The sequence below is a fragment of the Salmo salar genome, chromosome ssa19, assembly GCF_905237065.1.
Source record: "Salmo salar chromosome ssa19, Ssal_v3.1, whole genome shotgun sequence".
NCBI classification, from domain to species: Eukaryota; Metazoa; Chordata; class Actinopteri; order Salmoniformes; family Salmonidae; genus Salmo; species Salmo salar.
In genome coordinates, this window is record NC_059460.1 from 1,544,050 (window position 1) to 1,688,228 (window position 144,179).

A 144,179-nucleotide genomic window follows, 5' to 3' on the forward strand; every position below is an offset into this window, starting at 1 on the left:
CCGGCATGCTGCCATTCCTGAGCAAGCTCTGTACTGGTGGTGCCCCGATCCCGCAGCTGAATCAACTTTAGGAGACGGTCCTGGTGCTTGCTGGACTTTCTTGGGCGCCCTGAAGCCTTCTTCACAACAATTGAACCGCTCTCCTTGAAGTTCTTGATGATCTGATAAATGGTTGATTTAGGAGCAATATCCTTGCCTGTGAAGCCCTTTTTGTGCAAAGCAATGATGACGGCACACGTTTCCTTGCAGGTAGCCATGGTTGACAGAGGAAGAACAATGATTCCAAGCACCACCCTCCTTTTGAAGCTTCCAGTCTGTTATTCGAACTCAATCAGCATGACAGAGTGATCTCCAGCCTTGTCCTCGTCAACACTCCCTCTTGTGTTAACGAGAGAATCACTGACATGATGTCGGCTGGTCCTTTTGTGGCAGGGCTGAAATGCAGTGGAAATGTTTTTGGGGGATTCAGTTAATTTGCATGGCAAAGAGGGACTTTGCAATTAATTGCAATTCATCTGATCACTCTTCATAACATTCTGGAGTATATGCAAATTGCCATCATGCAAACTGAGGCAGCACACTGTGAAAATTAATATTTGTGTCATTCTCAAAACTTTTGGCCACGACTGTACAGAGAAAAGAGTCGGCCTGTGAATTGAACCCCGTGGCACCCCCATAGAGACTGCCAGAGATCCGGACAACAGGCCCTCCGATTTCACACACTGAACTCTATCAGAAGTAGTTGGTGAACCAGGCGAGGAAGTAATTTGAGAAAACAAGGCTATTGAGTCTGCTGTTAAGAATGCGGTGATTGACAGAGTCGAAAGCCTTGGCCATGTCGATGAATACGGCTGCACAGTGCTGTCTTTTATCGATGGCGGTTATGATATCGTATAGGACCATGAGCGTGGCTGAGGTGCACCCATGACCAGCTCGGGAACCAGATTGCATAGCGGAGAAGGTACGGTGGGATTCAAAATGGTCGATGATCTGTTTGTTAACTTGAATTTCGAAGATTTCAGGAAGGCAGGGCAGGATGGATATATGTCTATAACAGTTTGGGTTTAGAGTGTCTCCCCCTTTGAAGAGGGGGATGACCGCGGAAGCTTTCCAGTCTTTGGGGATCTCAGACGACACGAAAGAGGTTGAACAGGCTAGTAAATAAGGGTTGCATCAGTTTCGGCAGATAATTTCAGAAAGAGAGGGTCCAGATAGTCTAGCCCAGCTGATTTTTAGGGATCCAGATTTTGCAGCTTTTTCAGAACATCAGCTGTCTGGATTTGGGTGAAGGAGAAGCGGGGGGGAGGGGCTTGGGCAAGTTGCTGCAGGGGGTACAGAGCTGTTGGCCTGGGTAGGGCTAGCCAGGTGGAAAGCATGGCCAGCCGTAGAAAAATGCTTATTGAAATTAGCGATTATCGTAGATTTATCGGTGGTGACAGTGTTTCCTATCCTCAGTGCAGTGGGCAGCTGGGAGGACTTTGGACTTTACAGTGTCCCAAAACGTTTTGGAATTAGTGCTACAGGATGAAAATTTCTTAGCCTTAGCTTTCCTAACTGACTGTGTATATTGGTTCCTGACTTCCCTGAAAAGTTGCATATCGCGGGGGCTATTCGATGCTAATACAGAACACCACAGGATGTTTTTGTGCTGGTCACGGGCAGTCAAGTCTGGGGTGAACCAAGGGCTATATCTGTTCTTAGTTCTACATTTTTTGAATGGGGCATGCTTTTTTAAAATGGTGAGGAAAGCACTTTTAAATAGCATCCAGGCATCCTCTACTGACGGGATGAGGTCAATATCCTTCCAGGATACACTGGCCAGGTCGATTAGAAAGGCCTGCTCGCTGAAGTGTTTTAGGGAGCGTTGGACAGTGATAAGGGGTGGTCGTTTGACCCTGGACCCATTACGGACGCAGGCAATGAGGCAGTGATATTCAGTATAGGTCACTTAACAGTACGAATTCTGAAGATAGATGGGGGGCAATCAATTCACATATGGTGTCCAGGGCACAGCTGGGGGCCGAGGGTGGTCTATAGCAAGCGGCAACAGTGAGAGACTTGTTTCTGTAAAGGTGGATTTTTAAAAGTAGAAGCTTGAATTGTTTTGGCACAGACCTGGATAGTATGACAGAACTCTGCAGGCTATCTCTGCAGTAGATTGCAACTCCGCCCCCTTTAGCAGTTCTACCTTGTCGGAAAATGTTGGAGTTGGGGATGGAAATACATCAGCAGAGGAGGAATAGGATAAGGGTACGGCTAAAGGCTATAAGAACTGGTTGTCTAATGCGTTCAAAACAGAGAGTTAAAGGAGCAGATTTCTGGTTGCGGAAGAATAGATTCAATGCATAATCAATTTATAACTTTTTTGACATGCGTTTTTCTGGATTTTTTTGTTGTTATTCTGTCTCTCACTGTTCAAATAAACCTATCATTAAAATGATACACTGATCATTTCTTTGTCAGTGGGCAAACGTACAAAATCAGCAGGGGATCAAATACTTTTTTCCCTCACTGTAATGTCACTTTTATAATGTTTACATATCTTGCATTACTCATCTCATATGTATATACTGTATTCTATACTATCTATTGCATCTTAGCCTATGCGCTCTGACATTGCTCATTCGTATATTTATATTTTCATATTTCATTGCTTTGTGTGGAATTGTTAGTTATTACTTGTTAGATATTGCTACACTGTCGGAACTAGAAGCACAAGCATTTCGCTACACTCGCAACTCGCAATAACATCTGCTAACCATGTGTATGTGACCAATAAAATTTGATTTGATTATCAGGGAACCGGGCCCTAGTCTACTGTACTTCCGGATAATAACTGTTCTCGGTGTGATAAATTACTTGTTGTCCATGTGTTTCCTGCCTGTCCCAGCCACCTTGTTGGAGTGGGGGCGTCATGCCTGCTACATCCTGCTGACGGGGCCCGAGGGGGAGGGGACCGAGGGAACGGTGGTCCTCAGCAAGCGCAAGCTGAAACAAGACGTCCCCGACAGCCGGGTCCTCCACATTTGCTCCATGAGCAGCAAAGACACTAACGAGGACATCAAAGAGGCCTTCCAGAGACTGCGCTTCAGCGACAGGCCGTTGTTACCATGACAACATTACTGCTGATGTATCTAAACTGTGTACGTTATTACAATAGCTTTGACAACCGTTAGTTCTGACGGTTACTTTACTGCTGACAACTAAGCCTTCCTCGGCTGACCATGTATTCAGACTGTCATCATGACAATCAGATTACAAACGGCTCTTCTCCTATAGAGAAAAGATCACATTTTGTCTACATTTCTCGTCTCCTTAACTAAGCACTTTTGAGCATCGCTGCGAAGCTCAGTTTTCTGAGCGCACAAATGGACAAGTCTCTTGGTAGAGGCAGACTTAGCTTTGGGTCTATGCAACTAATAACTGCAATACTCACAAGACTGCCAGGGCATACCAACCAGGCAATATGTTATTATGAGTTAGCTTAATGCATTTATGCACAACTAGTTTTAAGAAACCTTTGGTCTTGCAGCTTGAGGCTATGTAAAGATGGTAAAGAGTGTTGATGATATGCCACAAAAAGAGGCACTAATAGCCCCAAAGAGCTGGAGAACACTGGTTATTGGTAGTATTTTAAGGGTCCTGCTTTCATATAAAATGACAAGTCATAGCCTTATATTTTAGCCAGAGGTACTGTGCTAGATGACAATCCAGAGGAAACTAGTAGCAAGTGCTGTACTATTTCAAGTTGCTGTAAATGAAGGTCTATTAAATGTATATTGATAGAACTGTAGGCCCTGTATGAGAGACTCAAGCCTTGAAAGTTGAACGTCTCTGGTGATCTGTTTGGCGTTGTCTGTTGACGTTCAAATCAGGCAAACGTTGATGAGGAGAGATGTAGAAAACTTTAAAAGATACTCATGGGGTTCATAATAAAATAAATAATGCTCTGTTGAAATTTTTTTTGGATCGTGTATGGGAAGTTTTTTTTTATTGTTTGCCTTACGTTAATATATTGAACATGTAGAACAGGATTCCTTTTGAGCTAGTTTTTCTTCTCATTTGACTATCTACATTATGATTTCTTTTTAATTGTTGGAATTTCAAATATAATACATTGAATTAGAAAAATACTTGTCTTTCATAAATGAAGCTATGTTATGGTGGCAAGGTTTACCAGTTTGAAAATAGGCTAAATATGATTAGTAACTACACAATGATAATGTTTAGGTCTAAAATGCATATTAAAGGGACATACAGGTATGTTACAGTAAACCCACTTACCTACATGGGTTGATGAGGGTTCGGTCACGTCTCACTAGGGTCAGCGTTATTACTTAATCTCTATACCTATCAATGTATAGGGAGCATCTCAATTGCAACTCCTCGCGTCCATCCTCCTTGCCTCCTCAAAACCCATTGGAGGACAAGGTCAGAGGGGAGAGACCTGGCTCCCAACTGCCCATATTAAATGGAGTTTTACACAGAATCCTGTATTGTTTTTCATTCCGGGTTCCCTTGTAAAAGAGACCTCCCACTTGGCACAGATCTCAATTAACTTAATTGAAATGATGTGGAAACAATGTTGATTCAACCAGTGTGTGCCCAGTGGGCTTGGTTTCAATTGGAATCTCCACCATGTCTAAATAAAGGTTAATGCAGTTCAACGTTATGTGACATAGCAGACTCGTCTAGAATAGGGAAAGTGCAATGTGTGAAGAGGTAGACTATTGTGCAGTGACACGGGTCTCTGAGTTTGTTTGGGTTCATTTGGAGATTATCTTTAGCCTATAAGTGTACTGTGTAGGGAAGTTGAGGAACGCTCAACTCTGCTCTCTTATACAACTTGTAAAAATGTCATTTCTGAAAACGCTTACCTGTGCCAATATATTTTTAAAGATGAAATTGAATCTGGTCAGCCTGTCAGGAATGAAGCTCAACCACTGTAATTCTAAATGTTGTCTGTTTTAACAATGAAACTCTATTTGGCTCTTTGGTGTCACACGCACTTATTTCAGTTGCATTATGCCTGAAGAACTGCCAGTTTACAAACCTAACCTTTAGAGTACAACAATAGATTTAGTGGTAGGACACTTTTACCCACGGCCTGTCCAAACAGAGATAATTTAAGCCCACGCCTCCAACAAGCCACACCTCCAGATCCTCTGATCTTGAGATAAGTCGTGATCTTGACATAATGAGGGAATTCTTATGTCCTCAATTAATTTCTGTATTCCTGAGCTATATGTAGGTAATAATTTTACAAACTGACAGAGCGATAAAAACAACTCAGACAGACAATAGAGCGTCTATACAAAGGCTATGTCTGTCCATCTATTCTATACTATAGAAAAATATAAACACAACATGCAACAATTTCAAAGATTTTACTCTGTTACAGTTCATACAAGGAAATCAGCCAATAGGCCCACACACTTGGTAGCCAGGTCCAACCAATCAGAATGTGTTTTTCCCCACAAAAGGGCTTTATTACAGACAGAAATAGCTCATGAAACATAGGACCAACACTTGTTGCATTTATATTTTTGTTCAGTGTACACCACATGTTTATATGAACATGTTAGGTGGTAGCATACTAAGTATTTTTTTACGTGTAGGTCGATTTCTTTTTTTATGTGTAAATTAGCTAGCATGTTCTCCAGCTGCATTGGCTGTTGGCTAGGTATGACAAACAATTTTAAAAATGTGTTTCCATGGAGAGTGACATAACGTCTGATAACCCTCTTGCTATGTCATAAATTGGGTTATAATTTTGGAATATTTTGAAACGGATGGCGATAGATTTGATTTATTGAATGACTAGGCTACTTGGCTAGTACCTGACTATGGTAACCAAGTCACATGACCCATCATGTAAATAAGAAAGTGATTGTAGATAAGAATGTATATTTCACCAGCCACGTAGGCAGGTGGTCAATTTACAGGGCTCTACAGGGCGAGCATTACATTCGCATTTGCAAATAAAAGTAGAGTTAAAAAGTAAAGTATCAGCACATGTGCGAGTTTTTATTTATAGCAGAAATACTTTTTCAAATTATTTCTGCCATTTTGTTTCATGTCTGCTAATCGCAGAAAGAAATACAAATCATTTTTTTCCTTTTATTTTACAGTGACTTGCAAAAGTATTCATCCCCCTTGGCGTTTTTCCTATTTTGTTGCATTACAGCCTGTAATTTAAATAGATTTTTATTTGGATTTCATGTAATGGACATACACAAAATAGTCAATTGGTTTAGTGAAATGAAGAAAAAAAAACTTTTTTCAAAAAACTATAAAAAATAATAAACGGAAAAGTGGTGTGTATTCACCCCCTTTGCTATGAAGCCCCTAAATAAGATCTGGTGCAACCAATTGCCTTCAGAAGTCACATAATTAGTTAAATAAAGTCCACCTGTGTGCAATCTAATTGTCACATGACCTCAGTATATATATATATATATACCTGTTCTGAAAGGCCCCAGAGTCTGCAACACCACTAAGCAAGGGGCACCACCAAGCAAGCGACTCCATGAAGACCAAGGAGCACTCCATACAGATCAGGGACAAAGTTGTGAAGTACAGATCAGGTTTGGGTTATAAAAAAATATCAGAAACTTTGTACATCCCACAGAGCACCATTAAATCCATTATTAAAAAATGGAAAGAATATGGCACCACAACAAACCTGCCAAGAGAGGGCCGTCTACCAAAGCTCACGGACCAGGCAAGGAGGGCATTAATTAGAGAGGCAACAAAGAGACCAAAAATAACCCTAAAGGAGCTGCAAAGCTCTACAGCGGAGATTGGGGTATCTGTCCGTAGGACCACATTAAGTCGTACACTCCACAGAGCTGGGCTTTACGGAAGAGTGGCCAGAAAAAAGCCATTGCTTAAAGAAAAAAATAAGCAAACGAGTTTGGTGTTTTTAAAAGGCATGTGGGGGACTCCCCAAAAATATGGAAGAAGGTGCTCTGGTCAGATGAGACTAAAATGTAGCTTTTTTGCCATCAAGGAAAACGCTCTGTCTGGCACAAACCTCTCATCACCCTGAGAACACCATCCCCACAGTGAAGCATGGTGGTGGCAGCATCATGCTGTGGGGATGTTTTTCATCGGCAGGGACTGGGAAACTGGTCAGAATTGAAGGAATGATGGGCCGCGCTAAATACAGGGATATTCTTGAGGGAAACCTGTTTCAGTCTTCCAGGGATTTGAGACTGGGACGGGGGTTCACCTTCCAGCAGGACAATGACCCTAAGCATACTGCTAAAGCAACAATCAAGTGGTTTAAGGGGAAACATTTAAATGTCTTTCAATGGCCTAATCAAAGCCCAGAACTCAATCCTATTGAGAATCTGTGGTATGACTTAAAGATTGCTGTACATCAGCGGAACCAATCCAACTTGAAGGAGCTGGAGCAGTTTTTCCTTGAACAATGGGCAAAAAGCCCAGTGGCAATATGTGCCAAGCTTATAGAGACATACCCCAAGAGACTTGCAGCTGTAATTGCTGCAAAATGTGGCTCTACAAAGTATTGACTTTGGGGGGGTGAATAGTTATGCATGCTCAATTATTGTCTTATTTCTTGTTTGTTTCACAATAAAAAATATTTAGCATTTTCAAAGTGGTAGGCGTGTTGTGTAAATCAAATGATACAAATCCCCCAAAAATCTATTTTAGGTTGTAAGGCAGCAAAATAGGAAAAAGGAGGGTGAATACTTTCGCAAGCCACTGTACCTCTAGAATGAAGCATCTGTATGCAGTGGTGGAAATAGAATTGGAAGGAGTGAAATAACCCCCCCAAAAAATGTTTGAACGACCTGACAAATGGAAAATGCAACGGGACAGAATTCTGGAGACCACAGGTAAAGTGAATACGTTTTGAGAGGGATAGTAGTATACAGTGCATTCCGAAAGTATTCAGACCCCTGACTTTATCCACATTTTGTTACGTCACAGCCTTATTCGAAAATTGATCAAATATTTTTCCCCCTCAATTTATACATAATAACTGAAAACGACAAAGCAAAAACAGGTTTTTAGAAATGTTAGCAAATTTACCAAAAACAAAAAACTGATATCACATTTACATAAGTATTGAGACCCTTTACTCAGTACTTCGTTGAAGCACCTTTGGCAGCGATTACAGCCTCGAGTCTTAGGTATGACGCTACAAGCTTGGCACACCTGCATTTGGGGAGTTTCTCCCATTCTTCTCTGTAGATCCTCTCAGGCTCTTGTCAAGTTGGATGGGGAGTGTCGCTGTACAGCTATTTTCAAGTCTCTCCAACGATGTTCGATCGGGTTCAAGTCCGGGCTGTGGCTGGGCCACTCAAGGACATTCAGAGGCTTGTCCCGAAGCCACTCCTGTGTTGTCTTGGCTGTGTGCTTAGGGTAGTTGTCCTGTTGGAAGGTGAATCTTCGTCCCAGTCTGAAGTCCTGAGCGCTCTGGAGCAGGTTTCAACAAGGATCTCTCTGTACATTGCTCCGTTCATCTTTCCCTTGATCTTGACTAGTCTCCCAGTCCCTGCCGCTGAAGAAAATCCTGGTAGCATGATGCCGCCAACACCATGCTTCACCGTAGGGATGGTGCAAGGTTTCCTCCAGACGTGACACTTGGCATTTTGGGCCAAAGAGTTCAATCTTGGTTTCATCAGACCAAAGAATCTTGTTTCTCATGGTCTGAGAGTCCTTTGGGTGCTTTTGGCAAACTCCAAGCGGGCTGTCATGTGCCTTTTACTGAGGAGTGGCTTTTGTCTGGCCACTCTACCATAAAGGCCTGATTGTTGGAGTGCTGCAGAGATGGTTGTCCTTCTGGAAACTTCTCCCATCTCCACAGAGGAACTCTGGAGCTCTGTCAGAGTGACCATCGGGTTCTCTGTCACTTCCCTGACTAGGGCCCTTGTGGAAAATTGCAAGATTACGTTATAATGCTTGTATTGTATTATAATGGTTGTAATATTCGACAGAATAGAGTATTCTGTTAACTATTGTGTGTGTTCTACTGAGGATGGGCCTCTATGAGATAGCACTGACAGAGGAGATTTACGATGTCTTTGGGTAATAAAGCCTAAAGAGCATTCCAGATAACATGAGCTAATGGTTCTGTTCTATACCGTACCAGGGAGAGACGGTTCCAGTTTAGAGTAGGAGGACCAGACACTGGTCTATACAATGAAAACTGTTGACACAGCAGTTGCTGTCTGCTATGTTTTATAGATATCTTTCATACAAAACTTATCCTTGTGACCCATTCTATGTATCTGTGGTTCGTCATGTACGTTGAGAGGGGTGTATCTTGGCTATAAAAGATCTTTGTACTTTTGTGTAGACACTTTGCAATGGTTCATTAGAGATAGCGCATCATTGAAAGTCAAGGGCTTTTGTAAACTCTTATTATCAAAGATGTAGTTTAAGTATAACTTTGACTGGTGTGTGAAGTTTATAACTCTCCTCATTTGGTAATGCAGAAATTAGCCACCACACCCTTCTCCCCCGATTGCTCAGTTTGGCCGGGCGGCCAGCTCTAGGGAGAGTCTTGATGGTTCCAAACTTCTTCCATTTAAGAATGATGGAAGCCACTGTGTTCTTGGGGACACATGATGCACCTGAGCTCAATTTCGAGTCTCATAGCAAACTGTCTTAATACATATGTAAATAAGGTATTTCTGTTTAAAAATGTATACATTTGCAAAAATGTCTTAACCTGTTTTTGCTTTGTCATTATGGGGTATTGTGTGGAGATTGATTTAACGATGTGGTAAAAGTCAAGGGATCTGAATACTTTCCGAATGCACTGTATATGAAATCTGGATTCAGCATGACAATCTAATAGGGCACGTTCAGTACGGGACTTTACATTGGTGTTTGGCCTATCATTTCAAACATAACCATTGCAGAATTATTTGTAACCAGATTGTAATTTTTTAGAATCATATGACAGAGCCAAGAAAGCAAACTGGGTAGATTTGGCCACAGATCATTTCCCAAAAAATAAAAACCTCACACTTTCGAGACTATCAAAGTCATGGTAATACCGATATTCTAGCAGTTAAAATTACGGTGCCCTAGCAGGCCGCGTTTAATTTATGTCTGTTGCCATTGCATTGTTTGTTTGTAACTTACATGTGCTTCGGTCAAAAAGGCAAAGAGGCAGAGCAGAGAAAGGAGACAGACAGTGAAAGTAAGCACAAGTGTCGGCTGTTTCTTGATCTATACTGAAAAACACCTGTTTTGTTCAATTATGACATTGAAAAAGCAATACATGTTTGATTCTCACTTTTATTTAATTGCATAATAAAGATGTATTCCATTAAAAAAAAATCTTCATAGATTTACACTTTTTCCCTAAGATCTCCATTGTTGTTGCTATATTTATAGATTTATAATTGCCGGCAAAAATCCATGGATGCTAAAGGAGTCGACACTGACCCATGTGACTGGTATAATAGGGTCTACAAATCACTGTGCCACATTTCCTAAAAATCCTGAAGCTAATTGGTTAAGGATTTCTGAAGTATTGATAACACAAATTTACTGTGGGTTGACTGGTTTAGTACAGTATAAGGTCATGTGTCCACTGTTCAACCACACATCGTTCAGCATTCAAAAAGCAAAACCACAGGATATTATGTTACATAATGTGATTTGCGCACATGTACACAACTGATTTTCAAGAATGACATTTTTTTCTTAAAGGGGTCACTGGGTTCAAGACATAATTTAGAGAGGGGCTTGCTTTACACCAAATTTCAACTATTGCTGGTACAATACAGTACGTAAGCATTAGTGGAGAAATATTTGCCGTATTCTCAGCTAAAAATGACTTATTTAGTCAAGCAAATAGACCATGGTGGCCGTACAAAGGCAAACTCTTTAGTCAGCAGAGTTAATATTCAAACATCTGATTTCTCTTAGAGATGATTGACCTAGTTTGACCCATTACGAAATTAGTTATTAGTATTTGACAAACTGTTAGAAATTGTACATAATCCAAATTCAAATCCTGCAAGACAATTGGTCTGTTATAACTACGTCAACAGTTCGCTTTTTTTTTCAGGTACTGTACTATGGTCTGTCAAGTAAATGTTTATTTTACCTGTTTGCCCCCAGGTTCAGAAATGGGAAGACCAGAGGGAGGAGTGGACTTTCCCAGGGAAAATCTGAGAGGCATCTCCAAAGAACTCCTTTTTATGGCAATGTTTGGATGAGTTGTAGAAATCCAGGTTGGTCCTACACTACCTTTTCTCCAAGTACTGCTCCTCTAGAATGTGAGCAGAGTATAACTGAATACCATAGTCATTCCTTAACAAAGAGAATAATTGTATTGTAGATTCTGCATTAAAGTGTCTCGAGCAATATTTATCAAACTGAAGAGTCCCTCTTGTTTTTTTTGTATTGAAGAGAAGTAGTATTAGATGTCTGACATCATGACACCAAGACCAACTCTGTCACTTGGTTTTTCAATTATTTAATTCATTAAAATGTACCTACATGAAATATACACGTATTTTTAACAAGATTAAAAAAATAAAATATTTCAAAACAGAATGTCACATCAAGTAATAGCCATCATCACTCAAAGCATGACTGAGATGCAGTGTGAAGCTTATACCTGTAGACTGACATTTTAAAATCAAATACATAAAACAGCATTTAAAAAAAAATGCAACTCCTCTGTCATATACAGTATAAGGGTATAAAGTAAGAAATAGGCTATATTGTGGCTCAACCGTGGTAACTTGTCCATGCAACAAATACGACTGGGTATAAGAATAAAACGGCAACTGGATTATACTCAAACATTTACTCAAACATTCAAGATAAAACAAGATTTCATCAAATAGCCATCCCTTTTATAGATCACATCTTCCCTATTTGAGGTATGGTTTCAGTGTTTGCATATTAAATATTAAGTTGTTTCTGGTTACATATTCTTAGGTGTTTTTCAACCAAAAGTCAACATGTTGTTCACACAACAATGTATATATTGGTAATATATCTCCAATTAAACTTTTGGTATTACTTATATTTGACAATTTTCGCGAACAAATGTCTCAAAAAATATTTGCACATCAAACAACTTCAATAAAGGTCACTTATTTTTCAAATAAGTTTTTCTAATAACTGTGTGTGTGTGTGTGTGTAATATATATATATATATATATATATATATATATATATATATATATATATACAATACATACATACACACACACACACACACACACTGAACCAATATATTCATTAATCCAAAATATTATATATGAATATATTCAGTGCTGTAAAATGTACATCTAAGAAGCAAGTGCACTGTTTCTGTGTTAAAGGCCCAGTGCAGTCAAAATGTGTTTTCCCGGTGTTTTATATCATATTGTACAACAGTTGATGAAACTAACACTAAGTATGAAAAAATGTGATCCTGATAGGTCCTTCTAATCAGCAGGTTTGCATGGGCGGGATTTTCGGCTTTCCATGGTGATATCACCATGCGGTAAATTGGTTAATAGACCAATAACAAAGAGTTCCAAACCACTCTGCCAATAACAGCCAATAACAGCTAGTTTTCAGTTTCCTCCTCCCTACTCAAACCACTCCCATACAGTCGTAGGAACATTCTTGCTTGAGAAATAGTTATTTGCTAAAAAGCTACTTTTTCCCATTTTAACAGAATTGTATTATAGTAAGGTACTTAATTGTTACCTAGAAATGATTTAAAATTGATATAAAACATCTGCATTGGGCCTTCAGGCAAATGGAGTGGTCTTGCATGGCTCAACTGTATCAGACCTATTGCTTCAATGTGACCAATATTCTGCTTGATTCAACTTTATGGAAAAGACAGTCATATTCTCCACCCTTTGTATTAAAACCCCATCTGCCACAGAATGCACCTAGATAAAACAGACGTGAGAAAATCTTAACAGGTTTACTGCATAGCATTCATATGTGTTGGTGCACTTTGCAGGTGCATTACTACATTTTCATGTGTTATGCCACTAGGCTAGGGGCTATCAAACTTATAGCCCACTAGGCTAGGGGCTATCAAACTTATAGCCCACTAGGCTAGGGGCTATCAAACTTATAGCCCACTAGGCTTTTCATGAACACAACTCATTTATAAATGTAGGATCTAGATCCCATCTACTAATAGTGTACTTGTTGCCACTGAGTTCATATTTGAGTATCTGTGCATCAGGAGAATGCAGCACAACACCACGAGAAGCAGCGACAGATAGGAGTCGTAATAGAACTAGGCACAAAGATGGCCGATATAGCAGCCTTATATAGGTTCACCCTGACACTGTGAAAAGGACAATCAAAACAGGTGCTACTACAAAGGTTCTATACATGTGATGTAGTACTGACGTAGTATTACACAGGTACCGTACTCTTCATCTGATGTAGTACTACACAGGTATTATGTGATGTAGTAATACTACACAGGTACTATTAATCTGATGAAACGTAGGAGTCTAGAGAGAAAGAGTGGCAAGAAAACCAACCCAATCAGAAAATGGAAGGCTGATCCTGTGGCCAGATGGATACAAACAAAATGTGTTCTGTACAAGCTCTGTCCTCTTCTAAAGTAGACCCACCGTACACACAAGGGCTGTCACTAGGCAACACTTCCCTACAGTGTAATTACTGATGGAGGGCAATGGAAATGGTTATTTTCAGCTGGTCAAGGCTTTGTGTTAAAAGTCCCCCGTATGGGATAGTGCAGATTGCCAGTAAACCGTCATCCTTTCATTTCTGTTCCTTCCATTTGACCAGTGGGACTTCATCAACGTCCGTCTGTCCGATCATCTGCCTGTCAGTCCATCTGTCAGTACCTCCTTTTCCCGAGCTTCCCAGTGTCTGTCATGCAGGTTTTAGGCCGAAGCGCTGCAAGATTAGAAACCAAATATGGTTTTGGTTCATTAGTGTCCAAAAAAATGAAGGCTGCTTCGCACACAAAAATAGACAAAACATTAGAAATTCAAATGTTCTGTTTTTTAAAAATGTATTTTTCTCCCTTGTTTTCAGCAGGCAGAGGGGAAATTCACACAAACGTTTGTGTCTTTGATATGTTTAAAAGACACTGAAACATTTGGGTTAATAATAGTGTGGAAATATCAGATCTGAAATAACAATATTGATAATGTAGCTTTTAGTTTCATTTGCTTCTCACTGATTATTGTATTATACCTGGTATTTTTAAATGTATACAGTATATACTGAAAAAGACATTCTGTCTGAATTGCATTGCTTACCTGGATCAGCTGTTTGTTTCTTCTTGTGGTGATGGACTATCTCGTTCTCATTGGTCATCTTCACATCTTGGTCCTCCACATAATTGCTGCAAAACAACACAAGGAGGGGAAAACACACCAGTTTCACTTGAGTCTCTGCATAATCTGGCCAGGTATATGAAAGGCTGGAGCATGGGAGCTGCGGATAACACAAAAACTAAGGACGGACTGACTGACGGCAACAAAGCTTGACGCGAGCAGGTCCAAGTCTTGTGTCTTACAATGAAGTTACAGAAAGGTGGAGAGACAAGAGACATGAGTGACAAGGGACTAGGAGGTCTGTTTGGAACTACTGTCGAAGGACTTGGCATCACAAGCCAAGCTGTGGGTTGGAGGTGGGTTGACTGGGGTGACTTCGGGACATGAACACAACTTTTTATAACATGACTACCACGGGGCTAACAAGGCTAATGAGGGACTCTGTTACTCACTGTTTCAGATCGCGATGTCTGCTACCGCGGGGGCTGGAGTAGAGAGAGCACATCTCCGTTGAACACGAGTCACAAAGAGGTAGACTTCAGTGCCAATTACACACTGTTATAACTGATAGGAACGTCTGTCCTTGAAAATACAGAGTTTCTCCCACTATGGTAGCCACGCTCTCCTGCCATTTGAAAAACTCATATCATGTGAATATGGTAAATGACTTCACATACTCATGTTGACAGCAGCTAGATAGAAGAACCAATAAGCATGTGTGCAAGTTGATGGACAAGCAGCCAAACCTATCCGCACATGCGTGAATTTTGATGGACAGGGAAATAATTTGCTTATTTCAGGCTGCAGCAGCCAATCCCATGCTGGGTTACCTGATGACAGTGTTCCTTTCACGGTGGGCAATGTGGGCCTTGTCGGTGAAGAGGATGGTGTGGTAGGGCACCGCCGGGTCACAGGTGGGCAGGATGCCCCGCGCCGCCTGGCTCACACTGTCCAAGATGCCGTTATACACCAGGAGGTCATCTACTAGCAGCTACACAAGGAAGGCTTACTGTAGTCATTCATTTATTACCCCTTATTTAAGCCCAGAAGGTTTAACAGAGAACAGACTCTTGTTTACAGCAATGTGTATATAGATGTGTATATATAGATATGTGTTGATGTGTGTATAGAGTGCATTTGGAAAATATTCAGACCCCTTGACTTTTTCCACATTTTGTTACGTTACTGCCTTATTCTAAAATGTATTAAATTGTTTTTTTCCCCCCTCATCAATCTACACACAATACCCCATAATGACATAGCAAAACATTATTAATTTTTGGTAAATTACAAAAATTACGAAACTGAAATATCACATTTACATAAGTATTCAGACCCTTTACTAAGTACTTTGTTGAAGCACCTTTGGCATGGATTACAGCCTCGAGTCTTCTTACTACCCTGCATCCCACTGCTGGCTTGCTTCTGAAGCTAAGCAGGGTTGGTCCCTGGATGAGACCAGATGCTGCTGGAAGTGGATATGGAGGGCCAGTAGGAGGCACCTTTTCCTCTGCTCTAAAAAAATATCCAAATGCCCCAGGGCAGTGATTGGGGACATTGCCCTGTGTAGGGTGCTGTCTTTCGGATGGGAAGTTAAATGGGTGTCCTAACTCTCTGTGGTCACTAAAGATCCCATGGAACTTATTGTAAGAGTAGGGGTGTTAACCCTGGTGTCCTGGCTAAATTCCCAATCTGGTAACCTAATCATCCCCAGCTTACAATTGGCTCATTCCTCTCCCCTGTAACTATTCCCCAGGTTGTTGCTGTAAATGAGAATGTGTTCTCAGACAACTTACCTGGTAAAATAAGGGTAAAAAAAATTTGCTTGGTTGGCACACCTGTATTTGGGGAGTTTCTCCCATTCTACTCTGCAGATCCTCTCAAGCTCCGTCAGGTTGGATGAGCGTCACTGCACAGCTATTTTCAGGTCTCTCCATAGATGTTAGATCGGGTTCAAGTCTGGGCTCTGGCTGAGCCACTCAAGGACATGAACCTTCACCCCAGTCAGGTCCTAAACACTCTGGAGCAGGTTTTCATCAAGTATCTCTCTGTACTTTGCGACGTTCATCTTTCCCTCGATCCTGACTAGTCTCCCAGTCCCTGCCGCTGAAAAACATCCCCACAGCATGATGCTGCCACCACCATGCTTCACCGTAGGGATGGTGCCACGTTTCCTCCAGAAGTCACGCTTGGCATTCAGGCCAAAGAGTTCAACGTGGTTTCATCAGACCAGAGAATCTTGTTTCTCATGGTATTAGAGTCTTTAGGTGCCTTTTGGCAAACTCCAAGCGGGCTGTCATGTGCCTTTAGCTGAGGAGTGGCTTCCGTCTGGCCACTCTACCATAAAGGCCTGATTGGTAGAGTACTGCAGAGATGGTTGTCCTTCTGGAAATTTCTCCCATCTCCACAGAGGAACTCTAGAGCTATGTCAGAGTGACTATCGGGTTCTTGGTCACCTCCGTGACCAAGGCCCTTCTCCCCCGATTGCTGAGTTTGGCCGGGCGGCCAGCTCTAGGAAGCGTCTTGGTGGTTCCAAACTTCTTCCATTTAAGAATGATAGAGGCCGCTGTGTAATTGGGGACATTCAATACTGCAGAAATATTTTGGTACCCTTTCCCAGGTCTGTGCCTAGAAACAATCCTGTCTCTGAGCTCTACGGACAATTCCTTCGACCTCCTGGCTTGGTTTTTGCTCTGACATGCACTGTCAACTGCAGGACCTTATATAGACAGGTGTGTGCCTTTCCAAATCATGTCCAATCAATTGAATTTATCACAGGTGGACTCCAATCAAGTTGTAGAAACATCTCAAGGATGATCAATGGAAACAGGATGCATATGAGCTTAATTTCAAGTCTCATAGAAAAGGGTCTGAATATTTGTGTAAATAAGGTATTTCTGTTTTTTATTTTTGATACATTTCTAAAAACCTGTTTTTGCTTTTTCATTATGGGTTGTGTGTGTAGATTGATGAGGACTTAAAAAATACATTTGAAAATAAGGCTGTAACGTAACAAAATGTGGAAAAAGTCAAGGGGTCTGAATACTTTCCGAATGCACTGTAGATATGTATATATGTGTGTATTTAGATATCTATAATGTAATTGTTCTTTATTGATGTTTGACAGGTCTTCATTGTAAATAAGATTTTTTTTCTTAATTTACTTACCTGTGTAAATAAAGGTGAAATAAAACTCTAGGGAAGAATTCCTAATAATAGTACTTTATTAGACCATTATAGTCTGAAATTATTCTTATTCTGCTTTGCTCCCAAGTCCTAAGATCTGGGTCTCTCTGATGAATATGGTCTGTGTTACTGTACTGAGGAGGAGAGAGAAGAGAAGACTGACTTACCCCAAACTCCTTTACCCCCCTCTGTGGTGTCTTGGAGTAGTTCCACAGTTTGATCATGGACACGGTCACTGGCTGGTCAAATATGAGATACACGCGATTCACCAGTCCGGGGAGTACCGGTGCTAGCCACATGTGTATGCCATCATGAGTGTTGTTCACTCCATCTACCAGCTTATCTGGAGTCCTCACATCACCGTTCACACTGTCCAAGACATTCACACTGTCTGGGAACGCAGCGATATCTAGAAGCATTGTTTAAAGAATGGACTCGGCCAAACTGTGTTGACTACTATGTCAGTACTCCTGCCATTTCCATTTCCTCTACTGGAAGCCACCCTTTTACTATTTCAGGGTACATTTATAGTTTGGGAGTTCACCAAACTTGGTCCAGGGAAGGTACATGAGGTTCCCACTATATGAACAAGCTACAAAATTGACTATATCGAAATTCCGTAAAAAAAAAAAAATATGAAAACAAAAACTAGTGTGGTTAAGGTTAGGGTTAGGTTTAAAAACAGATTTTAAGAAGAGAAATTGTAGAACTAGGCGGTGCTTCCGACTTTGCAACTTGGCCAGATATTGACGACCGGTACAGGGAGAGCAGGCTTTCGTTCCAAACTAGCACTAAACACACCTGATTCAACTAATCATCACACCCTTGATTGACTGAATAAGGTGTTTTAATGCTCAGCTAAAACTAAAGCCGGTACACCCTGTGGATTTCTAGGACCAGGGTTTATGACCAGTCTTAGGCCAGACTTGAAGTCTCACGCTAGCTAGCTCAGCAAGTCAGGTCAAGTGAGACTAGTGACCACTGGGTGTAAGTGTAGATTGCAGCAGTGGTGGTTCTCAGTGTGTGTGTATGCGTTTGTGTTGTTAACATTGTAGGTAGGATACTGTTGTCACTGAGGGGTATCTTCTTGTCGTTCTGGTCATAGAACTCCAGGCCGTTCATGCCGACGTAGTAGGGGTCACCCCAGGTGGTCAGCAGCTGCAGCTGGAAGATGACTGGTGGGTCAAGGGTTAAGGAAGAGACGTGGAGCCGTGTACACACTTAGGACTTTTACAGTCATCAAGTAATTTAGTGATCACAGTATCTCAAGCAGGCAAAACTGGTTGTAATGACATTGAATATGTACAGTATGTCTTTTATGAAAGGTAAAATATATACTGTATATTGTCAATTCTATCTACTAAAAGGTGAAATATTTTGTTTGTAAATTTTATGCACTGGTCGCACAATTTCTGTATGTCTATGTAAGGTGACATGTTACGTTAGTAAAGGCAGCGGGCCAAATCTGTGTGATTTCTGAAGACTTTTTTTTATTTGTATAACATTTTCGTTGTTGGACATAAAAGACTACAATCACCAGTAAATCAGCTGAAAGTGATTTTAATTTAGAAAATATTCTAAATTAAAAGTATTCTCACGCATAAATAGAGAGAAATATGTGATCTTAGCCCAATGTAATCAGGGTATGATATTATGTTTTTGTCAAATACTATATCTGTTTAGGCTTCTTGTGTACAAATTATTTATAATTAAGTTCTGGTACCCCGACCATCCACTGAAAAAATCGTCCCATAGCTGAATGTAGTTGGGGACCCCTGCTATAGGCCTTATATTCTGTGGGACTATGTCTTGTGTGCAGCAGGAGGAAGGATACATCCACAAGGCATGATGGGGGCCTCGTAGTCCATGCTGGCTTGCTCCTGTCTTCTGGAGCCAGCCCTGAAAACCATCGAAGACACAAACTTTAAAATGACATCTCATATTGTATTGCATTACAGTAGTAGAGCATTTGAATTATCGTATGAATGATTCATTTGATACATGACTAGGTGTTTGGTACAGTGGGGATAATAGACAGAATGCCATTTTACGAGATGCTAAAACAATTAGCCTGGTCCCAGATCTGTTTGTGCCGTCTTGCCAACTTGTATGGTCATTAGTAAGACATCCCAAACCGATATGGGACCAGACTAGCCTACAAGTAAGTAGTCACTTGAGTGTGTAGGCCGAGTCCTCTGCTCTACTCTTGCTGTTGACCAGGCCAGTGGTGGGGGTCTGGAGAAAGTCAATGAAGAGGATCTCCTGAGCAAAGTCAAAGTGACAGTTCCCTGGTCCCTTCCTGATGAGGAAGCCCTCTGCTGGAGAGATTAGCGTATCATCCAGAGACACATGGATCACCTTCACCTGGAGAACACATGAATAGGGTTAATAAGAAATGGTTATCTTAACAAATGTGTTTTCGTAAGGAATTGGGATTCACCCCTTAACAACAAAAAAATTCTCAGTCAATATTCAAATATCTTTAAGGATCTAAGGCAGAGTGTGAATGTATAGTAATTGCATACATTGTAAATGCACACTTATGGAGCATCGTATATATTTGTACAACTACAATGCACTGCACCTTTAATGACGAGACTCACAAATGCAAAAGCAACCTACAGGGCCCAGATATTTCATTTTGAATGGACACTTCCACCAGGCTACTAAAGCCAGTTCTCCATCCCAGTGACTCTCTCACCCCTCTGTAGGAGTCCTCCGGGGTCTTGTTGTAGTTCCAGATGCGGAGGCCAGCCACCGTCTGGGCCTTGTCAAAGTTCACCGTCAGGGTGTGGTGCTGGCCACAGGAGAATGGAATCAGCCACATGTGCTGGTCCTCAGTGGTGATGTTGTGGCCATCAATGAGTCTGGACAGAGGAGAGAGAGACACCTCACTGGTCATTCAGGAATATGTTGGAAATTAAAACTTACAGTTATGAATATAACTACTGTTCCCTGAAGGACAGAATAAGGTAGAAAAATATTATGGGGAGAGTCAACACCAATCATATTCACCTTAAGAAAACTGAAATCACACCCAACGGGTCAATGGATGCAGAGCCAGCCCTCGGAAACCCCGCCTTCCTTGCTATAATACCGGGGCTTGCATTCATTTCCTCAATTCAGTACCGCTCTTCAGCAAGCCCAAACCCCCTGACGACGCAGGGCCAAAATATTTCAGACCTCGTTCCTTCCTTCAGGGAACAGTAGTTATATTCATAATGTAACAGCAATATTTAGACTTAGGGATGCCACCCGTTTGATAAAATACGGAACGGTTCCGTATTTCACTGAAAGAATAAAACGTTTTGTTTTCGAAATGATAGTTTCCGGATTTGACCATATTAAATGACATAATGTTCATATTGCTGTGTGTTTATTACATTATAATTAAGTCTATGATTTGATATTTGATAGAGCAGTCTGACTGAGCGGTGGTAGCCAGCAACAGGCTCGTAAGCATTAATTCAAACAGTACTTTCCTGCGTTTGCCAGCAGCTCTTAGCAATGCTTGAAGCACAGCGTTGTTTATGACTTCAAGCCTATCAACTCCTGAGATTAGGCTGGCAATACTATAGTGCCTATAAGAACATCCAATAGTCAAAGGTATATGAAATACAAATGGTATAGAGAGAAATAGTCCTATAATTCCTATAATAACTACAACCTAAAACTTCTTAACTGGGAATATTGAAGACTCATGTTAAAAGGAACCACCAGCTTTCATATGTTCTCATGTTCTGAGCAAGGAACTTAAATGTTAGCTTTTTTACATGGCACATATTGCACTTTTACTTTCTTCTCCAACATTGTGTTTTTGCATTATTTAAACCAAATTGAACATGTTTCATTATTTATTTGAGACTAAACAGATTTTATTTATGTATTATATTAAGTTAAAATAAAAGTGTTCATTCAGTATTGTTGTAATTGTCATTATTACAAATATATATATATATATAAAATAATAAAAAATAAAAAAATGAAGAAAAAAAAGAAAAAATGAAAATTTAGAAAAATTGGCCGATTAATCGGTATCTGCTTTTTTGTTGTTGGGGGGGGGGTCCTCCAATAATCGGTATCGGCGTTGAAAAATCATAATCGGTTGAACTCTAGTTCCAAGAACAATATTTACACTACATGGCCAAAAATGAACAGCTTATTTCAAAATCATGAGCATTAATATGGAGTTGGTCCCCCCTTTGCTGCTATGACAGCCTCCACTCTTCTGGGAATGCTTTCCACTTGATGTTGGAACACTGCTGCAGGGACTTGCTTCCATTCAGCCACAAGAGCATTAGTGAGGTTGGGCACTGATGTTTGGCGATTAGGCCTGGCTCGCAGTTGGCGTTCCAATTCATCCCAAAGGTGTTCGATGGGGTTGAGGTCACCTGCAGGCCAGTCAAGTTCTACCACACCGATCTCGACAAACCATTTCTGTATGCACCTCGCTTTGTGCACAGGGGCATTGTCGTGCTGAAAACAGGAAAGGGCTTTCCCCAAACTGTTGGCACAAAGTTGTAAGCACAGAATACAATGTTGTTGATCCATCCTCAGTTTTCTATCACTGCCATTAAACTCTGTAACTGTTTTAAATCGTCATTGGCCTCATGGTGAAATCCCTGAGTGGTTCTGTTCCTCTCCGACAACTGAGTTAGGAAGGGTGCCTGTATCTTTGTAGTGACTGAGTGTATTGATACACCATCCAATAAGAAATGTATAACTTCACCATGCTCAAAGGGATATTCAATGTCCGTTTTTTTTAGGTGCCCTTCTTTGCGAGGCATTGGAAAATCATCCTGGTCTTTGTGTTTTAAATTCATTGACTGAGGGACCTTAGAGATAATTGTATGTGTGGGCTACAGAGATGAGGTAGTCATTCAAAAATTATGTTTAACACTATTGTTGCACACAGAGTGATACAGAGAAAGGAGAGTAGGCGAGGGAGAGAGAGGATCAGGGCAAGCAGAGAGACAGTCAGAACCGTGCACATAGACTATATCTTGGTAATCTAGCAATGCCTCGTAAATTCACCAAATGTCTATATGAAAGTAGGCTACATATTAGGCTATCAATGAGTATGGCTAAGCTATTATTCATAGTGCCAGTGAATTGAAGTTGAACATAGCCAAATGCATCTGTTTAATTAGGCCTATTGTGCAATAAAAAGTTTTGCCTATAGCTTATTTAATGAAACCCTGGCTAGCTGTTGATGTCTTAGGTCAGGGGTCTCCAACCCTGTTCCTGAAGAGCTACCAACCGTCCTGTAGTTTTCTGCTCCAACCCCAGTTGTAACTAACCTGATTCAGCTTATCAACCAGCTTTTGAAACAGATGCGCTAGATTAGCGTTGGAGTTAAAACCTACAGGATGGTAGTTCTCCACGAACAGGGTTGGAGAGCCCTGTCCTTGGCAATAGATCGCAAAGTAGCATCCCCGCTAAACTTTTTGGAAATGGCAAGTTCACTTACTCCCTTTCATCCATAAACACAGTCAAGTGCAAATACAGTTCAGCAGCTCAAATCAGCAGGATGTGGGGCATTGTTATTAGGAAGGACGTCTACCATGGATGGATTGCTAAAATAATGATTATGATCACACTTCATCAATTTAAATATTATGGGGAGACCTATACATTTGTTAGCCAAACACGAGTTATCAGTGTAGCCTATTATCGTCTAGACATGATGTTGAAATAACTTCACACCTACAATAAAAACCTCCAGACTTCCGTCACAAGAGTCAATTCAATAAAAAAAATGTAAATCATTTCAGGGGGCAGTTTAGGAAAACAAATCCTTTGTGAATCATCCTCTGGAATAACAAAACCAACGTCTCTAGTAATACCCGTCTGAATAGGGCTATAACATGTCAAAGAATAGGTTCATCAGCGTAGAGTGCGCCACATCATCCCATGGGATCCGTCAAGGCTGCACACAGCAGAAATATCATTGAAATATTCTAGTTCTTACACATCACCACCTATATTCAAACAAAATAGGCCTTTTTATAGGCAAATGGGCAGCATTATGCTCATGTCAGTCCTCTAGAACGCAAATGTAGTCTTCCTAGTTGGACTGCAACAATGAGATGGTGTGTGTGCATCCTTTTCAGCGTGTTTTGGGAGTCGAGCAAGAGTCGACTCCTAACGACTCCAACCACAGGAGTTGGAGTCAAGCAAGAGTCGACTCAAAATCCCAGGAGTCGACTCCAAAAAGTGGAAATTCCAACCGGATGCTTCAGGTGTATACTTCCGGTGAAACATTTGGCTCCTTGGGTCCAGTGGTGTAAAATACTACTTCAGTAGTATCTGTACTTTACTATTTACATTTTTGACAACTTTTACTTCACTACATTCCTAAAGAAAATGATGTACTTTTTACTCCATACATTTTCCCTGACACCCAAAACTACTCATTACATTTTGAATGCTTAGCAGGACAGGAAAATTGTCTAATTCACACACTTATGAAAAAAACATCCCTGGTCATCCCTACTGCCTCTGATCTGTCGGACTCACTAAACACATGCTTTATTTGCAAATTATGTGTTGGAGCATGCCCCTGGCTATCCATAACTAAAAACAAGAAAATGGTGCCGTCTGGTTTTGATACTTAATAACATCTGGCACAGAATAAGGACTACTGCCAGAAAATAACATTTGTTTTTTGAAGTTGGTCTAAGTGTGACTTCCTAAGAGATTGAGATCCTCTGTCCAACTTTCATTACTCAAACTCTCCTGTTGGATTTATATATAGCTATGCACATGCGCAAAAGGAGTCAAACAAGTTAAATCGACATCCATTGATGGAAAATGATCTGGCGATTTGAAAAACAGCAAATTATCTTTTATCTTGCGACTATGTAAATTCCTTTATTACGTCACGTTAGCTCACAATAATTATTATTTTGATGGAAAACTGAATTTTGCTTCTTCACGTCGCTACAAGTTACGTTGACATCCCTTCATAAATCACTTAATAACGTTATGAAGTATGACATGCACCTTTATTTTCTTAGTCTGCTCATACTGTCTCATGATCCAATTCCTGATTGCTACCCAGTCACCATGGGAAATGTCCAGTCTCTCTCACCCAGCTATCAGAGGGTGGCCGGAGATGGGCCGGGCAGTGTGGGCCATGACACGGCTGTTCAGAATAGCAGGAACGCCAAAGGCAAGAACCTGAAGCACTGCTCGATCATCAACATGAAGCGGAAGAAGGGTTCCAAGAAGGTGCAGCCCAACGGAAACAATGAGAACAATGTGACCCACCTCAACAACAAAAACTTGGATAAGTCTCAGTCCTGCACCAACCTGTCCACCCTCACCCAGGACCAGAGTACTCCAGACCTCACCAAGAGCTCCAAAAACGTCCTCGCCAACTCCAACGTGGCCCCTGACATGCCCAAGAGGGTGATGGTCCAGGCCTCAACTGGTGAACTGCTGCACTGCCTGGGTGAGTACCTGTGTCGGCACTGCTACCGACTCCAGAATCTGTCCCCCAACGACCCAGGGCTGTGGCTGCAGAGCGTAGACCGCTTCCTGCTCAACCACGGCTGGGGGAACCAGAGCATCCTCACCCCAGCCAATGTGGTGTTTGTCTACATGCTGTGCCGCAAGGTGGTCTCCTCCGAGGCAGCCACCGAACACCAGCTGCAGGCCGTGGTGATCACCAGCCTCTACCTGACCTGCTCCTACATGGGAAACGTGGTGATCACCAGCCTCTACCTGACCTGCTCCTACATGGGAAACGTGGTGATCACCAGCCTCTACCTGACCTGCTCCTACATGGGAAACGTGGTGATCACCAGCCTCTACCTGACCTGCTCCTACATGGGAAACGTGGTGATCACCAGCCTCTACCTGACCTGCTCCTACATGGGAAACGTGGTGATCACCAGCCTCTACCTGACCTGCTCCTACATGGGAAACGTGGTGATCACCAGCCTCTACCTGACCTGCTCCTACATGGGAAACGTGGTGATCACCAGCCTCTACCTGACCTGCTCCTACATGGGAAACGTGGTGATCACCAGCCTCTACCTGACCTGCTCCTACATGGGAAACGTGGTGATCACCAGCCTCTACCTGACCTGCTCCTACATGGGAAACGTGGTGATCACCAGCCTCTACCTGACCTGCTCCTACATGGGAAACAAGACCTCCCCACTCAGACCCTTCCTGGTGGAGAGCTCCAGGGACATCTTCTGGGAGAGCTGCCTGTCTATCATCAACCTGATGAGTGGCAACATGCCCCAGATGAGCACGGACCAGCACTATTTCTTCCAGCTGTTTGCCAACCAAAAGAACGAAAGCCAGGAGGAGAGGAGCCGCTTGCTCATCGGTCTGGACCAGTGAGGGGCCTGGGGAGAGGGGAGGGCAGGGGCCTCCTCCAGTCTGGCATTTCAAAATGGAGGTAGGAACTTTAGTTCAGGGACTAGGAAGGGGGAGAAGGGAAGTTTTGATGGGAAATGATGATTGACATATTTTGTGTGTTAAAATGATGGTACATTTGGCTTAGATGAACCCCAAAAGTTAAAATTGAACAAATCAAAACGGACAATGAAAAAAATATATAGAAAGGGAACACAAATCTACAGCTATAATTGAATGTGGAGAAGACTAAGGCTGCAGCCCACCAGCCACACATGACTGTTTCTTTGACTTTCTAAGACGTGCACTGCCTACCATAGGAGGGTGCGTGAGCACCCTTGTGTGACTGGGCTACTGCTCACATCACACTGAGACTGCAGCCTACCAACCTACTATTCTGACAGTCAGATGTGCACTGCCTATCACATTGCATTTGGAAAAGTATTCAGACCCCTTGACTTTATTCACATTTTGTTACGTTACAGCCTTATTCTAAAATGGATTCATTCGTTTTTCCCCCTCCTCAATCTACACACAATAGCCCATAATGACAAAAAACTGTTTTTTAAAATATTTTTGCAAATGTATAAAATAAAGAAAAACGGAAATATCATATTTACATAAGTATTCAGACCCTTTACTCAGTACTTTCTTGAAGCACCTTCGGCAGCAATTACAGCCTCAAATCTTCTTGGGTATGACGCTACAAGCTTGGCACACCTGTATTTGGGGAGTTTCTACCATTCTTCTCTGCAAATCCTCTCAAGCTCTGTCAGATTGGATGGGGAGTGTTGCTGCACAGCTATTTTCAGGTCTCTCCTGAGATGTTCGATTGGGTTCAAGTCGGGGCTTGGGCTGGGCCACTCAAGGACATTCAGAGACTTGTCCCGAAGCCAGTCCTGCGTTGTCTTGGCTGTGTGCTTGGGGTCGTTGTCCTGTTGGAAGGTGAACCATCGCCCCAGTCTGAGGTCCTGAGCAGGTTTTCATCAAGGATCTTCGATCTGTTCATCTTTCCCTCGATCCTGACTAGTCTCCCAGTCCCTGCCGCTGAAAAACATCCCCACAGCATGACGCTGCCATAACCATGCTTCAACGTAGGGATGGTGCCAGGTTTCCTCCAGACATGATGCTTGGCATTCAGGCCAAAGAGTTCAATCTTGGTTTCATCAGACCAGAGAATCTTGCTTCTCATAGTTTGAGAGTCTTTGGGCTGTCATGTGCCTTTTACTGACAAGTGTGTGCCTTTCCAAATCATATCCAATCAATTGAATTTACCACAGGTGGACTCCAATCAAGTCGTAGAAACATCTCAAGGATGATCAATGGAAACAGGATGCACCTGAGCTCAATTTCGAGTCTCATAGCAAAGGGTCTGAATACTTGAAGTTGATGAAGTTGTTGACAAGTTAACTGGATGATGACTTAAAATAAAGGTAACTGCCAAAATAATGGAAATATCAACATGAAGTGTCTTAGTAGGGCGTCGGGCCACCACGAATCAAAACAGCTTCAATGCACCTTGGCATGGTTTCGACAAGTGTCTGGAACTCAATTGTGAACTCTATTTTGGACCCAAGGAAGAGTAACTGCTGCATGTGCAGTAGCTAATGGGGATCCTAATAAACAAAACTATTGGAGCGATGCGACACCATTCTTCCAAGAGAAATTCCATCATTTGGTGTTTTGTTGATGGAAAACGCTGTCTCAGGCGCCGCTCCAGAATCTCCCATAAGTGTTCAATTGGGTTAAGATCTGGTGACTTTCATTCAGTGACCACTCGTGCCCTGTGGACGGGGGCATTGTCATCCTATGGGGCATAGCCATGGTAGCCAAAATAATGGCCGGCCCAGCATTTTTATACATGACCCTAAGCATGATGGGATGTTAATTGCTTAATTAACTCATGAACCACACGTGTGGAAGCACCGGCTTTAAATACACTTTGTATCCCTTATCTACTCAAGTGTTTCCATTATTTCCTCACTTACCTGTACATCCTGTGGTCAGAAGTTATGCAATTAGATCCATCTAGATTGTCAGCAGTGTGAGGTCAGAGACACGTACGCACACACACAGACACACACACACAGTACTGACTTATCGAGGGTGCGTGCGTCCTGGCCGTACTCAGGCAGGTCATTGAGGTCCCGTGGCGAGGCATTCACCATGGTCAGGTCCAGAGGCAGGCTGTCCCCCTCCTTCCCCACCACCTCTAACCCTGTCAGTCCCAGGTAGTGGGAGTCTCCCCACGTCATACTCAACTCTATCCTAAGGCCTGAAGAGGCGGGGGGGAGAAGGAGAGAGAGATCTTAGAGAGTCCGTGTGAAACAAGCTGAGCTAGCGACATTTTACAGAGAGAAAAATACAGTCCTGTGTTTAAAATGAGGAATTAATGAATTGATCATGAATAACACTAACTTAGAAGGGAGTACTCACACTTTCCGTTGTACATTCCTGGGATCTGCTCCAGGGTCTCCTCAGACTGACCATCAGTAGGGTTCAGATGGAGTTTTAACTGAAAAATGGCAGTGAATTGAAACCAGAAATGTTAGTGCTAGGCTGGAACAAAACCTGCACATCTTGTATCAATCCGGCAGGTAGCCTAGTGGTTAGAGTGTTGGACTAGTAACCGAAAGGTTGCAAGATCGAATCCCCGAGCTGAAAAGGTAAAAATCTGTCATTTTACCTCTGAACAAGGCAATTGATCCACTGTTCCTAGGCCGTCATTGAAAATAAGAATTTGTTCTTAACTGACTTGCCTAGTTAAATAAAGGTTCAAACATTTAAAAAATTCCAGGCTTTCCATGTATTCACTGAAGTCCCAGTCAGTCATGTTGTACTCACAGCGAGGTCGTCCTCGGGTCTGAAGCCAGCCTGGGTGAAGGGTCTGTCCTCCCCCTCTCCGTCGGCTGTGCGGGGCCTCTGCAGCTCCTCCTCATACCCCACCAGCTCTTCGAAGCCCTCCGCCTCCCTGCAGAACGTCTCGTCGTAGCGCGACATTGCCTCCAGGATCTCATCATCCGTGGTGAACAAGATGGTGTCCCCGAACTGGTCCAGACCTAAGAGGAGAGGGGTGGAGGTATAATTCAGGATGTTAGAGGCAAACATGTTTTAATGCATGGGCAACAAATGACATTAAACCTACACTGAGCGTATAAAACATAAAGAACACAAGCTCTTTCCATGACATAGACTGACCAGGTGAATCCAGGTGAAAGCTATGATCCCTTATTGATGTCACTTGTTAAATCCACTTTAATCAGTGTAGATGAAGGGGAGGAGACAGGTTAAATAAGGACTTTTAAGCCTTGAGACAATTGAGACATAGATTGTGTGCGTGTGCCATTCAGAGGGTGAATGGGCAAGACAAAAGATTTGAGTGCCTTTGAACGGGCTATGATAGTAGGTTTGTGTCAAGAACTGCAACGCTGATGGGTTTTTCACGCTCATCAGTTTCCCGTGTATATTAAGAATGGTCCCCGACCCAAAGAACATCCAGCCAAATTGACACAACTGTGGGAATCATCGGAGTCAACATGGGCCAGCATCCCTGTAGAACCTTGTAGAGTCCATGCCCCGACGAGTTGAGGCTGTTCTGAGGGCAAAAGCAGGGGGTGTCCAACTCAATATTAGGGAGGTGTTCTTAATCTTTTGAACACTCAGTGTATTTTGTCACCAAACAAATGCTGTAGTTCTACGATCTAATGTAATATAATATCATGAAGCTCCTAAAATAAGGACCTAGTATAGGCCAACTGTGGTAGAACTATAACATGGGATACATGTGGGTGTCTAAGGAGAGAGGCTATCCCTCACTCATGATCCCCCCTACCTCCAGACAGTGTCCCTGACGCCTTGGCGATCTCTCCCCTGAAGATGCACCTCCCATCCAGCAGCATCTCAGCCTCCTTCACCCCCCTGAACGAGTGGATCCTGGACTTGTTGTAGTTCCACACTCTTATCATGGCCACCTGACATGGCCCAGCGAACTCCAGGTAGATCACGTGACTCATCCCCTGGGTGAACGGCGCCAGCCACAGGTGCATGTCGTCCTGCGTGCGGTTGACTCCGTCGATTAGGTTGGCGACCACGCGCGGGTCTTTGCCGTAGGCGGGCAGCACGTTAATATCGGGCGGGTTGGCTTGGATGTGGGCGGGCCGGACGGGCTGACCGCTGGAGCTGAAGACTTCCAGACCGTTGAGGCCCACGTAGTGACGGTCGCCCCATGTGGACAGGATGTTAATGACCAGACGTTGACCATGTGGGAGGACCGGAATCTCAAACTCTGGCTCGGCGGAAAGGTCATCCACCGGGTCATCGCAGAAGCCCCCTTGAGGGGTGGGTGAAGAGAGGTGGGACGAGGAGGGGAAGGGACTGCAGGTGGGGCCTGCTGGGTCGAAGGTGATTGTGGCGATAGTGGCGGCTCTGGAGGAACGCTGGAGGAACTCGTCAAAGATGTCGCCCTCGAAGCCCATGTTGGAGATGCGACCACGCTGGCACTGGTTGAACTTTGTGAGGGAGTCCCAGGACTCCATGAGGTTCTCATCCTGGGCCTGCCGGCTGTGGAGTGTGGCCTGGGGGGTACGATGCTGCCTCTTGTTGCTGCTGTCTGACACTGAACTTGGCTCCTCTGTGGAATCAACACAGTCTCATGTTACCTCAAAGACCATGCAGTGTACCTAATATAAGTGTAGCTAAGCAAGCTTATTTTTTGACCGTTTTATACGTTGTGGCACTCTATATCATTTTGCGAGTAAGAATTCTCCAACTAAAGTTATGGCCCATAATAATCCTAAAATAATTGTACATATTCCAGCTATGAAGAAGATACAATTTTTATGGTAATGATTATGTAATTTTCACGCTGAATAGCCCAACTCCGACAGCTGGTGTGATAATGGTCAAAGAGTCTATGGCCCACTTTCAGCTGACACGTCCACAACAGATATGCTCAGAACCAGCTGGCATGTGCCCTGTGTGTGTGTGTGTGTGTGTGTGTGTGTGTGTGTGTGTGTGTGTGTGTGTGTGTGTGTGTGTGTGTGTGTGTGTGTGTGTGTGTGTTGTGTTTCCAGATAGGGGAAAAACAAGCTATTACTAGAGGGTCTGGGGGGGGAGTATGTCTGTTGTCATGGAGATAAAGAGGGATTATTATAGGATGCAGGCCTAGATTTGTTGTGATGCAGCAATCTGTCTGCTCTATAATCTTATTTAGGAAACAAAATAAGATATGTCTGGTCTGCCGTTGACAAGAACAACAAGATTTCTAAATATCCTCAACATTGTGAAACCAATGGCAGATCCTTGGGGAAAAACATTCTTGAGTTGCAAAATAAAGGCGAGTAGACAAACAGGCTACCACTAGAGATGATTCTGTCTCAAATCACATTAACTTCTCATATCTTGCCTGCACAGCCCAGGATGCAGAGTAGATAAAGGAGCCGCAAAAGTATTGTACAAATGAAATTACTTACACAGGTCCTAGGACCACACGTACACACGTGTAAACACACACACACACACACACACACACACACACACACACACACACACACACACACACACACACACACACACACACACACACACGGTATATTATCCTACCTGTGGTCAGTCCAATGGCTCCATGCTGGTGCTCCTCTGCTGGTTTTCTGCTACTAGTGTTGTTGTTCATGCCTGAGCTCCTACGTCCACCAACAGGCCGGTCCTGGCGCTGCTGGTCACTCAGCTCCTCCAGCAGTTCACCTCCCAGGTCCAGAGAGTCTGCACTCCACTGGCCCTCGTTCACAGTCCTCTCCACCCCCCGACACACCCTCCCCGGGTTACAGCCCAGCTCCGGGAGCACCGAGGTAGAGGTGGATTGGGGGAGGGGAGGTTTGGGCTCCACAGACTGCTGGGGCACTAGCCAGAGGGGTCTCTCCCTTCCGGCCTCGCAGCCCTCAGGGGCACTCCGGGCCAGGGGCTGTAGCCACTGGGGACTCCTGGAGGAAGAAGGCTGGGTGGTGACTGTGGGTTGACCCGACTGCTCCAGCTGCTGTTTCAGAGGGGGGTGGGGGAGGGCCAGGTCCGGAGGGTCCATGTCAAAGGAGTCCCTCTGTAGGGGGGGACAGTTTGTAGATGTGGGGGAGGGGGGATTGTAGATTTTATCCTGCATGTCTATCCTGACCTGGGCTAGCCCCTCAGAGAGTCCGTGGTTGGGGTCTCGATTCTCCCCTCTGCTTTCCACCCACATGCCACTCTCGTCATGGCGCTGTGGGCTGGCACCCCGCAGACTGTGGCCGGACCCCACTGGGCTGGGAGAGAAGGATTCTGGGACTTGGAGTGCCTGGAGGTCGATGCTGGTGCTGTAATCAAAGATCTGGTTGCCACAGCCCTTGTCCAGCTCACCTTCAAACACCAGCGTGCTGTTGAGGTAAAGATTCACATGCCGGGCACCAACGTCCAGGTCCTAAAAAAGAACAGCACAGCTATTTCAGGCTCTAAGCAGGACAATATTTAGGTAATGCATGGATATCGGTAGACTGTATAAGAAAAGCAACATTGAAAACTCCAAGTCAAACACATCTCAATGAAAAATGCAAAGGTGAAAAGGGAAAATGTCAAAGAGCTTGAATATTGATGTGAACATGACATAGATCAACACTGAAACTGATACCATACTGTTAACCAAGGAGCTTCCTAGTTGTGGGCCCCAATATTCTTTCCCACAGGTATGTAGACAGAGTCAATTAAGCTAACCGGGCAGACGTAGTCAACTGTAAAGCTAATTGTAGGTAGCCTCCTTACCCCCACACACACAGACATGGTGGATGGCTAAATGGCTAAGACCAGACTCAAATCTCCTCAATCCCTGCTCATTAAATCAGTGTATCCCCACCCCCTGGATCCCACAGTATCAAACAGCTCCTTACCTCGCATCCTAAAACACACCACTAGCACCTAAAATAGGACTCAAGAACAGAGACACTGTTAATATCAACCCATATCATCCATACTTCCAGACAGACCCCTGGTTGCCTGGGCTTTGTGATTCCCGTCCTTCCCTTTTGTGACAGCAGCAGGGCGAGAGGCGAGAGCAGTAACCTGGGCATCCCGTCACTAATCCTCCAGGTCTAATCTCTTACTGTTCCACATTTGGACTGACTGGTAGCTCACACAAGACACAGCTTGAAGGCTATACCCTCCCTCCCAAAGCCTTCTGCCAATATGGTGGTCACCCTGTAGAATGACAGGGGCTGGCTGAAGCAAGCTGGATTTATCTGCAACTGTTAACAAATGATGGTGTTTATCTTAGTAAACCCTGAATAACCCTGAACTAGGACTGGTGTGATGAACCAATCAGAGGCTGTATATATGTAAGGGCTGAACATACAGTAAGTGCTAACAACTTAATATACTTAAGTACCATTTCTATCAAAATCCATTTGAATCATTACCTAATGCAACCCTTTTTACTATAACTGGCAACCTCTATTGCAAAGGCTCCAGCCAAAAGCAGTACACTACAAAATAAGGAATAGGGTGCCATTTCAGACTCAATCTGCCAGTTTGGCCCTAAAATAGGCTCTTACACTGAGGCTCCTGTTGTAGTTCCAGATCTTGATCAGGGATATCCCAAAGTCCGGAGAGCGCTCTGTGTTCCTGATGATGAAGTAGAGTTGGACCGGAAGATGGAAAGGACAGGTCCACATATGACACTCCTTTGTGGTCTGGTGGTCAAACCAACACACATATAAGCAGTCAGTTTAAGTAAAAAATTTAAATCTGCATTTTTTTATTGGTCATCTACACATATTTAGCAGATGTTATTGCGGGTGAAGCGAAATAGATGAATACATTCACTTACAAAGCCCGTGCAGTCAAAATGTTCCTGTATTTTATATATATTTCCACGGTAAGAGGTTGGACAAATACTGTAATATTGTGAAAATGATGATAATTCCCTTTTAGTGTAAGAGCTGTTTGAAAAGACAGCCTAAAATTTCAGCCTGTTTTGGTGGGATGGAATTTTGGCCTGGCTGATGACATCACCAGGTGGTAAATTAGTTAATAGACCAATAAGAAAGAAAGTTCCAAACCGCTCTGCCAATAACAGCTAGTTTTCAGTTTTTCCCTCCCCACTCAGACCACTCCCAGACAGTCCTAGCAAAATTATTGCTAGAGAAATTGCTCTTGCTAAGAAGCTATTATTGTTCCTTTTTGATCATTTTAATTGAAAACAATCACAGTAAGGTACTTAATTGTTACCCATAAATGATTTTGTATTGAGATAAAAATGGCTGCATTGTGCCTTTAAAATGACCAGAGACCCAATATACTGTAATCTGGTAACACTCAGAGTACCATATTGCTAAAGCGTAATACAGAGTCCAAAGCCACAGAGCCGTGATAGTCCGGCAACCCATTGTGACATAGCTACACGGTTCTGAGACCACCGTCCGCGGGGACGCACAGCCTGACCACGCACCGCCCCCAAATTCCCAACCAACACGACTCTGCAAACGCGTCTTCTATTAATTTTAATGGGTTGAAGGTTGGAGAAATTGCTTGAGCCGCACGGTCAGATATTCTAGAAAAGTGCTGTTGTGTGGAACTCTACACGCTTTGGACTATGATAAGCATTTCATGTGTATTAAGCATATTTACAGTGCTGTGAAAAAGTACTTGCCCCCTGTCGTGTCTTTGGCTATGCCGGATTAAGTGATATGACATGCTAACTTATAAAATGATTTCTCTGTAATTAATATTACCTGATTAAGCTAATCATGTAAATGTAATTAACTAGAAAGTCGGGGCACCACGGAAGAACGTTTATAGAGCCGTTATCTTCCGAATAAACTCTTAAAATACTTTGTAATATTTTACATCGATAGCAGTCAATATTAACCCTTGTTTTATTTTCAGTCTCATAATGAAAGTTGCAAATTCTTGGTTATCTTCACGAACCCTGGCTAACAAGTTGAATCAGCAATACAAAATTGGGTTCAATTATTTATTTACTAAATACCTAACTAATCACACAGAATTACAAATACACAGAATACAATGATGTCATACAGAAAACGTCCCGGTAGACGGAACAGATATGACGGCTGGTTACACAAAGGAAAGGGGGTTGGGCTTGAATGAAAGAGCGGGAAGATTTAGGAACACAGAAACAGCAGCTATGCTATCGTAAATACATTATCTTATGCATTCTAAATTACCGCCCATTTGGAAAAGGAAAATGCAATAAATATTTACTCTGAGCTGCGCTTCGGTAGATTGGTCGTAGATGCTGGCCGGGTTGGCCAACAGATCTCCCTGTTTTCGGAAGAATGTCAATGGTGGTCCATTGGATACGTGGTGGTATCTTCGTCTGGTTGTTAGACTGGATCCGTCGTCCGTCCTTTCCTAACCCACGTTAGCAGCGGCCGCTGCTAACTCAACGGCTAGGAAGTATCACTTCTGTAGTGAATAAGCTCAAAGTTCATACCATTCGCCACCAAAGCTCACGCCGAGGTTGGCTTAGTTCTGTTCTTGACATGTGTGTCCTTCTAACGTAGAGGCTACAGACCTCACGTACTGGAACCAACTGGTTATCTTTTCGTCAAAGGATTATATAGTGGAGAGGGGGAGGGAGGTGTTTCATCGTTTATAACCCCTGTCTCTTCACAGGGTTGGGCCACTGATCGAGCAGGGCACTTTCCTTATGAAAACCCAAATCTCTCATTCGGAAGATAAAATTACATTTCATCTCCTAACAAACATTTTCAATATCAAACATTTCAATTGCATAACAATTCCATGTGACTCTGATAACTAGAGGGTGTATACTTTCTCAGATACAGTTTATGTCGTCCTGTCATCAGTCATAATGTCTCAGATGACAACCGAACTGACATACATACTCATTACGTTCCCAAGCATATTTCCAACTAGTTTTATTTACAAAATATGTGGTACCTTTCCCCATTTGTTTGATGTTCCCAGACTCTCTATATTTAACACAGGCTATTCAAGTCCTTCAGTAGATTCAGAGAGGGGAAGTGGTAAAAGGTATTTATGGGGGGGGGGGGGGTCATAAACCTTACCCACAGGCCAACGTCATGACAGTCCCCCCATGTTGGGTTCAATCTTGCGATTAACCTGCATGTTATAACCCAACATAAAAATGAACGTGGGTTGTCCTAGTTGTGGATCATCGTTGTGGTCCCCATCTGGTGGTCGACCCGGGTAGGGTGTCTGCAAATGAAGAAATCCGCTCCAAGGCTGGGCAGTTGATGTCCAGTTGGTGGTTGCTATTGCAGTCCCCCCTCTGGTGGTCGACCCGGGTAGGGTCTCTGCAAATGAAGAAGTCCTTTCCATGGCTCGGCAGCGGATGTCCAGATTGGGATCGCCGTTCCGGACCCGTCGTCTGGTCGTCCAGACTGGAATATCTGGGCAGTAACTTAGGCAGATGTTAACAACGCACACACACTCATGAAATATATCATTACATTTCCTCCCAAATGAGCGGCGTTGTGGCACTAACTGATGGTTGTATGGGGGAGTTGTTTATGGCTCTATCACTTTCTATGTGCCGAAGAAAATGAAACAAAATGAATGAAAGCATAAACAAAACATATAGTTATGCCACCTTAATCATCTAATTGGACTGTATTCTATCTACGTCCATGGTCTTGGCAAAATGACCCTATCATGGCATTGTCTAATGTCATATCTAGGGCTTTCCTAATTTGCGGGGTGGCGCTTAGGGTACTATCCTAAGTTGACAACTATATGATAAGTCTACAGCTGTAAGGCACTAGTTTTGGGCAGTCTACAGGATGACCTATGGACTTCTGGTTAGAAACTGGTGAGTGCTGTAGAGTCAAAGGCCTAGAAGTAAATGTTCAACTTTACTAAGGCTGGTATTTTGCTTGGACCCTTAACCTGTTGGGGCTAGGGGGCAGTATTTGCACGGCTGGATAAAAAAATGTACCCGATTTAATCTGGTTACTAATCCTACCCAGTAACTAGAATATGCATATACTTATTATATATGGATAGAAAACACCCTAAAGTTTCTAAAACTGTTTGAATGGTGTCTGTGAGTATAACAGAATTCATTTGGCAGGCAAAACCCTGAGACATTTTCTGACAGGAAGTGGATACCTGATGTGTTGTATTACCTTTAAACCTACGCCATTGAAAAACACAGGGGCTGAGGAATATTTTGGCACTTCCTATTGCTTCCACTAGATGTCACCAGCCTTTACAAAGTGTTTTGAGTCTTCTGGAGGGAGATCTGACCGAACAAGAGCCATGGAACGATGATGGCCCATTAGACACCTGGCGCGCGAGTTCATGTTGGGTACCCTCGTTCCAATACGTTATAAAAGAGAATGCATTCGTCCACCTTGAATATTATTCATGTTCTGGTTAAAAAAGGCCCTAATGATTTATGCTATGACATGTTTGAACGAACGTAAATATATTTTTTCCCCTCGTTCATGAAGTGAAGTCCGGCGGGCTTAGATCATGTGCTAACAAGACGGAGATTTTTGGACATAAATGATGAGCTTTTTTGAACAAAACTACATTCGTTATGGACCTGTGATACCTGGAAGTGACATCTGATGAAGAGAATCAAAGGTAATGGATTATTTACATAGTATTTTCGATTTTAGATCTCCCCAACATGACCTCTAGTCTGTATCGCAACGCGTATTTTTCTGGGCGCAGTGCTCAGATTATTGCAAAGTGTGATTTCCCAGTAAGGTTATTTTTAAATCTGGCAAGTTGATTGCGTTCAAGAGATGTAAATCTATAATTCTTTAAATGACAATATAATATTTTACCAATGTTTTCTAATTTTAATTATTTAATTTGTGGTGCTGACTTGACTGCCGGTTATTGGATGGAAACGATTTCCTCAACATCAATGCCATAGTAAAACGCTGTTTTTGGATATAAATATGAACTTGATAGAACTAAAAATGCATGCATTGTCTAACATAATGTCCTAGGAGTGTCATCTGATGGAGATTGTAAAAGGTTAGTGCATCATTTTAGCTGGTTTTATGGTTTTGGTGACCCCGTCTTTGAATTGACAAAACATTACACACAACTCTTGTAAATGTACTGTCCTAACATACTCTAAATTTATGCTTTCGCCGTAAAACCTTTTTGAAATCGTAAAACGTGGTTAGATTAAGGAGATGTTTATCTTTCAAAGGGTGTAAAATAGTTGTATGTTTGAAAAATTTGAATTTTGACATTTATTTGGATTCAAATTTGCCGCTCTTGAAATGCACCTGCTGTTGATGGAGTGCACCACGGGTGGGACGCTTGCGTCCCACCTAGCCCATAGAGGATAAGTGATCCTAGCATAAATCCTAATTGGATGTTCCGTTGTGCATGTGCGTTTATGCTTACACAATCGCGCATGTCAAGGGAAGAAAACCAAGTATCCTGGCAGATTACAACTTGTTCAGAATGAGTCTGACGTAGTCAGGTAATTTTCAGGTCAATGCCTGGAGGTCAGTCAGAATTGGTGTCAAGGGAGTCTGTAGTAGTTTTCTACAAGTCACTGTGTCTTCCACTATTGTAGTGGTAGTAGGTATGAAGTCAATTTCATAGCTATGTTATCCCCGGAGGAGCTAACCTCACGACAGAAGTACTCTAAGTATTAGACCAGTCGTACGTGGTGTGATCATGGTTCATGACTTCTAATAATTTTCTCCTGGACGGAGGGTTCTATTTATTAGTGGCATGTGTTAACCATTGGAAGAGTGCAATGGAGATTCCCTTCCCCGTGTTGCACTCTGAGTGACTCCTATGTCGCTATTATCAATAGCAATTTAACTTGTGAGGTTACTAATCCTCTTACTGAGTGTTGCTGGACTGACTGCGGTATTGGTACTGGTATTCAAGGGGTCCAGTTGTCCTACCGATTTATTCTGAAATATTATCTACCGGAACACATGATTGGAGCATATTACTAGTTGTATTGTAGTTGAACCTACACATGGCAAGGAATGATTATTGTTGCCATTTGTTTTGGAGGTGGACAAGTCCATTGGACTTCCTTTACGACCAGTGTGGTACACCTCAGTACTATCTTAGACGTGTTCTAAGATAATCCCCGTCTAGGGGCCTGTCTGCTCCTCACTGTTCTCATGGGGAGTTTACAACTAGATTTGATTTATGCTCTGGCGGCCTCGTACGGTGTTGTCCGTAGTCTCGACCCCCCCACCGGCCTCGATGAGGCTCATCATGGGTCTGGGCTACTATTCCCCCCTTTGTGTCTCGGGACCCCCCCACCAGCGGGTGGTGTTGGTGTCCGTGGCGCAAACGAAAAGGTCGGACCCTATGTACGAGTTGTCAGTGGCCGCGTTATTATGAGAATGGCTGTAACTTTTCAACCAAATCTCCTGGTGTTTGTGCTTCAACACCCTCAGTGGCTGTTGAGGTCTGTCAGTCACCACCGCGTCCGCGTGTGGCAACCTTTTCAGTACCTGCAAACTGAGACGAGGATATCGGTCTGTGATATCGCAAAGTGTTTCACCAGTGGGAGTCATCGGGTCAGTTGCTGGACTGACGCCATTAGTGTCATTGTAAGGGGTGACAGTCCCCAACAAAGCAGAAGGTGTATCATCGGAAGCAGAGTGTACTCTGCGCATCAGTGTTTTTCTTGCTGAGATGGCCGCAGTGCTTGCGGAAGTGTCCAAAGGGCAAGAGAAGTTCATCTCAACTATCGTATTGCACGACTGCAAGGAGGAGGGAAGTTGCTTATTCACAGAGACAGCTGGCCCGAAATCATGAAAAGAATGGTCAATCAGGTTGGCTGATGGAATGTGTCGAGATATCGTAATATCTCCTTGGATCGGATTCTGCACCAAGAGGTTTCTAAACGTCTTTTCCCAAAGGGGTGCTTTCGACAGATACCCCTCGTGAATGACTGCATTGCAGCTAGCGTTAGGGGAAGACAGTGTGGTCAGTGGAGAAGGCACTGTGGCCTGTGACCATACCTGGTTGGTTTTCCAATCCATCAATGGGAGTAACCGATCCATCAAGTCTGCTCCAAGTAGCAGGGTTACAGTTTCGAGGCTGGTAACATACACAGGGTGAACGAGCGATACGTCCTGGAAGTGTAGTTTCAGCATGACTCAATGTGAGAGGCGAGGTAGTCTGAGTGACCCCTCGAAGTGTAGTGTCGCATCGTTCCACTTTTAACCAAAGCCCTTTTTAGATCATCAAACAATGTTTGAGAGATGAGTGATATTGTCGCACCCGAATCAATTAGCGCATGACAAGCTAAGCAGTCCTCCAGGACTGTTTCCAGGTATGGCCGTTTAGATTCGTGGTTAGTGGACATATTCCCCACAAAGTGGAGTGGTCGTTCGCAACGACGTGATGTGCCATGTCTGTTCAAGATGGAAGCAGATTGACTTTTTCCGATTTTGAGTGAGCTTGGCTTTAACGAAGCGTTTAACCTTTTTCTTCGCAACTTTTGTATCAGAGTCTATAGACAGAGCCCGGGGCTTGTTTCTTGATGGATAGGGTCTTGAATGAGAGCGGGAGAAATTTGAACTTTAACGTCCTTGCTATGGGTGTTAATTCCTGCGGACCTGGTGTCCGGTAATTCCCCGTCTAGTCCTTGTGACTTATCTTTTACCCTTTTCTCAAATTGTTCTCGCTTAAGTTCTTCCCGTAGTGGGACTTCTGGAGAACATTGGTCTACGTTTTGATCGTCCTTCAACCCTTTGTTACCCTTGTGCTCTGACACTTTTTGTGGGTTGGGTGCAGGAACGTAGCGAACGGGTCGATTGTAGCGGTAGTCATGCTGATGGCTACGTACTTTACAGTTATTTTGACCGCGGAGGTTATTGGAATCATGGTTTCGAGGTAGAAACTGTTGTTGTGCGTCATCTCTCGACGCTCCAATACCTGATAATGCACCCTCTAACTGGAGTGAGTGCTCCTGGTTAAACTTCAAAACTGAGTGGTCAGGGCTCTTAGTGTTGTGAACTTTTGATGCCTCAAAAGCTGTGCTTGCAAGCTCTCTGAGTTGTAAGATAGGCAAGCCAACGTGGGCTGCAGGGCCCAAGTAGGTAATGAAGGTGGGATACATGTTCGACAGAAACATTCGTTTGAATGGTAACAGCTCTTCCATTCCTGTTTCCGTGAGTAGGCCAAAGTAAGCTGAACGAAGCCTATGATAGAAAGCTTGTGGGTGTTCGTTCCGAGCTTGTTTGACCGTGTTAGCCAGTGAGTGATCGTGTTTGCGAGTCGCAGAACCACTGAATTCAAAGCTGTGGCAAGTTTAGCGTCGTCATTTAGCACGTGTTGCTGTTGTAGGCGAATGAACCTCGTCACGTGTCTATTCGACATTCGCTTCAACAGGTAAACCCTGTCAGAACCCGTAGCATTCGGGTAGCCACCCAACGCGTCCTCTATGTCAGCTAGGAACGTCTCAGTATCGTTTGGCTGACCTGGAACGGGGTCAAAGGTGGGGAAATTCTTGACGAGTTTGTCAAGGTATTCCGCGCCAAGCGGGCGGAGAGGGTTGGCTTCATCCTGTGGAGAAATTGGGGCCGACAGGCCAAGAGGAGAAGCCAAGCTTTGGCTTTGTTGGCCAAGAGGCTCCATATTACTCAGTGCCGAATGGCCAAGAGGAGAAGACTGAGGGACACATGATGGAGGCAATGTCTGAAACCTATCGTCTTCACTCCTTTGAGTACCGGACTCCGGTTGCTTGGATGGGTAGTCATGCTGTAGAGCGTGACCATTCTGGACTTCCTCTAGATGGTACCTAAAGGTGGTCTTCTGCTGCATTGCAGAGTCCACTTGAGCGCTTAGAGTACCAATTTTGGACACGTGAGCGTCACACCTGCTCCTTTCGGTCTCAAACTTATCTGTCATGGTTTGCAGATAGAGGTCTCGAGTACGGAGCGAGAGATTCAGTGATGAGATTTCCTCTGCTTGCTTAGAAATCAATATTTCCATCCTCATCACCTGAGTTCTCTCATCATTCATTTGGTCAGCGACTTCAATAAGTTCTGCTGATTTGTCATCCAACTTAGTCATTGTGTTCATCAACTGATCGTCTTTGGTCTGCAGAATTTGGAGTAGAACATTGTTACCTTGAGTAACGTTCAACAAAACTGCCTGCATGTTATCGAATTGCGTGCTCCTGTTTGTAGATAACTCAACAGATTTATCTAGTTTGGCGTGGACTACCTCGTATTTAGTTTTGGCTAAATCGAGTTGTTCCTGCAGATGACGATTTTGTTGCAGAGTTTGTGCTCGTTCATCGTCATAAGTATTTGCAATTACTTTTAATTGTTCCGATTTCAAACGCAGTTCCTCGACTAGCAGAATGTTTTCATTTCCTGCTTTTGTCAATAGTTGCTCAGTTCTCTCCACCTGTGCCCTCATGTTAGCCATGTCTTGCACGTGCTTCAGCTGTGCACTGTGGTATTGGACCGATGCCAACCTTTGATGGCAATACATAAGTGCTAAAGTGGAGAGAACAGTCACAAAGCCTGTATTTGATGGTTGATTTTGGAGAGCGTTCGCAATTTCGGCTGTTGTTTTTCTAATGGCATAATTAGGGTTGGTATCACTGCTGAGGTCAGAGATCAATCCTTTTATGGGTGGAGGTTCACTAATTAGCGGAGGAGTGGTGACCACCTCCTTTGGTAGCTTGCACATTATTAGAAAAATTTAGAGGAAAAATGTTCCTATTTTTTTTCAATGTTTGGGTTTGGAATTCATTGGAAGCTGCAAAGACAAGTTTAATCTATTTATAGATGTTGACGAACCATCAGTACTGTACCAGTAATGTGGAAGTTGGACGTGAATGAATTTGCAAAAGCAAATTGAATTAATTAAATCAATGCCAATGATTAATCCTACCTGGGTAGGCTATCTGGGTATTAAACTTGAATTAACCTGAGAGGTTGCTTCATCCAGGTTAATATGGGAAGTTTAAAAGTGTCTCATTTGATTGCAAGAACATTAAGGTATGTTCAACAATTTAACTTATTAAATTGAATGAGATGATAACCCATACAATCTCCATTGATTGGATATCATAAGTGTAAACAGTAGATTAAATGTTGGGAGCACTTCCCACTATGGTACACTTCTTCCTTGGGCAGAAGCCACATGGGATTCCCGCGGGGGCGGGACTTCTGTCAGTACTGGATTACTGAATGGGTTTTGCAAAAACCAAATTTTACTGATTGATCAATTTTAATGATAAATCAAACCTGTATAGGCTATTTGGGATTTAAACTTGAATTAACCTGAGAGGTTTATTCATCTAGGTTAATGTGGAAAAAGATTACAATGACTCATTTAGAAAACTAATCAATTTGGATATTATTTAAACTTGAGAATGTAAATCTGGCAATTTCACTTATTAGTTCAATTGAATAAGACATCGATATCCGTCTGGATATCACGAGTAACGACTTGAGTGTCACCTGACTAATTATTCTGGAAGGAAAGTACTGGTGACTCTTCAAAGGTCCCTGCTGGCACACGCTGAAATCAAACGGAAGTACCCAGGGCAGGACTTTCGTTCCGCAAGTCGGATGACTTACAATGTGGCACAAAACAAAATGGCTGTTTTCCCTTTTTGTTAGCTTAGCATCTCGAGCAAGCTAATGCTACTTTATGCCTGAAAAATGCTCAACATAGGATTCCCTTGGCAAGGGAAAGGTTTTACTTATAACGTATTATGTTCAAACCCTTTTCGGCGATGTTTTAACCGGAACTCGCGGGAAACAACGAACTGCACCGTGGTCTACTCGCATCGAAACGCGAGAGACAGAGAGATACTTATCGCTGGTCAAGCTAATCTCTCCTAAATTTCAATCGGCTGGCTCTTTGTCCTCGCTCGAGAAATTAATGACCTAGCCAACACGCGTCTGAAACGCGAGAGGCAGAAATACTTAGCGTTTGGCCAAACGCGCCATTTCTCAGATAGCTTTATCAGCCATCATACATACATGTATAGTTTATGCTACCCACTGACTACGTCAGAGCACAACACGGAGGCGATTCTCCAGAGCACACACGCACCAATAATTCCAGTCTACAATTCCCATAATGTATATAATCAACTTGGTATATTATGTAATCTGCTTTTCAATTTTATATAGGCTGAATCAAAATGAAAGCTTCATCCTATTTTAGATTCCTCGCACGGGGGCTCCATTATTATCGAAATTACCCAAACGTGCGGCCTAGTTTTAGAGTCCACACAGGGTGCGCCAAAAATGTCTGTTCAGACCCTTTTCGGCGACATTGAACAATGTTAAATTCTTAGGAAGCAGAGTATACTCTGCTAACAAGTGGAGAAGGCACTGTAAAATTGGGTTTAATTATTTATTTACTAAATACCTAACTAATCACACAGAATTACAAATACACAGAATACAATGATGTCATACAGAAAACGTCCTAGTGGACGGAACCTGTATGAAAGCTAGTTACACAAAGGAAAGGGGGTTGGGCTTGAATGAAAGAGCGGGAAGATTTAGGAACACAGAAACAGCAGCTATGCTATCGTAAATACATTATCTTATGCATTCTAAATTACCGCCCATTTGGAAAAGGAAAATGCAATAAATATTTACTCTGAGCTGCGCTTCGGTAGATTGGTCGTAGATGCTGGCCGGGTTGGCCAACAGATCTCCCTGTTTTCGGAAGAATGTCAATGGTGGTCCATTGGATACGTGGTGGTATCTTCGTCTGGTTGTTAGACTGGATCCGTCGTCCGTCCTTACCTAACCCACGTTAGCAGCGGCCGCTGCTAACTCAACGGCTAGGAAGTAGCACTTCTGTAGTGAATAAGCTCAAAGTTCATACCATTCGCCACCAAAGCTCACGCCGAGGTTGGCTTAGTTCTGTTCTTGACATGTGTGTCCTTCTAACGTAGAGGCTGCAGACCTCACGTACTGGAACCAACTGGTTATCTTTTCGTCAAAGGATTATATAGTGGAGAGGGGGAGGGAGGTGTTTCATCGTTTATAACCCCTGTCTCTTCACAGGGTTGGGCCACTGATCGAGCAGGGCACTTTCCTTATGAAAACCCAAATCTCTCATTCGGAAGCTAAAATTACATTTCATCTCCTAACAAACATTTTCAATATCAAACATTTCAATTGCATAACAATTCCATGTGACTCTGATAACTAGAGGGTGTATACTTTCTCAGATACAGTTTATGTCGTCCTGTCGTCCTGTCATCAGTCATAATGTCTCAGATGACAACCGAACTGACATACATACTCATTACGTTCCCAAGCATATTTCCAACTGGTTTTATTAACAAAATATGTGGTACCTTTCCCCATTTGTTTGATGTTCCCAGACTCTATATTTAACACAGGCTATTCAAGTCCTTCAGTAGATTCAGAGAGGGGAAGTGGTAAAAGGTATTTATGTCATAAACTTTACCCACAGGCCAACGTCATGACACCCCTTTCTAATTTTCTCTACTTTTGCATATGTTTGATACTACAGTAAATGTTATCAGATCTTCAACCAAAACCTAATATTAGATAAATGGAACCTGAGTGAACAAATAACACAACAATTACATACTTATTTCAATTATTACATAAACAAAGTTACAGTTGAAGTCGGAAGTTTACATACACTTTAGCCAAATACATTTAAACTCAGTTTTTCACAATTCCTTACATTTAATCCTAGTAAAAATTCCCTGTCTTAGGTCAGTTAGGATCACCACTTTATTTTAACAATGTGAAATGTCAGAATAATAGTAGAGAATGATTTATTTCAGCTTTTATTTCTTTCATCGCATTCCCAGTGGGTCAGAAGTTTACATACACTCAATTAGTATTTGGTAGCATTGCCTTTAAATTGTTTAATTTGGGTCAAACGTTTTGGGTAGCCTTCCACAAGCTTCCCACAATAAGTTGTGTGAACTTTGGCCCATTCCTCCTGACAGAGCTGGTGTAACTGAGTCAGGTTTGTAGGCCTCCTTGCTCGTATACGCTTTTTCAGTTCTGCCCACAAATGTTCTATAGGATTGAGGTCAGGGCTTTGTGATGGCCACTCCAATAGCTTGACTTTGTTGTCCTTAAGCTATTTTGCCACAACTTTGGAAGTATGCTTGGGTTTCATTGTCCATTTGGAAGACCCATTTGCGACCAAGCTTTAACTTCCTGACTGATGTCTTGAGATGTTGCTTCAATATATCCACATAATTTTCCTCCCTCATGATGGCATCTATTTTGTGAAGTGCACCAGATCCTCCTGCAGCAAAGCACCCCCACAACATGATGCTGCCACCCCCGTGCTTCACGGTTGGGATGGTGTTCTTCAGCTTGCAAGCCTCCCCCTTTTTCCTCCAAACATAATGATGGTCATTATGGACAAACAGTTCTATTTTTGTTTCATCAGACCAGAGGACATGTTTCCTCCAGAATCTTCACAAGGTCCTTTTCTGTTGTTTTGGGATTGATTTGCACTTTTCGCACCAAAGTAGGTTCGTTCATCTCTAGGAGACAGAACGCGTCTCCTTCCTGAGCGGTATGACAGCCGCGTGGTCCCATGGTGTTTATACTTGCATACTATTGTTTGTTCAGTTGAACGTGGCATCTTCAGGCGTTTGGAAATTGCTCCCAAGGATGAACCAGACTTGTGGAGGTCTATAATTTTTTTCTGAGGTCTTGGCTATATTTTGATTTTCCCATGAGGTCAAGCAAAGAGGCACTGAGTTTGAAGGTAGGCCTTGACATACATCCACAGGTACACCTCAAATTGACTGAAATGATGTCAATTAGCCTGTCAGAAGCTTCTAAAGCCATGACATAATTTTCAGGAATTTTCCAAGCTGTTTAAAGGCACAGTCAACTTAGTGTATGTAAACTTCTGACCCTCTGGAATTGTGATACAGTGAATTATAAGTTTAATAATCTGTCTGTAAACAATTGATGGAAAAATTACTTGTGTCATGCATAAAGTAGATGTCCTAACCGACTTGCCAAAACTATAGTTTGTTAACAAGAAATTTGTGGAGTGCTTGATAAACAAGTTTTAATGACTCCAACCTAAGTGTATGTTAACTTCTGACTTCAACTGTATGTAACACCCAATGCCCCTGTGTGAAAAAGTAATTGGCCTCTTACACTCAATAACTGGTTGTGCCACGTTCAGCTGCAATGACTCCAACCAAACACTTCCTGTAGTTGTTGATCAGTCTCTCACATCGCTGTGGAGAAATGTTGGCCTACTCTTCCATGCAGAACTTATTTAACTCAGCGACATTTCTGGGATATCAAGCATGAACTGCTCGTTTCAAGTCCTGCCACAACATTTCAATTGGGATTAGGTCTGGACTTTGACTAGGCCATTCCAAATGTCTAATTTGTGTTTTGTTAGCCATTTTCATACAGACTTGATTTTGTGTTTTGGATCATTTTCTTGCTGCATGACCCAGCTGCGCTTCAGCTTCAGCTCATAGATGGATAGCCTGACATTCTCCTGTATAATTCTCTGATACAGAGCAGTATTCATGGTTCCTTCTATTAAGGCAAGTTGTGCAAGCCTGAGGCTGCAAAGCATCCCCAAACCATCACACTAGCACCACCATGCTTGACAATGGGTACAAGGTTCTTACTGTGGAATACATTGTTTGGTTTTCGCCAGGCATAATGGGACCCATGTCACCCAAAAAGATATGCAGTGCATTCGGAAAGTATTCAGACCCCTTGACTTTTTCCACATTTTGTAACGTTGCAGCCTCATTGCAAAATTGATTTTAAAATACACCTACTCATTCAAGGGGTTTTCTTTATTTGTACTATTTTCTACATTGTTGAATAATAGTGAAGACATCAAAACTATGAAATAACACATATGGAGTCATGTAGTAAGATTTTAGATTCTTCAAAGTAGCCACCCTTTGCCTTGACAGTTTTGCACACTCTTGGCATTCTCTCAACCAGCTTCACCTGGAATGCTTTTCCAACAGTTTTGAAGGAGTTCCCACATATGCGGAGCACTTGTTGGCTGCTTTTCCTTCCCTCTGTGGTCCAACTCATCCCAAACCATCTCAATTGGGTTGAGGTTGGGTGATCGTGGAGGCCAGGTCATCTGATGCAGCACTCCATCACTCTCCTTCTTGGTCAAATAGCCCTTACACAGCCTGGAGGTGTGTTTGGTCATTGTCCTGTTGAAAAACAAATGATAGTCCCACTAAGCCCAAACCAGATGGGTTGGCATATCGCTGCAGAATGCTGTGGTAGCCATGCTGGTTAAGTGTGCCTTGAATTCTAAATAAATCACTGACAGTGTCACCAGCAAAGCACCCCAACACCCTCACTCCTCCCCCAACATGCTTCACGGTGGGAACCACAGATGCAGAGATCATCCGTTCAACTCTGCGTCTCACGAAGACACGGCGATTGGAACCAAAAATCTCAAATTTTGCCTCATCAGACCAAAGGACAGATTTCCACCAGTCTAATGTCCATTGCTCGTGTTTCTCATGCAAGTCTCTTCTTATTATTGGTGTCCTTTAGTAGTGGTTTCTTTGCAGCAATTCGACCATGAAGGCCTGATTCATGCAGTCTCCTCTGAACAGTTGATGTTGAGATGTGTCTATTACTTCAACTCTGAAGCATTTATTTGGACTGCAATTTCTGAGGCTGGTAACTCTAATTCATTTATCCTTTGCAGCAGAGGTAACTCTGGGTCTTACTTTCATTGTGGCGGTCCTCATGAGAGCCAGTTTCATCATAGTGCTTAATGGCTTTTGCAACTGCACTTGAAGAAACTTTAAAAGTTCTTGATATTTTCCGGATTGACTGACCTTCATGTCTTAAAGTAATGATGGACTGTTATTTATCTTTGCTAATTTGAGCTGTTCTTGCCATACTATGGACTTGGTCTTTTACCAAATAGGGCTATCTTCTTTATACCACCCCTACCTTGTCACAACACAACGGATTGGCTGAAACGCATTAAGGAAAGAAATTCCACAAATTAACTTTTAACAAGGCACACCTGTTAATTGAAATGCATTCCAGGTGACTACCTCATGAAGCTGGTTGAGAGAATGCCAAGAGTGTGCAAAGCTGTCATCAAGGCAAAGGGTGGCTACTTTGAAAAATCTCAAATTTAAAATAGATTTTGATTTGTTTAACACTTTTTTGGTTACTACATGATTCCATATGTTTTATTTCATAGTTTTGATGTCTTCACTATTATTCTACAATGTAGAAAAAAGAAAAAAAAATTAAGAAACACCCTGGAATGAGTAGGTGTGTCCAAACCTTTGACTGGCACTGTATATCTCATCAATCTACATACAATACCCATTAATGACAAAGCGAAAACAGGTTTTTAGAAATGTTTTCTAATTTGGCCTTACTGAGGAGCTCAGTGACATTCAACGTGGCACTGTCATTGAATGCCACCTTTCCAACAAGTCAGTTTGTCAAACTTCTGAGTTTTGGTTGAAGATCTGATAACATTCAGTATCAAAAATATGCTAAAATAGAGAAAATCAGAAAATGGGCAAATACTTTTTCATGGCACTGTATATCACCTTATGTGCTATGTATAATCCTTTATCATGCACGACATAACATTAACAAGAGGATATCTACTCATAGGAAGTGTCACCACAAATCCCTACAAAATGTATAAATAGTAAATACAATGCACCAAAACCTTTCTAAATAGTTTAATTTGTGTTGTCAGAAAGGCTTGGCGGGAGACTTCCAACTCACCTTAGCTTTCCCGTTGACTAGCACTCTGAGGTTCCCTGGGTAGTCGGTGTTCCGGATGTCCAGGTCGTGAGGCGACACGTACAGCTTCCTGTTCCCTGGGCCGAAGAACTGCATCTCCGTCAGCCCCACCTGGCACCTGTTCCCCCAGTTACTCAGGATCTCCATGGTGACGTACACGGTGGGTGGTGCCTCCACTGAGACCCGCCTCCTCTGGCAACAACAGAACTTCACGAGTCAAGCCAACCATCACTTCATAAAGTACATCATAGAAATAGAACACTATTACATCTCCCTTTGTGTGTGTGTGTTTGGTGTTTTCGTGTGTGTCTCTCGCTCTCTCTCTCTATATTTAACCTTCACTGTCTGTCTCACCTAGTTACTCACCGGTGGTTTGCTATTATCCGTCTTCACTGTCTGAGGGATTTCAAAGTTTGTGCCTGCCTCTAGTTTCTCCAACGCCTTTAGTAGTCTCTGTTGTTGCCTGAAAGAAAACGATTACTCATCAATTCTTTCACCACATCAATAGTCTTTGACCTTGCTCTTGGTGATTATCTATGGAAATGTATGCACGGTCACTGACAGTTATTGAAGACTCCCTACAGCTTTGTTGACTAAACCTGCTTCAAGGTCAGAGAGGTTAGGTTATCACTTACACGTTTCTGATCGTTAGAGAGCCTCGATCGGAGGTATACAATTACTGGTGCTCTGGCGCCGCCCATCCAAGACATTACCACAGGTTTTGTACTGTACATGGTGTTATTATGCCAGCATAGTACACAAGCATGACGGAGTTAGTTATGCCAGTGTCTTTCTAAACTGTCACCAGTCAAGACGATGTCGGGCCACTTCCCGATACGCATACCTAGCATACCTTATAGATGATTTCATTCTCTGTAGTATGCTATTGTGGATACTATTGGAACATAGCCATTCAATGTTTTTTTCCTTTGTGACAGTCAAGGATAGTCAAGAGATTAGTATAGACCCGGATCATGAGATTAGTATAGACCCGGATTTGACACCCCTGGTACAGACTTAGATAGTAACTTAGATTTCTGTCCTTATTCCTCTCTATATGCATAGAGTGTAGTGACAGCAGTATGTAACGTTGCAGTACACTACCTGGGACCCATGAGGGTGACTCTCTGCATGGCTCTGGTCACCCCACTTTCATATTTGTCATCATCGTCGTCACGCAGCGAGCCGTTCATCATCTGGTATCCCATCACCTGTGGATGTACAATGGAGGAGCACAATGGAGTTAGACCTAGAAAGGATAATAGCCTAACTAGATTTAACTAAATGTAGAAAAGATTAGAAAATAAGAGAGACAGGGATAGGCTAGACTGTAAAACATCAATCACTACAGCAGACAGGTCACAAGAAGATAACACAACCCACTAGTTGACCCAGCACAGCACACTCTGGTTGTGCCCATAGAAATATCATTACATTCATTCATTCTATGGTTGTTATCTGTCCTACCGGGGTGCGGCTGAAGGCCCTGGGCTCGTGGCTCTGCAGTGGGCTGTTCTCTCTCTGCAGGGCCTGGAGTACCCTGCACGCCGTCTCCTCCGAGTCGCGCTCCTCTTGGGAGGCCTTCCTTGCTGCAGACAGGGGGCGCTCTACATGATTCCACAGCCCTGAGAGAGCGAGTGGGGGCAGAGAGCGAGAGCGAGAGAGAGAGAGAGAGAGAGAGAGGGGAGGGTAAGAGAGAGAGAGAGAGGGAAAGAAAGAAAGAGAGTCATACTCTTGAAACACAGTTCAGGGACCATTGTACACTTGACTGTTGTTTACTATGCAACAGCTATTTTCTAATAAGGCTTCTTAGGTTTACGAATGACATGAATACAGGGCAGAACATACGTTGAGGATCTCTACCATCCCTGCACTCTTTTGAAGAGGGCCTGTCCAGAGTTTTGCTCTTCACCAGCAGAGGCTTGGTGGGTATGTAGGTCTCCAGGTTGTCTTTCCTCTTGGCCGACAGCGAACGCTCGATCTTATGGCCTGCAACATAATGGAAAAAAGGTAAAGAAAGCTCAAAGAATAGGGACAATCTGAAGCAAATACCAGGCTCAATAAAATCTCTAAAGTGCCGTCCACTACTTGTCTCCTTCCTTTCAACTGCAATGATATAAAAGATCTGGTGGGTAACTCCTCAGTAGGCAGCCACCATATTACTTTCACCTATCCTTTCATTTCAGATCAGCGCAAATGAAGGGGGGGACAAGGAAAGGTAGCCACTATAGTTGATTGTTAAGATGCACCCCTGGCTGAATAACATTACAGGATATACAGGATACAGGATATCCTGTATATCGTAATCCATACAGGATATCGTAATCCATGTTGTTGGAGTACCTTTAGGAGAGGGCCCAAAGTCCAGCACTATAAGGTCTGCAGGGTCGTGAAGGCAGCCTTTGGGCCCAGTGGCTCGCGGATGGTTTGTGTTAGTAGATGTTTTATTGGAGGAGGAAGGAGGCAGACATAACTCTTCCAGGCTCTCCGTGCTCTCCTCCCTCTCAATCTGCTCCTCCACCCACTCCTCGTCTGACTCCTCCCCCGCCGACCCCCGGCTGCCACTGCTCCGCCGCATGCTCCCCTCCAGGCTCTGTCGAAGCACCTGAGTGCCAAAAAACACCAGGGGTATGTTCAATTGAGTTGAAATGGTAATGAAAAGTACATGCATTTCCTCCTCTGTTTCAAAATGTTTTCATCCCGTTTTGTGACCAAATGAACACTACTCAGCTCTCACCCTCACGTCACTGCATTGTATGTAACACTAACCACAAACAAGGTTAACACTGAGCTATAACGCAAGTTGAAGAAACAGGGCAGTTCTACATTTTACGTGCCATGATTTATATCGCTCTGAAGGGGGGTGTCTGCTTGACGTAAAAGGAAATGAAAAATGTTGTAAATTAACACTAAAATCAGCGCACTCCGGATAGAAATCTATGATTTACAGCGACATATAATCTGGTGAAGATGCTGTATTTCTTGCACTTTGGTTGCCCGGATCAGTGTCTTGGACACTATCTTAGGGAGAGAGAAGAGGAAAAAGAGGGAGAGAGAGAAGAGGAGAGAAAAAAACAGCTGATCTCTCACCTTGACCTCGTTAATGTTGAGTAGGACACGTTCGCTTTGATGTTCAGGCTCCGCCTGGCTACCTCCTCGGCCATCAGCCCTGGAGCCAAACGAACGTGACACCTTACAGGATTCTTGCCGGGAGTGGGGACTATGAGGAGAGCGTGGACTCGACCGCTGGAGAGGAATAGGGTGAATACAGAGCAGAGTGAGATACAATCATGCAAACCCAGACTGACAGCTGCATTTGACACATACAGATACTGGCACACACCATTGAAATGTGGCAAAGAACAGCAAACCCCCACGCACGCATGAGCCTGATGGGCATTGTTTTCTTCCTACTTTACCTCCATCTCTATGGTGTCGTAGGGTTCAAAGTCTTATCCGCAAACAGGGTCCTTGTTCTGTTCGAATATTGATCGAGTTCTGCAAAGATGAAAATAGAAAACACAATATTATTCACAACACAAACAGTACATTCTATTCCATTTGTGTGGAAATGTCTATGATCTATGTCTATGATCATTGATTTGTTCACTAGATCTATCCAACCATACATCAGGGTTAGGCTGTGTAAAGACCATTAGAAATAGAATGACTAGATTATATTTCTATTGTGTAGACTAGAATGGCTGTACCTGAACCCATTCTCTCCTCTGCACTTTTCCTGGGGCAGTGCGACTCCTCTTCCTGCTGTTCACCTCCAGATTGTGGATTTCCTCCTCTGCTAGTTGCGAACCCCTTCTGGAGGCATCTGGTGATGAGTCAGAGGCAGAGAGCGCAAAATCACTGCACATAAGCAGTCAAGTCCGCCGTCAAATGAAGAGCAGAGGTTCCATAGCACAGATGGTTCCATAGCGCACAGAGGGGGGAAAATGGGCACCGGTTATAACTGTCACTATCATTTATTCAGCGGCCGAGGGCATAGGATTCATATCATGCTAACTGAGGGCTGAGGTGGTGTTCTGCTGGTAACATGCCACAAGGACGCTACGAAGATTAGTTTAGTCATAAAGTATTTATAAAAAGGGACATAATCTACAATAGCCTAACAAGGATTTAGTATTGTAGCAAAGATGGTTTGTAGTCTATACTCAGTCCTGCATGCTGTGTACCAGCCATGTATGTAGCTCTCAGAGCGGGCGGTGGCGAGGTGATAGACTTTTGGTTGGGTCTCTTGGTCTGCTAGCTAGTGTTAGCATTAGCCCCATTCAGATAGATGGAGAAGCCCTGCTCCAGACAATCTAGCTCAATCTCCTTTGGCTCTTTAGTTTTCAGTCTCTTTAATATCCTATGGGTTGAAGGTCAAAGGGTTATCATCACTAGGAAATAAACACTGGCTGGTTTATGAATCTTTGAAAATTAGATGAAAAAAAAAACACATTTTAAGTCTGTTTTCATGTTTTTTGTATGCATGTGAGAGAGCATAATATTATATATGCAAGCAAGTCAAACGAGCGGAGCTTAATCCCTAGAAACCAAATTGCCCTCATAGTTTGCGTGTCTGTGTCACTCATACATAATTTGTGTCACTCAATATCTCAGCACAAGGACCTAATCAAAGTCTACCTTATCTATAAATGTAAGTATTAGACTACTGACAGTCAGCTACTGTGTCCTCTAAGTGTAACTGGAGCTACCTCTCCTAATAAGTCATTTGCCCTACACTTCACCTGTTTTTGTGCTGAAGGGCGATTAAATATTCATTCAGTGTCTCTTTGGCAGCCGAGCCATGCTTCCCTCCTTGGCACCTCTGGCTCTCCTTCATAGATAGGTAAACAACAACAGGAAGCCGTGTCAAAGAGAAAAGCCACGCGTCAGCCATTTCAGGAACACGCACAGTATCACAATACACTAGGTCATGCTCCAGTGATTCCAATAGCTCTTTACGCTCGTACCCGTATACGGGTCGAAAATGGCAGATTTGGCACTGATAAAACACCTACATTGGAACACAGTGGCTGTACAGTAACATGCTATACATGACATCAGAGCACAGGCTCTGCGCTTCCCAGCGCTGTATGGGTTTTGACTGACAGCAGTTCTGAACTTGAGAACCTTGGGCGACAAGAAGTTGCCCCATCCTTCCCGCTCATTGGGCAACATTTGCAAATTTTTTGTTGTCTGAGTGAGGGAAATGCTGTAAATTAAGAGGAATATGTATTTTGAAAGATGAGACGTTGAGGATTATAATAAATACCGCTTTAATGTCATACAAGCAAGCCAAACACTCATGAGTCCAAATGAGCACTTGACATTTCCATATCATAAAACTCATGTTATATACAGTGTCAACGTTTAAGATCACTATATTTAATGTAATTACAAGATGACATGGTGTCATACCCAGAATGAGCCTGTTTGTCTATTGTGAAGAAAATTCCAAGCAGTCCAAGCACACAGGTTTAACCGGCTACAAAAAGGGGTTACAGAAGCCACCATTTTCCCTAATACTTATTCAAGAAGCCTGAATTGTCAGAGTCTCATGAGGCCTGAACTGTCAGAGGGAACCATAACCTTCTTTAACTTGGTTATGCTCACTGACACGCTGCCACTACAGCCCAAGTCCATGGACCCCATGGTTCCAAGTTGAGGTCGACCGATTAATCGGCATGGCCGAGTTTTCATAACAATCGGTAATCGGCATGTTTGGACGCCGATTATGGCATTGCATTCCATGAGGAAACTGCGTGGCAGGCTGACCACCTGTTACGCGAGTGCAGCAAGGAGCCAAGGTAAGTTGCTAGCTAGCATTAAACTTATCTTATAAAAAACAAATCAGTCTTCACATAATCATTAGTTAACTACACATACTTGATGATACTACTAGGTTAACTAGCTTGTCCTGCGTTGCATATAATCAATGCGGTGCCTGTTAATTTATCGAATCCCAGCCTACTTCTTCAAACGGGTGATGATTTAACAAAGGCGCATTCGCGAAAAAAAGCACAATCGTTGCACGAATGTACTTAACCATAAACATCTTTTGCCTTAAAGTCAATACACAGAAGTATATTTTTTTTGTTAAAAGAAATTCATGTTAGTGGGCAATATTAACTAGGGAAATTGTGTCACTTCTCTTGCGTTTATTGCACGCAGAGTATATGCAACAGTTTGGGCCACCTGGCTTGTTGCGAACTAATTTGCCAGAATTTTACATAACATTGAAGGTTATGCAATGTAACAGGAATATTTAGACTTAGGGATGCCACCCGTTAGATAATACGGAACCGTTCCGTATTTTTCACTGAAAGAATAAATGTTTTGTTGTCGAAATGATAGTTTCTGGATTTGACCATATTAATGACCAAAGGCTCGTATTTCTGTGTGTATTATATTATAATTAAGTCTATGATTTGATATTTGATCTGACTGAGCGGTGGTAGGCAGCAGCAGGCTCGTAAGCATTCATTCAAACTTTACTGCGTTTGCCAGCAGCTCTTAGCAATGCTTAATCACAGAGCTGTTTATGACTTCAAACCTATCAACTCCTGAGATTAGGCTGGCAATACTAAAGTGCCTATTAGAACATCCAAAAGTCAAAAGGTATATGAAATACAAATGGTATAGAGAGAAATAGTAGATGCGCATAATTCCTATAATAACTGCACCCTAATATTTCTTTACTGTGAATATTGAAGAACAGGGAATATTGAACCACCAGCTTTCATATGTTCCCATGTTCTGAGCAAGGAACTTAAACGTTAGCTTTTTTACATGGCACATATTGCACTTTTACTTTCTTCTCTAACACTGTGTTTTTGCATTATTTAAACCAATTTGAGCATGTTTCATTATTTATTTGAGACTAAATAGATTTTATTTATGTATTATATTAAGTTAAACACTTATTTTATTGCTCATTCAGTATTGTTGTGACTGTCATTATTTCAAATATATATATATAAAAATCGTCTGATTAATCAGTATCGGCTTTTTTTGGTCCTCCAATAATCGGTATAGGCGTTGAAAAATCATAATCGTTCGACCTCTATTATGAATGTATCCAGAGTATTTTCAGATTTCGTTATCAACAAATGCAGAAAAAGTACAGTAAATGTAAAATGCACATAAAATCAACAGTGTAATGTTTGGATTGATTCTTGTCAAGTGAACTGTTGGTCAAATAATTTTCCAATAATGTCGAAACTGTTCCCTTTCAATTGCTACCATGGTTATACATATACTTTGTATATTTCTTCTGTAAGAAACATTTACATTTAGCCCTATCCATAAAAGCCAATTCCGACGAGTGTAAAGGGTTAAGAAGTGATACTAGAGTCTTGAATCAAGCTGAATCATTAACCCTGCTTATTTTCATAGACTAGATGGACTACTTCATAGCCTGACACCGCGATTGCATAAAGGAGTTCTGTATCTATAATTCTTAAAAGAATTGTTATGTATTTTGTGAACGTTTATGCTGAGTAATTTAGTAAATTCACAGTGTCCTATACCATGCAATTATCTTGCGTCAAATGGGAGTAAAAACAATCCAAGGCTGAGATGACATGTCAAAATCTTGACAAATAGTGTGGGTTATCGTTATGAAAATCCACAAATTCTTATTTTGATTAAAAGGAAAAGTCCATACAAATTCCTTAATACTCCTTATCATCAGCATGCCATTCAATATGAACAGATAGAATAAACCAATTGAATATAGGGCCTAAGACTCATGCATTACACAACAAATGCTAACATGCAGCAATACCCTTGGCATAGACATAACATTGAAAGACGGAAAGGATGTTCTGGTACTAAATATTGAGTGAACTTTATAGTCTCATTCCACTGAAGTTAAAATGTGATGAGAAAAACAAAAACAGAAAGTGTCAAATGATAACATAACTTCAACAATTTTGAATGGAGTGTTAGCATCAGACATCTTTGAAATTAAGATAATGGATAGGCATACTTGTATGCACCAAACATTGAATCCATAGACTGTTTCTTTTCACAATGTACATCCGTAATCCAATCATCCAATCAATTCGGCAGGGACATATGCGGGATGCTACCCTCCACAGCATGGCCTTTGCTCCAGATCAAAACTCCAAACCTACAACCTAATATTGGCCCAAATTAACTGGAGAGATTACTGCTTCCAAGGTTTTATTTTTCCAAGCTATACGGAGGGTGCTCTAGCAAACAAACAGCAGAGACCTGAGGACACCATCCAACCTGGAACTGAGTGAGTAGTGCTTGGTGTCATGCGATTTTGAAAGCCCAGAAGAAAAAGGAAAATGATTTTTATAAGTACATTACAATTATATGAACTACGGAAAAAAAGAAACGTCCTCTCACTGTCAACTGCGTTTATTTTCAGCAAACTTAACGTGTGTAAATATTTGTGTGAACATAAGATTCAACAACTGAGACATAAACTGAACAAGTTCCACAGACATGTGACAAACAGAAATTGAATAATGTGTCCCTGAACAAAGGGGGGTCCAAAATCAAAACTAACAGTCTGTATCTGGTGTGGCCACCAGCTGCATTAAGTATTGCAGTGCATCTCCTCCTCATGGACTGCAACAGATTTGCCAGTTCTTGCTGTGAGATGTTACCCCACTCTTCCACCAAGGCACCTGCAAGTTCCCAGACATTTCTGGGGGGGAATGGCCCTCACCTTCCGATCCAACATTTCCCAGACGTGCTCAATGGGACTGAGATCCGGGCTCTTCACTGGCCATGGTAGAACACTGGCATTCCTGTCTTGCAGGAAATCACACACAGAACAAGCAGTATGGCTGGTGGCATTGTCATGCTGGAGGGACATGTCAGGATGAGCCTGCAGGAAGGGTACCACATGAGGGAAGAGGATGTCTTCCCTGTAACGCACAGCGTTGAGATTGCCTGCAATGACAACAAGCTCAGTCTGATGATGCTGTGACACACCGCCCCAAACCATGACGGACCCTCCACCTCCAAATTGATCCCGCTCCAGAGTATAGTCCTCAGTGTAACGCTCATTCCTTCGACGATAAACGTGAATCCGACCATCACCCCTGGTGAGACAAAACCGCGACTCGTCAGTGAAGAGCACTTTTTGCCAGTCCTGTCTGGTCCAGCGACGGTGGGTTTGTGCCCATAGGAGACGTTGTTGCTGGTGATGTCTGGTGAGGACCTGCCTTACAACAGGCCTACAAGCCCTCAGTCCAGCCTCTCTCAGCCTATTGAGGACAGTCCGAACACTAACCCTAAGTTTTCATAACTGTGACCTTAATTGCCTACTGTCTGTAAGCTGTTAGTGTCTTAATGACCGTTCCACAGGTGCATGTTCATTAATTGTTTATGGTTCATTGAACAAGCATGGGAAACAGTGTTTAAACCCTTTACAATGAAGATCTGTGAAGTTATTTGGATTTTTACAAATTATCTTTGAAAGACAAGGTCCTGAAAAAGTGACGTTTATTTTACTTTATGGGACTGAATGCTGAGTTAAGGCTGCCAGGCTTGCTTGGACAGACCAGATACAACTTCAATTAGCACTGAGGTGTGAAGTGAGAGGTGTCGAGGCCTTTGGGCCCAACAAGTGGCAGGAGTCTTTGAAGCCCCCTCCAGCTGTTCAAAGACCATCCACTGGCATTTTCTACAAGAAATCTGCCTCCAGAAATAAAAGATTCTCCCAAGTGGGTGTGGCACCTACTCCCGTTGCCTGCTGCACTGCTGCTTGGATTCCACCTGCGATCTGTTCACCATCTGCCCTGGCTTGACCCCCCCGCCCACCCCCCCCCACATCCCCACCTTTCCCGAACTTTCGATCGCCTCCAGCACACACGCACTGTTGGGGCGAGTGACTCTGAACTTACAATGGCTAGCCCCAAGTCGTTATATATTTTTAAAAATGATTGTCCATTTTGCTATTTGCCTCATTACTTAAAAAAAAAATATTTCACCTTTATTTAACCAGGTAGGCCAGTTGAGAACAAGTTCTCATTTACAACTGCGACCTGGCCAAGATAAAGCAAAGCAGTGCGACAAAAACCAACAGCAGAGTTACACATAGACAAACGTACAGTCAATAACATAAAAGAAAGGAAAAATATAAAAATCTATGTGTGTGCAAATGTAGAAGCGTAGGGAGGTAGGCAATAAATAGGCCATAGAGGTGAAAATAATTACAATTTTGCATTAATACTGGAGTGATAGATGTGCAGATGATGATGTGCAAGTAGAGATACTGGGGTGCAAAAGAGCAAGAGGGTAAGTAATAATATGGGGGTGAGGTAGTCGGGTGTGCCATTTACAGATTGGCTGTGTACAGATACAGTGATTGGTAAGCTGCTCTGACAGCTGATGCTTAAAGTTAGAGAGGGAGATATAAGACTCCAGCTTCAGAGATTTTTGCAATTCGTTCCAGTCAATAGCAGCAGAGAACTGGAAGGAAAGGCAGCCAAAGTAAGTGTTGGCTTTGGGGATCACCAGTGCAGTATACCCGATGGAGCGCGTGCTATGGGTGGGTGTTGCTATGGCGACCAGTTGCTGCAGGGGGTGCTGAGATGTTGGCCAGGGTAGGGGTAGCCAGGTGGAAAGCATGGCCAGCCGTGGAAAAATGCTTATTTAAATTATCGATTATAGTAGGTTTATCAGTGGTGACAGTGTTTCCTATCCTCAGCGCAGTGGGCAGCTGGGAGGAGGTGCTCTTATTCTCCATGGACTTTACAGTGTCCCAAAATCTTTTGAATTAGTGCTACAGGAAGCAAATTTCTGTTTGAAATAGCTACCCTTAGCTTTCCTAACTGACTGAGTATATTGCTTCCTGACTTCCCTGAAAAGTTGCATATCGCGGGGGCTATTCGATGCTAATGCAGAATGCCACAGGATTTTTTTGTGCTGGTCAAGGGCAGTCAAGTCTGTGGTGAACCAAGGGCTATATCTGTTCTTAGTTCTACATTTTTTAATGGGGCATGCTTATTTAAGATGGAGAGGAAAGCACTTTTGAAGAGCAACCAGGCATCCTCTACTGACGGGATGAGGTCAAAATCCTTCCAGGAAACCCGGGCCAGGTCGATTAGAAAGGCTTGCTCGTGTTTTAGGGAGCGTTTGACAGTGATGAGGGGTGGTCATTTGACCGCGGACACAGTACGCATGCAGGCAATGAGGCAGTGATTGCTGAGATTCTGGATGAAGACAGCAGAGGTATATTTATCAAATCTATTTATAAAGCCCTTCTTACATCAGCTGATATCTCAAAGTGCTGTACAGAAACCCAGCCTAAAACCCCAAACAGTAAGCAATGCAGGTGTAGAAGCACGGTGGCTAGGAAAAACTCCCTAGAAAGGCCAGAACCTAGGAAGAAACCTAGAGAGGAACCAGGCTATGAGGGGTCCCCAGTCCTCTTCTGGCTGTGCCGGGTGGAGATTATAACAGAACATGGCCAAGATGTTCAAATGTTCATAGATGACCAGCAGGGTCAAATAATAATAATCACAGTGGATGTCGAGGGTGCAACAGGTCAGCACCTCAGGAGTAAATGTCAGTTGGCTTTTCATTTAGAGGGCAGGTTGGTCAGGATGATATGTAAGAGGGTGCCCATGGTTTCGGATTTATAGTTTTACCTGGTAGGTTCCTTGATGATTTGTGTGAGATTGAGGGTATCTAGCTTAGATTGTAGGATGGCCGGGGTGTTAAGCATGTCCCAGTTTAGGTCACCTAACAGTACAAACTCTGAAGATAGATGGGGGGCGATCAATTCACATATGGTGTCCGGGGCACAACTGGGGGCTGAGGGGGGTCTATAACAAGCGGCAATGGTGAGAGACTTGTTTCTGGAAAGGTGCATTTTTAAAAGTAGAAGCTCGAATTGTTTGGGCACAGACTTGGATAGTATGACAGAACTCTGCAGGCTATCTCTGCAGTAGATTGCAACTCCGCCCCCTTTGGCAGTTCTATCTTGGCGGAAAACGTTATAGTTGGGGATGGAAATCTCCTAAGCTAGGATTCAGACACGGCTAGGACATCAGGGTTGGCGGAGTGTGCTAAAGCAGTGAATAAAACAAACTTAGGGAGGAGGCTTCTAATGTTAACATGCATGAAACCAATGCATTTACGGTTACAGAAGTCAACAAATGAGAGCGCCTGGGGAATGGGAGTGATGCTGGGGGCTGCAGAGCCTGGGTTAACCTCTACATCACCAGAGGAACAAAGGAGAAGTAGGATAATAGTACGGCTAAAGGCTAAAAGAACTGGTCATCTAGTGCGTTCAGAACAGAGAGTTAAAGGAGCAGGTTTCTGGGCACGGAAGAATAGATTCAAGGTATAATGTACAGACAAGGGTATGGTAGGATGTGAGTACAGTGGAGGTAAGCCTAGGCATTGAGTGACGATGAGAGGTTTTGTCTCTAGAGTCACCATTTAAGCCAGGTGTGGTCACTGCGTGTGTGGGGGGTGGAACATAAGGGCCAGCTAAGGCATATTGAGCAGGTCTGGAGGCTCTACAGTGAAATAAGACAAAAATGACTAACCAAAGCAGAAATGGACAAGGCATATTGACATTGGGGAGAGGCATGTGTAGCCGAGTGTTCATAGGGTCCAGTGAGTAGCTAGGCGAGCTGGAGGCACGGCGATTCAGACAGCTAGCAGGCCGGGGCTAGTAGCAGGCTAACAGATCGGATGGTTACGTCGGCAGACCAGACGTGATGGCTTGGCGGGGCTTCGTGTCGGCAGCAAAGGGTCCAGGCCAATTGGCAGAAGAGGTATTGAAGCTCACAAACTATCTGATGAATTCTTCGGCTAGCCAGGAGATGGGCCTAGTTCGAGGCTAGCTCCAGGCTAACAGCTAGCTAGCTGTGATGATCCGGAGTAAAGGTTTCGAGCTTGCAGTAGGAACCCGGGGATGTGGTAGAGAATAGCAGTCCGATATGCTCTGGATAGATATTGCGCTGTGCAGGCTTGCAGGAGTTGCCTAGGCTGAGGCTGGCAGTCCGGGTTAACGGTGAAGACTGCTAGCAGTGGCTAACTGACTACGAGCTAGTAGATAGTTAGCTGGCTAGCTTCTGAATGGGGTTCCAGTGCAAAAGTGTAAAAATAGCAGATCCAGGGAGACTCCCGCATGCTTTGTTGACTACGAACTTTCTTTACCCAACCGTGGGACAGACTACAGTGAGGGAAAAAGTATTTGATCCCCTGCTGATTTTGTACGTTTGCCCACTGACAAAGAAATGATCAGTCTATAATTTTAATGGTAGGTTTATTTGAACAGTGAGAGACAGAAAAACAAACAAAGAAATCCAGAAAAAAACGCATGTCAAAAGTGTTATAAATTGATTTGCATTTTAATGAGGGAAATAAGTATTTGACCCCTCTCAATCAGAAAGATTTCTGGCTCCCAGGTGTCTTTTATACAGGTAACGATCTGAGATTAGGAGCACACTCTTAACCTGTTGGGGCTAGGGGGAAGTATTTTCACGGCTGGATAAAAAATGTACCCGATTTAAACTGGTTACTACTCTTTTCCAGAAACGAGAATATGCATATAATTAGTATATTTGGATAGAAAACACTCTAAAGTTTCTAAAACTGTTTGAATGGTGTCTGAGTATAACAGAACTCATATGGCAGGCCAAAACCTGAGAAGATTCCATACAGGAAGTGGCCTGTCTGACAATTTCTGGTCCTTCTGTTGCCTCTCTATCGAAAATACAGTATCTCTGCTGTTACGTGACACTTTCTAAGGCATCCATTGGCTCTCTGAAGGCGCCAGAAAGTGGATTGGGGTGTCTGCTGTCTCTGGGCAAGGTTCAGGAGCTCTGTTAGTGAGTGGTCAGCCTAGTGGCTCAGAGACAGGAGATGCGCGGTCACGAGACTACTCCATTTTTTTCTTCACCTGTTTGAATGAATACAAGGTTGTCCGGTTGGAATATTAGCACTATTTTACGAGGAAAATCTTATAAAAATTGATTTTAAACAGCGTTTGACATGCTTCAAAGTACGGTAAAGGAACATTTCAATTTTTTTTGTCACGAAATGCGCCCGCGCATCACCCTTCGGATAGTGACCTGAACAAAACTGAGGTATTTGGATAATAACTTTGAATTATTTGGAACCAAAACAACATTTGTTGTTGAAGTAGAAGTCCTGGGAGTGCATTCGGACGAAGAACAGCAAAGGTAATCCAATTTTTGTAATAGTAATTCTGAGTATACTGAGCCTCGACGGTGGCGAGTGTCTGAATAGCTAGCCGTGATGGCCGAGCTATGTACTCAGAATATTGCAAAATGTGCTTTTGTCGAAAAGCTATTTTAAAATCTGATACCGCGATTGCATAAAGGAGTTCTGTATCTATAATTCTTAAAATAATCGTTATGTATTTTGTGAACGTTTATGCTGAGTAATTTAGTAAATTCACCGGAAGTTTTTGGTGTGTATGCTAGTTCTGAACATCACATGCTAACGTAAAAAGCTGGTTTTTGATATAAATATGAACTTGATTGAACAAAACATGCATGTATTGTATAACATAATGTCCTAGGAGTGTCATCTGATGAAGATCATCAAAGGTTAGTGCTGCATTTAGGTGTGGTTTTGGTTTTGGTGACATACATGCTTGCTTTGAAAATGGCTGTGTGATTATTTTTGGCAGGGTACTCTCCTGACATAATCTAATGTTTTGCTTTTGCTGTAAAGCCTTTTTGAAATCGAACAACTTGGTTGGATTAACGAGAGTCTTATCTTTCAAATGGTGTAAAATAGTCATATGTTTGAGAAATTGAAGTTATAGCATTTTTGAGGTATTTGTATTTCGCGCCATGCGATTCCACTGGCTGTTGAATAGAGTGGGACGCTGACGTCCCACGTTTCCCATAGAAGTTAAAGGGAGTGCTCCTAATCTCAGCTTGTTACCTGTATAAAAGACACCTGTCCACAGAAGCAATCAATCCGTTTCCAAACTCTCCACCATGGCCAAGACAAAAGAGCTCTCCAAGGATGTCAGGGACAAGATTGTAGACCTACACAAGGCTGGAATGGGCTACAAGACCATCACCAAGCAGCTTGGTGAGAAGGTGACAAGAGTTGGTGCGATTATTCACAAATGGAAGAAACACAAAAGAACTGTCAATCTCCCTCGGCCTGGGGCTCCACGCAAGATATCACCTCGTGGAGTTGCAATGATCATGAGAATGGTGAGGAATCAGCCCAGAACTACACGGGAGGATCTTGTCAATGATCTCAAGGCAGCTGGGACCATAGTCACCAAGAAAACAATTGGTAACACACTACGCCGTGAAGGACTGAAATCCTGCAGCGCCCGCAAGGTCCCCCTGCTCAAGAAAGCACATATACATGCCCGTCTGAAGTTTGCCAATGAACATCTGAATGATTCAGAGGACAACTGGGTGAAAGTGTTGTGGTTAGAGGAGACCAAAATGGAGCTCTTTGGCATCAACTCAAGGAGGAGGAATGCAGCCTATGACCCCAAGAACACCATCCCCACCGTCAAACATGGAGGTGGAAGCATTATGCTTTGGGGGTGTTTTTCTGCTAAGGGGACAGGACAACTTTACCGCATCAAAGGGACGATGGACGGGGCCATGTACCCTCAAATCTTGGGTGAGAACCTCCTTCCCTCAGCCAGGGCATTGTGAATGGGTCGTAGATGGGTATTCCAGTATAACAATGACCCAAAACACACGGCCAAGGCAACAAAGGAGTGGCTCAAGAAGAAGCACATTAAGGTCCTGGAGTGGCCTAGCCAGTCTCCAGACCTTAATCCCATATAAAATCTGTGGAGGGAGCTGAAGGTTCGAGTTGCCAAACGTCAGCCTCGAAACCTTAATGACTTGGAGAAGATCTGCAAAGAGGAGTGGTACAAAATCCCTCCTGAGATGTGTGCAAACCTGGTGGCCAACTACAAGAAACATCTGACCTCTGTGATTGCCAAGAAGGGTTTTGCCACCAAGTACTAAGTCATGTTTTGCAGAGGGGTCAAATACTTATTTTCCTCATTAAAATGCAAATCATTTTATAACATTTTTGACATGCGTTTTTCTGGATTTTTTTGTTTGTTATTCTGTCTCTCACTGTTCAAATAAACCTACTATTAAAATTATAGACTGATCATTTCTTTGTCAGTGGGCAAACGTACAAAATAAGCAGGGGATCAAATACTTTTTCCCCCTCACTGTATGTTTATTTCCAGACTCGGGACTCTAACTTGGTTACACTGACTTTTGGCCTCCCATCCTATTCTAACCACCTCTCGCCGGCTTTGTATTCATGTTAACTGATGAAATTGCTGTACAATATGATCTTGCTGCCATCTAATGCACATTCAGATGTCATACATCAGCTCTGCAGAGCTCTCCCTGTCCTATGTCGTGCCTTGATTGTATTACTATTGACGATATCTGGAAATGTGCATGTACACCCTGGCCCATCTACTGTTGCTAGACCCAATTCTGACTTGTGCTCTGATATCTGCTTCACTGATTTCTGCTCTCGTAAAAGGCTGGGTTTTATGCACGTTAACAATATAAGCTTATTACCTAAAATGGATCAATTGAAAGTGTGGGTTCACAGCTCCAACCCAGATGTGTTGGTCACTACTGAGACGTGGTTAAGGAAGAATGTTTTGAATACTGATGTTAACCTTTCTGGTTATAAACCTTTTTTGGCAAGACAGATCTTCCAAAGGTGGGGGAGTGGCAATCTTTACCAAGGACCACCTTCAGTGCTCGCTTGAATCAACCAAGTCTGTCCCCAAACAATTAGATTTTCTGGTTTTAAGCATTAAACTTTCAAATGGCTCTTTGTTGACTGTTGCTGGGTGCTTATTGTCCTCCATCAGCACCGCCCTGTACCCTACCTGCCCTAAGCTCTCTCCTGGCCCCTTACACTAAGTCTGAATTTGTCCTGCTAGGTGACCTAAACTGGGACACACTTAAACCACCTGACCAAGTCCTAAAGCAATGGGACTCCCTAAATCTTTCTCAGATTATTACCAATCCCACAAGGTGTGAATCCAAACACCCAGAAAAGGCTACTCTCCTCGATGTTATCCTCACAAATAATCCTGATAGGTATCAGTCTGGTGTTTCCTGTAATGACCTTCGTGATCACTGTTTTACAGCCTATGTTTGTAATGGCTGTCCTGATTTGTCATAGATGCTTGCTAAAAAACTTCAACTGGCCTCTGTAAAATGGAATAGAATCAGCTTGATCCCCTCTGTCAAACACGCTTGGACCTTCTTTTTTGACATTTTCAGTGGTATTGTTAACAAACACACCCCCATAAAGAAAATTAGAAACAGGTTCAGCCCCTGGTTCGACCGTGATCTTGCAGAGTTACTTCACCTCAAGAATTGCATTTGGCGAAAGGCTCGGTAGACGCATACTCAGGCTATCCGTAAGGCCAAAGTTAGTTACTTTAAGGAACAGTTCTCTCTCTGTGGGTCTTACCCCAAGAAGTTCTGGAAGACGGTTAAAGACCTGGTGAATAAACCCTCCTCCTCACAGCTGCCCATGTCCCTTAATGTTGATGATGTGGTTGTTACTGACAAGAAGCACATGGCTGAGCACTTTAATCACCACTTCATTAAGTCAGGATTCCTATTTGACTCAGCCATGCCTCCTTGCCCGTCCAACATTTCCTCATCTCCCACCCCTTCTAATGCGACTATCCCAGATGCTTCTCCCTCTTTTTCCCCTGCCCGCTACAAAGTTTCTCCCTGTGGGCAGTCACTGAGTCCGAGGTGCTAAAGGAGATCCTGAAACTTGATTAAAAAACAACATCTGGGTCAGATGTTTTAGACCTTTTCTTTTTTAACGGTGCTGCTCCTCTCATCGCCAAGCCTACCTCCCACCTTTTTAACCTGTCTCTCCTTTCTGGGGAGGTTCCCACTGCTTAACCTTTCTGGCGCAGGCGTTCCGCTAGCGACCCACCTCGACAACATCCGGTGAAATTGCAGAGCGCCAAATTCAAAATACAGAAATAGTCATAATAAACATTCCAAAAAAATACAAGTGTTATACATCGGCTTAAAGATTAATTTCTTGTTAATCCAGCTGCTTTGTCAGATTTCAAAAAGGCTTTACGGCGAAAGCATACCATGCGATTATCTTAGGACAGCGCCCCGCTTACAAAAGCATACAAACATTTTACAACCAAGTAAAAGAATTACAAAAGTCAGAAATAGCGATAAAATTAATCACTTACCTTTGAAGATCTTCATATGGTTGCAGTCACAAGAGTCCCAGCTACACAATAAATGTTCGTTTTGTTCGATAAAGTCCCTCTTTATATCCCAAAAACTGTTTGTTGGCGCGTTGTGTTCAGTAATCCACTGGCTCAAAGGCGGTCAAAACATGCAGACGAATACATCCTAATAGTACCGGTAAAGTTCGTCGAAACATGTCAAACGATGTTTATAATTAATCCTCAGGTTGTCAATTGTCTAAATAATCGATAATATTTCAACCGGACAATAGCGTATTCAATAGAAAGGAAAAACAACAAAGGTCGGGCACGCACACGGTCACTCGCGCAAGCTAGCTCTGCCTTCTTCCCCAGTCCACTGACAAAAAGGTCTCATTCTTCTTCATTTTTCAGAAAACAAGCCTGAAACAATGTCTAAAGACTGTTGACATCTAGTGGAAGCCATAGGAGCTGCAATCTGGGTCCTAACCCATTAGATACTCTATAGGCATTCAATTGAAAATACCCACATCAAAAAAATCCCACTTCCTGGATGGATTTTCCTCAGGTTTTCGCCTGCCATATCAGTTCTGTTATACTCACAGACATTATTTTAACAGTTTTGGAAACGTTAGAATGTTTTCTATCCAAATCTACTGCATTACCTAGCTTCTGGGCCAGAGTAACAGGCAGTTTAATTTGGGCACGCTTCTCATCCAGACGTCAAAATACTGCCCCCAAGCCATAAGAAGTTAAAAGCCAGCCACGGTTCGTCCTTTATTTTAAAGGGGGAGATCAAGCTGATCCTAACTGTTATAGGCCTATTTCTATTTTGCCCTGTTTATCAAAAGTGTTGGAATAACTTGTCAATAATCAACTGACTGGCTTTCTTGATGCCTATAGTATTCGCTCTGGTATGCAATCTGGTTTCCGCTCAGGTTATGGATGTGTCACTGCAACCTTAAAGGTCCTCAATGATGTCACCATTGCCGTTGATTCTAAGCAATGTTGTGCTGCTATTTTTATTGACTTGGCCAAAGCTTTTGATACGGTAGACCATTCCATTCTTGTGGGCCGGCTAAGGAGTACTGGTGTCTTTGAGGGGTCTTTGGCATGGTTTGCTAACTATCTCTCTCAAAGACTGCAGTGTATAAAGTCAGAACATCTGCTGTCTCAGCCACTGCCTGTCACCAAGGGAGTACCCTAAGGCTCGATCCTAGGCCCCACGCTCTTCTCAATTTACATCAACAACATAGCTCAGGCAGTAGGAAGCTCTCTCATTCATTTATATGCAGATGACACAGACTTATACTCAGCTGGCCCCTCCCCGGATTTTGTGTTAAATGCTCTACAACAAAGCTTTCTTAGTGTCCAACAAGCTTTCTCTACCCTTAACCTTGTTCTGAACACCTCCAAAACAAATGTCATGGGGTTTGGTAAGAAGAATGCCCCTCTCCCGACAGGTGTGAGTACTACCTCTGAGGGTTTAGAACTTGAGGTTGTCACCTCATACAAGTATTTGGGAGTATGGCTAGACGGTACACTGTCCTTCTCCCAGCACATATCAAAGCTGCAGGCTAAAGTTAAATCTAGACTTGGTTTCCTCTATCGTAATCGCTCCTCTTTCACCCCAACTGCCAAACTAACCCTGATTCAGATGACCATCCTATCCATGCTAGATTACAGAGACATAATTTATAGATCGGCAGGTAAGGGTGCTCTCGAGCGGCTAGATGTTCTTTATCATTCGGCCATCAGATTTGCCACCAATGCTCCTTATAGGACACATCACTGCACTCTATACTCCTCTGTAAACTGGTCAACTACATATTCCCGGTTGCAAGACCCACTGGTTGATGCTTATTTATAAAACCCTCTTAGGCCTCACTCTACCCTATCTGAGATATCTACTGCAGCCCTCATCCTCCACATACAACACCTGTTCTGCCAGTCACATTCTGTTAAAGGTCCCCAAAGCACACACATCCATGGGTCTCTCGTCTTTCAGTTCGCTGCAGCTCACGACTGGAACAAGCTGCAACAAACACTCAATCTGGACAGTTTTATCTCAATCTCTTCATTCAAAGACTCAATCATGGACACTCTTACTGACTGTTGTGGCTGCTTTAGGTGATGTATTGTTGTCTCTACCTTCTTGCTGTTGTCTGCGCCCAATAATGTTTGTACCATGTTTTGTGCTGCTACCATGTTGTTGTCATGTTGTGTTGCTACCATGCTGTGTTGTCATGTGTTGCTGCCTTGCTATGTTATCGTCTTAGGTCTCTCTTTGTGTAGCGTTGTCTCACTTTTCATTATGTGTGTTTTGTCCAATATTTATATATTTTTTTTAACCCCAGTCCCTTTTGCCAGGCCGTTAATGGAAATAAGAATGTGTTCTTAACTGACTTGCCTAGTTAAATTAAGGTTATATAAATTTTAATAAATGTGGATAAGAGTTACAGACAAGACATTTACAAGACTAAAATGGTTTTATTGATCCTTTTAATAATTGTCAGGATTGTGCATCTCCTTTACAAAACACCCTGGCAGAGATGCAACAGCATCCTCCACTTGAGAGGTGAGGAGTGGGCACATATATCAGGCTTCATGGCAGGAAGACGCAAGGCCATCCCTTTTTGTAGTGGACGTCCATTCACATGACCTCAGCTACTGTGTTATTTGAATGAGAAAGAATATTATTTAGCTTACCTCTTTATCCATTGTATATCTGACACTGGTTTTCACATAGCCCTAATTCCACATGAGAGGATGATGTCATTCCATGATGTTCTTAATCAGCTCTGAAGCAAGAAAAAAAGAAATGGATCGAGATTAACTTTTTTATGAGGACCGTTCGTCTGCAGATGTTGGCGCTGCTGGATGTGAGCGTTGCCGCACCCGGATTGTCTTTTTCCCGCATAAGGAATAACTGCACGCTGCTACTAAAATTCTGGCCCTGGCTACATTCTCCGTCATAGTTACAATATCAGTATTTTACATTTCACATAGCTAAGTTTCAACAATGCACTCCAGACGTTGAAGTTAGCGCAGTCGGTGAATAAATCAGTATAGATATTCAGCTTTATTTCTTCTGGATTTTTAGCAAGTCGGCGCTAGCTAACTGATGTTGCTGGCTGCACGAGAACCACTGGACGCTGTAGCTGTGTGGCTTAACTAGCCAGCTACACTAACGAATGGCTAGGCTTCTCACCATTTTCCATCAACTTGCTGTTTTTAGACAAAAGATACATTTTCGTTTAATGTTTAAAATACTCACAATCCATATCATCTCTGTTCACGGGTATTATACCGCAGTTTATCGATATTCAGATTAAGTCCGAGTCTCATGTGTCTTGTGTGTTGGTAACAGCTGATGCTAGTTACCAGGAGAAACATCCACCAATAGCGAAAGCCCCTCTGTGTTGGACACACCCATGAGGAAGAGCACCATGTTTTGTGTACACTGCCTGTCTAAACAGCCCAGGCCTACCACAGCGGAGAAGTATACTTTGCCTACCCTTACTAACCATAAATTATATTCTGGCCATATCAGAGCTAAAACATTTTTTTTCCATTTCTCAATAAAATGACATTTCTAATTGAAACAGCTAATATTTAGCTTGAAAAGTAAGAACCAGGGCAGGGAGCAGCCTGGGACATAGAGAACAGAAGGTTTGTTAGATTAGATGCCCAGTTGTGTCCAAATGTTCTCAAAAGTCATACTGCAACCCTCAATCAGAGCGGGAAAATGACACCACAAAAACATAATTAAACTCTCCAAATGCATTTTGTGGACGACTGACACAAGTTGAACACCGTTTTATTCATTATAAATCAATGCATTTTATATAAAAAGGGCAAAGGGATCTGAAATGAAACCATTGTAAATGTAAACCTCACAAGAATGGCACCACCTGACCTAGTTACAGACACTCAATGAGCCAATACACCTGGTTAACAATCCACTGTCACCAAAAGGCCTGGGCTATGTCTAACTTCATTCAACAGTTGTGAATGGTTTAGAACCGAGTGCTGCAGACATAAATGCATGAGAGCATTACAAGCATGGCAACTAGGAGGACTATTGTGTTTTGTGCACTTAACACAACGGTCACTAGCAGCCAACACACATTCTTGACATGCTCACAAAACTAGAGTGAATAGCTGTCCAATGGTGTAAGATTGTTGAGAACTTGGTAAGGTAAACGAGACAAAAGCTTTGTGTAACGCCCCAACGTAACAGTCCTGAATGTAGCCCAGGTACAGCCACCTTCTGTTTGCACAAGACCAGGGCCAACCCGTAAAACCTACCTACCCTAGGGTATTCACAGATCTGAAAGAACTAGATGTGATAGCTATAGGCATAAGTCCACAGGCCAAAACCATATCGCTTAGATGCGTCCAATCATTTGGGATCTGTGAACACTAAAAGAGTCAAGGGCTAGGGACCAAAATAGAACCAAGCCCTGGTTGTTAGTTAGAATAAGCTAAGACACTATTGCAGTCTAGAGCACTCAAAGAGCAGAACAGAGCATAAAAGAGTGGGATCGTTTTCGAAGAAATCAACTTGACATTTGAAAGGACTTATTGGTACAGTGCATTCAGAAAGTATTCAGACCTTCACTTATTCCACATTTTTCTACGTTACTGCCTTATTTTAAAATTAATTCAATTGTCCCCCCTCATCAATCTACACACAATACCCCATAATGACAAAGCAAAAACAGACATTTTTGCTAATTTATCAAAATTAAACTTTTGTATAAAATGTACATAAGTATTCAGACCCTCTCCTCAGTACTTTGTTGAAGCACCTTCACTGCAGATCCTCTCAAGCTCTTTCAAGTTGGATGGGGAGTGTTGCCGCACAGCTATTTTCAGGTCTCTCCAGAGATGTTCGATCGGTTTCAAGTCCAGGCTCTGGCTGGGCCACTCAAGGACATTCAGAGCCTTTTCCCAAAGCAACTCCTGCATTGTCGTGGTTGTGTCCTTAGGGTCATTGTCTTGTTAGAAGGTGAACGTTCAACCCAATCTGAGGTTCTGAGCGCTCTGGAGCAGGTTTTCATCAAGGATCCCTCTGTACTTCGCTCTGTTCATATTTCCCTTGATCCTGACTAGTCTCCCAGTCCCTGCCGTTTAAAAACATCCCCACAGCGTGATGCTGCCACCACCATGCTTCAATGTAGGGATGGTGCCAGGTTTCCTCCAGACCTGACTCTTGGCATTCAGAGAATCTTGTTTCTCATGGTCAGAGTCCTTTAAGTACCTTTTGGCAAACTGCAAGCGGGCTGTCATGTGCCTTTTACCCGAGGAGTGGCTTCCGTCTGGCCACTCTACCATAAAGGCCTGATTGGTGGAGTGCTGCAGAGATGGAACAACCTTCCAGAAGGACAACCATCTCCACAGAGGAAGTCTGGAGCTCTGTCAGAGTACCATCGGGTTATTGGTCACTTCCCTGATCAAGGCCCTTCTCCCCTGATTGCTCAGTATGGCCAGGCGGCCAGCTCTAGGAAGAGTCTTGGTGGTTCCAAACTTCTTCCATGTAAGAATGATAGAGGCTACTGTGTTCTTGGGGACCTTCAATGCGGGATAACATTTTTGGTACCCTTCCCCAGATCTGTGCCTTGACACAAACCTGTCTCGGAGCTCTATGGAAAATTCCCTCGACCTCATGGCTTGGTTTTTGCTCTGACATGCACTGTCAACTGTGGGACATTACATAGACAGGTGTGTGCCTTTCCAAATCATGTCCAATCAATTGAATTTATCACAGGTGGACTCCAAGTTGTAGAAACATCTCAAGGATGATCAATGGAAACAGGATGCAGCTGAGCTCAATTTCGAGTCTCATAGCAAAGGGTCTGAATACTTATGTAAATAAGGCATTTGTTTATTTGTAATCAAATTGCTAAAATTCCTACGTTTTTTGATTTGTCATCATGAGGAAAAAAAGGAAGTTAATCCATTTTAGAATAAGGCAAAATGTAACAAAATGTGGAAAAAGTGAAGGGGTCTGAATACTTCCTGAATGCACTGTATATACCCTAAACACTTTTTAATTTAGATAAATAAAATAGAAATTCTAGGAAGTAATTGGTATTGTCACTGGCAAATAAATGTTTACTTTAGGACATTACTCAGTCTTAGGACATTATGCACACTCGAGTACGACCACATCTTTGAACAAATCATGGTTGGCCATCACAACGACAGGCAATAGATAGATAGGTCAAGAATATAACCCTTTAAATAGTCCACATTTCAAAAGGCAACCCAATTCATCCACACTCAAATATTGTTCCAAAATAAATAAATAAAAAATCAAGTTGGTTTCACTGACCCCAACAAGTAAAGCTCAGGCTCTGGTAATAAGATGTTTGCGGACAACTAGATTTCCCTTAATGTAATATGACAATTGAATAGGCCTGCGTCTTTGGGTGAGAGGTCAAATCACCAGTGTTTCCAGGTCAATGTAAGCTGTAAAAATATAAGACTTGGGAAGGGGCATGGCTTTCTGGCACCTGGCTTTTAAAGCAACCTTATATACTGAGCTTTCTTTGAGTTTAGCGAGGGTGGGGAAAGATTAAAATGGACCACATGTCCAAATTACCAAAAACACACATTAAAGAAAAATAAAATAAAACAAATAACTTAAATAGAAGTGCTAAAACAACAGTTATTTGAGCCCTTTCATTAACCAGAAATAAAGCAGGGTGTAAGCGAATCCCAGCCCACCCCAACAGAAAAGGAGAGAGGGGAATAACAGTAATGGTAATACCAATTTGTCATCCAATGATTCACAGATGTACAGTTCACTTGTAGGTCAGACTCCACCCACCCCAACCTCCCTTCCCAGAATTCTATAGTCCTGTAGTCAGTGCCCCCCCCAGGTCTGTGAGCCCCGTCCGCCCTCTGTTTCAAGTCTGTCTGTGCTGGAGGGAGAGCTCTCATCAATCTCAGTGCATCCCCTGTCCTCCTCCTCTGCCCTCTTTAACTGCTCTTCCTTCCTCCTGCGCTCCATCTCCCACTCTACAAAGGTGTCAAAGAGGCTTGGCCAGGCCTCGTCCTCGCTGTAGTTGCTCAGGTCCGGCCCGATGGCCTGCGTGAAGTTGAGGAACATGTTCCAGGTGTCCCGCGAGATGCCCCGCACACCTGACGGGTTCTCGCCCAGGAAGTCCAGCCAGTGCTCGAGGATGGCTGGCGTGTCCTGCGTGAAGACCAGGCGCCACAGCGCGATGGCGATGTCACGCTGCAGCGAGCGCTGGCCTTCCTCAGCGTCCAGGCCAAACTGGAAGGTGAAGCGGTACAGCTCCTTGAAGTTCTCCTCGCCCTGCGCCTCCATCAGCATGAAGGGGAACCGGGAGCAGATGCCCTCGAGACTGTCCGCCTTGATCGCCCTGCATCCGTCTACAAACTCCTTCCTATAGACAGGCGGAGAAAAACAGGACTGCGTTATAGACCATGACACAAGGTTACTATAAACAAAAAAATGAATCATGAAAAAACAATTTAGACAACTTAAATAAAATAATTAACAACAAACTATATTTGACTCCAAAACTAAATCAAATCATCATGAATTGTTTAGTTTTATTATAAACTTGTTGTTTACTTTTATTGTAAACTTTGGCTAAATAAATCTAACAGGGTTTTCAAGAGATTCAACCTACAGAATCGGGCTGGTAAATGCTGCCAGAAGATGGTGTTGTTTCAAATAGGTCTACTTAGTGCGTCACTATCACTAGCTAACAGGGGGGGGAAAATTGCCTAAGTAGCTAACTTGATTCTTCTTACATGTACTACTAAAGTTAAAAAGCATTGGGTTGGTGTAAGCATGGGTGAGAGTTTGCTTCCACCATATGTTTTGCACCAGTCTTGGCGCTATTCCTTTTGAATCCAAGTCACATTGAGATTTACTTTATCATTTCAACCTAACCCATGACCTGACTGATCACCTTTTGTATTACTGCCTTCTCTGTGGTATTTGTATTGATTAAGGATTAAGGATCCCCATTAGCTGACAAGGCAGCAGCTACTCTTCCTGGGGTCCAGCAACATAAAGGCAGTTATATACCCTTAGGCTATACTCTCCTACCACATATCTAGAATACAAAATCCATGTGTACGTGTGTGTCTTATCAGGTATATGTGTGTCTGTCTCTTCACAGTCCTCGCTGTTCCATAAGGAGTATTTTTATCCGTTTTTTATTTTATCCGATTCTATTGCTTGCATCAGTTACCTGATGTGGAATAGAGTTCCATGAAGCCATGGGGTAACATCCCAGAAAACACAACAAAAAACTCTTGACACAAATGGTTCCGAGCCTCCACACATGCTTTCTGTCCAACACTAAAACTGCAACTAAATAATATAAAAACTATATAGAAATATTTTTGCTAAATAAAACTAGCAAATCAGGTCTGAAAACTAACAAACTAAACTTTAATAGAAATACAACTAATATAAAAACACAAAACTTTAATAACCTTGCTGCAACATAATGTCAACCTTTGAATCAGGCAATAAGCCTTAAATAAGCCGTATGGAGAAAAACCTGTCAGTGACAACCTGGGGCAATTTCAAGTCAATAAGCTCAGTTGAGAAACTCTTACCACCAAACTCTGATAAATCATCACCTAGGCCTCAACATAAACAAGTCAGGTAAAGTATGCAAGGAAATAACTGTGCCTTCTTGGTCTCTCAACTCTTTATGATAACGTGTAGCAGGCCCGGACACTTTACAGTACAGGGAGAGAAAGGGCGAGATGCCACCTGAGATTAACTTGACCACATCCTGTCACCCTGCCATATAGTGCTTCTGTCGCTTCAGCACATGACACCCTGGCCAGATATGTCCTCTGATATGCCTTGTTTTTCGATCCCATTTTATACTGCAGACATTAAATCAGACCTGGTGTGAACAGCAAAGCAACAGTAAAACTTTCTACGTTTCTGGCTCTAGGTAGCTCAGATGAGAATTTTTTTTTATATGTAAAATGATAGTAATAGGTCAAATTTTCAGACTAGGTACAACATTATGACAATTGATGAGACAAAATCATCTGAGGAATAGACAATCAGAAAGACACACTGTCCACTCATTACAGAGTGCAGTGTCAGAGCCAGAGCCAGAGACTGATTCTATTTGTTCCCCCTACCTGTCAACTATAAAGTGTGAGCTACAGAGCTGCTGAAACGAGTGGGGGGGGTGGAGTGGGGTGGCCAGCCAGAACAATGTCAATTGAAACACTGCACAGTAAGAGGAAACTAGCCTAAAACAGACAGTGCAGGGTAGCAGTAGACATTTTGAATTTGATCAGAGTTCAAGCATCAGACATTATGAGCTAATATGGTCTCTTTTGGACCAATACTTGACTTGAATCTTCTCAGAACATATTCTCCAAATATCAGGCAACAACACATTGATGTAGCGTTTTCTTTGTCTTATCTCTACCCCTTCCCATTCACAACCCATCTCTAACCTTGTAAACTTGCACATGGTGGCCGCCTGAAACTTCCAAGCGAGGACCAGCACACGGAACTCGGCGGGGTCCACGTACAGGTCATTGCAGAACCTCTCCATGCCCTCCTCCAAGATAGACTCCTCCTGCGGGTCCTTGTAGCAGCAGAAAAGCTCCTCAATGCGCAGCAAGGACGGCCCCTCCCTGTCTGCCACCGAGCGCTCCTCATTCCTCAGGTCCCCCATCATGGCCGATGTGGGGATCACTGTGGTCTCCACGGTAACCTCCAAGGCATTCTTGGTGCCATTGAACATGAGCTCACTGGAGGCCTTGCTGCTCAGGCCACTGGGCTCCTCCTTGTGCCCTCCTCCCCCACTGCCTCCCGTGCCCCCGCATTTCTTGTGGTGGGACTTGGACCCAGGCTCCTTGTCGCCACTCTTGCTGCCAAGCGAGGACGATGGGTTCTTACACTTGGTGACACACTGGCCCATGTCGCTCTCTTTGGTCCTCACGGTCTGTCCTCCCCTCCTTCAGGCCCTGCCTGCCCCACCTAGACACCTCTGCTCTGGCCTGATGAGACGTCTCAACATGCCCTTGGGCCCTGAGACAGAGGAGGAGTCCAACAGTCACACAGAGTCAACAATAACAGTGACAATGAATCACTGGATCAACAAAGCTGTGAGTCACAAAGGGTCAAAAGCCACAACACTGATGTAATAATTACTAGAGAAAAAACCCACTAAATGCTCAAGTTAGAAAAACATATGAAGATCATACAGTAGGCTACATCACCACCAACGAAGAAGGGTGGAGTGCCTGGCAGCTTTTTGAAGCCTGGCCCTGGTACCATAGAAGCTGGTACCATGGAGAGGAGGGGGGGTCCAAATCAAACTGGAGGGCTGTATAAGTACGAAACACTTATAGAGAGGAGCCTTATACAGCATGGGTTATCATAGAAACAGACTAAAATACTTAGAGACAAGATGTTTTTAACCATAGAAACCACAAGATAAAACAATTAGAAGTGGTCCGGCTCATTCATACTACTAGCCTACACAATACCCTACCACAATAGTTGAGAGGTAGAGCAAGAAATGGGTTAGTGCTGATAAATACTTACAGACACTTCCTCAGAATGCATTGACCACTCTAGATGAAGGTGTCATCTTATTCTGCTCCATTGTAGTGACCTTGACATCCGCAATGCTGAATGACACACACCATCTTGTCACCATAAGCATAATGTCATACAGGGGTGTTGTTCTCCCACATGTAGATTCAGTTTGTTTACTTGCTGTGAATTTGTAATTTGAGATCGAGAAAGCAGTCAGTTACTACGTAGCAGGGTATTCCCACAGCAAACTATAGCAACAAATATGACTAAGCTTTCTCCTTTGTGAGAGCTTTTAATTATATACATTTGAAATATTCCGAGACTCATGAGAAATTCATGATAGCTTCCAGCTGTCGCAAGATTCATATGCCACCTAGCAATGTCTCATGATTTGATGATGAAACACTTAGCTACAAGAGAACCGCCCCTGATCACATTTAGCTATTGAAACTATTCCTGAGGAATGGAACTTCCGATCTAGTTCCCCGTGGACATGTACAGGTAAAACACCTCCTGGAAAGCTTGCAGTGCTTTCAATCATGTTCACCCCATTCTATTATGGCAAATGGAGGTTATTGTTTTAGCTAGCTGAATAGGAACACATCTACCATTTCAATACTGAGGGGAATATCTAGTTAACATAACTATTTAGCTAGCAACCCATTTATCAAAATAACACTGCCAGAAAGAATCTAAACTAGCTTGTCTAGCTAACGTTAACTCATCTGAATGCGGCGTCGTCTAGTTGCGTCTTAGTTTGACCAACTAACAACATGCTGACCTAATCAACATGACTGTCTAACAACTTCAGTAGCTAAATTCCCTGACAAAATAAAGCCTCGTTCGTGGCTTGCTATACTTCGCCATCATCATACCCTAACTAGTGGCTGTCTAACTAGCACGTCATCATGTAGCTGGAGCGCTAACTTTACAGATAACGTTAGCTAGCTAGCATGCCATAGATATAAACTTGTTTAGATAGTGAACAACAAACGTACCTTTTAAAGAGAAATGATTGTCTAGAAAATCGCGTACATCACTCCAATAACATTAGCTAGTAAAACAAAACGTCAGCTTGCTAGTTTAGGACACGACACAAATAAACATCCCCACATAGCTAAAAAGCTAGCCAGCTAACGTTAGCTAGTCAGCATCATAAACAAAACCGAGCGTTTCAGTTGACTTTTGCCTGATAAGAACGCACCTGGTTTGCAAATAACCGTCCTAAACGACTGACTTCTACTTTAAATTGACTGCTAAATCAAACAACTCAGATGAACCAGTACGAAAGGCTTACAGTTTCTTTGTGTTTCGCCTTTTTGTGGACATTAAGGGAATTTTCCCTGCATCACTTCCTCCCCGCAGAGCACCCCACCAGCGAGACGTCTAGAAAGCTATGATAACCACTGATCTACATGGATAAGGATGGGCTCCCCTGTTTAGATTTTGTTAAACATTGAAGTGGCTGGCAAAAATTCAAACGAACAGGAATCAACATTGTGTAATATTAGGTGAAATCTTCCTCTTTGGGTTTGAACTCGAAGGGCTTTGAAAAGCTCCCGAGTGGCGCAGCGGTCTCAGACACTACATGTTTGTGATAGAGGCGTCACTACAGACCCTGGTTCGATTCCAGGCTGTATCATAACCGGCCGTGATTGGGAGTCCCATAGGGCGGCGCACAATTGGCCCAGCGTCCTCCGGGTTTGGCCGTCATTGTAAATACGAATGTTTACTTGCCTAGTCAAATACAGGTTAAATAAAAAATGAAATTGTTTCGTAGCGACTTTGCAACACACTGATTGCTGCGAACACTTGAATCAAATTACGTCAGTGTAATCGTCATATCTATGCGACATGTTGCGTAAAAAGCTCACAGCACAGCAGGTAGGTCAAGTCATTCATAATACGACTTTTCTGCAAGTCAGCGTTAGGAATTCATGTTATTGTAATGTTGACATACACCGTTAGATATTCCTGTCCTAGATGTTCCAATTACATTAAAGATAAGCATGTCATCATTAGCCAGGTATATTGGCTTGTCACCCTGCTAGCTCTTTTTTTAAATACATTTTTTTATGTAGAAAAAACAGTACACATACAAGAAGTATACAAATAGATCATGATAATATATGCTAGGGGGTACAACAAATGACATATTATACAAAAACCTTAAAAGAAACACACATATTGATTGTTTTAACAGCTTTCTAAGAAGAATGTTGAATAGTCTGCTCGAATGTACTGCTCGAATTCCTTATAGAAACACGGAAGTGTTTTTTTTATTAGTGAATTTACATTTATGAATATGACATTTTGCCATTAGCACAATTAGATTTATGAGATACATTTTTTTTTAATCCTTATTATGGTTAAGGAAACCGAGCAGCACATTCACCCATAAAAAAGTCACCCTGCTTGCTCACGTTAGCTAATCAAAATTAAATCTACTTATACACTTTTCTGAAAATCAGTTCATTTAATTCTAGTGTACATACGATCAATGTCACCAGGGATGGGCTGTATGTAAGGACTGTACTAAGCTGATAGCTATCTAGTGATTCTAGTCTCTGCTACAATGAAAATAAAAATGTTCCGATGTTATATTGCCACCTAGTGGTTTATTTAAACATGCGCGTACATGTATTATTTTCCCACACTTTCCAGCAGTAAACCAACTTCTGTTTCAGTAATAATTCAAAGCAGTTAACCCACGGCCATATATATATATATATATATATTTTTTCAACTATCCAATTATGTTTGATCACTGGTTATATTTCAAACAGGGTCCCAGTCTGACTCCCTGCATATATTGTTTATATTCCCTGCTTTGTATTGATTTTAGACCAAATGACGTCAGCCACACGTAGTCAGGTCCTGTCACTGTATATGAGGGTATTCCGGATCGCCCGGGGCTGGCAGTCCACACTCCCCCAAGACACTGAGAGCGAGAGACGGTACATTGTCCAGGAGGCCCAGACCCTCTTCAGACAGAACCAACAGGTAAAGATAGTAGGGGTGGGCAATTTACATTATTTGGCTGTTCAAGTGTTTGCATATTTTTTTGTCAAGTACTCGAGTGGAAAAAACTTTTTTTTTTTGTGGAGAACGACCAATAACTGTCCTTCACCATATATCAGGCCGATATAGGCCTTTTCTAGTCCATCCCCTTCTATCGGCTATGCCGATAGTCCCTTTACATAGCAAAACTGCTGCTATACCAGCCACCTCTGGCATAGCAGCACTGCACAATGCTGAGGAATGTCTAACTGGGAAAATCAGCAGTAGTAGTAAGCTTGCTCATTCTCCAACAGGAAGGTGCCCTATTGAGAAATTGATTCATTGAGACAGTGACCAAAATCAAACTCCTGTTGCAAATATTAGTTTAGTTAATTCACTAACAATAAGTCTTGTGTCGACGTGCCCGGACATGCATGCATGCATGCATGCATGCATTAAGCAAGCAAGCTAGCTAACTCAGTCCGATGACTAGCTAAGCAGATAAATGTGACTTGCAGTGGTGGAAAAAGTACCCAATTGTCTTACTTGAGTAAAAGTAAAGATACTTTTATAGAAAATGACTCAAGTAAAAGTCACCCAGTAAAATACTACTTCAGTAAAAGTCTAAAAGTATTTGTTTTTAAATGTACTTGAGTATCAAAAGTAAATGTAATTGCTAAAATATACTTAAGTATCAAAAGTAAAAGTATAAATCATTTCAAATTCCTTATATTAAGCAAACCAGACCGCACGATTTTCTTGTTTTTTAAATTCATGGATAGCCAGGGGCACACTCTGGCACACGTGACAAATAAAGTTTGATTTGCTTCGTTTGTCAATTATGTCTGAGTGTTGAAGATAACAAGTGTAGACTTTAGCGTGAAATACTTACTTACAAGCCCTTAACCAACAGTGCAGTTCAAGAAGATTTAAGAAAATGAACTCAGCAAAAAAAAGAAACGTCCTCTCACTATTAACTGTGTTTATTTTCAGCAAAGTTAACATGTGTAAATATTTGTATGAACATAAGATTCAACAACTGAGACATAAACTGAACAAGTTCCACAGACATTTGACAAACAGAAATTGAATAATGTGTCCCTGAACAAAGAGGGGTCAAAATCAAAAGTAACAGTCAGTATCTGGTGTAGCCACCAGCTGCATTAAGTACTGCAGTGCATCTCCTCCTCATGGACTGCACCAGATTTGCCAGTTCTTGCTGTGAGATGTTACCTCACTCTTCCACCAAGGCACCTGCAAGTTCCCGGACATTTCTGGGGGGGAATGGCCCTAGCCCTCACCTTCCGATCCAAAAGGTCCCAGGCGTGCTCAATGGGATTGAGATCCGGGCTCTTCGCTGTCCATGGCAGAACACTGACATTCCTGTCTTGCAGGAAATCACGCACAGAACGAGCAGTATGGCTGGTGGCATTGTCATGCTGGAGGGTCATGTCAGGATGAGCCTGCAGGAAGGGTACCACATGAGGGAGGAGGATGTCTTCCCTGTAACGCACAGTGTTGAGATTGCCTGCAATGACAACAGGCTCAGTCCGATGATGCTGTGACACACCGCCCCAGACCACTCTCCACCTCCAAATCGATCCCGCTCCAGAGTACAGGCCTCAGTGTAGCGCTCATTCCTTTGACGATAAACGTGAATCCGACCATCACCCCTGGTGAGACAGAACTGCGACTCGTCAGTGAAGAGCACCTTTTGCCAGTCCTGTCTGGGGCAGTGACGGTGGGTTTGTGCCCATAGGCGACGTTGTTGCCTGTGATGTCTGGTGAGGACGTGCCAACAGGCCTACAATACCTCAGTTCAGCCTCTCTCAGCCTATTGCAGACAGTCTGAGCACTGATGGAGGGATTGTGCGTTCCTGGTGTAACTCGGGCAGTTGTTGTTGCCATCCTGTACCTGTCCCGCAGGTGTGATGTTTGGATTTACCGACCCTGTGCAGGTGGTGTTGTTACACGTGGTCTGCCACTGCGAGGACGATTAGCTCTCTGTCCTGTCTCCCTGTAGCACTGTCTTAGTTGTCTCACAGTACGGACATTGCAATTTATTGCCCTGGCCACATCTGCAGTCCTCATACCTCCTTGCAGCATGCCTAAGGCACATTCACACAGATGAGCAGGGACCCTGGGTATCTTTCTTTTGGTGTTTTTCAGAGTCAGTAGAAAGGCCTCTTTAGTGTCCTAAGTTTTCATAACTGTGACCTTAATTGCCTACCGTCTGTAAGCTGTTAGTGTCTTAACGACCGTTCCACAGGTGCATGTTCATTAATTGTTTATGGTTCATTGAACAAGCACGGGGAACAGTGTTTAAACACTTTTCAATGAAGATCTGTGAAGTTATTTGGATTTTTACAAATTCTTTGAAAGACAGGGTCCTGAAAAAGGGCCGTTTCTTTACCAAGTAGACTAAAATAAAAAGGTAATAATAACAATAACAAGGCTATATACAGGGGGCACCGGTACTGAGTCAGTGTGTGGGGGTACAGGTTAGTAGAGGTAATTTGTACATGTATGTGGGGGTGAAGTGACTATGCATAGATAATAAACAGCGAGTAGCAGCAGTGTACAAAAGGAAGGGGGGTGTCAATATAAATTGTCCAGTGGCGATTTTATTAATTGTTCAGCAGTCTTATGGCTTGGGTGTAGAAGCTGTTGAGGAGCCTTTTGGTCCTAGACTTGGAGCTCCGGTACCGTTTGCCGTACGATAGCAGAGAAGACAATCTATAACTTGGGTGACTTCAGTCTCTGACAATTTTATGGGTTTTCCTCTGACACCATAAACTATCAAAATAAAGTCACACACTCCATGTATAAACTCCCAGCAATTGAATGGGTATTTACCACTGTTTCGGAATCACTATGCCTTCCTCAGGGTAATGTCATGAATACTTGAACTAGGTTATGTAGACAAACAGTGCAATTAGTGCAACCAATGACAATAGTGAGGGGTGTGTCATAATGATTAAATTAATTAAAATTAATGAACGATACTGTTAAAAAATAGTATATGGCATATTAAATCTACTACGCTATTGTTACCATATAGAAACATAATGGAATATTGTACATCATATTCGCATCAACATACATTGTTTCATTCAATTTCACATCATTTTGTATTTCATTTCATATTTGTTACATGTAATCTTTTGGCTCAACCTTAATGTATAATGAGCATCATCATACAGGGGGGAACATATTAGGTGTACGCTAATAACCTATCATTTTGAACATGCTCCATTTTCGGCAACGAGCCATCTGACTTACGGTGTAACTTTAGCTATTTACTGGTGTGTTTATCTGACCAGCCGCAATCATATCCGTAAATTGACAGTTGATAGTTGGATTAGATGATTGTCGTAATGGGGAAAGGAAGTGTTTTTAAAATGCCTAAATAAAGGTTGACAATAGGTTTAGATATTCCTGCAATATTCCTGCATGTTTATGGACCAAGAAATATGTAGATCAGCGCGTCCACAGTTTAAAAAAAAAATCACAACAGCTGTGATGGAAACAGGAATTTACGGTACAGTTTTGTAAATGCCGACAGATTATTTGTTCATTTGACATGGATCTTTTTGCGGCGGTAAAATGTGTTATGCAAGAAATGGCAGTGGAAAGGCCACGATGCGCAAATATTGATATATGACTTGGAGTCACGTGATGATATGTTGTGTGGCCCTCCCGCTATGATTCGGGAACCATGCAGTTTATTGGGCTACAGATGAAATAAATGATAAGTATACTGAACAAACATATAAACGCAACATGCAACAATTTCAACGATGAAAACTATTTAAACGATGCAACAATTTCAACGAGTTACAGTTCATATTTGGGAATCAGTCAATTTAAATAAATTCATTAGGCCCTAATCTATGGACTTCACAGAAAGCCTTTTGGGCAGATGGATCATTTCTGGTATCTTTTATTTTAGCTCATGAAACATGGGACCAACACTTTACATGTTGCATTTATATTTTTGTTCAGTATAGTTTATTCTGCCTGTTCTTTGAAATTTTCTAAATGGATAAACAATTCCACATTGAACACTGATGAATTACGGCCATTACATCTGTTTGGTGTGCAGGCATATGCTTAATGATTCTGATGAAAATACACTCTGTTTTTCTCAAACTAATGTTTTTGCATATTTTCAGTGTGGAACCTGTCTATATTTAGAGGGGGATTATAGCCTAGGCTAACCAATTCTAAATGGCTCTAGCAGTTCTCAAAGTAGCTTAAGTGGAAAATATACGGGATGCAATTATTACACAACTGCAGCTCTTTGTTGGAAAACATTTTCCTGTTTCAGTCAACCAGTCTATTTTGAATTTGTGATAAAGCTACTGTCATTTGGCAAGGAATGTAGCTAGTGTATCCCATAAATTATATGTTTTTATAGGCATTTATTTCTGTAGGCCTAAGGGAGCATGTTTGCGCACTCGGCACGCATGGTGTGGAGGGAACGGTCGGAACGCAATTGATTGAAGGAGACACAGAGAGGAAAGGGAATTTAGGGAGAAGAACGGTGTGATGCTTGGCTTGTTTCTTTTTTGTTGTGCCCCGCAAATGCACATGTACAAATTGAACACTGGAGTCGAAGCAAATTAACGTTGTCTTCAAGACAAAATGTAACTTGCCGGTTCGGGTAGCCACAAAGCCCATTCCACCAAATAATTTTACAGTATTTAAAAAAAACAACAAGTGATCTTTGGTTAAAGATCGAGATTTGACGTCCGTTCGAGGACTCTATTATTCATGCCTATCCCTAAAAGATAGACCTAAAGGTTGTCTGGTGTAGCTCAAATTCTTCTTTATCTGTTGTTCTGTGTGTCCCCTTTAGCTGACGGATCATACATCAATAAAGAAGTGCATAGACGAATGTGAGGCAAGGATAGAAATTGGTAAGTGTCAACGACAGCCTGGTTGACATTTTTAATGAATTAATTTACAATGTATCTCGATAATTGACACAATGTTCACACTTAAATGCTTTGGTGTGAGAATGTGACATTTTTCTCCACTCTAATTTGCAGGTCTTCATTACAGGAATCCCTATCCAAGACCTGTAAGTGACAGACATCTAAACCAGAACAAATGTTTCCCTCTCAGGAACTATTGTCATTTCACTATTGTCTAATGTAATGGTTTTATTTTGGTTCTTTAATTGCAGCTCTACCTGCCTATAATGGGACTGGCAACCCAGAAAGGCAGGAAGCTGAAAGCACAGCAGCGCATGAGGAAGCAGGCCAAGCCGGTTTACTTACAGTCACATGACGAAGACAGTTGAGACTAGATTAACTCATGTTGCCAAGGACAGGAAGACCGTCACTGGCTGATCTCAGGAGGAGTTGAGTTCATATGACCACTCAGCTGTAGATGACAAAAGTAATTTATATCCAATGTTCATCACGCACATCAATGTTCATCAAGCACATTTCAATGTGCACTGCAGGATCCAATCCATCATGTCTGTGCAACAGTATACTTTACCAAGTATATTTATGCATGCATTTCCTGACAAAAGCTGTTATGTAAATGTCAGTCTTGTCTGTCCCATAAGATAGTCAGCCAAAAATATGTATGATATTGTTTTGACTGTATTTATTCTTTCAATAAATTGAGTTTTGATAAATGCCACTCCTCTGCATTCATGCTTTCAATAAATAAAAAGTCAGATGAAATCTGTCAGGTAGAAAAATACTCAGATTCCTCAGTACTTTTCCGATACTTTTTAGCCAGTAGTTCTGAAAGTAGCGCTCACGAGACAAAAGTGGTCCCGAAAATGTTGTACTTCACCATCACATCATTGTTCTCTAGCCTCTGTAGCATGCACAAAGAGAATTTGTAGTATTCATGAGCTGTGCACATGCATGGCTTCACCCAACAACCTCGTTGGACAATGCAGTGCCAATCGGACCTTGCGTCCCACTTTAACCTTGCAAGCTCATTGGGCATTATTCCACCTGTAAATCAACATTGTCTGTCATGCTTGGTCCTGGATAATTCCCTTTGTTGTACAGACTGGTACAGTAATCAAGCGATTGTGAAAATGTCATTTTTATACAATGGAAAAGTTATAACCTACTTACTATATGTTTGCATCAAATGACCTATCCTTTAAAGTCATGTAATGATTACAGTGCCTTCAGAAAGTATTCACACCCCTTAACTTTTTCCACATTTTGTTGTGTTACAGCCTGAATTTAAAATGGATTAAATTGAGATGTTGTCACTAAACACAATACCCCAAAATGTCAAATTGGAATGATGTTTTTTGACATTTTTACAAATGAATTAAAAATGAAAAGCTGAAATGCCTTGAGTCTATAAGTATTCAACCCCTTTGTTAATGGCAAGCTTAAATAAGTCAAGCAGTAAACATTTGCTGAACAAGTCAAAAGTTGCATGGACTCACTCTGTATGCAATAATAGTGTTTAACATGATTTTTGAATGACTACCTCATCTCTGTACCCCACACACAATCGTCTGTAAGGTCCCTCAGTCAAGCAGTCAATTTCAAACACCGATTCAACCACAAAGACTAAGGAGGTTTTCCAATGCCTTGCAAACAAGTTGCACCTATTGGTAGATGGGTAAATGTGAATAAAGTCAAGGGGTATGAATACTTTCTGAAGGCACTGTATATACAGGTCTAGTATTTGCCTACATGATGATTGATGATCGCTCCATTCATGAAAATGGATCGCTACTACAGACAGTGAGTCACGTGGCCGTGACTTGCTATATAAAGCAGCCATTCAGTTACTGTTCGATTGGACGTTAGAATTGTCAAAACGAGTGACCTAAGCGGCTTTGAGCGTGATATGATCGTCGGTGCTTGGTATCCAGTATCTCAAAAACGGCCCCCCTTCTGGGCTTTTCGATTTTAAAATAGCTTTTCGGTGAAAGCACATTTTGCAATATTCTGAGTAGATAGCCCGGCCATCACAGGCTAGCTATTTTGACACCCACCCCTCCCCCCCCTCCTCCCTCTCTGCGGATGACTTCGTCAACCATTTTGAAAAGAAGGTTGACGATATCCGATCCTCGTTTGCTAAGTCAAACAACACCGCTGGTCCTGCTCACACTGCCCTACCCTGTGCTTTGACCTCTTTCTCCCCTCTCTCTCCAGATGAAATCTCGCGTCTTGTGACGGCCGGCCGCCCAACAACCTGCCCACTTGACCCTATCCCCTCCTCTCTTCTCCAGACCATTTCCGGAGACCTTCTCCCCTTCCTCACCTCGCTCATCAACTCATCCTTGACCGCTGGCTACGTCCCTTCCGTCTTCAAGAGAGCGAGAGTTGCACCCCTTCTGAAAAAACCTACACTCGATCCCTCCGATGTCAACAACTACAGACCAGTATCCCTTCTTTCTTTTCACTCCAAAACTCTTGAACGTGCCGTCCTTGGCCAGCTCTCCTGCTATCTCTCTCAGAATGACCTTCTTGATCCTAATCAGTCAGGTTTCAAGACTGGGCATTCAACTGAGACTGCTCTTCTCTGTGTCACGGAGGCTCTCCGCACTGCTAAAGCTAACTCTCTCTCCTCTGCTCTCATCCTTCTAGACCTATCTGCTGCCTTTGATACTGTGAACCATCAGATCCTCCTCTCCACCCTCTCCGAGTTGGGCATCTCCGGCGCGGCCCACGCTTGGATTGCGTCCTACCTGACAGGTCGCTCCTACCAGGTGGCGTGGCGAGAATCTGTCTCCGCACCATGCGCTCTCACCACTGGTGTCCCCCAGGGCTCTGTTCTAGGCCCTCTCCTATTCTCGCTATACACCAAGTCACTTGGCTCTGTCATATCTTCACATGGTCTCTCCTATCATTGCTATGCAGACGACACACAATTAATCTTCTCCTTTCCCCCTTCTGATAACCAGGCGGCGAATCGCATCTCTGCATGTCTGTCAGACATATCAGTGTGGATGACGGATCACCAGCTCAAGCTGAACCTCGGCAAGACGGAGCTGCTCTTCCTCCCGGGGAAGGACTGCCCGTTCCATGATCTCGCCATCACGGTTGACAACTCCCTTGTGTCCTCCTCCCAGAGTGCTAAGAACCTTGGCGTGATCCTGGACAACACCCTGTCATTCTCCACTAACATCAAGGCGGTGACCCGATCCTGTAGGTTCATGCTCTACAACATTCGCAGAGTACGACCCTGCCTCACACAGGAAGCGGCGCAGGTCCTAATCCAGGCACTTGTCATCTCCCGTCTGGATTACTGCAACTCGCTGTTGGCTGTGCCATTAAACCCCTACAACTCATCCAGAATGCCGCAGCCCGTCTGGTGTTCAACCTTCCCAAGTTCTCTCACGTCACCCCGCCCCTCTGCTTTCCCCACTGGCTTCCAGTTGAAGCTCGCATCCGCTACAAGACCATGGTGATTGCCTACGGAGCTGTGAAGGGAACGGCACCTCCATACCTTCAGGCTCTGATCAGGCCCTACACCCAAACAAGGGCACTGCGTTCATCCACCTCTGGCCTGCTGGCCCCCCTACCTCTGAGGAAGCACAGTTCCCGCTCAGCCCAGTCAAAACCCCACCTCTTTAAGGAATACCTATGATAGGATAAAGTAATCCTTCTAACCCCCCCTTAAAAGATTTGATGCACTATTGTAAAGTGGTTGTTCCACTAGATATCATAAGGTGAATGCACCAATTTGTAAGTCGCTCTGGATAAGAGCGTCTGCTAAATGACTTAAATGTAATGTAAATGAAAAGGATTTGCCAGTAGATAGTCGACTTGATTCATGATGATTGGCTGCTAGCTTGCTTGCTAAGATTTTGAAAGTGTGATGTTGACATGATCAGTCCAATCAAAGCTACTGTAGATATAACGTGATTTGACCATTTTATCTACGGCCAATGACCTTGAGCCTTCTTGGATGGGCACTTCGAATGTAACTCTATGGCAGCACCCAAAGGGCTTGAATTTTCAGTAGATTTTTCTGTGATGTAGTGTCCCCATGAGTGACAGAACACTGAGCCAATCACGACACAGCTAGAGAACATTACCATGTTAGTCTTCTTCTAAAATGGATGAAATATTTTCTTCTCTCACATCAATCTACACACAATACCACATAATGACAAAGCAAAAACAAGTTTGTACATTTTTTTGCAAATGTATAAACATAAAATAACTGAAATATCACATTTACCTAAGCATTCAGACCCTTTACTCAGTACTTTGTTGAAGCACCTTTGGCAGGGATTACAGCCTCAAGTCTACTTGGGTATGACGCTACAAGCTTGGCACACCTGTATTTGGGGAGTTTCTCCCATTCGTCAGTGCAGATCAGTGGAGGCTGGTGACTTGAAAAAATGAGGAGGATGGGAGACCCACAGTATAGTCGCGGAATTCACAGAGACCAAAGTGTGTTCCAAAAATTGTCAAAGACTAATTATTTTTACCTAAAGCATTTAATAAAGACATTTATATTTATATTATTGGGAATGGGAATGATAGGGCTACTTACACAGTGTTGGAAAGGGATCACAGCAGTGATTGAATGAGGGTGCATGAGTTGAGGTGTTCAGAGGCTTGACCAGTGCAGGACAGGATTTGACTGGGAAGACAAAAAACAATAACACTCTACACAGTTAGACAAAAGAGCTAAGAATGAGTTAGTCCAAGCAAGGAGTAAAATCATTGATTTGTAATAATGTGATTGTGTATGTGATTGACTCTACATGCAGCAATGAGACAAAATTGATTGAGTACCCCTCAGTGCTTCCCCTCAGGGAAACATTAAATGTGCCAGTGGATGAGCGGGCACATGAGACGTCGTGGCTTCAGTTCATGTCAGGAGAAAGTTGACAATAGTAATGGAGTGGAGTGGTCATCACCTCTTAATCAGGGAACATGAGGGGACTTAGCTGTAAATACAAATAGCAGATACATTCCATTACAGTCGCGCTATCAAACAGTCATGTAGGTTTGGACAATGAGTTTCTCTATGAAGTTAAACTCAGACATCACAAAATTCATGAAGCCAAACACAGACTGCGGATCTCGCCCACTTGACACATCAAAGTAGCCCAAGAAACGTTCCTGAATAAAGCCCTGATCATCCACATACCTGACGGTAACTGACAACTGCAAGTAGATTGGTGGCACCAGAGCGGTGGGGCAATTTTTACCCCCTGGGGCCTGGAGTTTTTCCTTATATGCTAACCTAACTAGGAAAACTCTGGACCCTATAAGGTATGACAGTGATTAATCTGTTATGAAAAGGTTTTATATGGGACCCGTTTTTTTAAGGGCCCCGGGGGGATAAAAACCCTGTCAAACTGCAGCTAGCTTATATTTTTTCATATAAATTATATTTAGACTAGATTAGGAGGGGGATTTCCTCTATCCAGACACATAGACAACAACTGATAGACAATAGACTCACAGGGCTGAGCTTGCTTTATTCATGTTTAGGTCTGTCATCACTATTATGTTGATTGATTCATTCCAGTTACTAATTTTTGATTGAAAATGTATATGCAGCCTAGCCAGCCCAGTTTTGAATATAAACCAAATTTGATCACATTCACATTTTCTCCTAACACCCAAATGGACTATAAATACATAGCGTTACCAATTAGTTTGCCCTGACCAGATGGACAGGGCACATAGGCTGTATGCAGCTGCTCTTATTAGTAGCCTACAGTTGACCAGATGGACAGGGCGCATAGGCTGTATGCAGCTGCTCTTATTAGTAGCCTACAGTTGATCAGACTGAAAAATAGTCTTGTTTTCATCCCATACAGCATGTCAGATTTCTAATGTTAAGGTGTAGCCTAGGCTGCTGCAACATTCATGTCACAAGTTTTTGCTTGTGTCTGTCTGGAGTGATTATGTGTTATCATCTTTACTCAATAAATACCAGAGGAAAGTGCAAAGCCTACTTGAGTGCACGCAAAAATGATCAACCTCTTTCTTTAATCTAACTTTTAATGAATGATGCGATGGAAGCTATCAAATTATCAGAATTGTTTTCGACATCCTAGAAAAGATGTTCAGCATGTAAAGCATCATAACGTGCAATTACAGGTGGCATGATGCTAGGCTCCCTGTGAACCAGCTATATATTTGCCGGGGGGAAACTACCTGCCCTCCTGGACACCTACACCACCCGATGTCACAGGAAGGCCAAAAAGATCATCAAGGACAAGAACCACCCGAGCCACTGCCTGTTCACTCTGCTATCATCTAGAAGGTGAGGTCGGTACAGGTGCATCAAAGTAGAGACCGAGAGACTGAAAAACAGGACCTCCAGCACCCTTACTGCCCACGGCTGTGCATGTATGTATCATTGCATTATAACCATGGTTATGGCCAGTTCATGACAAAGCTAGTGGTGAGTCAACCAAGTCGGAAGTGATGCAGAAGTGCGACATCAGCATATGTGGTGAATGAGAAGCATCCAATGCAAAAAAAACATATCTCTAAAACCAGATATTGCTTAAACTGATGTATTTTGAAGGGGATTTTTTTATTATGCTAATTAGATATCAGCTGGGCTGCGGAAATCGACTCCAAGGGTTAAACCTTTTTACCACAGATGAATCACGTCATACCATATAAGGTCCGGAGTTTACCTGGGTTGGTTACCAGATCAGGAAATACTACAGGCCCCAGAATTTTGTTTCTGCCACACCACTCTGGGACCTGTGGTGCCACATCTGCCCCCAGGTACTTGTAGCCGTACTTGACAGTGGTGGTGATCATACGCAGGCACCCATCTCCGTCCTCCCAGAAGGACCTCAGCTGACTAATCCAGGAGAAGTCATTCAGGGAGGAGATACGGTCCTCAGCAAGTTTAGCTACCATGTCCTGAGCTGGGAGAGAGAGGAGAGAGTGTGTGAGTGAGAATAATTAGTGTGTGAGAGATTTGGCACCGACTTCCTCTGGGCTGAACTCAATCTGTTCACGAAAGAAGAACAACAAGAACTAGAAGAAGAACAACAACTAATAAAGAGGAAAAGGTCTCTAGCTAGGTTTCCATCCAATTGGCAACAGATTTTCAGTGTCTAGTTTGAGAAACAGACGCCTCACAAGTCCTCAACTGGCAGCTTCATTAAAAGGTACCCCTAAAACAACAGTCTCAACGTCAACAATGAAGAGGCAACTCCGGGATGCTGGCCTTCTAGGCAGAGTTCCTCTGTCCAGTGTCTGTGTTCTTTTGCCCATCTTAATCTTTTCTTTTTATTGACTAGTCTGAGATATGGCTTATTCTTTGTAACTCTGCCTAGAAATCAAACCTCTCCTTCCTTCACTCCCGTAGTCGCTCATCGATCCGAATGGTCAAGGCGATGAGCGAGTCGAGATCCGTCGGTAGTTCCCGGCCTGCAAGCTCGTCATTTACTTCCTTCGATACTCCGTGCAGTAACATGTCAAACAATGCTTCCGGGTTCCAGGAAATCTCAGCCGCCAACGTGCGAAAATCCACCGCGTAGTCTGCCACACTACAGGAGTCTTGACGTAGCTGGAGCAGCTAACGAACAGCCTCTCTCCCAGACAACAGAGAATCAAACACCTTCCGAACTTCCTCCACTAACTTCTCCAGACTGAGGCAGACGACGTACTGTTGCTCCCACACCGCCGTGGCCCAGGCGAGTGCCCTCTCAGACATCAGCGTTATAATGTACGCTATCCTCGAGCGGTCCGAGGGGAACGAAGAAGGCTGCAGCTTGAAAATGAGGGAGCACTGGGAGAGAAAGGCCTGGTTCCGGAATCTCCAGTGTAGCGCTCCGGAGGAGGTAAGCAGGGTTCTCGGGACACTGGGGTAGGCTGGGAGATTACGGGTGTGACCCGCTGCCGAGTGGGGAATCCGTGGAATTGCTCCAGCAAAGTATCGAATGCCTGGTCATGGTGTTCTGCCAGGGCATGGAGTCCCTCCATCAGACATTAAATTAACTCCTTGTGTCTTCCAATGGTAGCTCCTTGCAGGGAGACAGCATTGTGGAGCTGATTTGAGTCTGCTGGGTCAGTCATGGACAGTTCGTACTCTTACATTTCAGGAGAAGACCCAGATGCATACAGTGTCGAAGTAACAAAAGTTTATTACAAGAACAGGGGGCAGGCAAAACGACAGGTCAAGGGCAGGCAGAGGTCAGTAATCCAGATCAGAGTCCATAAGGTACAGAATGGCAGGCAGGCTCAGGGCAGCCAGAAATGGTCAGAACAGGAAAAACTAGACAACGGGAACTAGAAAAAGACAGGTGCAAGGGGAAAACCGCTGGTAGGTTTGACGTACAAAACAAACTGGCAACAGACAAACAGAGAACACAACTATAAATATTCTGGGGAATAATGGGGAGATGGGCGACACCTGGAGGGAGGTTGAGACAAGCATAAAGACAGGTGAAACAGATCAGGGTGTGTCACAACTGGTGCAACGCTTTAGCATTTCAACAGAGCCACACGAGAACATCATGTATTTTGGCTATACTGTGGTTGGCAAGGGAGGCAGATTTCAGAGAACAATGGTATCCAAGCAGGCACTTACTCAAGAAAAAAATCGACAAATAGACAATTTTGCGAAATTATATATTTCTGTCACAAATGTTGTTTACTGGTCCCTTGCTCTAAACACAGTGGGTTGCAATGGAATCCTTAAGTGAGAAGACGGTCAGCTAATCTCCACAAAGACATGACAGGGGTGTGACACGGGCTTAACACAGTGGACAAGAAGGAAACAAGAGCCTTTCACTACAACACTGGAATTAGCCATGCAGACCTTGGCCTAACTGCTTCCTGTATGTCAACCTTCCTGTCTGTCTACCTGGCTGCCTGACTGTCTGTTTAGCTGGTTGACTTGACTGACTACTGACTGGCTCACTGTCTGTCTGGCTACTAATGTTTTGTCCAGGTCGTCCCTAGTGATTTTTTTACTGTCTCTAAACCAGATCCTCAAACTCTGTGGGCAGCAGGGGGTGGTTGGTTGAGAAAAGGTCCTCAAGCCTCACAAACCTCAAGGAAGAGAAACTGAAAGAAAGAAAGAGAGAGAGACAAGGATTAACTTGTATAATCTGAACCCGGTTCTAGTGGCAGTGGTTGTAAATGCTATAGGCAGTGGTTATTGTAATAGGAATATTGTTTGTGCTTTTCTTTTCTTTTGTTTCATTTCTGTGTTCTATTTATGTGCTGTTCTATAAACCAATTTCTGTGTTCATGCAAGTGGCTGACTGTTCAAATCACACCTATCAGTAGCTGCAATTTGGCATTATGCCAGACTGCATTTTGAGACCAAACTTGTCACACCCTGATCTGTTTTCACCTGTCCTTGTGCTTGTCTCCACCCCATCCAGGTGTCGCCCATCTTCCCCACTTATCCTCTGGGTATTTACACCTGTGTTTTCTGTCTGTCTGTTGCCAGTTCGTCTTGTTTGTTCAAGCCTGCCAGAGAAAAAGCTCTTGCTTTTTCCAGTTTCGCTTTTCTTGTCCTCCTGGTTTTTGACCCTTGCCCGTCCTGACCCTGTACCTGCCTGCCTGTTCCTGAGCCTGCCTGCCATCCTGTACCTTTGCTCCATCTCTGGATTACTGACCTGAGCCTGCCTGCCGTCCTGTACTTTGGCCTCTACTCTGAATTATCGACCACTGCCTGCCTTGACCTGTCATTTCCCTGCCCCGGTTGTTACATTAAACATCATTACTTCACAGTCTGCACTTGGGTCTTACCTTGATTCCTGATAAAACTAAAGATATCTGAGGTCTCAGCTTAGAGAGGAGAAGCCTCGTGAGGTGTTGCTCTGTTACATGTTATGAAACTGTATTGGTCTGTCACATGAATGAAACAAAACGGTAATGATTAATTCATAATACTAAATCATGCAAATATAATTTGTCTGTGTATAGCCTATATAAGACAACTGCTGGGTCTGCCCAGGGAGAGCTCCTGATTGACATGCGTACTATGGTGAATTGAGTTGGTTGGAACCTCTCCAGCGCGCTGACAATAAACAATGATTCATTTAAGACTGACTTCGAGTGTCCCTGTGTAAGAATTTTTGCCACAAGGTTATAAATGCGCTTTAGTCCTATTCTTTAACTTATATTTTTGGTTGAAATGGAGATGTGAATCCAACATATTCATTATTCCAATTTTCGCCTAAAATGACATACCCAAATCTAACAGCCTGTAGCTCAGGACCTGAAGCAAGGATTTGCATATTCTTGGTACCATTTGAAAGGAAACACTTTGAAGTTTGTGGAAATGTGAAAGGAATGTAGGAGAATATAACACAATAGATCTGTTAAAAGATAATACAAAGACAAAAACAACCGTTCTTTTGTATTTTTTTTAATCCATCTTTGAAATGCAAGAGAAAGGCCATAATGTATTATTCCAGCCCAGGTGCCATTTTGATTTTGGCCACTAGATGGCAGCAGTGTATGTGCAAAGTTTTAGACTGATCCAATAAACCATTGCATTTCTGTTCAAAATTATGTATCAAGACTGCCCAAATATGCCTAATTTGTTTATTAATAACGTTCATGTTCAAAATTGTGTACTCTCCTCAATCTTTCCCTGTAATAGCTACTGTAAATTGGACAGTGCAGTTAGATTAACAATAATTTAAGCTTTCTGCCAATATCAGATATGTCTATGTCCTGGGAAATGTTCTTGACAACATAATGCTAATCGCATTAGCCTACATTAGCTTAACCATCCCGTGGAAGGGACACTGATCCCGAAGAAGTAACCCTGGATGGGAGACCAAATGGATAGCTGTAGATATATGAACTTTCCAGTAGGAAGTACTACCCAGCCTATTGTTTTTTTTAAATAGTTGATATAACATTGAAGATTTGATGTTGTTTTAAAAGGTACAAACTCAACGTATTTTAGACTAGGCTTGTCTATGGTGAAAATTGGTTACCATAATGACATAATTCTGTGGTTGAAATTTCACCCTCAAAATAACAGTTTATGTTGATGACTTTTTGCAAATCCATTGTATTTTCCACATAGATTCCACGTCACAATACATTGACAAATTACGTTGAAATAATGTTGATTCATCCAGTTTGTAACCAGTGGGTGTACTCAAAATCTCTATCGGTATTGAGGGTCTTCTATACCATGGCAACAGCTGTCGTTATTTTGCAACGTGATGCACGAGAACTTGGAGGAAGACGCTTCAATAAAAAATTGTTACTAGAATAGTATCAAATGTTGTGCTTGAGCTGGACATTAGAGACAGTTCTTAGCCTATCATAAGATTTTTATCTGACTTAGAGAATCTGTGACAGATCATTGTTTTTATTGACAGAATAACCTTTATAACACATACATAGAGAATTTGAAGATTAATTTGTGCATGCAGTCATCCATAATTATATCATGCTTCAACATGAGCTGATTGTTGATAGGGAGATGGACAAAGGAGATGAAGGTTGATGTTTATTGGAATGAGTCCTTGAGGCAGAACTGAGCTATTTCCTCTAGATGGCCAGCTGCAAAGTCAAAATTGGCTATATTGTAAGAATTCATGAAAACAAAACTGTGGCTTTTGGTTTTAATTTAAGGTTAGGCATTAGGGTTAGCTGTGTGGTTAAGGTTAGGATTAAGATCAGGGTTAGGTTTAAAATCAGATTTTATGACTTTTTGACTGCGCCAGCTTGTGACCACTCTGCAGAGCTGCCTCCAGGACATGATTCATGACAAAAAATGCTAACCTGCAAAGGGGATGCATATGCATAAAATCTGTATAGCTGTGGAATATTGACATGCAAAACTTTTCTCATGCCCACCAGGGGTCACAACAGACTAGTTACTGGTCTACATGAGGTCAGTGAGTGTTTGGTTGCTCTGATGTGACAAACAGAGGACACGCTTATTCAACTATTCTCTGAGATTTAAAATGAAGCAAGCTTTTGGATATTTGAAAGTAAATATTGTTGCCTCAAGTTCGCACTTAAGTGACATTGAAGACCTACATCTAAATTCACGGGAGAGTAGACTAAAAGGACTTCTTATCCTATATTTCAGGTAGGCATAGGTCAACTGATGCCTGCTTTTGCTAATGTTTTGGTTTTTCTTATGCCTGCTTTTGATTAATTACCATAGTGATGAAACTACAGCGACTGCAATATGACTCCTAATTGTCCTTTATTTTGTGTGTTGTTCTGGCTCCTCTCGGGTCGAGAGATAAATGACAGTTCAGTTCGTGCTGCGCATTCTGGGATACCTGTTGCTAAATCTATTATAAAACAAAACAAAAATCACCTTCAACACCCAACTTGGTGCAAGCAGCTCAGGTAAAACGCTAACCAACTGGAGCCAGGGTCATTCCAATTGTGTTCATAATTAGATTCACTCAGAGCTAGGCACCCTTACAAAAATGTGAAATTATGTGAAATGGTGTTTTTGGAACACTTCACATGTGATTACATGCTTTCACATGTGTAGTTTGATTTTATCACGTTGCTTTACATGTTGTCACGTTATCACATTAACTTCACATAAGATCACATGAAAACATGTTTTTGGAATACTTCTCGTGTTCACATGTGAAATTCATGTTTCAAGTTTTACGTTTTATTAGTCATATGTATAGGACACACAAAATGCTTACTTGCAGGTTCCTTCTCGACAATCCAACAACAATAAGAAATAATAAAAGATAAGATTACAAACATAAAGTAAATGTCTCAGTAGAATATTATATTTTTTTTAGCATAAGTACAATACAGGAAGGCCCAATTTACAGTCCAATATTTCCACGTGTTTTGGGGAGCAGGGGATTGTGGAGCAAGTGTTTAAATTGTGCAGTATTTAGCAATCATAATAAGAGTCTGGTAGCAGCACTTGTAATGTGTGTGTAGCATGAATACAGTTGAAGTCGGAAGTTTACATACACTTAGGTTGGAGTCATTAAAACTCATTTTTAAACCACTCCACAAATTTCTTGTTAACAAACTATAGTTTTGGCAAGTCGATTAGGACATCTACTTTGTGCATGACAAAAGTAATTTTTCCAACAATTGTTTACAGACAGATTATTTCACTTATAATTCACTGTATCACAATTCCAGTGGATCAGAAGTTTACACACACTAAATTGACTGTGCCTTTAAACAGCTTGGAAAATTCCAGAAAATGATGTCATGGCTTTAGAAGCTTCTGATAGGCTAATTTACATCCTTTGAGTCAATTGGAGGTGTACCTGTGGATGTATTTCAAGGCCTACCTTCAAACTCAGTGCCTCTTTGCTTGACATCATGGGAATATCAAAAGAAATCAGCCAAGACCTCAGAAAAAAAATTGTAGACCTCCACAAGTCTGGTTCATCCTTGGGAGGAATTTCTAAATGCCTGAAGGTACCACGTTCATCTGTACAAACAATAGTACGCAAGTATAAACACCATGGGACCACGCAGCCGTCATACCACTCAGGAAGGAGACGCGTTCTGTCTCCTAGTGATGAACGTACTTTGGTGCGTTCAATCCCAGAACAACAGCAAAGGACCTTGTGAAGATGCTGGAGGAAACAGGTACAAAAGTATCTATATCCACAGTAAAACGAGTCCTATATCGACATAACCTGAAAGGCCGCTCAGCAAGGAAGAAGCCACTGCTCCAAAACCGGCATAAAAAAGACAGACTACGGTTTGCAACTGCACATGGGGACAAAGATCATACTTTTTGGAGAAATGTCCGCTGGTCTGATGAAGCAAAAATAGAACTGTTTGGCCATAATGACCATCGTTATGTTTGGAGGAAAAGCGTGAGGCTTGTAAGCCAAAGAACACCATCCCAACCGTGAAGCACGGGGGTGGCAGCATCATGTTGTGGGGGTGCTTTGCTGCAGGAGGGACTGGTGCACTTCACAAAATAGATGGCATCATGAGGCAGGCATCATGAGGTATGTAAACTTCCGACTTCAACTGTATATACAGTATATATATTTGTGTGTATGTGTAATGAGTGTATATCTGTGTGGGTGAGTGTGTGTGTGCTAAGATCTATAGAGTCAGTGCAAGTGGTCAGTCCAGTTCAAGGTTTTAGCAGTCTGATGGCTTGTAGATATAAACTGTCTCTGTCGTTTTTCCGTAAGGGCAGCTAATGGAAGTTTTGATAAAAATGTGATTGCCGCTTTGTGGTGATGTGAGGAAAATAATAAACAACAACTTAGTGAACACTTTTAAAAAAGCATGTTTTGTGAACATGACATCCTGTCCTTGTCTTCTATAGAGTGGCAGTTATATTAGCTTTGTCTGATACAAAGCTAATCTAACTGCCATTCTATACAAGACAAGAACAGAAGAGAGCTGGACTGGTGGAAAATAGACATTGAGTGTTTTGTTGTGTTCCTCTGTTTTCATTTAGGGTTAGTTGTCTGTGTTTTGTCTGTGACATATAAACAGATCATTTAAAGAGCAGTGGTGTTACTGCTTAATTTACTCTACTCTGTTCTCTGTTCTCTGTTTTCTCTGGGGGCATCATTACCTCAATGAGAAATAACTGTATTCACTGTAATTGATGACTGATTGAAACACAGAGGACTTGGGCTTTATACACTCTTTTAAAGAAAGGCTTGGAGCATACTTTCTTTTAACATTACCAGTATACAAGTCATTATGTTCATATTAGCAAGAGTAACTACTGTTTCTCCATTACTTTTATATTATTAGGAGTGACCAATGAGGCCAGTAAGTGCTTGTTGCAGCATACCTCAACCTTACCTTGAGAGTGTGACTTTTCAAATCAAATGTTATTAGTCACATGCGCCGAATACAACAGGTGTAGACCTTACAGTGAAATACTTACTTATGAGCCCCTAACCAACAATGCAGTTAAAAAAAATATCAGTGAAGACACTTGCCAGTTGGTCAGCGCATGCTCGCAGTACACGTCCTGGTAATCCGTCTGGCCTTGTGGCCTTGTAAATGTTGACCTGTTTAAAGGTCTTACTCACATCGGCTGCGGAGAGCGTAATCACATGGTCTTCCGGAACAGCTGGTGCTCTCATGCATGTTTCAGTGTTATTTGACTCGAAGCGAGCATAGAATTAGCTTAGCTCGTCTGGTAGACTCGTGTCACTGGGCAGTTCTAGGCTGTGCTTCCCTTTGTGGTCTGTAATGGTTTACAAGCCCTGCCACATCTGACGAGCGTCAGAGCCGGTGTAGAAGGATTTGATCTTAGTCCTGTATTGACACTTTGCCTGTTTGATGGTTCGTCGGAGGGGGGTATAGCGAGATTTATTATAAGCTTCCGGGTTAGAGTCCTGCTCCTTGAAAGTGGCAGCTTTAGCCTTTAGCTCAGTGTGGATGTTGCCTGTAATCCATGGCTTCTGGTTGGGGTATGTAAGTACAGTCACTGTGGGGACGACGTCATCGATGCACTTATTTATGTAGCCAATGACTGATGTGGTGTACTCCTCGATGCCATTGGAGGAATCCCGGAACATATTTCAGTCTGTGCTAGCAAAACAGTCCTGTAGCGTAGCATCTGCTTCATCTGACCACTTTTTTATTGATCTAGTCACTGGTGCTCCTTGCTTTCATTTTTGCTTGTCAGCAGGAATCAGGAAGATAGAATTATGGTCAGATTTGCCAAATGGAGGGCGAGGGAGAGCTTTGTATGTGTCTCTGTGTGTGGAGTAAATGTGGTCCAGAGTTTATTTTCCTCTGGTTGCACATTTAACATGCTGAAATTTCCCTGCATTAAAGTCCCCGGCTACTAGGAGCGCCGCCTCTGGGTGAGCGTTTTCTTGTTTGCTTATGGCGGAATACAGGTACAGCGTATAACCAGCCTGCTGTATGTTGATAGTGTCGTCGTTCAGCCACGACTCCATGAAGCATAAGATATCACAGTTTTAAATGTCCCATTGGTAGTTTAATCTTCCACGTAGGTCATCGATTTTATTGATTGCACGTTTGCTAACAGAATGGAAGGAAGTGGGGGTTTATTCGATCGCCTACGAATTCTCAGAAGGCAGCCCGCCCTCTGGCCCCTTTTTCTCCCCCTCCTCTTCGCGCAAATCACGGGGATCTGGGCCTGGACCTGAGAAAGCAGTATATCATTCGCGTCGGGCTCGTCAGACTCGTTAATGGAAAAAAAAGATTCTGCCAGTCCGTGGTGAGTAATCGCAGTCCTGATGTCCAGAAGTTATTTTCGGTCATAAGAGATGGTAGCGGCAACATTAAGTTAAAAAATAAGTTACAAACAACGCAAATATACGAACAAAAACACACAATAGTTTGGGGACCTGTAAAATGTCATCCTTCTTCTCCGGCGCCATTGTACTACTTTTACATGTAAAGTTCTGTTTCAGGCCATATAGTTTACAGATAATCATTTGGGAGTTTATTCAAGTTCAACTACTGGGCCATACATGAGCATGTGTAGCTATTCTCCAGTCAGTCGGGCAATGGCTTTTATGCACATAAATGATAGATGACACCCCAGGGCATTTGAGCTGTTCCAAATAAAAGTCCCCGAGCTGGCCTATGACCCATTTTCATTATAATGCACCATAAACTGGATCATAAAGAAAAAGGTGTCTTTTTCAGGCTCGTTTGGTATAAATATAGGTGTTTAGACACTCTCACCTGAGAGCAATGTGGCATTACAGGGATGATGAATAAGTATTAGCACAACAAGAATATAACCGGCCTGGAAAGAGAAGGAGGGTGATCCATCACACGCCTCCCAAAGCCCTTCACTCTGTGTGTAACTTTAAGGGACTTCAGAGAAACCCTGTGGGAATGAATAATGGCAGGGGGGGCGTGACTAAGACCAGAAATCAGTTTTCTTAGAATAACACCATCAATAACCATTGGTAATATGCTTTGTGGTTTTTCTCTGTCAATATGGCCTATGAATGACTGCATGTTCTAGGGCATCCATACTCAGTAGGCAGACCTTGGTCCGGACCCAGAACGGGGTCAATACGGACCGCGGGTCCTGACTTAACATTTTTTAAGTTGACATAGCAATGGACGCTAAAAGCTAATCGAATCCATCTGGACCTTTCCCACCTAGGAAATTTGTGTGACTGGACCTTTTCAAATAGTATTTGAGTACCCTGATCTACGATCTATGAATGACCTTCTTGTCCCATAAACAAGGTTGTCTGACATAGTATATACGAAGGAGCAACTTGGCAATTAGAGGCTTGTAAATAAGGTAATCCATCTCCTCATCTTACCCTGATCAACTTGCTAGTGGCTCAACGAAGATCAGGTTATCAGATGTCCTGACTTGAACCGACAGTAACAAGGTGATTTGTTTTCCTTGTTGTGGTTGCCTATTGTTCCTGCAAAGCATTCAGAACATCAAGGTCAGACAAATGCTAGTTTTAATAGTGCTAGTATAAACATTATAATATACTGACTGAAATCAGAAACGTATCAACATTTCTTTAAAAAAAAGTGACACTAATAATTTGAACTACCAAAAATAGTCCTGTCAAAATAGAATGGGCCATTATAAGTAGGGATGGTTTTATGCTGCTTCCTATTTTAAGTGTTCTTTCTCAAGTGACAGTGACACAATAGCAAATGAAACACAAAAACACAGAGCAGCATTAAGATCAACCTCTCCCTCCTACTCTCTCCTTTGTTTTACGTGTATTATACAGAGTCTCATCATCTGAATAGTCCCTTCTTGTTTTCTTCAGTTTTCTTCCATTTGGTACGTAATGAACACGACAGAGACCATTGCAGCCCCTGTAGGTGCAACAGCATAGACCTTTTGAGTGACAGCGTCTTGAGTAGTTGAACTCTCCTCTAGGGAAAGATAACTTAGCCGTGCTAGCAGGGGACACTGCAGGTCAGAGATGGCACTCTGTGACATTATCACCCTCCCCTTCCAAAAAAGCATATGAAAAAAACAAGTTTGAAAAAAACAAGTTTTCTTTCACCACTTCAAGCTACTTCTGATCTCCCATCCAGGGGCCGACCAGAACCGACCATGCTTAGCTTCAGAGGCAATTCAGCAGTGGGATGCAGGGTGCTATGTTGCTGGAATGAAAGTGCCGAAACTTGCAACTGGAAAAATAGCAGCGAAAGGAAATGCCAGGGTAACATAAACAAAGGGAAAATTGCAGGAAAGAGGGAGGCGTTTTATTTAATTGTCTTATAAAAAGTATTTTTTTTTGCCTCCATTTACATTCATTTGTTCTTGCATTTCAAAATTATTTATTTGCAATATTTTGTTTTGCTATCAATACTTTTGGGTTTATGTTTTGCTTTTAATATTATTATTTCTGTTTGCAATACTAAGAATTTTGTTCTCAATTTCAGAAGTTTTGCTTGATATAACACAAAAGTAACTCACTCACTAGAGGATTGCACCATATAGTAACACTATTACTCCACTAAAAGGTGTTTAAAGCGGCAATCCTTCATTGAAACATTAACAACGTGTTCTCTCCACCACAGTTTCAGTAAAAAGCTGAGGAATGTGACTGGAGAAATGCAACCACTGTCAAATCCATAGAGTAGGCTATTGATGCAAAGACTGACCATCCATGGTTTCAAAATTATACATAGTTTTAACCATGTTTTTAGGCTATACGCTGGTTATTTACATTACTTTGTTTACAAACATTGGAGTAAAACAAACTTACATTTTGGGTTCTGATGGTGTACAAACAATAGTTGAACTAAACTCATGAGGCATTTATAAGATATATTCTGCAACAATCAATGGGTACATATCATTCATCTATAAACCCAAAAATGGATGTAGCAACTAAGGATTGCCCATTTAACAGGCAGTGACCTTCATACAGCAGATCTACAGGTAACTGACAAAATAAAGGAAACACTTGGGGATAAGAAGTATATTGAGTATATTAGAAGACGGTGCTTCCACACAGGTGTGGTTCCTAAGTTAATTAAGCAATTATCAAATCAAATGTATTTGTCACATGCGCCGAATACAACAGGTGTCGAACTTAGCATGAAATGCTTACTTACAAGCCCTTAACCAACAATGCTTTAAGACATTTTAAGAAAACTAACAAATAAAACGAACAAATAATTAAACAGCAACAGTAAAACAACAAGCGAGGCTGTATACAGGGGGTACCGGTACAGAGTCAATGTGTAGGGGCACCGGTTAGTTGAGGTAATTGAGTTAATATGTACATGTAGGTAGAGTTAAAGTGACTATGCATAGAAAATAAACAGAGAGTAGCAGCAGTGTAAAAGAGGGATCTGGGTAGCCCTTTAATTAGCTGTTCAGGAGTCTTATGGCTTGGGGATAGAAGCTGTTAAGAAGTCTTTTGGACCTAGACTTGGCACTCCGGTACCGCTTGCCGTGCGGTAGCAGAGAGAACAGTCCATGACTAGTGTGGCTGGAGTCCCATCATGCTATGGGTCATGTATAAAATGTCTAGTTGCACATTATTTTGGCTACAATGGCTAGAAGAAGAGATCTCAGTGACTTTGAAAGAGGAGACTCAAAGGAGCATAGGGGGTTTAAAGGGTGTGTGTGTCTCAGTCACCAGATCTCAACCCAATTGAACACTTATGGGAGATTCTGGAGTGGCACCTGAGACAGCGTTTTTCCATCACCATCAACAAAGCACCATATTATGGAATTTTTCGTGAATTTTGTTTGTTGCATCCGTCAAATAGAATTCCAGACACTTGTAGAATATATGCCAAGGTAACTGGATGAGCCCCGTTCAAGACTATCCTACCAATGGGACATTATAAACTGTAATATTTTTTGTTTCACCGAGTTGTGGCTGAACGACGTCATGAATAATATACAAGTTGACTGGGTTTTGCGTGCATTAGCAGGACAGAACAGCTACGCCCAGTAAGATGAGGGGTGGGGGTGTGTGTCTATTTGTCAATAACATCTGATATTAAGATAGTCTCGAGATATTGCTCGCCTGAGGTAGAGTACCTCATGATAAGCTGTAGACCACAATATCTACCAAGAGAGCTTTCATCTATATTTTTCGTAGGCCGTCTATTTAGCACCACAAACCGATGCTTGCACTAAGACCGCACTCAACAAGCTGTATAAGGCCATAAGCAAACAAGAAAATGCTCATCCAGAAGCGGCGCTCCTAGTGGCCGGGAACATTAATGCAGGCAAACTTAAATCAATTTAACCTCATTTCTACCAGCATGTCACATGTGCAACCAGAGGGAAAAAAACTCTAGACCACCTTTACTCCACACACAGAGATGTGTACAAAGCTATCCCTCGCCTTCCATTTTGCAAATCTGACCATAATTCTATCCTCCTGATTGCTGCTTACAAGCAAAAACGAAAGCAGGAAATACCAGTGACTCGCTCAATACGGAAGTGGTCAGATGACGCGGATGCTACGCTACAGGACTGTTTTGCTAGCACAGACTGGAATATGTTCCGGGATTCATCCAATGGCATTGAGGAGTATACCACTTCAGTCACCGGCTTCATCAATAAGTGCATCAAAGACGTCATCCCCACAGTGACTGTACGTACATAACCCAACCAGAAGCCATGGATTACAGGCAACATCCGCACCATGCTAAAGGCTAGAGCTGCCGCTTTGAAGGAGCGGGACACTAATCCGGACGCTTATAAGAAATCCCGCTATGCCCTCAGATGAACCATCAAACAGGAAAAGCTTCAATACAGGACTAAGATTGAATCCTACTACACAGGCTCTGATGCTTGTCGAATGTGGCAGGCTTACAAACCATTATGGACTACAAAGGGAAACCCAGCCGCTAGCTGCTCAGTGACGCGAGCCTACCAGACGAGCTAAAAATGCATTTTATGCTCTCTTCGGGCAAGCAACACTGAAGCATGCATGAGAGAACCAGCTGTTCCAGACGACTGTGATAATGCTCTCGGTAGCCTATGTGAGCAAGACCTTTAAACAGTCAACATTCATAAGGCTGCTGGGCCAGATAGATTACCAGGACGTGTACTCAGATCAAGCGCTGACCAACTGGCAAGTGTCTTCACTGACATTTTCAACCTCTCCCTGACCCAGTCTGTAATACCTACATGTTTCAAGCAGACCACCATAGTCCCTGTGCCCAAGAAAGCAAAGGTAACCTGCCTAAATGACTACCGCTCCATAGCACTCACGTCTGTAGCCATGAAATGCTTTGAAAGGCTGATCATGGCTCACATCAAACCATCATCCTTGAAACCCTAGACTCACTCCCATTCATATACCGCCCCAACAGATCCACAGATGACGCAATCTCAATCGCACTCTACACTGCCCTTTCCCACCTGGACAAACGGAACACCTATGTGAGAAGGCTTTTCATTGACTACAGCTCAGCATTGTCGTGTCTTTGGCATCATTAAAACGGAAGACATGTTTATCAAATAACTCTCTGTAATTATTATTACGCGATTAAACTGATTAATCGTGTAACTGTAATTAACTAGAAGGTCGGGGCACCAAGGAAAATATTCAGAATACAAAGTTATAATTTTCCTAATATAACTTTCAGATATTATAATATTTGATCGATTAGTCTCCTTTAATGATGTGTTAGTTTACCTCACGCAATCTCATTCCAAACGTCGAAAATTGTTGGTTATCTGCATGAACCCAGTCTTCACTATGAGTCATCCATACATCAATTCTTAAAATAATTTATTTACTAAACTAAATAATTCACAGAAATGCATAACAAACAGATATGGTTACAAGGAAATGATAGGAGAATGTACCCTAGTGGGCTAAACCGGCATGGTGGCTTGTTACACAAAGAAAGGGGGTTGGGCTTGAATGAAAGAGCGGGGAGACTGAGGAACAAAGACTGCAGCTATGCCATTGTAAATACTTTATCGTATGCTTTCTAAATTACCGCCCATTTGGAAAAGGAAAATGCAATAAATATTTACTCTGAGCTGCGCTTCGGTAGGTTGGTCGTAGATGCTGGCCGTGTTGGCCAACAGAGATCTTCCTGTCCTCGGAAGAATGTCACTGGTGGTAAAATGGATACGTTGTAGTATCTTCGTTGTGTGTTAGACTGGATACGTCGTCCGTCCTTTCCTAGCCCACGTCAAAAGCGGCCGCTGCTAACTCAACGGCTAGGAAGTATCACTTCTGTGGTGAATTAGAGTTCAAGGTTCATACCATTCGCAACCAAAGCTCACGCTGAGGTTGGCTTAGTTCTGTACTTGACATGTGTGTCCTTTTAACGCAGAGGCTGCAGACCTCACGTACCCGGAACAGACTGGTTACATTTCGTCACTGGCTTATATAGTGGTGAGGGAGAAGGGTGTGTTTCATGGTTTATAACCCATGTCTCTTCACAGGGGCGGGCCACTGATTGAGAAGGGCTCTTTCCTTATGAAAATCCAATTCTCTCATTTGGAAGTTAAAATTTCATTTAATCTCCTAACAAACAGTTTCAATATCAAACATTTAAATTGCACAACAATGCCATGTGAATCTGATAACTAGAATGTGTAGACTTTCCCAGGTACAGTTTATGTCATCCTGTCATCAGTCATAATGTCTCAGATGACAACCGAACTGACATACATACTCATTAAGTACCTGGTATATTTCCAACTGGTTTCTATTACCGAAATATGGTTCCTTTCCCCCCACTTGTTTGATGTTCCCAGACTCTCTATATTTAACAAAGGCTATTCAAAAGTCCTTCAGTACGGTCAGAGAGAGAGGGGAAGGGACTGTCATAGACTGTTCTCTCTGCTACCGCACGGCAGCGGGACCGGAGCGTCAAGTCTAGGTCCAAAAGGCTCCTTAACAGCTTCTACCCCCAAGCCATAAGACTGCTTAACAATTAATCAAATGGCCATCCAAACTATTTGCATTGAACCCCCCCCCCTTTGTTTTTACTCTGCTGCTACTTGCTGTTTGTTATCTATACATAGTCACTTTACCCATACCTACATGTACAAATTGCCTAGACTAACCTGTATCCCTGGATTTAACATACGCTTCTTTAGTATTTTACAGATAGAAAGATGAAAATGTGATATGCAAATATGCATATAATTAATGAGATCTCCACATTTGCATATTGTAATACAATATTTCAGAAATTTTTTTGTACCAAAAAGTATTATATTTGTGTACACATTCAACTGGTAAAAGTTGATTGTGATGTGATTAAGGAGGAAAAAATACCCTATTTGTCACATCCTGACCCTTGTAAGATGTCATTTTCTATAGTAGAGTAGGTCAGGGCGTGACAGGGGGTGTTTTTGGGTGGCTTTCTTGTTATCTGTTTCTATGTTGTTTTTCATTTTCTATAGTAGAGTAGGTCAGGGCGTGACAAGGGGTGTTTTTGGGTGGCTTTCTTGTTATCTGTTTCTATGTTGTTTTTCTAGGTTTCTATTTCTATGTTGGGGTTGTGGGGATGATCTCCAATTAGAGGCAGCCGGTTCATCTCTAATTGGAGATAATATTTATGTAGGGGGTTTTTCCATTTGTGTTTGTGGGTTGTTAATTTTTGAGTAGTGTTACTTTCTCTGCGTCACGGTTTGTTGTTTTGTTGTTACAAGTATTTTGGTGTATTGCAAACGTTTCACGGAATAAATAAATATGTGGAACTACAACCATGCTGCGCGTTGGTCCGATCCTTTGAACAGCCGTGATACTATTAGGGAGTGGTGCCTGGCCTTAAGACACGTTGGTGTTTCCTTTATTTTAGCAGTTACCTGTATTTCCCCATTTGAACATGATTCATTAACCTACCCCCCAAAAATGTATTCTGTCCACTGTTCTGCGAATGTCCCGCAAAATCGATCCCTTGTCCCTCATTTGGACTTCATAGAAGTGGCCACCCTAATTCCACTCGTGGAAACATTGCTGCCGAAACATTAACACCATCTTTTCACATGTAAGGAGAATAAGATTATTTCAACCTCACATTTGAACTTGCAATTCCACATGTGAAAGTGAGCTGTTCACATGTGGAGTTTTTCTCTTTCACATGTGGAATTGTAAGTTCACATGGGAAAAACAATCATGTGGAAGTTTTTCATATATGAAACTGCAAATGTGATTTTCCTATCTGATAGAATGTCACGTGTGAACTGCATATCAGATTTTCACATGTGAAACTGCAAATTTCTCATGTGAAACTACAATTCACATGTGGGGTGAAAACATTTTATTCTCCTCATATGTGAAAAGGTGGCGTTAACATGTGAACTCTAAATGTAATGCATGCAAAAATATGGTTTCAAGTGTGAAATTTAAGTGCAACAGTGAAAAGAGCTATTTCACTTGTGAAACTGTAAATTTGATTTAAAACATTTGTAAGGGTCAAGTATGGCTTAAGTCCTTATTCTGACCTCAGTGATGACTGACTTCAGGAAGTAACCCTTAACAGCAAAATAGATGGCCGTACTGTGGGCTACAGTCTTAGTGCACAGCTGCTGATAGCCATACAGTGACTTTGCACAAGTCTGTGACAGAGCAGTACAACTTGGACAGTTATCCAAAATTGTTATCTCAGAACAACTACATTGCATGACGCAAGCTTTTTGTGTGATACTACATTTACAGTCTCACATACAGTATATATACTGTATTTTGAGCCAAGGGTGTGCTACCAAGGTGTGTGTCCAAGGAATCTGGATATTGTATGCTACATACAGTGATGTATCCAGAGATAATGGGAGTCTGTGTAGACCATGGACATATGCATATACAATATCCTTTTATAATAACACATTGTCCTATTTCATTCTGTGTGTAGCAGACGATGTGAGTCTGAGACCTACAAACAGTCAGGTGTTAAATTTAACAATGACTCCACTGCTTTCTTGAAGCCCTGGCCTGGGTCACAAGGTGACTGTTCGATGGGTAGCTCGAAGAAGCCATCAAATATTTAGCTGGCTTCCTTTTCATGATGATAGTATGTAAACAAGCATATTATCTGTGTGATTGACACACAATATACTGGCCTGGAACAGCAGTGAAAACTTATGCACCCACTTATTGTAAAAGGAACAGAGGGCTTTATCGTATAATATTCGTCATCATCGTTTTAATACATTCATTTTACGAGAAGGGTGGATTCAACGTTGTATTCAAGTAGATACAGACTGAACAAAAATATAAACGCAACATGTAAAGTGCTGGTCCCATGTTTCAAGAGCTGAAACAAAAGATCCCAGAAATGATCAACTCTATGCGAAGGTGATGTTTTGCACAGCATGAGGCAGACGGTGATCACACCAGATACTGAATGGTTTTCTGATCTACACCCCTACCTTTTTTTAAGGTATCTGTGACCAACAGATGCATATCTGTATTACCAGTCATGTGAAATCCATAGATTAGGGTCTAATTAATTTATTTCAATTGACTGATTTCCTTATATGAACTGTAACTCAGTTAAATCTTTGAGAGGATAAGCTTAATTTCCAAACGTTCTAAACGGTCAAAACTATTTGTTCTGTTGAGACAGGGGTGTCACCAAAATGGTCTTGTATTCATTAGGTGTGTCATAGCCAATTTTCAAAGATGCATTATGATGCATTACAAACTCAAAAACATCTCTACAAAAATGACAATTACGATAACTGTCCTATTTGCATGACAATTAATCGTTACCTTTCTAGCGAATAGGCTGTGTTAGAGTTAACACTTCCAGTTACTGTATAATGTTGGGAGATCAAAATAATGAAAATAATCATATTTAAAAACAGATTTGATAAAACTATCCACCAAATCTATTTAAAAATGTTGATTACTTGTCCTTGCCATGATCATTCACCAGATGATAAGACAAGACGTAGAAGAAAAAAACATATTTTGCTAATATATGATTGGGGTCCCTAGGTTGTCAGCTTGCCTGGGTGGGGGCACTTGGGCAAGAAAAGGTTGAAGACCCTTGCTCTACACACACGGTTCATCAAGGGTTCTTTGGTAAGGGTGATGGTTCTACTGAACGTAGGACCACAACGACTCAAAAAACCCTTGGAGCCATTCAATGGTTCTTTGCAGTTCAGAAAATAAAATGTAAGGGTGCGGCTCATTCGAATAGTTTGGGGTGTGGTTTGCACACAACTTTTTTTTGTGCAACCACGAGTGAGTGTCATTCCAGTTGATTTATTGTGTTGTACATGATTACGGCCAGTAACAGTGTTATGTTGAAGAGTCATGTAAGGCTTTATGTCAAGTAAGTTGTCTGTAGTTCATCAGTGGCCTTACAACTTGAACACACCTAATATAATATGACTAACCAGAATAAAGAACTCTGTATGCTTCTTCAAAAGGTTATTTGTAGAACCTTTGAGATTGGGAATGGTTCTTTATAGAACCTTCAGAAAGGGTTATTTACAGCACTGTAAAAGTTATATAAAGAACAATTAAAAAACAGTTATTTGTAGTACCAGAAAAGGGTTTTAATGATGGCCGAACCATTTCTGGTGCTATATCGATTATAGAGAATCTTATTTGCAATTTATAGAACCTTATGAAAGGGTTCTTTGTAGCACACTGTAAAAAAGCCAACTTAACCAATTGCTTAATCAGCATTATTCTGTGAGTTGAGTGGACTTCAAAAGGACAAGAGTTTGAGCTAATGTGTTAAAGTTTGTTTACTCAACAAACTATCCTCGAAGTGCTCAAAACACGTCAAAACCATGCCCATCATTATCACATTTCCCAGCATGCTCTATTGCAGGTTGATTTTCAGAATTGTTTGTTTAATTAATCGTATCCTACATAAATATAAAATACATACATTTTGCTAAACTAATCCAATCTGTTAGTAGTTGGACTTTTTGCACCTATTACTGAGATGGCTGTTCCAGTTTATGTGATTTAGGTTGTCTCAATAATTAGGTTGTTTTAATGTAGGTTGTGAGTGTTGACTATTCTCTCTCTGGCTGGATTCACTTTGCAAGCCCCCTTGAAGTGGCTTGTAAACCAGGTGTTTCAGACCACTGCATTAGGGTGTAACTAGGCTCTCAAAGGAAGGCCTAATATATCATAAAGAGTTTAACTTTACACTGGGAAATGTGCAAATCAGAAACTTTTTGGTTGAGAATCTATTCTAAATTGAGTGAACATACAATTCAACTTGAGAATGTATGGTTTGGTTCTGAATTACCGGATCCCTTGATAAAGATGAACATAAGACTGTATAAAATAAAATATAAATAATAATAATAATATATTGTATAACATTTGTGATGACTTTCTATTAATACAATTGCTCAGAGAAATACATTCTATATCACTCCTGTTATATCCAGGAGTGATAAAAATTATACTTTTCTTTATCTGTCTACTACTGTATTTTTTTGCTAGCTAAGGCCATCTACAGTACTTTAAGTGCTGCCTGTCGTCCCAGTAGCCTACATGGTGTGTGAACTGCTGACTGCTCGTATTTTGCAGATGATTGTTGACACATCAACCAGGATCAAGGGGCAGGGCAATTTGTGACTTGTTTTGGTAATCAGTGGTGGTATTGGAGGGGGAGTGGTTTCTCCTCTCCTAGGCAATCAGTAATTAGTACTGGGAGGCGTGCTCTTTCCCTCTGCTAGGCAATTAGTGTTAGTACTTCAGTCTCCCCTGTTTCCCAGCAGCAGCTGTAGACAGCAGTTGTGTCAGTAAAAAACTAAGACACTAGCTGAACATAAGACAGTTCTGCGTAGTTGTTCCAGGAAGGAACGAGAGGAAGGCTCCACACCACTTTGACTTGAGTAGCTTAACTAGTTATTTTCTGATTATAACATTTTTCTCTTTTGTAACTTTGGCAACTGTGTGTTTTCTATACCTGTTTTCTCCTCTCCCTGTAGGTTTTACAGACGCTCCCCACCCCTTGGCTGCAACCTTTCTAATGAAGTGTACCTTGCACGTACCATGTAGAATTCTGTGTGTCTGGCAGTGTTTGGAACTGCCGATCTGTGGCCAAGAATGCAGAGGTTCTCAGCCTCTGCTGCCCTTCAGTCCCTTGAATTTTTGGCTCTGTCGGAGACATGGATAACCCCAGAAAACACTGCTACTCAAGCTGCTCTCTTCATCTGACTGTCTTCTCTCATGGTCCAAGAGCATCTGGTCATCGCAGTGGTGGCACAGGGCTACTCATTTCTTGTAACTGGAGATTTTCTCCCCCTCACCTGTCCATTTCCTTATTTGAATTCCATGCTGTCACTTGTGAACTCGAGCTTAACATTGTCATCTATCGCCCACCAGTTGCCCTTGGGGAGTTCCTCAATGAGCTAACTTCCTGACGATGGCACACCGCTTTGTACTTTCCGTCTTCAACCCCCCGACATCTGCTTTAGATTAATATCTTTTCAACTCTTACCCCTCCTTGCCTCTTGAACTCACCCTTTCCCAATCCCCTGCAACTCACATCTTTATTTGAGGCTGTTTGCCTACTAACCTCACTACAACCCCTCTCCAGGTCTCTGATCACTACTTTGTTTACTTTTGTCTTCCTCTAACCCTAACCACTCAGCCCCTACCCAGATGGCCATGTGCCGTTGTGATCTTCACCCTCTCTCCTCTTCTATCATCTCTCCCTTCTGCCAAATCCTTCTCCCTGTCATGATCCTGCCTCTTAAACCCTACTCTCCTTTCCCCATCCTGTGATTCGCACTGTCCCCTTTCCTCCAGGTCAGCTCGAGCCACCCTCCTGCTCTCTGGCTGTAACTCATTGTGAGCTCACAGAACAGGGCTGCGGGCAGATGAGCGAAAATGGAGGAAAACAACTAAACTTGGACCTATCATCCTTTCACTCCCTCCTCTCTACCTTCTCTTCATCTGTATCTGCTGCTAAAGCCACTCTAAATGTCAAGCTTCTGCATCTAACCAGAGGAAACTCTTTTCCACTTTCTCCTCCCTCTTTAATCAGCCACCCCCCCTCTCTACGGATGACTTTGCCAAACACTTTGAAAAAAGGTTGTCGACATCCGCTCCTCATTCAGTCCACTGGTCCCACTCACACAGAACTACCCTATGCCTTGACCTCTTCATCCCTGAACACTGGCTACGTCCTCCAACTTTAAAATGGCCTGAAGTCAGAGGGGTCCAACACTCGACTCATCTGATGTAAAAACTACAGAACTGGCTGTATCCCTTTTCTTTCCAAAACACTTGGAGGGTGCTATCAGGCTTTGAGACGGGTCACTCAACCGCGTCTGCTCTTCTGTGTCACGGAGGCGCTCCGCACTGCCAAAGCTGACTCTCTCCTCTGTTCTCCTCCTCCTAGATCTATCCGCTGCCTTCAACAATGTGAACCATCATCCTTTTCTCCACCTTCTCAGGGCTGTGTGTCTCAGGATCTGCACACTCAGGTGCTTGTCATCTCCCGTCTGGACTACTGCAACTCTGTTGGCTGGGCCCCCTGCTTTGCCATCAAACCCCTGCAACTTATACAGAACGCTGCAGCCCACCTGGTTTTCAACCTTCTAAGTTCTCCCATGTCACCCTGCTCCTCTGCATGCTTCCAGTCAAAGCTCGCATCCTCTTCAAGATCATGGTGCTTGCATAGTGTGCAGCAAGAGGAACTGTCCCTCCCTACCGTCAGGCTATGATCAAACCCTATACCCAAACCAAAGCACTCAGTACTGCCACACATGGTCTCTTGACCCTCCCACCCCTACAGGAGGGCAGCTCCCGCTCAGCCTAGTCCCAGCTCTTCTCTGTCCTGGCACCCCAATGGTGGAACCAGCTTCCCACTGAAGCTAGGACAGCAGAGTCCCTGCCTATTTTCGAAAAGCACCTGTAACCTTACCTCTTCAAAGAGTATCTTAAATAATTTTCCTCCTCACCTTGTGTTTTCTTGGGTATAACACTACAAGCTTGGCACACCTGTGTTTGTGGAGTTTCTCCCATATTCTCTGCAGATCCTCTCAAGCTCTGTCAGGTTGGATGGAGAGCATCGCTGCACAGCTATTGTCACATCTCCCCAGAGATGTTCGCTCGGGTTCAAGTCCAGGCTCTGGCTGGGCCACTCAATGCTCCTGCATTGTCTTGGCTGTGTGCTTAGGGTCGTGGTCCTGTTGAAGGTCACCACCATTCATTTACCTTTACTCAAGTATGACAATTGGGTACTTTTTCTACCACTTAAGAAGTAATACAAAATCTCAAAGATAGGAGTCAGAATTATTGGATCCCCTGTTTTCAGTACTCCAGCACCCTCCCCTTGCGAGGATAACTGAGCCTTTTTCTAAACTTTATAAGATTGGAGAACACATCGGGAGGGATCTTAGACCATTCGTCCATACATTCTTTCCAGATCATTGATGTCCTTTGTCTGCACTTAAGGACTGCCCTCTTCGACTCAAACCATAGGTTTTCAATGGGATTCAAGTCCAGAGATGAAGATGGCCATTGCAAAATGTCGCTCTTTGTGGTCAATTAATAACTTGTTTGTGGGATTTGGTGTGTGTGCTTGGGCTTATTGTCTTGCTGGAAGATTAATTTGCAGCCAAAATTAAGCCTCCTGGCAGAGGCAACCAGGTTTTTGGCAGAATATCCTGGTAAAGTTCATGATGCCATTGACCAACCCCTTGGTTGATGTCCGTGGCCCCGCGGAGATCTAATTCGCATAATTACGCAACATGGTTGCTACCATGCTGTATTGTCTTAGGTCTCTTATGTTGTCCTATTTTTATTTTTTAGTCCAGCCGCCTTCCCCACAGGAGGCCTTTTGATAGGCCGTCATTGTAAATAAGAATGTGTTCTTAACTGACTTGCCTAGTTAATTAAATAAAACAAAAAAATCGCCATCACAATGTCTGTTTGAAGCAAGAGACAATTTTTTTTTTTTTTTTGCTGGACTGTCTCAATCTTCCACATCGACCAATGTCTCCCTTGCCTGAGGAGGGAAATCAAATTATATTGGTCACATGCAGATGTTGTTGCAGGTGTAGCGAAATGCTTGTGCCTCTAGCTCCGACAGTGCAGTAATATCTAACAAATTACACAACATATAGACACAAATATAAGTAGGAATGAATTAAGACTATATACATATGGAAGGGCGACGTCACAGCGGAACGGACTAAGATATGTATATACTATGAGATGAGTAACGCAAGATATGTAAACATTATTAAAATGACCAGTGTTCCATTCCTTAAAGTGGCCAGTGATTCCTAGTCTATGGCTATAGGCAGCAGCCTCTAATGTGCTAGTGATGGCTGTTTAACAGTCTGATGGCCTTGAGAGAAGCTGTTTTTCAGTCCCAGCTTTGATGCACCTGTACTGACCTCTCCTTCTGGATGACAGCAGGGTGAACAGGCAGTGGCTCGGGTGGTTGCTATCCTTTATTTTTGGCCTTCCCGTGACATCGGGTGCTGTACGTGTCCTGGAGGGCACGTAGTTTGCCCCCGTTAATGCATTGCGTAGACGGCACCACCCTCTGGAGAGCCTTGCAGTGCAGTTGCCGTACCAGGCGGTGATACAGCCCAACAGGATGCTTTCAATTGTGCATCTGTAAAAAAAAAAGGGGTTTTAGGTGATGACAAATAACTTTATCCTCCTGAGGTTGAAGAGGCTCTGTTGCGTGTTCTTCATTTACATTTAAGTCATTTAGCAGATGCTCTTATCCAGAGCGACTTACAAATTGGTGGATTCACCTTATGATATCCAGTGGAACAACCACCTTACAATAGTGCATCTAAATCTTTTAGGGGGGGGTTAGAAGGATTACTTTATCCTATCCTAGGTATTCCTTAAAGAGGTGGCGTTTCAGGTGTCTCTTCACCACACTGTCTGTGGGTGGACCATTTCAGTTTGTCTGATGTGTAGGTCAAGGAACTTCAAGCTTTCCACCTTCTCCACTGTGGTCCTGTTGATGTAGGGGGGGGTAAACCCTTTGCTGTTTCCTGAAGTCCATGATCATCTCCTTTGTTTTGTTGACGTTGAGTGACAGGCTGTTATCCAGGCACCACACTCCCAGAGCCCTCACCTCCTCCCTGTAGGCTGTCTCATCATCATTGGTAATCAAGCTTAATACTGTTGTTTTCAAACTTGATGATTGAGTTGGAGGCGTGCTTGCCCACGCAGTCATGGATGAACAGGGAGTACAGGAGGGGGATGAGCACGCACCCTTGTGGGGCTCCAGTGTTGAGGATCAGCGGAGTGGAGGTGATGTTTCCTCTAGGGCGCACCGGACACAGCTTAAGCTGGTGCCCCTAATGGCCGCAATAGGGACAGAGCCCCAGCTGTCTCCGGCGATGCCGGTTTGCCGTGGAGATTTGTGTGGCCCCTACCTCCATTGGTTCAGGCTCTGCCTCAGGACAGCCAAAGGAGGGAGGCAAGTGTGGAGGTGGACACCGGCACTCCACAAGAAGGTCATCCAGATGGATGGACATCGGACACAGTCAAGGATATATTGTCGTCCGACATGCCAAATCCGTCTGAACCTCCTCGTGCAGTCCACTGCGGAATAGAGTGTGGAGCGCCGGCTCATTCCATCCGCTGGAGGCTGCAATAGTCTGAATGGTGAGGGTGTATTCTGCAGCGGTCTGGGCACCCTGCTGGAGGTGGAAAAGTCACTCACCTCCCTCTCTGCCCTCTGGAGGATGGTCTTTGAGTAGACATGACAGTGATTACAGCTGTGAGTCATTCTTGGTAAGTCCCTAAGAGCTTTCCACACCTGGATTGTACAACATTTGCCCATTTATTTTCTAAAATATTCAAGCTCTGTCAAATTGGTTGTTGATCATTGCTAGGCAGCCATTTGCAGGTCTTGCCTTAGATTTTCAATTAGGTTTAAGTGAAAACTAACTCGGCCAGTCAGGAACATTCACTGTCTTCTTGGTAAGCAAATCCAGAGTAGATTTGGCCTTGTGTTTTAGGTTATTGTCATTCTGTTTTTATATTTTTTTTATACTGGAAAAACTCCCCAGTCCTTAGGGCTAGGCCCCTTTTTTTTCTCCACTTCCTGTCTGAATGACATGCCCAAAGTAAACTTCCTGTAGCCCAGGCCCTGAAGCCAGGATATGCATATAATTGATAACATTGGAAAGAAAACACTTTGACGTTTGTAGAAATGTTAAAATAATATAGGAGAATACAACACAATAGATATGGTAAGAGAAAATCCAAAGAGAATTCATCCTCTTAGACATGCAAGAGAAAGGAGATATTGAAAATTCAAGTTTTCAGGCTTGTAACTTCAAAAACAAATTAGAAATAACAGTTTTAGTAGGACACAGTCTTGGAAATTCGTGTTTGCGCGAGCCATGAAGACATTACGCACCTGCGAAAATCGGTTTTCTATTGAATATACTTCTTTCCGAAAGAGAAATTATAGTTTGATTACATTTTAGAGTATAGGGGTAAATAGAAATGTATTTTGACTTATAAATAAAGTTTAGCGGTAGATTTTTGGATTCCTTTCTCTGCAAGTTGAACAAGTGGATTACTCAAATCGACGGCGCCAACTAAACTGACTTTTTTGGGGATATAAAAAAGGATTTTTATCTAACAAAACGACACATGTTATAGCTGTGACCCTTTGGATGACAAATCAGAGGAAGATTTTCAAAAAGTAAGTGAATATTTAATCGTTATATGTGAATGTATGTAACCTGTGCCGGTGGAAAAATATTTTGATGTGGTGCGCCGTCCTCAAACAATCGCATGGCATGTTTTCGCTGTACTAGCTACTGTAAATCAGACAGCGTAGTTAGATTAACAAGAATTTAAGCTTTCAGCCGATATAAGACATATGTACATATAAATGTTTAAAATCCATAATATTTGACTATTTATTTGAATTGCGCGCCCTCCAGTTTCACCGGAAGTTGTCCTTCTAGCGGGACACCGATCCTTAAGAAATTAATTAATAATTACAAGCATACGCATAACCTGATGCAGCCACCGCTATGCTTGAAAATATGTAGAGTGGCACTCAGTAATGTGTTGGATTTTCCCCCAACATAACAATTTGTATTCAGAACAAAAGTAAATTTCTTTGCCACATTTTTTGCAGTATTACTTTAGCGCCTTGTTCCAAACAGGATGCATGTTTTTGAATATTTTTATTCTGTACAGGCTTCTTTTTTTCTCTGTCTGTCAATTAGGTTAGTATTGTGGAGTAACTACAATGTTGATCCATCCTCAGTATTCTCCATTCACAGGATTTAAACTAACTGTTTTAAAGTCACCATTGCCTTAGATTTTCAATTAGGTTAAGTCAAAACTGTAACTCGGCCAGTCAGGATCATTCATTGTCTTCTTGGTAAGCATGGTGAAATCCCTGAGCGGTTTTCTTCCCCTCCGGCAACTATTTAGGCTTGCCATAACAAAGGGGTTGAATACTTATTGTTAATACATTTCAGCTTTTCATTTTTAATTTGTAAACAATTTGAAAAACAATTCTACTTTGACATTATGGTGTGTGTGTGTAGGCCAGTGACCAAAAACATCTCAATTTAATCAATTTTAAACTCCGGCTGTAACACAACAAAATGTGGAAAAAGCCAAGGGGTGTGAATACACTGTATAGCGTTTTGCAGCAAAACCAATTGTAATACACATTTAAAATCAATTAATTAAAAACTTCGTCGGTGTCCCGTCCATGAGACGGTTAAGCTAACGTAGGCTAATGCGATTAGCATGAGGTTACAAGAAATGTCCCAGGACATAGACATATCTGATACGGGCAGAAAGCTTAAATTCTTGTTAATGTAACTGCACTGTCCAATTTACAGTACCTATTACAGTGAAATAATACCATGCTATCATTTGAGGAGAGTGCACATTTTTTAACAAAGTTTATTAATAAACAAATTAGGCACATTTGGGCAGTCTTGATACACCATTTTGAATAGAAATACAATGGTTCATTGGATCAGTCTAAAACTTTGCACATACACTGCTGCCATCTAGTGGCCAAAATCAAAATTGCTCCTGGGCTGGAATAATACATTATGGCCTTTCTCTTGCATTTCAAATATGATGGTACAAATGAACGCATGTTTCATTTTGTGTTGTCTTTTACCAAATCTATTGTTATATTCTTCTACATTCCTTTCACATTTCCAAACTTCAAAGTGTTACCTTTCAAATGGTACCAAGAACATGCATATCCTTGCTTCAGGGCCTGAGCTACAGGCAGTTAGATTTGGGTATGTCATTTTTTTGCAATTTTTTTTAAAGGGGAGAAGAAGAGTTAAAACAGTAACATTTTACACACACACACACACACACACACACACACATGCCCGTAAGCAATTACTTTTGGTGAAAAATTGTGTGTGTGTGTATAGGGTTCTGGAAATGAACTCTTCTATTGATTTTATTCTTTTTTTCCATCCTCTTCAAAGGATTCAATAATTTTGAACACTATATGTTGGTAGGTTCAGCTATATTCCCAAATGTTGAGCGAACTCTCAATCCTATTGCAGCTGGTTGCCTTACAATTGTACTTTCGAACAGCATATTTGTTTTTATAGCGCACAAAAAAACAATTCCGCTATTGTTACAAGCAAAATAACCCTTATTTGGCACTGTAGAACCATTATTTTAAGTGTGCACCTACAGTATGTCATGGGGAGAAGTGAACTATTATACATTTTCCCAAACCAAGCCACTCATCTTTATCATTAAGGTAAGCCATTATCTGATTGCTGAATTGCTTCCATTTTATGACAGTGCATGGCCATACCTCTGCTAAAAAATGTCACCTCAAGTTGTACTTCCTGATCTATTACACACTTCCTCCTCTTTCCCCTACTTCATACAGAACAATTAAATAAATGTAATAGAACAGAATAACGACATTTTCCATTAATTGCCGGCGAGAGTGATGTGTAGTGGATGGAAAACTCATTAAGTTGGCAAATGAATAATGAATTAGAGGGAGCTGGTTTTGTGGTAGCTTGGTTTACATCTTCGTTTTAGCTCCCATGGGGGCAGACAGTGACATAGCGAGGAAGGGAGAAGGGTAGGCAGAGGGCCATATCAGCTCAGCACCCCAGGTGAAAGTGAGGAGAGGGCCATGCTGATAGGCCCAGCTATCGCTAGGCTCATCAGTCAAAAATGGAAAAAGGCTTGGCTAGCCAGGTAGAAACTGAGCCAAAACACGGGGTCTGCAAGGGAACCGTGACCACTGGCAGCCATTAGCAGAAACACAACCTACCGTCTTTGTTGTCCTGTATTTGAGAGAGAGAGAAAAAAGTAGTAGTGCTTACTACAACTCGAGGTGATGTAGATGCGTGAATCAGGGTGCTTGTGAGGATCAGGCGACGAGGGGCTAATCTGCCTTTGCCCTCTGTACTGCTAGCTAATGTTCAATCTCTGGAAAATAAATGGGACTAACTGAAAGCACGTATATCCCTCAAATGGGACATTAACTAATATCTTATGTTTTACCGAGTTGTGGCTGAACGATGACATTAATAATATACAGCTGGCGGGTTATACACTATCAGCAGGATAGAACACCAGCCTCTGCATATTTGTAAACCACAGCAGGTGCACGATATCTAAAAGACTCTACATCAGGCAAGCAAAACCTTGAGAATCTCATGATAAGCTGTACACAACACTATCTACCTAGAGTTTGTTTTTTTCATTTGTATTTTTCGTAGCTGTCTACATACCACCACAGACCGATGCTGGCACTAAAACCACACTCAATGAGCTGTATACCCCCGTAAGCAAACAGGAAAACGCTCATCCAGAGGCCGCGCTCCTAGTGACCGCGGACTTTAATGCAGGGAAACTTAAATCAGTTTTAACCCAGTTTCTATCATCATGTTAAATGTGCAACCAGAGGGGAAAAAAACTCTGGACCACCTTTACTCCACACACAGAGACGCATACAAAGCTCTCCCTTACCCTCCATTTGGCAAATCTGAACATAATTCTATCCTCCTGATTCATGCTTACAAGCTAAAATTAAAGCAGGAAGCACCAGTGATTCGCTCTGTAAAAAAGTGGTCAGAAGAAGCAGATGCTAAACTACAGGACTGTTTTGCTAGCACAGACTGGAGTATGTTCCGGGATTCTTTCTATGGCATTGAGGAGTACACTACATCAGTCACTGGCTTCACCAATAAGTGCATCGATGACGCCATCTCCACAGTGACTGTACGTACATACCCCAACCAAAAGCCATGGATTACAGGCAACATTCGCACTGAGCTAAAGGCTAGAGCTACCGCTTTCAAGGAGCGGGACTCTAACCCGATAGCTTAAAAGAAATCCCGCTATGCCCGCCGACAAACCATCAAACAGGCAAAGCGTCAATACAGTACTAAGATCTAATTCTAATTGTACTACACCGGCTCTGAAGCTCGTCGGATGTGGCAGGGCTTGCAAACTTTTACAGACTAAAGGGAAGCACAGCCGAGAGCTGCCCAGTGACACGAGTCTACCAGATGAGCTAAATAACTTCTATGCTCGCTTCGAGGCAAGTAACACTGAAACATGCATGAGAGCATCAGCTGTTCCAGACTACTGTGTGATCACGCTCTCTGCAGCTGATGTGAATAAGACTTTTTAAACAGGTCAACATTCACAAGGTATTTGGCCAGACGACAGATTACCAGGACGTGTACTCCGAGCATCCGCTAACCAACTGGCAAGTATCTTCACTGACATTTTCAACCTCTCCCTGTCTGAGTCTGTAATACCAACCTGTTTCAAGAAGACCACCATAGTGTTCTTGGGCACAGGTACTAAGGTAACCTGCCTAAATGACTACCGACCCGTAGCACTCACGTCTGTAGCCATGAAATGCTTTGAAAGGCTGGTCATGGCTCACATCAACACCATTATCCCAGAAACCCTATACACACTAATTTGCATACCGCACCAACAGAACAACAGATGACTCAATCTCTATTGCACTCCACACTGCCCTTTCAAACCTGAACAAAAGAAACACCTATGTGAGAATGCTATTCATTGACTACAGCTCAGCGTTCAACACTATAGTGCCTTCAAAGATCATCAATAAGCTAAGGAACCTGGGACTAAACACCTCCCTCTGCAACTGGATCCTGGACTTGCTGACGGGCTGCCCGTAGGTGGTAAGGATAGTTAAACAACACATCCACCACGCTGATCCTTAACACGGGGACCCCTCAGGGGTGTGTGCTTAGTCCCCTCCTGTACTCCCTGTTCACTCATGACTGTATAGCCAGGCACAACTCCAACACCATCAAGTTTGCCGATGACACAACAGTGGTAGGCCTGATCACCGACAACGATGAGAGAGCCTATAGGGAGGAGGTCAGAGACCTGGCTGTGTGGTGCAAGGACAACAATCTCTCCCACAACATGATCAAGACAAAGGAGATGATCGTGGACTACAGGAAAGGAGGACCAAGCATGCCCCCATTCTCATCGATGGGGCTGTAGTTGAGCAGGTTGAGAGCTTCAAGTTCCTTGGTGTCCATATCAATAACATGGTCCAAGCACACCAAGACAATCATGAAGAGGGCACAACAAAACCTATTCCCCCTCAGGAGACTGAAAAGATTTGGCATGGGTCCTCAGATCCTCAAAAGGTTTTACAGCCGCACCATCGAGAGCATCCTGACTGGTTGCATCGCTGCCTAGTATGGCAACTGCTCGGCCTCCGACCGCAAGGCACTACAGAGGGTAGTGCATATGGCCCAGTACATCACCGGGGCCAAGCTTCCTGCCATCCTGAACCTCTATACCAGGCGGTGTCAGAGGAAGGCCCTAAAAATGGTCAGTCTCCAGCCACCCTAGTCATAGACTGTTCTCTCTGTTTCCGCATGGTAAGTGGTACCGGAGCGCCAAGTCTAGGTCCAAGAGGCTTCTAAACAGCTTCTACCCCAAAGGCATAAGACTCTTGAACATCTAATTACCCAGAGTATTTGCATTGCCACCCCCCCCCCCCCCCCCCTCACACACACTTCTACGCTGCTGCTACTCTCTGTTATTATCTATGCATAGTCACTTTAATAACTCTACATGTACATATTACCTCAATTACCTCGACACTGGTGCCCTGCACATTGACTCTGTACCGACACCCCCTGTATATAGCCTCGCTATTGTTATTTACTGCTCCTCTTTAATAATTTGTCATTCTTATCACTTACTTTTTGGGGGGTATTTTCTTAAAACTGCATAGTTGGTTAACCTGTTTGGGATAGGGGGCAGTATTTTCACGGCCGGATAAAAAACGTACCCGATTTAATCTGGTTATTACTCCTGCCCAGAAACTAGAATATGCATATAATTAGTAGATTTGGATAGAAAACACCCTAACGTTTCTAAAACTGTTTGAATGGTGTCTGTGAGTATAACAAAACTCATATGGCAGGCCAAAACCTGAGAAGATTCTATATGGGAAGTGCCCTGTCTGACCATTTCTTGGCCTTCTGTAGCCTCTTTATCGAAAATACAGGATCTCTGCTGTAACGTGACATTTTCTAAGGCTGTCATTGGCTCTCAGAAGGCGCCAGAACGTTGAATGATAACTCTGAAGTCTGGGCGAAAAACAGTAGGGGTTTTGGAGAGTGGTACTTCTGAGAACAATGACACTGGTGCGCGCGTGCATTTGATGACACCATTTTCTTCTTTCAGTGTTTGAACGGATACAACGTCTCCCGGTTGGAATATTATCGCTATTTTACGAGAAAAATCGCAGAAAAATAGATTTTAAACAGCGTTTGACATGCTTCGAAGTACGGTAATGGAATATTTTGAATTTTTTTGTCACGAAACGCGCCGGCGCGTCACCCTTCGGATAGTGACTTGAACGCACGAACAAAACGGAGCTATTTGGATAGAACTATGGATTATTTGGAACCAAAACAACATTGGGTGTTGAAGTAGAAGTCCTGGGAGTGCATTCTGACAAAGAACAGGAAAGGTAATCCAAGTTTGGTGAGTGCCAAACTTGGTGGGTGTCAAAATAGCTAGCCGTGATGGCCGGGCTATCTACTCAGAATATTGCAAAATGTGCTTTCAACGAAAAGCTATTTTAAAATCTGACACCGATTGCATAAAGGAGTTCTGTATCTATAATTCTTAAAATAATTTGTTTTTTGTCAACGTTTATCATGAGTAATTTAGTAAATTCACCGGAAGTTTGCGGTGGGTATGCTAGTTCTGAACAAAACATGCTAATGTAAAAAGCTGGTTTTTCATATAAATATGAACTTGATTGAACAAAACATGCATGTATTGTATAACATAATGTCCTAGGAGTGTCATCTGATGAAGATCATCAAAGGTTAGTGCTGCATTTAGCTGTGGTTTTGGTTTTTGTGACATATATGCTAGCTTGAAAAATGGGGGTGTGATTATTTCTGTCTGGGTACTCTCCTGACATAATCTAATGTTTTGCTTTCGTTGTAAAGCCTTTTTGAAATCGGACAATGTGGTTAGATAAAGGTTAGTCTTGTCTTTAAAATGGTGTAAAATAGTCATATGTTTGAAAAATGGAAGTTTTTGCATTTTTTAGGTATTTGTAATTCGCGCCACTCTATACCATTGGATATTGGTGAGGCGTTCCGCTAGCGGAACGTCTGTCCCTAACAGGTTTAAGCCTTGTAAGTAAGCATTTCACTGTAAGTTCTACACCTGTTGTATTCAGCGCATATGACAAATCTGATTTGAATTTTGGTCTTAAAATAAGATTTTGATAAAGGCTGTTGCTTTTAAAAAACTTTTTTTTAAAGTATTGAAATGGATACAGCTGACCAAACACGTGATTTGTTGTAATCCTATGCTCTATGATGGTGCAAACAAAACGTGTGCGATGATTAAATATAATGCACCATATTCTTATTTAGCTATATCTTTCAAATGTTTGATAAGACACATGTCATCTCGAAAGTACCTAACCTGTCCACCTTGCGGAATAGTGAAAGTGACATGTGACTCAGTGGTTACATGGTGCCAGCAAGTGCTCTGTGTCAGGTGACCAGCCTCACATGGCCCAGCCTCACAGAGATGTAACTGGAGTTGTGTCCACCTGACAGAGTCTATAGTCAAAATGGACACTTGACTGGTTGTCCTCCAATCTGTATTGCCTCAATGACATGAAAGTTGGCATAAGAGAGACTTGTTTCAGATTCACTGAACTCAACTGTAATTTAGGCAAAGATCAATAGAATTGTCACATTGTCATTGTGTGTTACTACCACACATTTCCATTGTATCAAAGGATCATTGTCAAGCCTTGGTTTCACTGGGCTAGGGTGTCACACAGTAGCAGCTGGTCAAGCCAAAGCTCAAACCACAAACTGTGATGAACAGAATAAAGAACCAAGACACACCTATATATCTCCTTTCACAAAGTCAGGATTCAGAAATCATGATGCTAGCTTGGTCCCAGATCTGGTGTTGGCAACACAGCATAAACAGATATGGGACCAGGCTATGATAATGCTATCTTGCTTTTCTTTCTCATTTATGACATAATATATGATGGATAGAGGGAGGAGGACAATGTTGAGGAAGCTTTTGATAGAGTTTGGCTACTCATTATGCATTCATTATGCATTTTAACTAACAAAAGACACCTCACTTTCCATTCATACGGCCCACTCATTGGGAATGCTAATCTGTCTTTTCATTGCAGACCTTTAACATTTCAGACAGAACCTTATCCACTTTGATTTTGCTCTACTCAATCACCATCCTAGCCATAGCTGTGGGAAGTAGGGGTGCTGAGGGTGCTGCAGCACCCCCTGATTAAAAAAAATAAAATAAAAAAAAAATGTAACAAAAACGTATTTGAAAAAATCCCACAAAATGAATGAACTAGGCCTTTATTACTCCTGTATGTACGGAGAAAGGTTGGTAAGGTTCCATGACTACTGCTGTGGGTAGCTTAGGCACCCTGGTCAGGGACAAGGCACTCATCCATCAGAGGATGATTCCTTTGGTTAGAGTGTAATTGCAGAGGCCAAAGAGGAGCGGGTTAGAATGAACACTCTAGATCCCTAAAACTCAACTCTGGACCTCGAAGCCAGTTCCAATGCATTTTTCATTGTTCCCCTCTAATCAGGGACTGATTTAGACCTGGGACACAAGGTAAGTGCAATTAAGAAATGGGTATAATAGAAAATCAGCAGGGTCCGGACATTGTAGGTGCCATGACGTGACCATTAATGTGATGACTGCTATTCATTGAGTAATTACCTACTATGTAGTCATGGATGTCTTATGAAAGAGACCAAGGCGCGGCGTGCGTATCGTTCCACATTTTTATTTCTATGTGAAACTATGCGAGACAGACTATAAACAAAAACAACAAACCGTGACGAAGTGGTGCTACATGCATAAACTCAAAATAATCTCCCACAAACACTAGTGGGAAAAACAACTTAAATATGATCCCCAATTAGAGACAACGATGACCAGCTGCCTCTAATTGGGAAAACAAAAACCCCAACCTAGAAAAAAGAACCTAGAACACAACATAGAAAATGTAAACTAGACAAACCCCCCCAAGTCACGCCCTGACCTACTCTACCATAGAAAAATACGAGGTCTCTATGGTCAGGACGTGACAGTACCCCCCCAAAGGTGCAGACTCCGGCTGCAAAACCTGAAACCAAAAGGGAGGGTTAGGGGGGGTGTCTAGTGTTGGTGGCAGCTTTGGTGCAGGACGAAGAACCTTCTCATCCTGTGAACCCGCCAGCATCGGTGGAGGTTCCGGGCTGCGGGCCGTCTCAGGAGGTTCCGGGCTGCGGGCCATCTCAGGAGGTTCCGGGCTGGGGGGCGTCGCCGGAAGCTCTGGGCTGGGGACTGTCGCCGGACTGGGCAGGCGCACTGGAGGCCTAGTGCGTGGTGCCAGGACAGGTGGCACCAGACTGGTGACACGCACTTCAGGGCGAGTGCGAGAAGCAGGCACAGGACGTACTAGACTGGGGAGGCGCACTGGAGGCCTGATGCGTGGGACCGGTACAGGTGGCACCGGACTAGTGACATGCACCTCAGGGCGAGTGCGAGGAGCAGGCACAGGACGTATTAGACTGGGGAGGCGCACTTCAGGGAGAGTGCTTTAGCCCGGCAAGTGCGGGGCGCTGGCACAGGACGCACTGGGCTGTGAAGGCGCACTGGCGACACAGTGCGTAGAGCTGGTGCAGGATATCCTGGACCAAGGAGACGCACCGGAGAACAGGAGCGCTGAGCCGGCACAACCCGTCCTGGCTGAATGCTTACTTTAGCCCGGCAAATGCAGGGCGCAGGCACAGTGCGCACCAGGCTATGAATACGCACTGGAGATACAGTGCGCATCACCGCATAACACGGTGCCTGACTGGTCACATGCTCCCCACGGTAAGCACGGGGAGTTGGCTCAGATCTCAACCCTGACTCCGCCAATCTCCCCGTGTGCCCCCCCCCACACAATTGTTTTGGGGAGCTGCCTCTTGGGCTTCCGTCGTTGCCGTGATAGTTCCTAGTATCGTCGCCGTTCCTCTCTCGTTGTCTCCGCCTGCTTCCATGGCAGGATCTTGTCCCCTGCCATTACCTCCTCCCAGGTCCAGGATGTCCTCCACTCTCTTCTCTCCGGGTCCCAGGATCCCTGCTCCTCCTGGGCACGCTGCTTGGTCCTTTAGTGGTGGGAGATTCTGTCACGGATGTCGTATGAAAGAGACCAAGGAGCAGCGTGCGTATCGTTCCACATCTTTATTTCTATGTGAAACTATGCAAGACAGACAAACTACAAACAAAAACAACAAACCGTGATGAAGAGGTGCTACATGCATAAACTCAAAATATTCTCCCACAAACACTAGTGGGGAAAAACAACAACTTAAATATGATCCCCAATTAGAGAACGATGACCAGCTGCCTCTAATTGGGAAAACAAAAACCCCAACATAGAAAAAAGAACCTAGAACACAACGTAGAAAATGTAAACTAGACAAACTCCAACATAGAAAAAAGAAACTAGAACCAAACAGAAATAAATAAATTAGACAAAACGTCAGTCACGCCCTGAACTACTCTACCATAGAAAGATACGAGCTCTCTAGGGTCAGGACGTGACATACGTTTAATTATTACTTGATTTAAATGAATCATGTAGCAATTAACTTACTAGGAATTTGGGGCACCACGGGAAAAGTTTGTTTAATGAGTTACCATTTCCCAAATTAACTCAAGAATATAGATGTCATCAATTAATCATTTCCTCAAATCGGTCTCATTCTGAACGTCGCACGGGTCCCACTAATCATTCCGTACCACACAAATTAATTTGATTATTTATTTACTAACACGCTAAATGATAACATAATATACACACACCCATGTATAGGTTATTGATTAGAACTTAATACAATGACAACAGGTCCCTAGCGGACCAACACAATATAACACGTGTTACATATAATGGAGATTTAAAGAGTGAGAGAGGGAGCAAGAGAGAAAAGCAACACTTGGAAACATTTGGGAACTACATGTATACTTAGAGTAGCCCTAATACCTTGCCCCAAACTGCACGCTGATATGGGTAAAAAGTAATGTATGTAGTTACATGTTGAAGGACTTCATTGAGTATCTCTGTTGGGCCCAGGCATTCGTGGGCCGAGTTCCGCTTAGTGAGAAAGGTTCGACGGAGGCCTTGTTCTTTGGATGGCCGTCTCCTTCGTTCTCAGGTGTAAGTCTCTGATTGTCCACAAGATGTGACAACGTCCTCTCTCTTAGTTGTCTGTTTCCTTGTACTCGTTCTGGAAGAGTGGTCTTCTGAGGACGGCTAATCAGCAGTGTAGATGATCCCAGCATGGGGATAAAAACGGTGTAGACAAATTATGATTTGAAGAGAATAACCGGCTGGTCCTGCTTAAATTCACCTTCTTAGATACAGTACTTAGAACAGCTACTCAACCGTAGCGTTGTTTGTTAAGAGGTTCCTTTGTAATCAACATCGTGTTGCGTGTTCGGGGTTGCAACTAATCGTAGACCTCGGCTGCAGCTCGTGGTCATCCTAGTCTGCTATGTTAATTCTTAACTCAAATGCTTTATACACTCAGGTAAAAAGGGGGTGTTTCCGTCTTGCTGACACGCTCCCTGGGTTCCCTGGGGCGTAGATAGTTATGAGGCAAGGTATCAGAATTTACTATGATCTCATTTAGAGAACTAAAATAACAATTTTATCGTCACAAAAAAATATGTAAACATGATATACACCGTATGAAACACTGCAAGTTACAATGTTTTCGTTATAACATCTTCATTTAACTTTTAATGACATCACAAAATAGACATTAACCTGCAACATCCTCCAGCATGACCGGTTTGGTGGTGGGTCAGTCATGGTGTGGGGTGGCATTTCTTTAGGGGGCCGCACAGCCCTCCATGTGCTCGCCAGAGGTAGCCTGACTGCCATTAGGTACCGAGATGAGATCCTCAGACCCCTTGTGAGACCATATGCTGGTGCGGTTGGCCCTGGGTTCCTCCTAATGCAAGACAATGCTAGACCTCATGTGGCTGGAGTGTGTCAGCAGTTCCTGCAAGAGGAAGGCATTGATGCTATGGACTGGCCCGCCCGTTCCCCAGACCTGAATCCAATTGAGCACATCTGGGACATCATGTCTCGCTCCATCCACCAACGCCACGTTACACCACAGACTGTCCAGGAGTTGGCGGATGCTTTAGTCCAGGTCTGGGAGGAGATCCCTCAGGAGACCATCCGCCACCTCATCAGGAGCATGCCCAGGCGTTGTAGGGAGGTCATACAGGCACGTGGAGGCCACACACACTACTGAGCCTCATTTTGACTTGTTTTAAGGACATTACATCAAAGTTGGATCAGCCTGTAGTGTGGTTTTCCACTTTAATTTTTAGTGTGACTCCAAATCCAGACCTCCATGGGTTGATAAATTGGATTTCCATTGATTATTTTTGTGTGGTTTTTGTTGTCAGCACATTCAACTATGTAAAGAAAAAAGTATTCAATAAGATTATTTATTTCATTCAGATCTAGGATGTGTTGTTTAAGTGTTCCCTTTTATTTTTTTGAGCAGTGTACTTCAGCATTCCATGGTAACATCCGACAAAAACATCTGCTGCCTCAGTGTCTTTAGACTGTGGAAATTAATATTTGTGTCATTCTCAACTTTTGGCCATGACTAGATGCAGCAACGCTTTCAGGTTAGCTAAAGTTTTATTCCCAAATCGCCTATATAGGTTTGATTTATCATAAAAATGTATTAATTTTGCAAGTTCATTAATAGCCCAAATCCCACATTACTGATCCAGTATTGATGATTCATTGACATCTATAAACTGATTAAAATCGTGTTTGCAGCTTCCAGCAACTCAAAAACCAAACTTTACATATAGTTAAATAGCTTGATCATTATAATGATTATAAGTTATCAGATATGGTGCCACCCATTCCCCCGCTAATAAGTGAACCCTCACCCACGGTAAGATTGATCACTGACCTCTGCAGTGAAGCAAATCCTAATTATGCCGAAGGGCTGAGAATGTTAGATTACGATGCCATAAATGGAAAAAACTGCAGAAGTTGTGAAAGACGCCCTCCAAAATACACCATCAGGCACAGGCCTTCTCTTCAGTTTAGCCCTAAACTATGCCCACCAGCAGAGATGGAAAGTGGTCCAAAACCTCAGTGCTCAGCAGAGGCACGAGCAGGAAGCTGTGGAAATTAAGGGTAGAGGTGAAGTGAACCAGGAAGTTGACGATAAAAGCCGACAAAGACGAGATACTGCAAGCCGATGAACTGCGTTTGAGAACAGATCAATGGAAATATCCGGCAAACACTTATGACAACGAATAACTCGTTTTAGCCAAAAATAAAGTGGATGAAATCCATGCAAAACTAGATGAATCTGACGAGCTAGCTAAAAACAAGGGCAAGTAACTTGATGCCTTGCAAGCAGTTTGGAATGACACCAGTCAAAAAAGAATGTTCTATTCCAAAAGCTGCAGACCAAAGACAATCAGTTAATGAACAACACAACCAATTTGGATGACAAAACAGCAGAACTCATTGAAGTCGCTGATCAAATAAACGATGAGAGAACACAGGTGAGAGAGTTGGAGAAAGTGACATCTCTTCGCTGAATCTCTCACTCCGCACTTGAGACCTCTCCCTGCAAACCATAACAGATAAGTATGAGGCCGAACTGAGCAAGTGCGACACTCACGTGTCTAAGATAAATACCCTAGGCTTCCAGGTGGACTCCGCGATGCAGCAGAATACCACCCTTAGGTACCATCTGGAGGAACTCCAGAACAGTCACAAGCTATCGCGGGAGTACCCAACAGAGCAACCTAGCTCGCAACCGGTGCTCCGGGAATGAAGGAACGACAGGAGATTTCAGACTTCACCTTTCTTAGGAGTCCTCTGTCTTTTCCTCCTGGCCATTCGGCCCAGAATAACATGGCGCCTTCTTGCCAACAAAACCAAAGCTTGGCTTTTCTTCTTGGCCTTTAAGCCCAGAATACCCCACAGGAGGGAGCAGATGCTCTCTGCGCACTTGGCGGGGATCGCCTTGACAAAATCGTAAAACTTCTGCATCTTTGACCCCGTTCCAGGAAAGCCAAAACAACACTGAGACGTTCTTAGCAGACTTAACCTCTTGGCGTTCCCCTAGGATAAAGCGATTTTTGAAAAAAATGTGTGCCCATTTTAAACGGCCTCCTACTCAAACTCAGAAGCTAGGATATGCATATAATTAATACTTGTGGATAGAAAACACCCTAAAGTTTCTAAAACTGTTTGAATGGTGTCTGTGAGTATAACAGAACACATATGGCAGTCAAAACCCAGAGACAGATCGAAACAGGAAGTGGAATTCTGAATTGCGAACTCAACTTCATCACGTTGCCTATTAATCACACCGTGAGCTATGGTTCATTGAGCACTTCCTATTGCTTCCACTAGATGTCCCCAGTCTTCACAAAGTGGTTTGAGCCTTCTACTGTTAAAACTGAATGAAAGACGCTGTGGAACGTGGTCACACGGATAGGGCCATCACCATTATGACGCCGACGCCCCTGGTTACCCTCCCCTTTCGAAACGTTTTGAAACACAATGCAATCGTCCTCCTTGAATCTTATTGGCTCTCTTGTTGAAAAACGCCCTGAAGATTTATGTTATACAACGTTTGACATGTTTGAACAAACCTAAATGGGGAAAAAAATGCATTTTCTCAAAATGGCTGTCCCGCGGCCGACAGAGCATTTGGATCAGCCTTCAGACGCGCTAACAAGAACAAGCTCTTGGAACATAAAGGAGTAATTTTTTCGAACGAAAATACATTTGTTGTGGACCTGGGATTTCTGGAAGTGCTTTCTGATGAAGACAACCAAAGGTAAGGGATTATTGACAATAGTATACAAGACTAGATGTGATATGCGATTGTTCCAAGATGGCGCTGACCTGTAACGTTAGCCTATTTTTCAGAGTATCGCATCCCCTTTCATCGCAAAGTATGATTACCCAGTAAAGTTAATTTTAAATCTGGCATTACAGGTGCTTTCAAGAGATATTCATCTATAAATCTTAGAATGACAATATTACATTTTAAAAATGTTTTCGAATAGTAATTTAGTAAATTGTAGCTCTGTTTCATCGGATGCATTTGAGGGAAAATAGTTAGTCAACGTTACGCACCGATGTAAAATGCTGTTTTTATATATAAATATGAACTTTATCGTACAAAAGAATGCATGTATTGTGTAACATGATGTCCTAGGTGTGTCATCTGATGAAGATTGTCAAAGGTTAGTGCTGCATTTAGCTGTTTTTTGGTTATTTGTGATGCATGTGGTTGGTCGGAAAATGGCCTTGTGGCTACTTTTACGATATACTCCTCTAACATAATCTAATGTTTTGCTTTTGCTGTAAAGCCTTTTTGAAATCGGACAACGTGGTTCGATTCAGGAGAGGTGTATCTATAAAACGATATAATCTGAATTTTTATTTTTTATTTTTTTATTATTACATTTTGTTATGCTAATAGCGATATGATTTTTCGCTGGATGTCCGTCCCGTACAGGGGTTAAAGGATGCCTTGGATGGCTACCCTAACGCTACGATACTGACAGGTTCTACCTGTTGAAGCAACAGTCCAACAGACACGTGACAAGGTTCATCCATCCACAACAGCAACACATGCAAAACGACTATGCTAAACTTGCCACGACTTTGAAAATATAATTCAGTGGTTCTGCAACTTGCAAACACGACCGCTCGTTGGCTAACAATGTCAAACAAGCTCGGAATAAACACCCACAAACCTACTATCATAGGCTTCGTTCAGCTTACTTTGGCATGCTGACTGAAACAGGAATGGAAGAGCTATTGCCATTCAAACAAAGGTTTCTGTGAAACATGTATCCCAACTTCATTAACAACTTGGGCCCTACTGCCCACATTGGTTTGCCAATCTCGGCACTCCGAGAGCTTGCGAGCACAGCTTTTGAAGAATTGAAAGCAAGCCGGGCTAAGAGCCCGGACAACTCGGTTTTCGAGCTTGGGGGGAACAATCACTCCAATTGGAAGGTGTGGCATCAGGGACAGAAGCAGCAAAAGATGAAGCACAAGGTGGGTGGCTACCAAACAACCACCACACCGATAACCACCGCAGTAACGATAGCAATAAAAAACGTCCAACCAAACGGGTCCTGTAGAGATTGACCTGGCCGCTATGTTCCTGCACCTAACCCTCACAAAGGGTCAGGGCACAAGGGTAAGAAGCGTAACAAGAGCAACAAATGGTTCAACAATGAGCTAAACTTCAACCGAAACAATATAGAAGCTCTAATAAGAGATGTACTGCAGCGGAAGAAATTTGAGAAAGATGACAAGGATAAGTCACCATGACAAGGCATAAAATTGCCAGAGAATGAGTCTGCCGAAATTCCCATCATTCACGAGGACGTCAACATTCACATTACCCCTGCCCTCACTCAAATCCCAGTCCAAGGAATGGTTGATCTAGACACAAGCCCACTGGTTTTGTCTACAGACTCTGATACAGATGTAGAGATGCACAAAATAAGCAGCGTTGCTACTGCTGACTCCTCTCTCATTCCGATAGAGGACCCACTGGGTCACGAAGGTGGGTTATCTGTCTTGAAAATCGGCACAGATAACCAACCGCTCCGTTATTCCAACCCACTCCATTTTGTTGGGGATATGACGAGAAAATCCAACTTGAACAGGCCATACCTCAAAGCAGTCTTAGAGGACAGTTTGACCTGTAATGCACTGAAAGACTCGGGTTCGACTATCTCTCATATCTCAAACTTTTCTGGATGAACTCAAAAGGCCAGTGGACCCAGCAAAACGTTGATTGAAAACGGAACGCTGCGACAAGACACTGAGGTTTCACTCAGTCTACCTCGCCTCTAACCAAGCCTCTCCTACTAAAACTGAACTATAAAAGTGTGTCACTTATCCACCCTGTGTACGTGACTAGCATTGACACCGAACAGATGCTGATTGGGATAGATTTAATTTACCGTTTGGTACCACTAATGGATTGGAAAACCACAAAAAACAATTCCAACTCCGTTGGCGTCACAGTATTCTTCAAAGGCTACATGCCATACATTGTGCAATGGCGAGGGTTCGAAGTCATCAACTGACGTACCACCGGTGAACTTGGTCATGAGTCTGCCATTGGTGGCAAATGACAGGGTGACAAGTTCAACTCGGAAATTAACCGAACATGAGGTTTTCCTGTGTGGCTTGGGTGATTCACCAGTCGACACATACCACCCTCCTTTGATAGGTGGCGTGTGCCTAAACGTCACTATGGTTGAGGATGCCATACTGGCAACCTGGTCCAAAAAAATCTGCAATCAGTTTGGAAATGTTCAACGACATTTCGAAAGCGGCTAACTGCCACCCCCTTGTTTCGAATACGTTCAGATTCCCACTGGGAATGACTCCCCAGATGACACTCACGCCTTAGAGGTGTGTGCACTATCACTACGCATTGAAACCAAGGAAGTATCTCACTACCTACGGGTCGTTGCAAACCTCCCCCATACAGTCTATGTGGGAGCGGACATTTTGGTGAGATTGGGTGTTAAACTCAATACCATACACCAAGTTCTTTGGTGCAGCCAGCCCAACACACCTTGTCTTTCGACCCTGTGCGAATGGCATCCGGGCAAACTATTCCTGAAGCTTGCAAAGTGATTACTGAGTCCGCCGTGATGATACCGGCAAGAACCACAGAGGTTTCTGTAAAACTGAACCTGGCGCCCGGCTACCGGATGGAAGGCACCACTGCGTTCTTCCAACCCTCTCCGCAACTATTCGACTTGAGGCTAACTATCAATGGTAACTCACTGTTGGAACTAAACGCTAGATCCACTTACCTCTTGGTACAGAATCTGACTCAAGCGGATATTTCCATTACTCACAGGGGGCACCAATATGTCGTGACATGACTATCATTAATGTGATGAATGCTATTCATCGAAAATTCACCTACTACGTTGAATTATTACTCTATTAAATTAATAATGTAACAGTTAACTCACTAGGAATTTGGGGCACCACGTGTCACGTGTGCTCTCTCTCCGGCCCCTAGGTCACCAGGCTGCTTGTTATGGCGCACACCTGTCACCATCGTTAAGCACACCTGCGCGTCATCAGACTCACCTGGACTCCATCACTTCCCTGATTACCTTCCATATATATGTCCCTCCCTTTGGTTCCTTTCTCAGGCGTCGTTGTTTCTGTTTCATGTCTGTGTGCTGTTAGTATTTCTTGTTTTGTATTATGTTCAGTTTATTTTATTTAAACACTCACTCCCTGAACTTGCTTCCCGACTCTCAGCGCAAATCATTACACATGGGAAAAGTTTGTTTAATGAGTTGCCATTTCCCGAATTATCTCAAGGATATATGCACCAATAGCAGTCATCACATTAATGATAGTCACATCACGACATAGGGTAAGAGTGGAAGACCCCTGCTCTAGAATGAATAGTCATTCCAATGCTAGCTGCCTGAAAATGTGCCATCTCTGAATCAAATTAATAAGAATAAGAAATTGGAACTTTGAATCTAGTCTTTGTTGATAACCGTGTGAATTTGATGTATTGTATATCAATGTAAGAATGAATGTGCTGTGCACCATCAAACTGCAGTACAGACAGAACTAGCTAGTATGTTGGACTTAAATGAACTGAACTGAGAGCTATAGGCTGGACATTAGTCAGTCAGTCTATACGGGTCATAGGACTGCATGGCGATGACGACCTAGTAGCTAAAAATATCTCTGGCGCATAATTAGTGAGGTAACTAGATTACACAGCGTGATTGGAGAGGAGTGAACAGTGGAATCTGGAAGAGCGGGGGAGAGGAGAGACTGGAGATTAATACTGCATGTGCATTATATAAGTATATGTAGCTTTCATAAGTATATGTAGCTTTAAATAAAACTACAGTATTTACATCTTCCTCCCTTTTGAAATTCACACACAGGCTGTAAATGAGTGTAAATGAGTCATCATAAAGGTAACAACATCAAATGGGTATACAGTAAAGCAGTGGTAACCAAACTTTTCGGAGTCAAGATCACTTTGAGTCAAAATGCAAGCCGGGATCAGATTTCTTTTAAACTTGACTTAAAAAACATAAGCCTTGCACCCCAAGTGGCGCAGCAGTCTAAGGCACTGCATCGCTTGGCTTGAGGCTTCACTACAGACCCGGGTTCGATCCCAGGCTGTGTCACAACTGGCCGTGACTGGGAGTCCCATAGGGCGGCGCACAATTAGCCCAGCGTCATCTGGGTTAGGGAAGGGTTTGGCTGGGGGGGCTTTACTTGGCTCATTGCGCTCTAGCGACTCCTTGTGGCAGGTCGGGCACCTGCAGGCTGACGGCGGTCGTCAGTTGAATGGTGTTTCCTCCGGCACATTGCTGCAGCTGGTTTTAGGGTTAAGCAGGCGGGTGTAAAGAAGCGTGGTTTGGCGGGTCATGTTTCGGAGGACGCATGACTTGACCTTCGCCTCTCCCGAGCCCGTTGGGGAGTTGCAGCGATGAGACCAGTTAGCAATTGGATATCACTAAATTGGGGAGAAAAAGGAAGTAAAAAAAGGAAGCCAATGCAACATTAAAAAAATTTGAAAACAGTTCTGTAGCAATGAGGTTTGTGCAGTAGGCTATAGGCCCAATGCATTATATCACTGGCTATTCTTGAATTGGCTATGTTTGAATTGCCCTGCCAATGTTGTTCATCTCAGACCATTTTGAAATTATTCTTTTTTTTAAAATTAGGTATATGATCACACTGGTAATAGATAATTTGTTGTATTACTTGTGAAGCATAGCTGATCGAGTATTTTTTGTTAAATATTTGATTTAAAAAATATATTTTTTACTGGACTGGTGACTTGCATCTGATGGTCAGTCTGAGGGGAGAGAAGGAGCAGCGGTGAGGCTGCCACTCACCCGACTCACTGTCCCTCCGCTCTCCCTCCCTCTGCTGAGAAAAGGGGACACAGTCTTCCATCTGATAGCGAAACTCAAGTCGCACTGCATTATTGCTGCATCATTCACCAATTCATGTTGTTACTCCCATGACCAGAAAAAATGAAATATTCCTTGATATTGAAAAAGACACAAGTCGCTAATAATAACTTTACAAGCTTATCGGAACACTGCTATATTCATCCATTGTAGCTGCAGTACTGGTTGTACCGTGAGTAGAAGTCGGGAGAACATGCATTTTTATTGCTTATAAAAGTGTTGAACAAAATCTAAGTTAAAGAATAGGACTAAATCCATGCATGTAAAGTTTAATTTGATTTAATCTTATTCTATAACTTAGATTTTTGGTTGAGATGGAGACATGAATCCAACATATACATTTATTAATTTGTAGACAAACTGGAATTAATGCCAGTGGCTCAGATGGAAGATACATCTCCTTCAAATGTTGATATTTGGTTGTGTTGACAACCAAACACAATTCAATATCCAGTTTGTCTACAAAATAATAATTGTAGATTTGCATGTAGTGGGCAGTAATATTTGTGTATATACAGTATAATATATATATACATCTCATGTGACTTGTAATAAGACTAAGCAATTGCCTATTAGATAAATATTTTAACTCCATAAAGATAATTAAAATATACAAGCAAGCATTTGGCAATGAGCTGACATTGACTAGTAAGACTTGGTCTAAGAATTGTCTATATCAAAGGCAGGTATTTAATTAACATTGTACCATGAATGGATTCACATACAAGGCATAAAGCTTAAGTTACAAAGCATTAACAAGCATTACAAAGCATACTTCTAGGCATATAGATCCTAAGGTTAGGTTAACTTAGAAGACAAAGCATGAACAAAGAGATGCCTATTAGGCCAGAGGCCTAGAAGCCTAGGAAAGGAGAATTGATCATACAACCTTCCTCCTTGGACTGGATACAGGAGAGAGAACAAAGGCATTTAATTCCATTTATAATATTTGAAGGTGTAACCTTTCAACCAAGAAGCAACCACCATTGACCAATCAAATGATACGATACCAAGTTTACAGCAACCTAAACACTCCCAGGCCCAATCCCCACAGGGTGACACAACATCTAAGCTTGTGTTGGGGATGAAACCAATGTAGTAAGAAGACCATAAAACCTCTTTGCATAGAGTAATTCAATGTTCACCCTGTACAGATACAAGTAACCACAGATAATACATCCATATAGATAACATCAGAGTTATCCTCATTTAACAAGTTTTAGATGCGTAGATACCAAACATGGACACTATAGCATTATCCTGTCACAATAGTCAGTCCTCTGGATACTGTAACAGAGATACATTTTGGGCTGACTAGTCCTTGGGCATTGTCCTTTGTGCTTTCCTTGTGTTCCTAGACCATTTGCCATGCAGCTCCACATTTCCATAGAATACAGAAATTAGGACCAAGCCTACATACATGTTTTTATCTCAACCAAAAACCTAACTTAAAGAACAGGACTTTAAATGCACTATAAATAAAGTTGGATTTAATTTAGTTGATTTTTGGTTGAGATGGACATATTATTTATTAACCTGAAGATTACATTTGACATCAACCAAAGCTTGACACCCTAGGCCTATAGGTGTTGTCTATTTTTTTGTTGAATCCTGGGTTGAATTGAAACAATAGTTGTTGATGACTTTGCAAATGCTACATAGGCCTAAATAGCATAATTGATGATATATGAGTAATAAAGTATGGTCACATTTAATTTCCTCTGTTAAACCTACCCTTTTGGAATGACTCTCAACAATCATTCCAACGATAGCACATTGGTAATAGTGACAAATATCTAAGCTGGGCCATTCTTGGTTAAAACCCCGGATGGACGACCTAAGGTTAGCTATAGCAATTCTCCAGTAGGAGTTGCTGCCCAGCCTATAGTATTTTTTTTATGATAGTGGCTATAATGTTGAAGATCTGATGTTGTTTTAAAGGTACAAATTCAACATATTTTATACTTGGTTTGTCTATGTTGAAATTTGGTTACCAAGATCACACTGTAATCCTGTGGTTGAAATTACACCCTCAAAACAACAGTGGTCTAAGGCACTGCATCCCAGTACTAGAGGTGTCACTACAGATCCGTATTTCGGAGGACGCACGGCTCTCGACCTTCGCCTCTCCCGAGTCCGTACGGGAGTTGCAGCGATGGAACAAGACTGTAACTACCAATTGGATCTCACGAAATTGGGGAGTAAAAGTATTTTCCATGTAGATTCCACATCGCAATATGTTGGCATATTACATTGAAACAACGTTGATTCAACCAGTTTGTGCCCAATGGGATAATTCTACACAGCACCATTTTTTTCTGAGAGTATGCTACAGCATCATGTGTTTGAAGTTGTTACAAAGCCTCTTTATAGATAAGTAGGCTGAATCCTGAGCAGAAAGAGTATTACCACGCATTTATGTTGCATAGATCTGCACAAAATCCAGCATTAAGAAAGTGCTGATCTAGGAGAAGGTTCCCCCTATATGATGTTATTCATTAGGATCTAAAAAGCTAAACTGAGTATATGGGTCCCAGTACTTCTGCTCTGAGTGAGACTTTGCGCCGAGTGGCACAGCGGTCAAAGGCACTGCATCTCAGTGCTAGAGGTGTCACTACAGACCTTGGTTCGATTCCAGGCTGTATCACAACTGGCTGTGATTGGGAGTCCCTTAGGGCGGCGCACAATTGGCCCAGCGTCATCCGGGTTAGGGTTTGGCCGGGGTAGACCGTCATTGTAAATAAGAATTTGTTCTTAACTGACTTGCCTAGTTTAAATAAAGGTAATTATAAAAAAATTTAAACACAGGATATGCATTTGCCTAAAGGTGGATAAGTTTGAGGCAAAGTTGAAACAAAGCTTTGAGGCAAGTTTGGGCGCTGCTGCTGTTGAAGTCATAATTGCCCTCACTAGACTCCCAGTGTGTTGACAGTGTGTGTGTGATTAGACCTGAGCACCCACGCCTACAGATCATCTCCTCAGCAGAGCTACAATTAACCATGAGATCACACAATGTTGCCTGGAGTGAAAAGGAGAGGAACAGGAAACACAAAAGCTACAGTTGTAAAGTTTCAGCATAAAAGTAAGTAGTAAAGTTTCAGCATGTTTACCACATTAAGATGTTTGCCTTTGTCTGGGTCTTTGTTTGTCTCCCACAGAGATTTGACCTTGCCAGATGCATTTTTTTTTTAATAAACACTTGCCAATGTTGTCTTGCAGCATCGCCATGCCCACTGGCAAGGAGATTTATATCTCTTTGTGAACAAAACAGTTTTCTATCAATTTTGGCCAATTAAGCTTTGTAAAAATCACTATCAAAGGTTGGATAAATTGTATTCACCATTGTACATTTTAGTCCTTTAGCAGACGCTCTTATCCAGAGCGACTTACAGTAGTGAATGCATACATTTCATTTCATGCATTTTGAAAAAAATATTTTTTTATTGTACTGGCCCCCCGTGGGAATCGAACCCACAACCCTGGCGTTGCACACACCATGCTGGCGTTGCAAACACCATGCTCTACCAACTGAGCTACAGGGAAGGCTGTCGATTGTAAAATATACTATTAAAGAAGTCTTATGAGAATCATCACTGGATTAATGATGAGGAACAATCCATAACAACATTAAAGGGGTACTTCAGGATTTTGGCAATTAAGCCCTTAATCTATTTCCCCAGAATCATGTCTCTGCATCCAGCATGAAGGAAGTTATAGGTAGTTTTGCTAGCCATTGCTAACTAGCGTTAGCACAATGACTGGAAGTTCCTTCAAACTGCAAACACAAAGTGGTATCCATGAGTTAATCTGGCTCTAGGGAAGTACATTGCCAAAATCCCGAAGTATCCCTTTAAAAGTCACATTGATATTCTTTCAAAACAGAAACTCTTGCTAAAGGTCACATGTCCTGAGTGGCCAGTAGAGACAGTGGTCTATCAGTGGGGGCTCGGCCAATCCCCAGGCTCCATGCTGGTGTCCTGCTGCCTCAGAGACTCAACGTGACACGAGGCTCCGTCCGCAAAGCACACCACACAGAGACACTGAGCCTCAGTGACAGCACCATATATTGCCATCTCTCTCTCTCTCTCTCGCTCTCTCTCGCTCTCTCTAGCTCTCTCTCTTTCTTTCTAACTTCGTCCATTTTTACTTTTTAAAACTCTAGACCGCTTTGGGGTTAAAAGGAAATGTCCCAATGACTCAGAAGAGTTTGGGATGAAGTTGAGGATGAACAGAAATGAAGTTTTTTACAGTTTCTTTCAGACTTCAAATCTGTTTTCATTTCTTCTCCTCTCTTTCTATATGGTACTGGGCCCCCTAGTTTGCTTTTGAGGGATTTCAGGCTCAGATAAAAGGAATTGTTAACAAAAAACAATACACTATAGAATGTAATTAACAACAAACAGAAGAAACATAGAACAGT

At 42.6% G+C, this 144,179-nt stretch overlaps 4 protein-coding genes across 16 annotated transcripts; 2 read left to right on the forward strand and 2 right to left on the reverse strand.

The window, feature by feature from the left end:
- Positions 1 to 11,448: 11,448 nt before the first annotated feature.
- Positions 11,449 to 73,059, reverse strand: LOC106578280 (katanin-interacting protein). 2 transcript variants are annotated; one of them, XM_045701967.1, is made up of 26 exons: positions 71,080 to 73,059; positions 70,512 to 70,603; positions 53,302 to 53,417; positions 53,011 to 53,089; positions 52,682 to 52,837; positions 51,935 to 52,196; positions 51,440 to 51,580; positions 51,059 to 51,216; positions 50,696 to 50,802; positions 49,958 to 50,054; positions 49,574 to 49,783; positions 33,401 to 33,538; positions 31,434 to 32,277; positions 29,665 to 30,462; positions 28,677 to 28,891; positions 28,269 to 28,347; positions 27,930 to 28,107; positions 20,161 to 20,326; positions 19,633 to 19,823; positions 19,294 to 19,358; positions 18,524 to 18,634; positions 17,627 to 17,868; positions 15,104 to 15,264; positions 14,726 to 14,758; positions 14,256 to 14,341; positions 11,449 to 13,887 (listed from the first exon to the last, which is right to left on the reverse strand). In XM_045701967.1, exons 4-26 carry the CDS (start codon positions 53,014 to 53,016, stop codon positions 13,829 to 13,831), a joined length of 4,503 nt encoding a protein of 1,500 aa, XP_045557923.1. In that variant the 5' UTR covers positions 53,017 to 53,089; positions 53,302 to 53,417; positions 70,512 to 70,603; positions 71,080 to 73,059; the 3' UTR covers positions 11,449 to 13,828. The 2 variants fall into 2 exon arrangements, with proteins under 2 accessions (XP_045557923.1, XP_045557925.1); XM_045701969.1 differs by lacking the exon at positions 14,726 to 14,758.
- Positions 24,528 to 25,817, forward strand: LOC106578282 (cyclin-dependent kinase 5 activator 1-like). The gene has a single exon (XM_045701970.1). The coding sequence runs from the start codon at positions 24,528 to 24,530 to the stop codon at positions 25,815 to 25,817; it is 1,290 nt and encodes a 429-aa protein (XP_045557926.1).
- Positions 73,060 to 73,447: 388 nt separating the features above from the next.
- LOC106578283 (DCN1-like protein 3) lies at positions 73,448 to 79,924 on the reverse strand. Of its 11 annotated transcripts, none has more exons than XM_045701980.1 (5): positions 79,676 to 79,924; positions 78,385 to 78,470; positions 78,042 to 78,163; positions 77,286 to 77,865; positions 73,448 to 75,223 (listed from the first exon to the last, which is right to left on the reverse strand). In XM_045701980.1, the coding sequence occupies exons 4-5, from the start codon at positions 77,753 to 77,755 to the stop codon at positions 74,677 to 74,679; spliced, it is 1,017 nt and encodes a 338-aa protein (XP_045557936.1). In that variant the 5' UTR covers positions 77,756 to 77,865; positions 78,042 to 78,163; positions 78,385 to 78,470; positions 79,676 to 79,924; the 3' UTR covers positions 73,448 to 74,676. The 11 variants fall into 11 exon arrangements, with proteins under 11 accessions (XP_045557936.1, XP_045557935.1, XP_045557931.1 ...); XM_045701979.1 differs by having other exon boundaries at positions 78,385 to 78,558; XM_045701975.1 differs by having other exon boundaries at positions 79,377 to 79,924.
- LOC100195572 (LYR motif containing 1) lies at positions 78,809 to 87,036 on the forward strand. 2 transcript variants are annotated; one of them, XM_014156896.2, is made up of 5 exons: positions 78,809 to 78,879; positions 81,224 to 81,381; positions 86,240 to 86,300; positions 86,433 to 86,464; positions 86,570 to 87,036. In XM_014156896.2, the coding sequence occupies exons 2-5, from the start codon at positions 81,229 to 81,231 to the stop codon at positions 86,684 to 86,686; spliced, it is 363 nt and encodes a 120-aa protein (XP_014012371.1). In that variant the 5' UTR covers positions 78,809 to 78,879; positions 81,224 to 81,228; the 3' UTR covers positions 86,687 to 87,036. The 2 variants fall into 2 exon arrangements, with proteins under 2 accessions (XP_014012371.1, NP_001134073.1); NM_001140601.2 differs by lacking the exon at positions 78,809 to 78,879 and adding an exon at positions 80,220 to 80,262 and having other exon boundaries at positions 86,570 to 87,027.
- The last annotated feature ends 57,143 nt before the right edge of the window (positions 87,037 to 144,179 follow it).

What these genes read in the sequence shown, in the direction of transcription:
- LOC106578282 (XM_045701970.1), top strand. Translation starts at nt 24,528, where the DNA reads ATGGGAAATGTCCAGTCTCTCTCACCCAGCTATCAGAGGGTGGCCGGA.
- LOC106578280 (XM_045701967.1), bottom strand. An exon ending in GACGCACGCACCCTCGATAA is followed by an intron (nt 20,327 to 27,929) that starts GTCAGTACTGTG and finishes TCCTCTGTCCAG; the next exon opens with ACTCATTGATGGCCACAACA. An exon ending in AGACATCGCGATCTGAAACA is followed by an intron (nt 14,342 to 14,725) that starts GTGAGTAACAGA and finishes GTTGTTTTGCAG; the next exon opens with CAATTATGTGGAGGACCAAG.
- LOC106578283 (XM_045701980.1), bottom strand. Translation starts at nt 77,755, where the DNA reads ATGGGCCAGTGTGTCACCAAGTGTAAGAACCCATCGTCCTCGCTTGGC. An exon ending in ACCATGTGCAAGTTTACAAG is followed by an intron (nt 75,224 to 77,285) that starts GTTAGAGATGGG and finishes GCCTGTCTATAG; the next exon opens with GAAGGAGTTTGTAGACGGAT.
- LOC100195572 (XM_014156896.2), top strand. Translation starts at nt 81,229, where the DNA reads ATGACGTCAGCCACACGTAGTCAGGTCCTGTCACTGTATATGAGGGTA. An exon ending in TGAGGCAAGGATAGAAATTG is followed by an intron (nt 86,301 to 86,432) that starts GTAAGTGTCAAC and finishes TCTAATTTGCAG; the next exon opens with GTCTTCATTACAGGAATCCC. An exon ending in GGAATCCCTATCCAAGACCT is followed by an intron (nt 86,465 to 86,569) that starts GTAAGTGACAGA and finishes CTTTAATTGCAG; the next exon opens with CTCTACCTGCCTATAATGGG.